This window comes from Mustelus asterias, chromosome 8, assembly GCF_964213995.1.
Source record: "Mustelus asterias chromosome 8, sMusAst1.hap1.1, whole genome shotgun sequence".
In the NCBI taxonomy this organism is placed as follows: Eukaryota; Metazoa; Chordata; class Chondrichthyes; order Carcharhiniformes; family Triakidae; genus Mustelus; species Mustelus asterias.
Window position 1 is genome coordinate 12,643,023 of NC_135808.1, and position 144,179 is coordinate 12,787,201.

The window sequence follows — 144,179 nt, forward strand, 5'->3', positions numbered from 1 at the left end:
CAATTGACAGTCCCTCCACAAAAGTTTTAAGGTTTATTAGTGTCACAAGTAGGCTTACTTTAATACTACAATGAAGTTACTGTGAAAATCCCTTAAAATTTATTTAATAGTATCAACAAGTACGCTTACATTAGCACTGCAATGAAGTTATTGTGAAAATCCCTTAGTTCAAGTTTATTTAATAGTGTCACAAGTAGGCTTACATTAACACTGCAGTGAAGTTACTGTGAAAATTCCCTAGTTGCCACACTCCGGCGCCTGTTCACTGAGGGAGTTTTTTTTAAAGCCTGACAATGCAGGAGGCCATTTGGCCCATCGAGCCTGCACCAACAACAATCCCACCCAGATCCATTCCTCATATCCCTATGTATTTACACTGCTAAACCCCCTGACACTAAGGGTCAATTCAGCATAGCCAATCCACCTAACCAACACATCTTTGGAGCGCAGGAGGAAACCAGAGCACCTGGAGGAAACCCACGCAGATATGGGAGAGAACATACAAATTCCACAGACACACACCCGAGACTGGAATTGAACCCGGGTGCCTGGTGCAGTGAGGCAGCAGTGCTAACCACTGTGACGCCCGCTTTATTTAGCATAGCCAATACACCTAACCTTCCCATCTTTCAGACTGTGGGAGGAAACCCACGCAGACGTGGGGAGGGCATGCAAACTCTGCACAGACAGTGACCCAACCGGGGCTTGAACCCGGATCCCTGGCAGTGTGAGGCAGATCCAAAGATGTGTGGGTTAGGTGGATTGGCCATGGTAAATTGACCTTTAGTGTCAGAGGTAAATACTGGGGGACATGGCCTGGGTAGGATTGTTGTTGGCGCAAGCCCAATGGACCGAATGGCCGCCTCTTGCAGGGATTCTGTGGGCGACACAGTGGTACTGCTGCCTCACAATGCCAGAGACCCAGGTTGGTTCAGTGTGTGTGTGTGGAGTCTGCACGTTCTCCCCCTGTCTGCATGGGTTTCCTTCGGGTGCTGGGGTTTCCTCCCACAGTCTGAAAGATGTGCTGGCCATGCTAAATTCTCCCTCAGTGTGCAAGAACAGACACCGGAGTGTGGCGACTAGGGGATTTTCATGGTAACTTCATTGCAGCGTTAATGTCAGCCTACTTGTGACACTAAGAATCATAGAACAGAATCATTAAGTTTATTTATAAGATCCAAGCTGACAAGGTAAGACATCTGACAAGGTAAGTCCAAAGATGTGCGGGTTAGGTTGATTGGCCATGCTAAAATTGCCCTTAGTGTCCTGGGATGTGTAGATTAGAGGGATTAGCGGGTAAAATATGTAGGAATATGGGGGTAGGGCCTGGGTGGGATTGTGGTCGGTGCAGACTCGATGGGCCGAATGGCCTCTTTCTGTACTGTAGGGTTTCTATGATTTCTATGACATCTGCACCCTGCTCTTGGGCTTGGTCTGATGCTCGATCAATGTTGGAGCTGACAGGTAGAGCTTGTTCCTTTAAGGACAGGGTGACACCACATAAACCATGATGTGACGGGAATGAAATGCTGGTATTCCAGGTAATTTCCGGAGAGAAATAATTATTCCGGTCAAGATGAGTCAGAGTATTTGATAAAGAGAGAAGTGAGAGAGTTTATAACCAGTGAAACTGGGAGAGGGCAGGAAGAACAAAATGTAACATCCACAATGGGATGGGGGAAGGAAAGATTAAATCCAAGAATATTGACAAAAAGAATGGTATGGGTATAGTTAGGAGAAGCAAAACTATTCAGATGTGACATTTGAACGGTCACATAGCAACCACCTGAATGCAAGTGTAAAATGAGACAAAAAGAGAGCAAGATAGAGGTTCTTGAACGAATGTTCTTGAACTCAAATGTTCAATTGAGACGACTCAAGTTGAAAGATGAGAAGCTACTGCCACTTAAAACCATGCTGGAAAATCCCAGAACTTACAAGCAGAAATATAAAATGCAACATAAGATTGCTGCACACAAAACCTTAGTATTGTCTCAAACTGAAGCATGCAGCAGCAGTTTGAAACCCTGCCAAGCTTGGAAACAACTAGTTTTTCTCACAAATAACATTTCATCTTCAATGACTGTGCTAGAATATCTAGTGTTGTGTCCACGCTTAAGTTTCTGGAGAGGCCCACATGACAATGAAGACAACTGAGCAGGCTTACAATGTTCCCCAAAGCAGTTCACCATGAAGTTACAATGATATTCCACCCATGTGTTAAACAAGTAATCCACTGAAAGAAATTTATATTATTTTATTTGAAGTTTATTTTTATTATTGTCACATGTAGGCTTACATGAACACTGCAATGAAATTACTGTGAAAATCCCCCAGTCGCCACACTCCGGGGCCTATTCGGGTAAACAGCGAGAATTCTTTAAAAATCCCTGCAGTGCAGGAGGAGGCCATTCGGCCCATTGATCCTGCACCGACAGCAATCCCACCCAGGGTCAATTACCCTTATTCCCACCTAATACCCCTGACAAAGGTGCAATTTAACACGGCCAATCAACATATCCTGCACATCTTTGGAATGTAGGAGGAAAACGGAGCACCCGGAGGAAACCCACGCAGACGCGGGGAGAACGTGCAAACTCCACACTGACACACACACCCAAGACTGGAGTTGAACTGGGTCCCTGGCGCAGTGATGCAGCAGTGCTAACCACTGTGCCACTGTGCAACCCCCCTTCATTTAGCATAGCCAATGCACCTAACCAGCATGTCGTTCGAACTGTGGGAGGAAACCGGAGCACCCAGAGCATGGGCTTTTGCCTCACATCAATTCTGGATGCTGACTGGCAGCAAGTCCCTGTAAAATAGTATGTTGTAAATAAACAGTAATTGTTCCATACCTAACAGGTGAGCCAAAGTTATTACTTTGGTGACGAGGATAAAAACATAGGGTGTCTGGTCTTCAGACTGTGAGTACTGCACCCATTGAGGTCAAAGTTAGGTTGCAAAATAGAAGTGTGCTGCCGGAAAAAATGCCTCTATTCGGTCAATTAGATCCATTTGATGCCTCCGTTAAGGATTGGATACAGTACATAAAATGTCTAGCTTATTATTTTATGACCAATGGGATAGAGTAGGAGGGAAAGAAGGCAGCAATACTTTGAGCGCATGTGAGACCCAGGTCTAATGAACAGCCTCACATCCCCAAAAGCACCTGATTCAAATTCATTCACGGAAATAGTGGATTTGGTGAAGGCACACTCTCATCCTAAGCTCTGAGTCATCCTGCAGCACTTAGTTTAATTCCATGGGGAGAGCACCAGGAGAGACCATTGCAGCCTACATTATGAAGCTAAGGCAAATTACAGAGCATTGCAACTTCAGGGCCACCCTGAGCAATATGCTGAGGGATCACTTAGTTTGTGGAGTCGATTGTTAGGCCATCCAGAGAAAGCAGAGACAGATGTCAATTTAAAAAGATGCTGGAGATAGCACTAGCGATGGAGATGCTAGGAAGGGCTCACTGGAGCTTCGGAGCATGCACAATAGTATGGTTAGGACAGGAAGCTGCAGTCAGCAGTGGTACCAAAAGTGACGATGCTAGTTTTAAACAGGAAGTAAATGTAGCAGCAAGCAGCGTTAGAAGCTTTAGGAGAGTGAACGCAACACCAAAGATTGAAGCAGAGAGTGTTACCAATGCAAGGGTAATCACTTCCCAGAAACTTGCAGGTTTAAGGAAGCAGAATGCTATTCAGGAAGGGGCACTGAGCCACCAATATAAAAGCAAGCCAAGCGTGCTAAGGGCAATAGAACAACATCACAAGTACATAGTGTAGAAGATTTCCCTCCAAATGATGAGTATTCATTCACTGAACAACATGAAAGTGGGTAAGGTAGTCCCCCCCACCCCCAGTCCCTCATCCTTGTGGTGCTTTTGGTTAATGGTAAACCTATAGAGATGGAAGTAGACACAGAAATGTACGCTACCATATTAGGGAAACACTCTTACAGGTATGTGCGAGAAGGAGTTCAATTTTTGGATTTAAGAAATACATCGGTAAAATTGGCAACCTGTATGGGAGAAGCCATCAAGATCATGGGTAGTACTATTGTAATAGTGAGATATCAGCAGCAATCTGCCCAACTCCCACTAATAGTTGTATCAATTTGAGAACCAAGTCTACTGGGCCTCGACTGGCTCAAAGAAATCAAGTTGGACAGAAATATTTCTGATAAAAGAAGGAGGCCTGCTAGAATTAATAAAGAAGTACAAAGATGTATTTTGTGATGAGCTAGGGAAAGTTAAGGGCCTGCAAGCAAAGATTGACGCAGACCCAGAGGCAGCCCCTTGGTTTTCCAGGGCCAGACCTATGCCTTGTTAGAAAAGGTAGAGACAGAATTGAAAAGATTAGAAGAACTGAGAATCATCTGACCAGTCCACACCTTTGGGGGTTGTAAGTTGATAATGAATCCAGCTGCCAAGCTAGACAAGTATCCCATTCCAAAGATGCAAGACTTGTACTCAAAGCTGGCCAGAGGCCAATCTTATGAAAATGTAGACATGAGCCTTGCTTATTAGCAGCTAGAGCTGGACGATGCTTCCTGAAATTATGTTACAATGATCACACACGTGTTTGTTTCAGTATATCTACCTGCCTTTTGGAGTGTCATCAGCTTGTGCCATATTCCAGAGAATGATGGAAGGTTTGTTAGATAGGTCACATGACAAAATAAAGCAATGCAGAGAGTGACGAGTTAATGCTTTGTTCCAGGATCCCTTAGGTAGAACTCAGGCAGAGTGCTCCATGGTATTAATTTTAGCACCTCTTTAGGGAAGATACACTGTAACTGCTCATACACTGTGCTGTTTCAGCAGATCCCTGAACAATTAATTTGTTCTCAAATTTCTGGAGGAATTGTCCAACAGTAGGTCATCAAAGGCAAGAGCTATCTCTCCAAACACAGCTTTCATAGTCTGGATATATCAAAAGCACAGCACGCATACGGGTGATTGGAAACCAGTTGTATGACCCTTGCGTACCATCCCCTCTCCAACAACCAACATTGAGACAGTGAGGGGAGCACATTAATAGGAAAGTTGTGCAACATAGATCTGTCATTCAGTATTTAAAATCCATGGGCTAAAGAGTGGGAGTTCACAATTCACAGGTATTCAAGGTCACAATTTAAGGTAGCTCCTCGATTGTGGTCATGAATGCCTTCCAGATGAAGGCATTTAAAACAATGCTCCTGGATTTAGTGGATGGTCCTTTCAGCGCCGAAAAAAAAGACAAAGGAAATTAAAATGTGTGCAAACAGCTGAAAAAAAGTTGATTCTTTCCTCTTATACACAAATGTAGAAACACAAATTTGTGATGATTGATGAATATTTGACTTCTCTATCTAAATTAGACTTTCAACTGAAGTTTATTTTCCCCTCGCCTTTTCAGTAATAAAATAGCTTATAACCAAGGTCTTTTAGTGAACCGTGCTATCACCCCCATCTAGTGATTTGTCTTTTTCATAGACTATATGGTAATACATGGTATCTAATACACTTTATCCCTATACATGCAGCATTTTCAGTATCTCTACTATATTATAATGCTAAGAAATTCTTAGAATTGCTTTTCAAGAGATTATTGCATTTTGGTGAAGAAAAATGTAGTTCTAAATTTTCAACTTTCATGTGTTAAACGCTTGAATATTTAATCGAATATAATTTGCTTACAAGGAGGAAGAGTTGGTTTTATCTTATTTCCCTTTTAGATAGAGCTTAGGTGAAATAATCACCTTTTTCTGTCCAACATCAAACTGCTCTCTGTACACACATTGACATGCATGTATTTTTGCTCAGTAGACAGACATAGAACATAGAACATGAGAACATAGAACATTACAGCGCAGTACAGGCCCTTCGACCCTCGATGTTGCACCGACCTGTGAAACCAATCTAAAGCCCATCTAACCTACATAATTCCAATATCATCCATATGTTTATCCAATGACCATTTAAATGCCCTTAATGTTGACGAGTCCACTACTGCTGCAGGCAGGGCATTCCACGCCCTTACTACCGGCAGGGCATTCCACGCCCTTACTACTCTCTGAATAAAGAACCTACCTCTGACATCTGTCCTATATCTATCACCCCTCAATTTAAAGCTATGTCCCCTCGTGCTAGCCATCACCATCCGAGGAAAAAGGCTCTCACTGTCCACCCTATCTAATCCTCTGATCATCTTATATGCCTCTATTAAGTCACCTCTTAACCTTCTTCTCTCTAACGAAAACAGCCTCAAGTCCCTCAGCCTTTCCTCATAAGACCTTCCCACCATACCAGGCAACATCCTGGTAAATCTGCTCTGCACCCTTTCCAATGCTTCCACATCCTTCCTGTAATGCAGCGACCAGAACTGTACGCAATACTCCAATAAAAGCCAACACACTGTACGCCTTCTTAACAACCCTCTCAACCTGGATGCCAACTTTCAGGGATCCATGCACATGGACACCGAGATCTCTCTGCTCATCCACACTACCAAGTATCTTACCATTAGCCCAGTACTCTGTATTCCTGTTACTCCTTCCAAAGTGAATCACCTCACACTTTTCCACATTAAACTCCATTTGCCACCTCTCAGCCCGGCTCTGCAGCTTATCTATGTCCCTCTGTAACCTGCAACATCCTTCCGCACTGCCCACAACTCCACCGACTTTAGTGTCATCAGCAAATTTACTCACCCATCCTTCTACGCCTTCATCCAGGTCATTTATAAAAATGACAAACAGGATTGTTCCACTGGAGCAAGCTGAGAGAGAGTGATTGGAGGCAGCAGTGCTGGTGAGAGATTAATTGAATTGTTTATTTATTTAATTAGTCAGCTAGTGTGTGTTTTGTTTTTGGCCTTTACTTTTGCAGTAGAATTTTAAGTTTAAAGTGAAAACTGGAAGTGGGCTGCTAAGGAGTCTGGGAAGGGTTTTTATTTTAACTTTAAAAGTCAGTTACCTGGGAGGTTCCCCCTCATTGTTCCACTGGAGCAAGCTGAGAGGGAGTGATTGGAGGCAGCAGTGCTGGTGAGAGATTAATTGAATTGTTTATTTATTTAATTAGTCAGCTAGTGTGTGTTTTTCTTTGGCCTTTACTTTTAGTAGAATTTTAAGTTTAAAGTGAAAACTGGAAGTGGGCTGCTAAGGAGTCTGGGAAGGGTTTTTTAAGCGCGTGAAGTATAAAAGGTAGGCTGCAGTATACAGCGGGCAGCGTCGGGAGCAGGCAGTGTAGTGAGTGGGAAGCAGAGTGTGAGCTATAAGGCTTTGGCTCACAGGGCTTAGGCAGAAAGGGCAAGCAGAGGTGAGTTTAAATTCATTTCTGCACTTTCTACCTGGTACTGGCAAGGTATCTAGAGGGGATGGGTGTGCAGGCAGTGCTATGTTCCTCTTGCACTATGTTTGAGGTGAGGGACGACAACAGTGTCCCTGCTGATTACACCTGTGGGAAGTGCACCCATCTGCAGCTCCTCCAAAGCCGTGTTAGGGAACTGGAGCTGGAGTTGGATGAACTTAGGATCATTAGGGACGCAGAGGTGGCCATAGACAGAAGCTTTAGGAATACAGTTACTCCGAGGAATGAAAACAGATGGGTGACGGTGAGAGGGGCTGGGAGGAAGCAGTCCGTGCAGGGATCCCCGGTGGTTGTTCCCCTTAGCAACAAGTATTCCGCTTTGGATACGGTTGAGGGGGATGACATACCAGTGGTGAGCCGCAGTGAGAGGATCTCCAGCACTGTGTCCGTCTCTGTGGCTCGGGAGGGTAAGGGGCAGAGCAGGAGGGCAATAGTTATTGGGGACGCGTTAGTTAGAGGGATAGATAGGAGGTTCTGTGGCAGCAAAAGAGACTTGAGGATGGTATGTTGCCTCCCGGATGCCAAGGTCCGTGACGTCTCAGACCATGTTTTCCGGATTCTGAAGGGGGAGGGGAAACAGTCACAAGTCGTGGTACACATTGGTACCAATGACATAGGTAAGCGAAGGGACGGGGATTTAAAGCAGGAATTTCTGGAGCTGGGCTGGAAGCTGAGAGCCAAGACAAAACATGTGGTCATCTCTGGTACGTTGCCGGTGCCACGTGATAGCGAGTTGAGGAACAGGGAGAGAGTGCAGTTAAACATGTGGTTGCAGGGATGGTGTAGGAGGGAGGGTTTCAGATACGTGGATAATTGGAACACATTCTGGGGAAGGTGGGACCTGTACAAACAGGACGGGGTGCACCTGAACCAGAGGGGCACCAATATCCTGGGAAGGAAATTTGTTACGGCTCTTCAGGGGGGTTTAAACTAATTTGTCAGGGGAGTGGGAAAAGGAGTTGTAGTCCAGAAGTCAGTGAGGGCGGTGAGGTATTGGGGAAGGTATCAAGGTCAAGGGTGGGTACCGGTAGACAGGAAGGTGGGTTGAAGTGTGTCTACTTCAATGCAAGGAGCATCCGGAACAAGGTAAATGAACTTGGGGCATGGATTGGTACTTGGGACTACGATGTTGTGGCCGTTACGGAGACGTGGGTAGAACAAGGACAGGAATGGTTGTTGGACGTTCCGGGGTATAGACGTTTCACTAAGTGTAGGGAAGCTGGTAAAAGAGGTGGAGGAGTGGCATTGTTAATCAAGGATAGTTTAACGGCTGCGACAGGGATCTGCACACTGAGGTAATATGGGCTGAGGTTAGAAATAGGAAAGGAGCGGTCACGTTGTTAGGAGTTTACTATAGGCCCCCAAATAGTCATAGAGATGTGGAGGAAGAAATTGCTAAGCAGATTATGGATATGTGTGGGGGTCACAGGGTAGTTGTCATGGGGGACTTTAACTTTCCAAATATTGATTGGAGCCTTTGTAGGTCAAATAGTTCGGATGGGGCAGTTTTTGTGCAGTGTGTGCAGGAGGGTTTCCTGACACAATATGTGGATAGGCCGACAAGAGGTGAGGCCACATTGGATTTGGTACTGGGAAATGAACCGGGCCAAGTGTTAGATTTGGTTGTGGGAGGGCACTTTGGAGATAGTGACCACAATTCGGTGTCTTTTGTTATTGCAATGGAGAGGGATAGGGCCGTACGGTAGGGCAAGGTTTACAATTGGGGGAGAGGTAATTATGATGCGATTAGGAAAGAATTAGGGGGCATAAGTTGGGAACAGAAACTGTCAGAGAAAGGAACTAATGAAAAGTGGAACTTTTTCAAGGAACAAATACTGGATGTCCTTGATAGGTATGTCCCTGTCAGGCAGGGAGGAAATGGCCGAGTGAGGGAACCATGGTTCACGAAAGAGGTGGAATGTCTTGTGAAAAGGAAGAGGGAAGCTTATGTAGGGATGAGGAAACAAGGTTCAGATGGCTCGATTGAGGGTTCCAAGTTAGCAAGGAATGAGCTGAAAAAGGGGCTTAGGAGAGCTAGGAGGGGACACGAGAAGTCCTTGGCGGGTCGGATCAAGGAAAACCCCAAGGCTTTTTACTCTTATGTGAGGAATAAAAGAATGACCAGGGTGAGGTTAGGGCCGGTCAAGGACAGTAGTGGGAACTTGTGTATGGAGTCAGTAGGGATAGGCGAGGGGATGAATGAATACTTTTCTTCAGTGTTCACCAAGGAGAGGGGCCATGTTTTTGAGGAAGAGAAGGTGTTACAGGCTAATAGGCTGGAGGAAATAGATGTTCGGAGGGAGGATGTCCTGGCAGTTTTGAATAAACTGAAGGTCGATAAGTCCCCTGGGCCTGATGAAATGTATCCTAGGATTCTTTGGGAGGCAAGGGATGAGATTGCAGAGCCTTTGGCTTTGATCTTTGGGTCCTCGCTGTCCACTGGGATGGTGCCAGAAGACTGGAGAATGGCGAATGTTGTTCCTCTGTTTAAGAAAGGGAATAGAAATGACCCTGGTAATTATAGACCGGTTAGTCTTACTTCGGTGGTTGGTAAATTGATGGAAAAGGTCCTTAGAGATGGGATTTACGACCATTTAGAAAGATGCGGATTAATCCGGGATAGTCAGCACGGATTCGTGAAGGGCAAGTCATGCCTCACAAATCTGATTGAATTTTTTGAGGAGGTTACTAAGTGTGTTGATGAAGGTAGGGCAGTTGATGTCATATACATGGATTTTAGTAAGGCATTTGATAAGGTCCCCCATGGTCGGCTTATGATGAAAGTGAGGGGGTGTGGGATAGAGGGAAAGTTGGCCGATTGGATAGGTAACTGGCTGTCTAATCGAAGACAGAGGGTGGTGGTGGATGGAAAATTTTCGGATTGGAGGCTGGTTGCTAGCGGAGTGCCACAGGGATCGGTGCTTGGTCCTCTGCTCTTTGTGATTTTTATTAATGACTTAGAGGAGGGGGCTGAAGGGTGGATCAGTAAATTTGCTGATGACACCAAGATTGGTGGAGTAGTGGATGAGGTGGAGGGCTGTTGTAGGCTGCAAAGAGACATAGATAGGATGCAAAGCTGGGCTGAAAAATGGCAAATGGAGTTTAACCCTGATAAATGTGAGGTGATTCATTTTGGTAGGACTAATTTAAATGTGGATTACAGGATCAAAGGTAGGGTTCTGAAGACTGTGGAGGAACAGAGAGATCTTGGGGTTCATATCCACAGATCTCTAAAGGTTGCCACTCAAGTGGATAGAGCTGTGAAGAAGGCCTATAGTGTGTTAGCTTTTATTAACAGGGGGTTGGAGTTTAAGAGCCGTGGGGTTATGCTGCAACTGTACAGGACCTTGGTGAGACCACATTTGGAATATTGTGTGCAGTTCTGGTCACCTCACTATAAGAAGGATGTGGAAGCGCTGGAAAGAGTGCAGAGGAGATTTACCAGGATGCTGCCTGGTTTGGAGGGTAGGTCTTATGAGGAAAGGTTGAGGGAGCTCGGGCTGTTCTCTCTGGAGCGGAGGAGGCTGAGGGGAGACTTAATAGAGGTTTATAAAATGATGAAGGGGATAGATAGAGTGAACGTTCAAAGACTATTTCCTCGGGTGGATGGAGCTATTACAAGGGGGCATAACTATAGGGTTCGTGGTGGGAGATACAGGAAGGATATCAGAGGTAGGTTCTTTATGCAGAGAGTGGTTGGGATGTGGAATGGACTGCCTGCAGTGATAGTGGAGTCAGACACTTTAGGAACATTTAATCGGTTATTGGATAGGCACATGGAGCACACCAGGATGATAGGGAGTGGGATAGCTTGATCTTGGTTTCAGATAAAGCTCGGCACAACATCGTGGGCCGAAGGGCCTGTTCTGTGCTGTACTGTTCTATGTTCTATGTTCTAGCAGTGGCCCCAAAACAGATCCTTGCGGTCCACCACTAGTAACTGAACTCCAGGATGAACATTTCCCATCAACGAGCACCCTCTGTCTTCTTACAGCTAGCCAATTTCTGATCCAAACCGCTAAATCACCCTCAATCCCATGCCTCCGCATCTTCTGCAATTGCTTACCATGGGGAACCTTATCAAACGCTTTACTGAAATCCATATACACCACATCAACTGCTTTACCCTTATCCACCTCTTTGGTCACCTTCTCAAAGAACTCAATAAGGTTTGTGAGGCACAACCTACCCTTCACAAAACCGTGTTGCCTATCCCTAATCAAATTATTCCTTTTTAGATGATTATAAATCCTATCCCTTATAATCCTTTCCAAAACTTTGCCCACAACAGAAGTAAGGCTCACTGATCTATAATTACCAGGGTTGTCCCTACTCCCCTTCTTGAACAAGGGGACAACATTTGCTATCCTCCAGTCTTCTGACACTATTCCTGTAGACAACGATCACATCAAGATGAAAGCCAAAGACTCTGCAACCTCCTCCCTAGCCTCCCAGAGAATCCTAGGATAAATCCCATCCGGCCCAGGGGATTTATCTATTTTCACACTTTCCAGGATTGCTAACACCTCCTCCTTATGAACCTCAATCCCGTCTAGTCTAATAGCCTGTATCTCAGGATTCTCCTCGACAATATTGTCTTTTTCCTGTGTGAATACTGACTAAAAATATTTCATTTAGCGTCTCTCCTATCTCTTCGGACTCCACGCACAACTTCCCACTACTGTCCTTGACTGGCCCTAATCTTACCCTGGTCATTCTTTTATTCCTGCCATACCTATAGAAAGCTTTAGGGTTTTCCTTGATCCTACCTGCCAAAGACTTCTCATGTCCCCTCCTGGCTCTTCTTAACTCTTTCTTTATGTCCTTCCTGGCTAACTTGTAACTCTCAAGCACCCTAACTGAGCCTTCACGTCTCATCTTTACATAAATCTCCTTCTTCCTCTTCACAAGAGATTCAACTTCTTTAGTAAACCACTTTCTCCCTGCCTGACAGCACTTCCCCCTGCTCACAGTAATTACTTTCAAACTGCAAAATATCTGTCCTGGCTATAACAGAACTTGTCACTTGTATTTGATCACAATACTTACAGTACATTAAAGTTCATCATGCTCGTTTCACACTATGCACAGCTCTAGGTGTCTTTTTTTCCCATTTATCTGTTAATGGGAACATAAAATAAATTACATTGATGAACCAAAATGAACCAAATTAAAGTTTTCATTCAATAGAAAGTTAAAATGTCAGTCTGCAATTAACCCCCGCCCCCGACAACACATTTTCTCCATCAAAATGTTACCATTTTGTGTACCAAAGTTGAACAGCTCACATGCAACTCCTTCATCCATATTATTGACTCATTCTCAAACACTGTATGAGAGTGTGGTGAACCATCGTTGGTTCCCACTGGATAGTGCTGAGCCAGGGGTTGGCCAGTACTACAAGGATGTACATACGTTACTGTTGGGTTGTGCTATTGTTGCTGTTGGGGTTAGGGTGGGGTTGTTACACCTTTGTACTGTAGTGTTGTGGCACATCCCAGTCGGGCTCCGCCTCCTGGGAGAGGTATAAGAGTCCCTGCATTGGCCGGGACCCCTTCAGTCTGGGATAGTGTATATAAGTTCTGGTAGCTTCGTTACAGTAAATAAAAGCCTTTCATTTACTGAGCTTCAAGCCTCGTGTTTGAATAGCGCATCAGAGAGGATGTGAGTTTGAGGGTAATTGAGGACTCCGAGACTGTGAGTGAGCCATAGGTGCATGCACACACGTGCGCAGGCATGGATTGTTAGCTCACCAGTCTCGGGTGAAAGTGCCCACCGAGGTGGGATCTTCTCTGCTGGGGGCCAGAGTTATGAGCTGGAGTCGAGCTGGGATAAGTGTGGAGGCAGCTCCATTGGGAGTGTTTGTCGGGTTCCAAGACAGGCTATTTAAAAGGATGGCCTGATGCCACGGGAACTTTGTCAGAGTGGACATAAAAATAAGAGGTCCTGTAGCCTTCAGCCCTCACACTCTCTCATCCTCCAAGCACTCCCATGCTCCATTAATGCCACCTCATGGTCCACAACATCCCGTCATGCTCCCATGCCCGGTTTTGCCCTTTCATTCATGATCTACCCTCATTCCCACTAGGCCAGGTTCTGCCAACCCATCTAATCTCTTTGTCTCCTCATGCCCCCTATGTCAATATCTAGCACCTCTATGCCCGTTGGTCCTAGGAAGCATACAGTGTGTCAGTGAACATCACAGTGTAAAATGACGTGTAAAAGAAAACTTGGAAAAAAATCAACTCCATTGTTAAATTTCTCCTTTTGAGAACACAAAGGTCCTTATCTATTTGTCTCATGCTGATTGCAAGCTCATCAGAAAACATGTTTTGAGGGATGTGGCCATCATCCAGTTGGCTCACAAGACACAGCTGACGGAAGCACCACTAACTTAGGGCAAACATGCCAGGGATTCCTGCTCCTGATGTCGTTCCATATTCAGCACTTTTGTCCTGTCAGAAAATACGGACATACATAAGATACCTTTGTAGATTAGGTCAAAGACCGGGCATTTTTTAACAAGTGACACTCATCCTGACACCAGAACCCTTGTTACCTATAAGGAAATACTCCCCACTTGGCCAGATGGGTACAGCAATAGTTAAAATAGTGGCAGCTGAAACATTCACTCCCTCCACCATGTCCAACATTCATCTCACGCAGCGGAGGTGGAAGCTGTTCTGTCACTTTCCTTGGCTGGCATAAGTCACTACGGCGAGCACAAGCCTACACATGGAGCTTTGCATTTTCTCAACGTTGACATGGTGCTGATTTTGGCATCAAGAGAAAGGCCATATCTGGACAATTTTCAACATAGCCAGGTAAATGCCACTGGAACAGCTTTACTCAGGGTGCAGCTAATTGTAGAGCACAAATTTTCACTACCACTACTAGAATCTTGTCAGGGCCCTTGCCTTCGACAGTATCCAGTGCTTTCACATGGAAAGAATCAGATAGGCTGCAGATTACCATTTGTGAAGCTGGGCACCTCAGGAGTAGGCCAAGGTAGCTTATCTGCTCAGCACTTTGACTGAAGATGATAACCTCTGTCCATTTTCATTCATCTAGCCAATTCCCTGATGCCCTATGCATGTTAGCCAAGCTGTGTAGTTGTTATCCACCGTTACGTTGAAGTCCCCTAGAAGTCCTTCGGTGCTGGGAATCCTGATAATCACAGTAAGAAGTCTCACAACACCAGGTTAAAGTCCAACAGGTTTAATTGGTAGCAAATACCATAAGCTTTCGGAGCGTGCTGCTCCTTCGTCAGATGGAGTGGTCTCTGTTCTCCAACAGTGCACAGACACAGAAATCAAGTTACAGAATACTAATTAGAATGCAAATCTCTACAGCCAGCCAGGTCTTAAAAGGTACAGATAATGTGGTTGGAGGGAACATTAAACACAGGTTAAAGAGATGTGTATTGTCTCCAGACAGAACAGCTGGTGAGATTATGCAAGACCAGGGGCAAGCTGTGGGGGTTACTGATAATGTGACATAAATCCAACATCCCGGTTTAGGCCGTCCTCATGTGTGCGGAACTTGGCTATCAGTTTCTGCTCAGCGACTCTGCGCTGTCGTGTGTCGTGAAGGCCGCCTTGGAGAACGCTTACCTGAAGATCCAAGGCCGAATGCCCGTGACTGCTGAAGTGCTCCCCCACAGGAAGAGAACAGTCTTGCCTGGTGATTCTGATAATGGCAGCATCAAGTGTCTTACAGAATCGAGCTTTGACTTCTGGGTTGGATGTGAGCGTCAGGGCATCAGTACACATGATTACCATTGTCAAATCCTCCAACATCTTGATCACATTAATCACCATTGATCACAAGTGGGTCAGCCATAAAAATACAGACATTCCTTGGTAGGTTAGGTCAGAGACTGGGCATTCATCAGCAAGTAATACACTCCCTGACTCACCAATACCTCTCTGTCATCTACAAGGTGTGAAAAACTCCCCACTTGCCCAGATAGGTGCAGCGATAGTTCAAACATACAAGACAATCCAAAGCTCTCCACTTGATTGGCAGCTTAAACATCCACTCCCTCCACCAACAGTGTACAGCGACCCCAAAACGTACCATACACAAAATGCAATGCATTAACTCTCCAAATCTTCCAAACCCCCGACCACCGAGAAGAACTAGTGCAGCAGGCACATGGGAACAGTGCCACAATCTAATCCATCTCCAAGTCACAAATCATTTTAACTTGGTCATATTTTTGTGTGGGGACCTGTCAGTCAGAAGACGGCTTTGTCAGTCACTGTTGAAATACAAAGAAAGTTGCCAGGGTAAAATAAAATAGTGCGATTTTCTGACACCTCCCCTCTTCCCCTGGGGCATATTTTCTGGCTCTCCATTGGCCACTCTCAGGATCTTCCGGTCCCGCCGATATCTATTTGTGTGTCTCGCCCAACTCTGCCTCCTAATTCTTAACTTGTCCCTGTAGAATTGCCTGGCTGTCAAAAGGTGTTTTTTCACTCATTTAACACAATTCTCAGGACAGGTTCCAGAATGAAGAATTTTGACCAAAATTTCCCACTTTTGTGCTCCAGAAACAAACTGGGACAACAGCATCACAAGATTCCACACCCAAAACTTGTTATGTTTTTACTCTGGAAAAAAAACATAGTTTTGCCTGGAAGCACAGAATATCCCAATATGCACACCCAATGGTCCCAAATAGTGAACAAAAGGGGAAAAAAATCCCATTGGTGAGAATTTCTTCAAACAGCAGTTTGTATCCATTAAACAAGTGTTGAAACAACCCATAACACCGTGATCAATACTTACACATGATGCAAAGTACAACCAAGAGAACAAGTATCCCCAACATGGTAACAGTTACACTTGTTTGTGCATTGGCTGCAGGCTCTGATGACTCACAATCTTTATCTGCAATCAATATAATCACATAAATTCATAAACTTAAGTTTTAGACAGCGTATTGGTTGAAAGACTCAGTATAGTCTTTCTTTTATTTGTTCATGGGATGTAGGCATTGCTGGCTGAGCCCATCCCATCCCTGAGGGCAGTTAAGAGTGGACCACATCACTGTGGGTCTGGAATCACCTATAGGCCAGATCAGGTAAGGACAACAGATTTCCTTCCGTAAAGAACATTCATGAACCAGATAGGGTTTTAATGACAATCAATACAGGTTTATGGTCATCATGAGACTTTTAATTCCAGATTTTTAAAAGTGAATTCAAATTTCACCATCTGCCGTGGTGGTGTTCGAATCTGGGTCCCCAGAACCTCACCCTAGGTCTCTGGATTACTAGTCCGGTGACAATACCACTACATCACTGCCTCCTCTAAGACAACTACTTAATATTTATTTCTCTTTGGAGAAAATTTTATAGTCCTGTCATGGTGGGAAGGGGCAGTTCAAAGTCCACTGATTTCTGCAGGGACTGGAAAATCCTGCTGCTGGGAGGGGCTGTAAAATTCACCCTTTTGATTCTTACAACACATTATAGATTGGAAAAATAACAAGAACTCTCGTTAAAGGCATCTTGTTTATGTCAGAACCACTAAAGATCCTTAAATTCCCATCTTTTGCTGCTTGTGCCATCTCCAAGAAATTTGAGGCCTAAATCTTCCTGTCCCACCTGCCACAGGAATTGTCACAGGCAGGAAGGATAATTTGACAGACTGGCGAAAGGTCCATTGACCTCAAAATTTCCAGTCCCTGGGCGGGTGGGACCAAAAAAGGCCGCCCAAAGAGTCTGTGGTCTAAAATGAAATCTTAGCAGCAGAATGTATGTAATCCTCATAAAACCATCCCGACTTAAACCTAAACTGTCATTCCTTCATTGTCGATGGGTCAAAATCTTGGAATTACCTTCCTAACAGCACTGTTGATATTCATGCAACATGTGGACTGCAGCAGTTCAAGAAGGCCCCACACCACCACCTTTGTAAGGGATATTAAGGATGGGCCGTAAACGTTGGCCTAGCCAACGACGCCCACATCCCATTAATGGATATTAATTAAAAATGAAGCAACACCATGAGAGATCTATTTTAATGAATACATTTTGACTTTTGGTGACAGCGACGTAAGGCAGAATTTTCCAGGGAGAATTTTCCGGCCATTCACGCTGGCGGCATTTTCTGGTCCCACTGCAGCGAACAGAAATTTGGTCGAGCACTAAATTCTCATCCTCGCTTGCAGCGGCAGTGGGCATGAATGGCTGAAAACCTCTGGCCATAATTTCTGAACTACAGCTGCCAATATAACCAAATTAATAGCTTACAAAGTACAATTGCAGCAAAACACCCCTATCCCTCTACTCAAGTCCTCTCGCTATGAAGAGCAACATACCATTTCCCTTCTTTACTGCCTGCTGTATCTGCATGCTCACTTTCAGCGACTGATGCACGAGGACTCCAAGGTCTCGCTGAGTGTCCGCCTCTCTCAATTTACACCCATTCAAATAATGATCTGCCTTCCTATTATCGCTACCAAAGTGGATACCCTCACACTTATCCACATTATACTGTATCTGCCATGGAGACTTCTGGTAAGTGGCACGCTTTCAAAAGTGTGTTAACCAGGATTCAGGGTAAACACATTCCTCTGAGAGTGAAGGGCAAGGCTGGCAGAAGTCGGGAACCCTGGATGACTCGGGGTATTGAGGCCCTGGTCAAGAAGAAGAAAGAGGCACATGACATGCATTGGCAGCTGGGATCAAGTGAATCCTTTGAAGAGTATAGGGGGTGTAGGAATAGAGTTAAGAGAAAACTCAGGAGGGCAAAAAGGGGACACGAGATTGTTTTGACAGATAAGGTAAAGGAGAATCCAAAGAGCTTCTACAAATACATAAAGGGCAAAAGAGTGACAAGGGAGAGAGTAGGGCCTCTTAAGGATCAACAAGGTCATCTATGTGCGGATCCACAAGATATGGGTGAGATCATAAATGAATATTTCTCATCAGTATTTACTGTTGAGATGTCAGGGAACTTGGAGAAATAAATAGTGATGTCTTGAGGAGTGTACATATTACAGAGGAGATGCTGGAAGTCGTAAAGCGCATCAAGGTAGATAAATCCCCAGGACCTGATGAACTATATCCCAGGATATTGTGGGAGGCGAGGGAGGAAATTACGGGTCCTCTAGCCGAGATATTTGAATCATCGATAGTCACGGGTGAGGTATCTGATGATTGGAGAGTGGCAAATGTTGTGGCTTTGTTTAAAAAGGGCTGCAGGGAAAATCCTGGGAACCACAGGCCAGTGAGCCTCACATCTGTGGTGGGTAAGTTGTTGGAAGGTATTTTGAGAGACAGGATCTACAGGCATTTAGAGACGCAAGGTCTGATTAGGGACAGTCAGCATGGCTTTGTGAGTGGAAAATCATATCTCACAAACTTAATTGAGTTTTTTGAAGCGGAAACCAAGAAGGTAGATGAGGGCAATGCAGTTGATGTTGTCGACATGGACTTTAGCAAGGCCTTTGACAAGGTACCGCATGGTAGGTTGTTGCATAAGGTTAAATCTCACGAGGTCCAGGGTGAGGTATCTAAATGGATCCAAAATTGGCTTCTTGACGGAAGCCAGAGGGTGGTTGTAGAGGGTTGTTTTTCAAACTGAAGGCCTGTGACCAGCGGTGTGCCTCAGGGATCAGTGCTGGGCCCACTGTTATTTGTCATTTATATTAATGATTTGGATGAGAATATAGGGGGCATGGTTAGTAAGTTTGCAGATGACACCAAGATTGGTGGCATAGTGGACAGTGAAGAAGGTTATCTCCGATTGCAACGGGATCTTGATCAGTTGGGCCAGTGGGCTGACGAATGGCAGATGGAGTTTAATTTAGACAAATGCGAGGTGATGCATTTTGGTAGATTGAACCAGGGCAGGACTTACTCAGTTAATGGTAGGGCGTTGGGGAGAGTTACAGAACAAAGAGATCTAGGGGTACGTGTTCATAGCTCCTTGAAAGTGGAGTCACAGATGGACAGAGTGGTGAAGAAGGCATTCGGCATGCTTGGTTTCATCGGTCAGAACATTGAAGACAGGAGTTGGGACGTCTTATTGAAGTTGTACAAGACATTGGTAAGGCCACACTTGGAATACTGTGTACAGTTCTGGTCACCCTATTATAGAAAGGATATTATTAAACTAGACGATCAGAGGCCGATTGCCCGTGACCGCTGAAGTGCTCCCCAACAGGAAGAGAACACACTTGCCTGGTGATTGTCGAGCGGTGTTCATTCATCCGTTGTCGCAGCGTCTGCATGGTTTCCCCAATGTACCATGCCTCGGGACATCCTTTCCTGCAGCATATCAGGTAGACAACGTTGACCGAGTTGCAAGAGTATGTACTGTGTACCTGGTGGATGGTGTTCTCACGTGAGATGATGGCATCCGTGTCGATGATCCGGCATGTCTTGCAGAGGTTGATGTGGCAGGTCCATGCGGCGCCGTGGTCACTGTTCTCCTGAAGGCCAGGGCAGTCCGCCGCAGACAATGGTCTGCCTGAGGTTGTGCGATTGTTTGAAGGCAAGAACTGGGGGTGTGGGGATGGCCTTGGAGAGATGTTCGTCTTCATCGATGAGATGTTGAAGACTCTGGAGAAAATGTCGTAGCTTCTCCGCTCCGGGGAAGTACTGGACGACGAAGGGTACTCTGCCTGCTGTGTCCCGTGTTTGTCTTCTGAGGAGGTCAGTGCTGTTTTTCACTGTGGCGTGTCGGAACTGTTAATCAATGAGTGGAGCGCCACATCCTGTTCTTATGAGAGTGTCTTTCAGCGTCTGTAGGCGTCTGTTGCGATCCTCCTCATCTGAGCAGATCCTGTGTATATGGAGTGCTTGTCCGTGGGGGATGGGTTCTTAAACATGTTTAGGGTGGAAGCTGGAGAAATGGAGCATCGTGAAGTTATCAGTGGGCTTGCGGTACAGTGAAGTGCTGAGATGACCGTCCTTGATCTACAACAACGGATGAATGAATGCCGCTCGGCAATCACCAGGCAGGAGTGCTGTCTTCCCATCGGGGAACACTTCAGCAGTCACGGGCATTCAGCCTCTGATCTTCAGGTAAGCATTCTCCAAGGCGGCCTTCACGACACACGACAATGCAGAATCGCTGAGCAGAGACTGATAGCCAAGTTCCGCACACATGAAGACGGCCTCAACCGGGATCTTGGGTTCATGTCACACGATCTGTAACCTCCACAACTTGCCTGGGCTTGCAAAATCTCACTAACTGTCCTGGCTGGAGACAATACTCATCTCTTTAACCTGTGCTTAACCCTCTCTCCACTCACATTGTCTGTACCTTTGAGACTTGATTACCTGTAAAGACTCGCATTCCAACCATTATCTTGTAAATTGAGTTTGTGTCTGTATATGCCCTGTTTGTGAACACAGCTCCTCACTCTCCTGATGAAGGAGCAGCGCTCCGAAAGCTTGTGTGAGCTGTTTGGGTACACTGAGGGAGAATGTAGCATGGCTAATTCACCCAACCAGCACATCTTTCAGATTGTGGGAGGATGAATACAGAATACATAGTAATAGAGATGTGGAGGAAGAAATTGCTAAGCAGATTATGGATATGTGTGGGGGTCACAGGGTAGTTGTCATGGGGGCTTTAACTTTCCAAATATTGATTGGAATCTTTGTAGGTCAAATAGTTCGGATGGGGCAGTTTTTGTGCAGTGTGTGCAGGAGGGTTTCCTGACACAATATGTGGATAGGCCGACAAGAGGTGAGGCCACATTGGATTTGGTACTGGGAAATGAACCGGGCCAAGTGTTAGATTTGGTTGTGGGAGAGCACTTTGGAGATAGTGACCACAATTCGGTGTCTTTTGTTATTGCAATGGAGAGGGATAGGGCCGTATGGCAGGGCAAGGTTTACAACTGGGGGAGAGGTAATTATGATGCGATTAGGAAAGAATTAGGGGGCATAAGTTGGGAACAGAAACTGTCAGAGAAAGGAACTAATGAAAAGTGGAACTTTTTCAAGGAACAAATACTGGGTGTCCTTCATAGGTATGTCCCTGTCAGGCAGGGAGGAAATGGCCGAGTGAGGGAACCATGGTTCACAAAAGAGGTGGAATGTCTTGTGAAAAGGAAGAGGGAAGCTCTTCGATATGTACATAGAAACATAGAAACATAGAAACCCTACAGTGCAGAAGGAGGCCATTCGGCCCATCGAGTCTGCACCGACCACAATCCCACCCAGGCCCTCCCCCCACATATTTTACCCGCTAATCCCTCTAACCTACGCATCCCAGGACTCTAAGGGACAATTTTTAACCTGGCCAATCAACCTAACCCGCACATCTTTGGACTGTGGGAGGAAACCGGAGCACCCGGAGGAAACCCACGCAGACACGAGGAGAATGTGCAAACTCCACACAGACAGTGACCCGAGCCGGGAATCGAACCCGGGATCCTGGAGCTGTGAAGCAGCAGTGCTAACCACTGTGCTACCGTGCCGCCCCCTACCGTGTAGGGATGAGGAAACAAGGTTCAGGTGGCTCGATTGAGGGTTACAAGTTAGCAAGGAATGAGCTGAAAAAGGGGCTTAGGAGAGCTAGGAGGGGACATGAGAAGTCCTTGGCGGGTCAGATCAAGGAAAACCCCAAGGCTTTTTATTCTTATGTGAGGAATAAAAGAATGACCAGGGTGAGGTTAGGGCCGGTCAAGGACAGTAGTGGGAACTTGTGTATGGAGTCAGTAGAGATAGGCGAGGTGATGAATGAATACTTTTCTTCAGTGTTCACCAAGGAGAGGGGCCATGTTTTTGAGGAAGAGAAGGTGTTACAGGCTAATAGGCTGGAGGAAATAGATGTTCGGAGGGAGGATGTCCTGGCAGTTTTGAATAAACTGAAGGTCGATAAGTCCCCTGGGCCTGATGAAATGTATCCTAGGATTCTTTGGGAGGCAAGGGATGAGATTGCAGAGCCTTTGGCTTTGATCTTTGGGTCCTCGCTGTCCACGGAGATGGTGCCAGAGGACTGGAGAATGGCGAATGTTGTTCCTCTGTTTAAGAAAGGGAATAGAAATGACCCTGGTAATTATAGACCGGTTAGTCTTACTTCGGTGGTTGGTAAATTGATGGAAAAGGTCCTTAGGGATGGGATTTACGACCATTTAGAAAGATGAGGATTAATCCGGGATAGTCAGCACGGATTCGTGAAGGGCAAGTCGTGCCTCACAAATCTGATTGAATTTTTTGAGGAGGTTACTAAGTGTGTTGATGAAGGTAGGGCAGTTGATGTCATATACATGGATTTTAGTAAGGCATTTGATAAGGTCCCCCATGGTCGGCTTATGATGAAAGTGAGGGGGTGTGGGATAGAGGGAAAGTTGGCCGATTGGTTAGGTAACTGGCTGTCTGATCGAAGACAGAGGGTGGTGGTGGATGGAAAATTTTCGGATTGGAGGCAGGTTGCTAGCGGAGTGCCACAGGGATCGGTGCTTGGTCCTCTGCTCTTTGTGATTTTTATTAATGACTTAGAGGAGGGGGCTGAAGGGTGGATCAGTAAATTTGCTGATGACACCAAGATTGGTGGAGTAGTGGATGAGGTGGAGGGTGTTGTAGGCTGCAAAGAGACATAGATAGGATGCAAAGCTGGGCTGAAAAATGGCAAATGGAGTTTAACCCTGATAAATGTGAGGTGATTCATTTTGGTAGGACTAATTTAAATGTGGATTACAGGGTCAAAGGTAGGGTTCTGAAGACTGTGGAGGAACAGAGAGATCTTGGGGTCCATGTCCACAGATCTCTAAAGGTTGCCACTCAAGTGGATAGAGCTGTGAAGAAGGCCTATAGTGTGTTAGTTTTTATTAACAGGGGGTTGGCGTTTAAGAGCCGTGGGGTTATGCTGCAACTGTACAGGACCTTGGTGAGACCACATTTGGAATATTGTGTGCAGTTCTGGTCACCTCACTATAAGAAGGATGTGGAAGTGCTGAAAAGAGTGCAGAGGAGATTTACCAGGATGCTGCCTGGTTTGGAGGGTTGGTCTTATGAGGAAAGGTTGAGGGAGCTAGGGCTGTTCTCTCTGGAGCGGAGGAGGCTGAGGGGAGACTTAATAGAGGTTTATAAAATGATGAAGGGAATAGATAGAGTGAATGTTCAAAGACTATTTCCTCGGGTGGATGGAGCTATTACAAGGGGGCATAACTATAGGGTTCGTGGTGGGAGATATAGGAAGGATATCAGAGGTAGGTTCTTTACGCAGAGAGTGGTTGGGGTGTGGAATGGACTGCCTGCAGTGATAGTGGAGTCAGACACTTTAGGAACATTTAAGTGGTTATTGGATAGGCACATGGAGCACACCAGGATGATAGGGAGTGGGATAGCTTGATCTTGGTTTCAGATAAAGCTCGGCACAACATCGTGGGTCGAAGGGCCTGTTCTGTGCTGTACTGTTCTATGTTCTAAGAACATATGTTTATTTTGTATATTCAGAAACCACAGAAAGGGTGTCTGCAGTGTACCTGAAAACATATTCACACAGTAAAAAGAGCGATAGATGAAAGAGAGCTCTTGCTTGACCCACATATCTACTGAATGTTAATTTCAAATGTGTCGATAACATTCAATCGCGACTGTGCACAGGTCAGAATGTGTAACTTTCAAATAGGGGGTCCATTGTTCTGCACACACTTGGTCTAATTATTCCCCTCTCCCCACTCCCCTCCCCCTTTAAATCTAATCCTCCTCCCTCTTAGCTGAAGAATAAATGGAAAAGGGTGGAGAAAACACTAATATCAATGTTGTTGGTCTGGATTGTTGAGTAAAAATGACAAAACGTATAAATACTGCAGATGCTAGAAAACGGAAAGAAAAATATAATGTTAATGAAAGGTTAACTCTAAAATGTTAACTCTGTCTTCACATAGATGATGTGGAGATGCTGGCGTTGGACTGGGGTGAACACAGTAAGAAGGTACCTTTAAGATCTGGCTGGCTGTAGGGATTCGCATTCTAATCAGTATTCTGTAACTTGATTTTTTGTGTCTCTGTGCACTGTTTGAGGGCACATTTCCACTCCATCTGACGAAGGAGCAGCGCTCCGAAAGCTTATGGTATTTGCTACCAAATAAACCTGTTGGACTTTAACCTGGTGTTGTGAGACTTCTTACTGTGTTCACATAGATGCAGTAAGAAGTTTAACAACACCAGGTTAAAGTCCAACAGGTTTATTTGGTAGCAAAAGCCACACAAGCTTTCGGAGCTCCAAGCCCCTTCTTCAGGTGAGTGGGAATTCTGTTCACAAACAGAGCATATAAAGACACAAACTCAATTTACATGAATAATGGTTGGAATGCGAATACTTACAACTAATCAAGTCTTTAAGAAACAAAACAACGTGAGTGGAGAGAGCATCAAGACAGGCTAAAAAGATTTGTATTGTCTCCAGACAAGACAGCCAGTGAAACTCTGCAGACCCAGGCAACTGTGGGGGTTACAAATAGTGTGACATGAACCCAATATCCCGGTTGAGGCCGTCCTCGTGTGTGAGGAACTTGGCTATCAGTGTCTGCTCAGCGACTCTGCGCCATCGTGTGTCGCGAAGGCCGCCTTGGAGAACGCTTACCCGAATATCAGAGGCCGAATGCCCGTGACCGCTGAAGTGCTCCCCAACAGGAAGAGAACAGTCTTGCCTGGTGATTGTCGAGCGGTGTTCATTCATCCGTTGTCGCAGCGTCTGCATAGTTTCCCCAATGTACCATGCCTCGGGACATCCTTTCTTGCAGCGTATCAGGTAGACAACGTTGGCCGAGTTGCAAGAGCATGTACCGTGTACCTGGTGGATGGTGTTCTCACGTGAGATAATGGCATCTGTGTCGATGATCCGGCACGTCTTGCAGAGGTTGCTGTGGCAGGGTTGTGTGGTGTCATGGTCACTGTTCTCCTGAAGGCTGGGTAGTTTGCTGCGGTCAATGGTCTGTTTGAGGTTGTGCGGTTGTTTGAAGGCAAGAAGTGGGGGTGTGGGGATGGCCTTGGCGAGATGTTCGTCTTCATCAATGACATGTTGAAGGCTCCGGAGGAGATGCCGTAGCTTACAGCGTACATTGGGGAAACTATGCAGACGCTGCGACAACGGATGAATGAACACTGCTCGACAATCACCAGGCAAGACTGTTCTCTTCCTGTTGGGGAGCACTTCAGCGGTCACGGGCATTCGGCCTCCGATATTCGGGTAAGCGTTCTCCAAGGCGGCCTTCGCGACACACGACGGCGCAGAGTCGCTGAGCAGAAACTGATAGCCAAGTTCCGCACACACGAGGACGGCCTCAGCCGGGATATTGGGTTCATGTCACACTATTTGCAACCCCCACAGTTGCCTGGGCCTGCAGAGTTTCACTGGCTGTCTTGTCTGGAGACAATACACATCTTTTTAGCCTGTCTTGATGCTCTCTCCACTCACGTTGTTTTGTTTCTTAAAGACTTGATTAGTTGTAAGTATTCGCATTCCAACCATTATTCATGTAAATTGAGTTTGTGTCTTTATATGCTCTGTTTGTGAACAGAATTCCCACTCACCTGAAGAAGGGGCTTGCAGCTCCGAAAGCTTGTGTAGCTTTTGCTACCAAATAAACCTGTTGGACTTTAACCTGGTGTTGTTAAACTTCTTACTGTGTTTACCCCAGTCCAACGCCGGCATCTCCACATCATGATTCACATAGATGGCCAGACCTGCTGAGTATTTCCAACATCTTCTGTTTTTTGTTATTGCTGCACGGCGGCGCTGCTGTCTCACAGCGCTAGGGACCCGGGTTCAATTCCAGCCTCGGGTCACTGTCTGTGGGAAGTCTGCACATTCTCCCCGTGTCTGCTTGGGCTTCCTCCAGGTGCACCGATTTCCTGCCACACTCCAAAGATGGATTGGCATGTCAAATTGCCCCTTAGTGTCAGGGGGATTAGCAGGGTAAATACATGGGGTTACAGGGATAGGGCCTCAGTAGGATTGTCGTCAGTACAGGCTTGATGGGGTGAATGGTCTCCTCTGCACTGTGGGGATTCTATGAATCTGCTCTGAGCTCTGTTTGAAGGAAATCTGTATGCATGTCCATTTTGTATCTGTTTACTTGCAATTCAATGTAGCTGTGTTCCCTTCAGACACGGAAAGGAGCAAATGCAAGAAACAGCGTATGCTGCAATTCTAACAAAGATTCACCATGTCTATGGAAACATAGGAATTAGAAGCAGAAGTCGGCAATTCAGCCCTTCAAGCCTCCTCCGCCATTCAATCAGATCATGGCTGATCTCTCCCTGGTCTCAAATTCACCTCCCCATCTGTTCCCCATATCCCTTTAGCCCTTTTTAAAAAAATCAGAAATATATCGCTTTCTTGAAAATCATTGAATGATTCAGACTCCACCGTGCTGTGGGGCAGCGAGTTCCACAAATTCACCACCCTCTGTAAGAAGTCGTTCCTCCTCATCTCAGTGTTAAATCTACCGTCTCTCAACCTATACCTGTGACTTCATGTTCTAGATGGCCCCACACGGGGAAACATTTGGTCTACATTTATTCTATCAATCCCTTCTAAAATTTTATATACCTCGATCAGATCCCCTCTCATCCTTCTAATAGAGGTCTCATCTCTCGTGAGGAAGTGACGAAGATGATTGATTAGGGTAGGGCAGTGGATGTTGTCTACATGGACTTCAGTAAGGTCTTTGACAAGGTCCCTCATGGCAGACTGGTGCAGAAGGTGAAGTCGCATGGGATCAGAGGTGAGCTGGCAAGGTGGATACAAAACTGGCTCGGTCAAAGAAGACAGAGGGTAGCACTGGAAGGGTGTGTTTCTGAATGGGGGGCTGTGACAAGTGGTGTTTCTCAGGGATCAGTGCTGGGACCTTTGCTGTTTGTAATATATATATAAATGATTTGGAGAAAAATGTAACTGGATTGATAAGTTTGCGGACGACACAAAGGTTGGTGGATTTGCAGATAGCAATGAGGACCATCAGAGGATACAGCAGGATATAGATCAGTTGGAGACTTGGGCGGAGAGATGGCAGATGGAGTTTAATCCGGACAAATGTGAGGTAGTGCATTTTGGAAGGTCAAATACAGATAGGAAATATACATTAAATGGCAGAACCCTTGAGAGTATTGATAGGCAAAGGGATCTGGGTGTACAGGTACACAGGTCACTGAAAGTGGTAATGCAGGTGGAGAAGGTAGTCAAGAAGGCATGCGGTATGCTTGCCTTCATCGGCCGGGGTATTGAGTTTAAAAATTGGCAAGTCATGTTGCAGCTTTATAGAACCTTAGTTAGGCCGCACTTGGAATATAGTGTTCAATTCTGGTCGCCACACTACCAGAAGGATGTGGAGGCTTTGGAGAGGGTACAGAAAAGATTTACCAGGATGTTGCCTGGTATGGAGGGCATTAGCTATGAGAGGTTAGAGAAACTTGGGTTTGTTCTCACTGGAGCGACGGGGGTTGAGGGGAGACCTGATAGAAGTCTACAAGATTATGAGAGGCATGGACAGAATGGATAGTCAGAAGCTTTTTCCCAGGGTGGAAGGGTCAATTACTAGGGGACATAGGCTGAAGGTGTGAGGGGCAAGGTTTAAAGGAGATGTACGAGCCAGATTTTTTACAGAAAGTAGTGGGTGCCTGGAACTCATTGCCGGGGGAGGGAGTGGAAGCGGATACGGTAGTGACTTTTAAGGGGCATCTTGACAAGTACATGAATAGGATGGGAATAGAGGGATATGGTCCCCGGAAGGGGAGGGGATTTTAGTTAAGCCAGGCAGCATGGTCGGTGCTGGCTTGAAGGGCCGAAGGGCCTGTTCCTGTGCTGTAATTTTCATTGTTCTTTGTTCTCTCCTCATACATCAACCCTTTCATCCATCTTGTTGACCCAAATTTCTGTGGAGTCAGGCCAACTGTGGAGGCCTTGGAAAATGGTGGGTGGATCGGATTCCTACCTCCATTCCTGGCACCGGCCTTTTCCACGGACATTGGATAAAAGTTTCGGTCGCCAGCCCAGGCCTTGCAGTCCCAACTTGGCAAGCTCCATTTTGGACAGTAAAGCATCTCATTATCCCTCCTTCTGATTTTCATGGAATCTTCCATGACCCAGAGTTCATGACTCCTCGAAGGAGCCGGGAACCACAGTCTGTATTCAGGAATCTTTTGAAATGCAACTTTAAAAGCTCTTTGCCATTCCCCCTTCATATCTCCCAGAGCCCCTCTGTGTCCTCCCAGTGAGTGCAATCAGTTTTACCTGATGTTCTCCCATGTCACCCCTAACTCTGTAGTCAACGTGACAGGTTTAGTGTGTGGTGCAGGGGGGAGCATGTGATGCTGTGTCATACCAACACCAGGAAAGCTCAGCAGGTCAAATTGAAGCAGTCTCTTCCAAAACTACTCTCAGCTCAAGCATGTCGCAGTCATATTTGCTGCTCTACCCTTCTTTACGACTTCACGACCTCTCGCCTGGGTCCAATGCCACTGATTTCCAACATTGAAACTGTAATCAACTTCAGGTTATTTGGTGGCAGTGATTAGCACTGTTGCCTCACAGCGCCAGGGACCCGAGTTTGATTCCTGGCTTGGGTCACAGTCTGTGCGGAGTCTGCACGTTCTCCCCGTGCATGCATGGGTTTCCTCCAGGTGCTCCAGTTTTGTCCAAAAGACGTGCTGGTTAGGTGCATTGGCTATGCTAAATTCTCCCTCAGTGTACCCGAACAGGCACTAGAGTGTGGTGACTCAGGGATTTTCACGGTAGATTGGAGGGTGGCAAATGTTGTGTCTTTGTTTAAAAAGGGCTGCAGGGAAAAGCCTGGGAACTACAGGGCGGTGAGCCTCACATATGTAGTGGGCAAGTTGTTGGAAGGTCATAGTCATAGAGTTTTACAGCATGGAAACAGGCCCTTCGGCCCAACCTGCCTCTGCCGCCCTTTTTAAAAAAATCTCAGCTAATCCCAATTGCCTGCATTTGGCCCATATCCCTCTATACCCATCTTACCCATGTAATTGTCTAAATGCTTTTTAAAAGACAAAATTATACCCACCTCTACGACCACCTCTGGCAGCTTGTTCCAGACACCATCCTGTGTGTGAAGAAATTGCCCCCTGGACACTTTTGCATCTCTCTCCTCTCACCTTAAACCTATGCCCTCTCGTTTTAGACTCCCCTACCTTTGGGAAAAGATATTGACTATCTCGCTGATTTATGCCCCTCATTATTTTATAGACTTCTATAAGATCACCCCTCAGCCTTCTACGCTCCAGAAGAAAAAGGTCCCAAACTATCCAACCTCTCCTTATAACTCAAACCATCAAGTCCCGATAACATCCTCGTAAATCTTTTCTGCACCTTTTCTAGTTGAATATCATCCTTTCTATATTAGGGTGACCAGAACTATACACAGTATTCCAAGTGTGCCCTTACCAATGCCTTGTACAACTTCAACAAGACGTCCCAACTCCTGTATTCAATGTTCTGACCAATGAAACCAAGCATGCTGAATGCCTTCTTCACCACTCTGTCCACCTGTGACTCCACTTTCAAGGAGCTATGAACATGTACCCCGAGATCTCTTTGTTCTGTAACTCTCCCCAACGCCGACATTAACTGAGTAAGTCCTGCCCTAGTTCTATCTACCAAAATACATCTAAATTAAACTCCATCTGCCATTCGTCAGCCCAACGACCCAATTGATCAAGATCCCGTTGCAATCCGAGATAACTTTCTTCACATCCATGGAACCACATCCAACTCCCCCTTTCACACACACTGAACCCCACCCAACTCCCCCTTTCTCACACACTGAACCCCATCCAACTCCCCCTTTCTCACACACTGAACCCCACCCAACTCCCCCTTTCTCACAGACTGAACCCCATCCAACTTCCCCTTTCACACAGACTGAACCCCATCCAACTTCCCCTTTCACACAGACTGAACCCCATCCAACTCCCCTTTTCACACACACTGAACCCCATCCAACTCCCCTTTTCACACACACTGAACCCCATCCAACTCCCCCTTTCTCACACACTGAACCCCATCCAACTCCCCCTTTCACACACACTGAACCCCATCCAATTCCCTCTTTCACACACACTAAATCCACAAGTCCCCACAAGAGACAAACAAGCTCCAAGTTGATAAATAAGACATTGCACCCCATCTTGGGCTCGATCTTAGCCAAAAAGCCGAGAGGCTGGGTTTTTTCTCCAAAAATATATTTTATGAATGAAGTATCTGCAAGAACATTACATTCAAAACTGGTCACGCAAAGTGCAATAGCATTTAGTTCTTTACATTCAGTAACAGTCTGAGAAGGTTCGGTATAATCAAGGAAATGTTAGACTTTACTAATGGTCGTCCAAATGTTGCGATGGTTATTAAAGGTTGTATACATAGAACGAGTTGCACTCCAAGGTGCTTCAGTACAAACTGAGATACATGTAATATTCACTGCATTTAGTGAGTCATTCAGCCCAAGGGAGTTCTGCATCGTTCAATTCACTGTGGCTTAGATAGTGACCTTCCCCATTGCACCTCTGCAGCAGCTGCCCCAAGCTTTAGTGTGTCCCTCAGTACATAGTCCTGGGTTCTGGAAAAGTGCCAGTTTGAAACACGCACTCGGGACAACTTCTTATACTCCAAGGCCAACAGGTTTTGGGCAGACCAAAGAGTGTCTTTCACCGAGTTGATGATCCTTCAGCAACATCAGATGTTTGTCTCTGCCAGGGAACAGTCCCGAGAGCACAGAGTTGCTCGGGACAAACCTCGACAAAAACCACTTCATCTCTCTCCAGACCTTCTTTGCAAAGGCACATTGCACAAAGAGGTGGACAAAGGCCTCTTTCCCACCAGTCACGTGCAGATGGGGTGGGATTGTGGATGTGTAGAAAGGATCTCACCACCAGCCCAGCTAGTCTTGGCGCTTGTTTGAAAGTTCTGATGAGGCATTCTGTCAGATGACTTTGACAGTCTAGTCAGGGAACCATCCGATAAAATCCACCATCTCCTTTTCCTGTAGGGCCTCTTGGATGTTACATGCAGACACTGTGATCAAGTGTTTTTCCGCATAAGCCTTCCCATGAGGGACAAGTGGTATGGCATGGTCCAGCAATTTGGAGCGATCTGCAGGAGCATGGCTAAACCCATTCTTCACAACACCAGGGACAGGTAGAGCACCAGTACATAATGACGGTGTTTGCGTACCGTGGATCTATACACAGCTTGATACAGCCACACACAAAAGGTGGCCACCAGGGACATCCCCCCACCCCATATCTAAAGGCTTTTGCATCACATCCCTACGAACACGCTCCATTGGTAACCCCCCCCCCCCCCAAGTTGAAGCAGAAAATTGCTCGGGTGATTTTCACAGCTCAGGAGCAAGGAATGGGCCAGACCTGCACCACATACAGCAACACCAAGAGTGCCTCACACCTAATGACCAGATTCTTACCTGCAATGGAGAGTGATCATTGCTCCCACAGACCCAGTTTTCATTATAGCTACTCCCTCCCTCCAATTTTTAATGCATGCCCCTGGTTCCCCCCAAACCACTTCCCCAGCATTCTCAGGCGACAGTGAAGGGGACTCAGGATTGGTCTACCCACTTCTCAAAGAACATGGACTTGCTCTTGTCACGATTTACCTTGGCAACCGAGGCCAGTTTGAACCAGTCACAGATGTTGATTTTCATTTCACAAAAAGAATTTTATTGTGTACAACAAGTACCACGAGGAGAGGATCTACCTCTCAAATATTAAATTTTCAAAACTTCTTTCCAAAGTAACAGGAAGACAGTTGACAACAAGTGAAAATGGAATGTCAGTCACTTGGTTAAGCTTATATTTGCATGGACTGGGACAAATTTCTTACCCATATAGTACCTTTGATTTGAACAGAAATTCAAGTGTAGGAATCAAATCATCTGATCGGTCAGGCTATAAATATAGCGAACAGCCAGCATACCCCGGCTCAACATTTATATAGATTTGCAATGTGTTTGCAAAAGAAAAGCATGGCATTGCACACCACAATTCGTGAATCAAACATCTGAATAAAGTGGCATGTGTCTTTAATTTAACTGGGGTGTTTCTGTTACAAGGGCTTCCAAACTCTCATTAAACCACAGATAAAACATAAAAGAAGCTCGCTTAAGAGAGAAAGTGAAGCACATGTAAAATAAACAGGTCACTAGCTTGCTGCTACAGAATTAATGCGTTGTTCTTTCTACAGTGTTGGAATTTGGAAGATAGTCTCCTAGCTTGTCAGCACTCACTTTAAACTGGAGTGTTGAGAAAATTGAAATTAGCAGAAAACTAAAGAAAGCTGGAGAACATTAAACGTTTGCAAGTAAGTGTTTAAAGTGGCTGCAGATTGGAGACATTTCCAGTGAGATACCAGTTTCCAAAAAGCTAGAATATTCAAGTTGGAAATGGAGTATGGGAGATTTAGTTAGAATCTATGAATAAGCTGTATTGCTTAATTTATTATAAGTTAAAGCATGTATAAATGTACAAAACGGCCAATAAAAATGTACAAAATGGCCAATAAAAATGTACAAAACGGCCAATAAAAATGTACAAAACGGCCAATAAAAATGTACAAAGGCACAGCCAGCATACCTCTGTCTGTTTCAACTTTTGACTTGCAACTTAAAATGTACAAAGATGGAAAGAGGGGCATCAAAAACCATAGCCTTCCCCCAAAATCAAAAAGCAGTTCAAAAAATTTGGCCCATGTTCTGCTCACATTGAAAGCACACAAAGGGAAACTGCATTGGCTGTGCCATGCTCACAGGTAGTCAAAATCACAATCACAGTTTTTCATGTAAGTCATACTTCCAGGTCAGCACTCCTGGATTTTGGCTCCTACAGAAAAAAAGAGAGAAAGGGGATTAAAATGTCTGCAAATGGCAGAAAAGCCTGATTTTTTTGATACAAAAATGAAGAAAAGCACAGTTCTAACAGTTGGTGACTTGTAAACCATGTCATCATCACCCCATCTAACAATATGCCTTTTTTATGGACTCCACAATAATTCATGTATTTATTGCATTTTATCTCTATACATGCAGCACTTTCAGAATTGCCCCATTTGCTAAAGCTTAGGCTCATAAAAGATCATTTACTGCAATATGATAAAGACAAATTGGTTATAAGTTTACAGCTTTCTAGTGTTGAATATTTAATCCTCTTGTCTGCCTACATGGAGGGAATTGGTTTTATTTCATTTCACTTTTAGATATTGAACGGGGCTTAACAATAAAATATTCCCCATTTAGCTATCGGTCTCTGGTAACAAACCATGACATGGATGCATTCTGACAGTACAGTAGCTAGTGGAGCAGTTCCAGTCTTACAATCTTGAAGAGCAATTTCAATTTGTTGCACACTTACAAGAACATTCATTTATAGGAAGTTTCGGAGCAACACATGTATATCTAACTTGTCACTTGCATTTGATCAGAATACTTACAGAAATTTCATGTTGCCTTGACACCGAATAGGAGTATGGCTGACGTCCAGTTTTCCATTTTTTAATTTTGCATATCAAACCTGTTGATGGCAATATATAATGAATCATATTGAATTGATTAAGTTTATTAGTCACAACTAGGCTTACATTAACTCTGCAATGAAGTTACTGTGAAAATTCCTTAGTCGCGACTCTGTCGCCTGTTCGGGTACACTGAGGGAGATATAGCATGGCTCATGCATCTCACCTGCACATCTTTCAGACGGTGGAAGGAAACCGGAGCAACTCTACGCAGACACAGGGAGAATGTGCAGACTCCACACAGACAGTGACCCAAGCCGGGATCGAATCCAGGTCCCCGGCGCTGTGAGGCAGCAGTGCTAACCACTGTGCTGCCCACTAGATTATCAGTCTGCAATTTCCTTCCCCCATTAAAACATTTTTCTTCCAAATTTTACCATAGTGTACCAAAGTTGAACAACTTGCATGAACACCCATTTCCATATTACTGATCTGCTTATTTTGCTGCCCCTGCTGGAGAGAGGAATGTCCCAGGAACGTTAAGCCCCTTCAAAATGTTATGGCATGGGTCCTGCAGCCACAGGAATAAGACAGCCAAAAGGAGGAAACGCAGTAAGGAAGATGCAAGGTGAACAACTGGTCACATATTAAACAAAATGTCTTCGACCTAGCAAACAAATGGATTCGTTTGGGCCAGGCTGGGCTACAAGAGGAACTTCCATATCGTCTTCACTGCATACGTAAAATCTTGCTTCAGAAATACTAGTTATTTGTACCTGGTTAAGTCAACCACAACTGAGGACTCCAGTGTTCAGAAATTCTGAGCTTATGAGTTTGTAATTTAAAAACTTACAACTTGGAAACCCGAAAAACTTACAACCACCACTTAAAAAAGGTGCAAGAAAACCAAAACCCCTTTCTGTTGAAGACAGGTAGTGAGAGGATACATTGGTGTTGCTTAAATTAACCCCCACTCCTGTTTTTAACAATCAGTAAAACCTAGTGGATAGTCAAGGGCTAACTGCTAAAGGTACAAAACTCTCAATATGTGCTCATGGAGTGAGTGAAGTCAAAAGTTTCAGGCAGTCACAATTTATTCCCACTTTGTAGCCATTACAACAGTTTTAAAATGAAACTCACTGCATCGTCAATACTTACACATGATTACAAGTGCAGCGATGAATACCACCACAGTAGAAATTACAATTATTTGTACATTGTTTGCTGGTTCTGATGGCTCACATTCTTTACCTGAAATAGATTTTACATAAACACAGTTTTAATTAGCACATTAACTGAAAGACTCACTACAACACACAACCACGTTATGGAAAGTAACTAGACATTCAGCCGTGGCATCTTGATTACATCACAACTACAAGAAATCTTTGGTTCCCAACTTGCACTGCCTGCACCATCTCCGGTACATTTGGCATCAAGACTTTGCTGTCTGAAAACAAATCTCAGCAGCAGATCTGTCTTCGTAAGACAGCAGGTTACATCAGACAATGCCATGAGAGAACTGCTTTAATCAATACACATGGACGCCTGGAGACCAGTGATCTAATTTCTGAAACTATGGCTGCTGCTATAAACCAGAATTGGCACACCAAAGTTGCATTCGTTGGAAGCATCTGTTTACACATCTGGACATATATGCACTGTAAGTACAGTAGCACAGTGATTCGCACTGCTACCTCAGCTCCAGGGACATGGAATCAATTCCAGCCTTGGGTGACTGCCTGTGTGGAGTGTGTACATTCTCCGTGTGTCTGCGTGTGTTTCCTCCGAGTGCTCTGGTTCCTCCCACAGTCCAAAAATGGGTAGGTTATGTGGATTAGCGGGGTAAGTGCATGGTGTAACTGGGATAGGATGAGGGTTGGGCTCGAGTCGGAGTCAGACTCAAAAGTCCAAATGGCCTCCTTCTGCACTGTCGGAATTCAAATGCTGTTAGCATTCTCTGTCCATTAATTTGAAGAGCATTAATGAGCAATAGTCATTTGTATGTGTCACTTTGTGAACCAAGCTCTGATGATCTGATGCTGAAAGAATCGGTGTCGTAGTTTCAGGGCATTCCATTGTCTGCTCAATGGAACAAAGGACAAAGAAAATTACAGCACAGGAACAAGCCCTTCAGCCCTCCAAGCCTGTACCGACCATGCTGCCTGAATGAACTAAAACCCTATACCCTTCCGGGGACCATATCCCTCTATTCCCATCCTATTCATGTATTTGTCAAGACGCCCCTTAAAAGTCACTACCGTATCTGCTTCCACTGCCTCTCCCAGCAACGAGTTTCAGGCACCCAGCACCCTCTGTAAAAAATCTGCCTCGTACATCTCCTTTAAACCTTACTCCTCGCACCTTAAACCTGTGCCCCCTAATAATTGACTCTTCCACCCTGGGAAAAAGCTTCTGACTATCGATTCTGTCCATACCTCTCAATCTTGTAGACTTCTATCAGGTCACCCCTCAACCTCCGTCGTTCCAGTGAGAACAAACCAAGTTTCTCCAACCTCTCCTCATTGCTAATGCCGTCCATATCAGGCAACATCCTGGTAAATCTTTTCTGTACCCTCTCCAAAGCCTCCTCATCCTTCTGGTAGTGTGGCGACCAGAATTGAACACTATATTCCAAGTGCAGCCTAACTAAGGTTCTATCAAGCTGCAACATGACTTGCCTATTTTTAAACTCAATGCCCCGGCTGATGAAGGCAAGCATGCCGTATGCCTTCTTGACTACCATTGCCACTTTCAGTGACCTGTGTACCTGTACACCCAGATCCCTTTGCCTATCAATACTCTCAAGGGTTCTGCCATTTACTGGTCCTCATTGCTATCCGCAAATCCACCAACTTTTGTGTCGTCCGCAAACTTACTAACCAAACCAGTTACATTTTCCTCCAAATCATTGATACGTATTACAAGCAGCAAAGGTCCCAGCACTGATCCCTGAGGAATGCCACTTGTCACAGCCCTCCATTCAGAAACGCACCCTTCCACCGCTACCCTCTGTCTTCTTTGACCGAGCCAGTTTTGTATCCACCTTGCCAGCTCACCTCTGATCCCATGCGACTTCACCTTCTGCACCAGTCTGCCATGAGGGACCTTGTCAAAGGCCTTACTGAAGTCCATGTAGACAACATCCACTGCCCTATCCTCATCAATCATCTTCGTCACTTCCTCAAAAAACTTGATCAAGTTCATGAGACACGACCTCCCCTTCACAAAATCATAGAATCATAGAAACCCTACAGTGCAGAAGGAGGCCATTCGGCCCATCGAGTCTGCACCGACCACAATCCCACCCAGGCCCTACCCCCACATATATATCCGCTAATCCCTCCAACCTACACATCCCAGGACTCCAAGGGGCAATCTTTAACCTGGCCAATCAACCTAACCAGCACATCTTTGGACTGTGGGAGGAAACCGGAGCACCCGAAGGAAACCCACGCAGACACGAGGAGAATGTGCAAACTCCACACAGACAGTGACCCAAGCCGGGAATCGAACCCGGGACCCTGGAGCTGTGAAGCAGCAGTGCTAACCACTGTGCTACCGTGCCGCCCTATCATGGCGCTTCTCACTAATACGCTCATTTATTTCCAAGTGAGAATAAATCCTGTCTGTCTCGAAGAATCCTCTCCAATAATTTCCCTACCACTGATGGAAGGGGCGGGAAAGATTGGAAAGAAGCACTGCTTTTTCACAGGAGATCGTGAAGTAAATAATGCAATAAGCACCACACAACTGATCCTGGATCACTTACAATACAAACAGTATTGCTTTAAGTGCGCAACTTACATTATAAGTACAGATATTATCTGTACTTAATTAATTGAACTAGAATACAAAGGTTGATAATTGTCATTCTTCAAATGAACAGAAATTATCCAAAGCTCTGAGCACCAAAATATGCACTTTAATCTGGTGCTAAAAAGGTTAATACTGATGGGACTTGTGACCAAAGAGGCCACCTAAAATGGTGATTTACAGAGTATGCTGGGATAATTGGACAAGCACCGAAACAGCAGGCTGCAGCTTAACAGACAGAGATAAACAGGCTACAGCTCAGACGACTGAATACACAGGAAATAGGCCATCCCAAAGACAACGGACACTTTCTGGTCAAACATACTTGTTTACCAGACAAAGTGGAGCCTTAACCCCTTATTTCGGATGATGTGGAGATGCCGGCATTGGACTGGGTTAGGCACAGTAAGTAGTCTCACAACACCAGGTTAAAGTCCAACAGGTTTATTTGGTAGCACGAGCTTTCAGAGCACTGCCCCTTCATCAGTTGAGTGAAGAGTTCAGTTCACAAACACAGCATATATAGACACAAACTCAATTACAAGATAATGGTTGGAATGCGAGTCTTTACAGGTACAGACAATGTGAGTGGAGAGAGGGTTAAGCACAGGTTAAAGAGATGTGAATTGTCTCCAACCAGGACAGTTAGTGAGATTTTGCAAACCCAGGCAAGTCGTGGGGGTTACAGATAGTGTGACATGAACCCAAGATCCTGGTTGAGGCTTGCAAAATCTCACGAACTGTCCTGGTTGGAGACAACTCACATCTCTTTAACTGGTGCTTAACCCTCTCTCCACTCACATGGTCAGCATCTGTAAAGATTTGATTACCTGTAAAGACTCGCATTCCAACCATTATCTTGTAATTGAGTCTGTGTCTATATATGCCCTGTTTGTGAACTGAACTCTTCACTCACTTGGCAACGCCCTGAAAGTTTGTGCTACCAAATAAACCTGTTGGACTTTAACCAGGTATTGAGAGACTTCTTACTGTCCTTATTTGCGAGGGAGGTGTATGACCTACGTGCCTCCGGCACCTACAGGCATGACCGTTGGGTACACACCCAGAGATCGGTGTGGCAGCACCTAATTGGATTCTTATCGATCAGGGTGATCAAGCCCTGATCGATTGATTGACAAGAATCAGGAGACCGCCCAAAAGGACACAAAACCAAGGAGGGATTAAAGGTGCTGCACAACAGAAGAAGCTCTCTCTCTGACCCCATGAATGAGCAACAACAACAGTGACCATCACCAGCAACGACCAGCACGAGGAGAGCCACCACACCCAAGGAGGAAGAAAGACCAGAGCCAGAGTGTCACACCAGACCAAAGGACCAGACTACGCAGAGCACGACAGAGACCAACACGTGGATGAAGGCCAATATCTGCCTAGGTACTTGTCAGTCACACAAAAGTTAAGTCAAGGTCTCGTACTGGACTTGAACTTTAGTATTTCTGGGTGACTATTAATTGTGTTTAAATAAATATTGTTGTACGAACAAGAAGTCTACTTGCAATTTTGTGTCCACCGTATAAGGGTTAAAACAGACTGTGCGGAAGGCACAACAGGCTGACTGCATCCTAGCCTTTCAGAACTTTGCTGTGGTGCCCATATGAGGGGGCAGGATTCTGTACCATACAAAAGGGTGGTGAGGATTATGACCCAGTAGACTTTTGATTTTGGCCTTCAGTTTAAGGCCGTTCTGCTTGCAAACATGACTGTGGAACCAGCCATAGGGAGAATTTTATTTCTGGATACATACACTGGTATTTTCAAGAGACACATCCCTCAAGAAGCTCACTAAGGTATGAGAATTATTGCAAAATTTTAAGACTGGTGTCATCAATGGTTATGCCTGTTGTTTTATCAAATGTGCTTGGGGCTTCCACCAAACATACACAATTTAACAGCAAAAAGTCCTTCATTATGCTGATCTCAACAGCATGCAGACCACCCTGTCGAAAATTTAGCTGTTGGATTACTTTCAATTAGTTAGGTCGACTGTGCTTCCCACATGGATGGCTATAGGATCCCCAAGCTATTCAAGAGCACTAGAATACTGACAGCTTTTGTGGACTTAACCTCTCACCCCTGAACCCTTTCTTTCTGTCCTTAGAAATAAACTAATCTCCATTCTCCCAAATAATCCATCAGGATTCCCACAAGCAGAGGGTTGGATGACTCCTCATCAATATTCCATTGCCCACATTGGGAAGCTTTCCACACTCTGAAGTAAACAGACAGATTTTTATTTGGGTGCTGCAAGTGTGCATCACCAACCTGTGATTTTCCATCCTGCTCTTCTCTTGTCAGGCAAAGATATTCTTACATTAACACACTATGAGGGGCGTGCGCAGAGTGGATAACGAGCAGCTGTTCCCCTTAGTTGAAGGGTCAGTCACGGGGGGGGGGGGGGTTTGGAGAGAAAGAGATATGAGGAAAAATTTTACTCAGAGGGTGATGACAATCTGGAATGCGCTACCTGGGAGGGTGATAAGAGACGGGTTGCCTCATATCCTTTAAAAAGTACCTGGATAAGCACTTGGCATGTCATAACATTCAAAGCGCTGGTAGATGGGAATAGGTGGGACGTCAGGTGTTTCTCGCGTGTCGGTACAGACTCAATGGACCGTATGATTCTATGATTTTATACCTTTAGCAAGAATGATTTTAATGCACAAGAATACAATATTGAACTTAACTACGAAATGGAATGGGCTTGACTCACCGTAAACAGAAAGAGTGTTCCAATAAACAGAGGGAGAGAAAGAACAGTTCTTCCTACTAACAGGGTTCTCCATGGTGCAAGTGTAGATCACAAAGTCTAATTTGTCGGCTTTAAAAATAATCAACGTGCTGTTACTTCGCATCAAGTGATGGCGTTGACTGTTTGTTATCATTCTGCTATCCTTCCACCACAGAATGGAACTTGCTTTCCCCGCTGGCACTTGACAGGTCAGTTCAATGGTGCCATTCACACAGGTGCCATTGATTGAAAGTTCAGAAAGTGGATCTGCAAGAGAGAATAAGAAAAAGATAAAACTGGACTGACCATGAGGACTTCACTCCTTCACCTTAGGTTTGTGTAGTCCATAGAACTCTGTCCTTCACAGGTACCTCACTACATCAGTTCTGAACTGAACTTCTCGTGCCATAATTCTCCAACATAAAGGCAGTCAGCAGATTAGTTGACCAAGGGCACTATGGTGGCATGGCAGTTAGCACTGCTGCCTCACAGTGCCAGAGACCTGGGTTCGACTCCTGGCTTGGGTCACTGGCTGTGTGGAATCTACACGTTCACCTTGTGTCTGCGTGGGTTTCCTCCCACAGTCCGAAAGATGTGCTGGTTAGATGCATTGGCCATACGAAATTAACATAAGAACTAGGAGCAGGAGTAGGCCATTTGGCCCCTCAAGCCTGCTCTGCCATTCAACAAGATCATGGCTGGTCTTTTTGTTGACTCAGCTCCATTTACCCACCCGCTCACCATAACCCTTAATTCCTTCACTGTTCAAAAATCTCTCTTTGCCTTAAAAACATTCAATGAGGTAGCCTCAACTGCTTCACTGGGCAGGGAATTCCACAGATTCACCACCCTGTGTGTGAAGAAATTCCTCCTCATCTCAGTCCTAAATCTATTCCCCCTTGTTTTGAGGCCATGCACCCCAGTTCTGGTTTCACCTGCCAGTGGAAACAAGCTCCCTGCTTCTATCTTATCTATTCTCTTCATAATTTTATATGTTTCTATCAGATTTCCCCCCCTCAGTCTTCTAAATTTCATTGAGTTTAGTCCCAGCTACTCAGTCTCTCTTCGTAAGCCAACCTCAACTCCAGGATCAACCTAGTGAATCTCCTCCGCACCCCCTCCAGTGCCAGTATATCCTTTCTCAAGTAAGGAGACCAAAATTGTACACAGTACTCCAGGTGTGGCCTCACCAGCACCTTATACAGCTGCAACGTAACCTCGCTGTTTTTATACTCCATCTCTCTTGCAATGAAGGACAAAATTCCATTTGTCTTCTTAATTACTTACTGCACCTGCAAACCAACTTTTTGCGGTTCATGCACAAGGACACCCAGGTCCCTCTGCACAGCAGCATGCTGCAATTTTTTTACCACTTAAATAAGAGTCCATTTTACTGTTATTCCTACCAAAATGGATGACCTCACATTTACCAACATTGTACTCCATCTGCCAGACCCTTGCCCACTCAAACTATCTATATCCCTTTACAAACATTCAATCCCTCTGCACACTTTGCTCTACTACTCATCTTAGTGTTATCTGTGAACTTTGACACACTACAGTTGATCCCCAACTCCAAATCATCTATGTAAATTGTAAACAATTGCAGTCCCAACACTGATCCCTGAGGCACACCACTAGTCAGATCGCCAACCAGAAAAACACCCATTTACCCCAACTCTTTGCTTTCTGTTGGTCAATTAATCCTCTATCCATGCTAATATATCACCCATAACACCATGCACCGTTATCTTATGCAGCAGCCTTTTGCGTGGCACCTTGTCAAATGCCTTCTGGAAATCCAGATACACCACATCCACTGGTTCCTGTTGCCCACCGCGCTCATAATGTCCCCAAAGAATTCCACTAAATTAAACATGACCTGCCTTTCATGAACCCATACTGCGTCTTCCCAATGGGACAATTCATATCCACAGATATCTCACTATTTCTTCCTTGATAGACTCAAGCATTTTCCCCACCACAGAAGTTAAGCTAACCAGCCTATAGTTACCTGTCTTTTGTCTACCTCCTTTTTTAAACAGTGGCGTCACATTTGCTGTGTTCCAATCTGCCACCCAGATTCCAGCGAAATTTGGAAAATTACCACTAGTGCACTTGCTATTTCCCCCGCCATCTCTTTTAGTACCCTGGGATGCATTCCATCAGGGCCAGGAGACTTGTCTACCTTTAGCCCCATTAGCTTGCCCAACACTGCTTCTTTAGTGATAATGATAGTTTCTAGGTCCTCATCTGCCATCGCCTTCTTGTCACCAATTTCTGTCGTGTTATTTGTGTCTTCCACTGTGAAGACCAACACAAAATACCTGCTCAATACCTCTGCCATTTTCTCATTTCCCATTATTAATTCCCCCTTCTCATCCTCTGAAGGACCAATGTTTCGCTTAGCCACTCTTTTTTCTCATATATTTGTCAAAACCTTTTCTACCTGTTTTAATATTCTGACTGAGTTTACTCTCATAATCTATCTTACTTTTCTTTATAGCTTTTTTCATAGCTGTCTGTTGACCTTTAAAGATTTCCCAATCCTCTAGTTTCCCACTATTCTTTGCCACTTTCTTTCAAATTGACACCCTCCTTTATTTCCTTAGATATCCATGGCTGATTATCTCTTTTTCTACTGTCCTTCCTTATCACTGCTGAGCACTGTGAAAAATTGCTTTGAAAGTCCTCCACTGTTCCTCAATTGTCCCACCATAAAGTTTTGCTCCCAGTCTACGTGAGCCAACATCCCCCCTCATCCAATTGTAGTCTCCTTTGTTTAAGTACAAGAGATTGGTTTGGATTTTACCTTTTCACGCTCCGTTTGTATTTTAAATTCAACCATACTGTGATCGCTCCTTCCGAGAGGATCCCCAACTGTGAGATTGTTAATTATTCCTGTCTCATTACACAGGATCAGATCTAGGATAGCTTGCTCCCTCATTAGGTTCTATTACATATTGTTTGAGGAAACAATCATGGATGCATTCTATGAACTCCTCCTCAAGACTGCCTTGGCCAATCGACTAAAGTCCCCCATGATAATTGCCGCACCATTTTTACATGCGTCAATTATTTCCTTGTTTATTGTTTGCCCCACCGTGATATTATTTGACAGCCTATAGACTACACTGATCAGTGACTTTTTTTCCTTACTATTTCTAATTTCCACCCAAATGGATACAACGCTTTTCTCCATAGAACCTACATCATCTCTCACTACCAGCCTGATGTCATCCTTAAACATCAGAGCTACACCACCTCCCATACCTTCTTGTGTGTCCTTCCGAATAGTCTGATACCCCTGGATTCTCCCTCAGTGTACCTGAACAGGCGTCGGAGTGTGGCAACTAGGGATTTTCACAGTGACTTCATTGTAGTGTTAGTGTAAGCCTACTTGTGATACTAATAAATGAACTCAAAACTTGATTCCCACTGTCAATCTACTAAACGAAATCCTGTAGTTGCTGGACATCGGATACAAAATGCTCAAAACTTAGTAAATCAGGCAGTACTTACATAAACTGAAATAGTGAACATTTTACATCCAAAAGGTCACTGGCCTGAAATATATTCTCCGCTTCTTTCTACACAATTGCTCAATTTGTCCAGCATTTATGCTCAACTGACGACTGAGTGACGTTAATCTATATATAGACTGTGCAAACTACATTAGCAATAATAGTGACAAATTAATTTCCGAGTATGACTACAGTTTTGTTTTGGACCAGCATGTTTGGATAATTTCTCGTGAAAGTGGTGAATTCCTATAAGAGGTTATTTCGGCGTGCTGTGACTAATTATCTTTTTGGAACAATTCTGCAATTTTAACCAAGGAAAAATCTGGGTGGAAACGAGTGGCGAGAAGGAAATAAAGAGGCTGAATGGGCTGTACAGACTGGATACAGGGATAGCGTAACCTCTGGCTTGGGGAAGACTTGAGTCTAGAAAAAGGGCTCACAATGTCAGGACACGGAGTAGGCCATTTAGCACTGAATTTTCTTCACAGAGGCTGTGGAGGCCACGACACTGAATGTAACTTAAAAATAGATCTCTAGACAGTAAAGGAATTAAGGAGTATGGGGAGTGAGTAAGAGGTAGAGGAACAAACATGATCACACTGAATGGTGGAGCAGGCTAAAATGGCCTACTCCTTTGAGAGGAGGTCACCAGCACAGGCTGGATGATGCCACATTAGAATTATCTTCCTTTTCCATATTAAAGTTTATTTATTTATGAGTCAAGTAGGTTTACATTAACACTGCAATGGAGTTACTGTGAAAATCCCCTAGATGCCACACTCCGGCACCTGTTCGGGTACAGAGGGAGAATTTAGCAGGGCCAATTCACCTAACTTGCACATCTTTGGACTGTGGGAGGAAACCCACGCTGACACGGGGAGAACATGCAAACTCCACATAGACAGTGGCACAAGCCGGGAATGCTGTGAGGCAGCAGTGCGAACCACTGTGCCGCCCCTCATCACTACACTGATGTAGTTTGGCTCAGGGAGCGACAAGCTTCAAGTGGGTCTTTTGCACCTCCTCTGGGATATTTGCAGTGTCTGGTATACGCAGCTTGCATTTCAATTCTTTTGCCTTAGGGATAAGGGGTTTATAGTTTTGTCTTCAGCAAAAACAACAACCACAAATTCTGTGTCACCTTTCTTAAGTTTGGTACTGAATAATTCATGAGCGGCAACACTTCCAAGTGACAAAGCAATTAAGCTACTTACCAATGAGTTTCAAAATTCTCCTTCCTCTCAGTTCTCCTCCTGTTGTGATTTTATAAATTCCTTCGTCTCTAGATGTTACATTCATTACCGTCAGAGCGCCAGTGGAAACATTATAATATAAACGAAACTCAAACTGTTCATTTGGCTCCTGTTTGGGCAAATTTGGTGCGTAATCGAAAATAGTAAAAAGGTTTCCACCACTGTCTGTGAACTCCCATATTACATCAATGCTCCTCAGATCTTCATCAATTTTAAGGTCCAGTGAAGGTGATGAACCAACAGCAGCAAGTACTTCTTCCTGCCCAACTGATTGACAAAACAAAGTAAGTTAAATACTGGCAGTGAAACGTCAAGAAAAACAACAATAAATAACTGACTTATTGGGAGCTCAGAACCTGGATTTCTGAGGGCAGAGATTCCATGATGTGGAGATGCCGGCGTTGGACTGGGGTAAACACAGTAAGAAGTTTAACAACACCAGGTTAAAGTCCAACAGGTTTATTTGGTAGCAAAAGCCACACAAGCTTTCGGAGCTGCAAGCCCCTTCTTCAGGTGAGTGGGAATTCTGTTCACAAACAGAGCATATAAAGACACAAACTCAATTTACATGAATAATGGTTGGAATGCGAAAACTTACAACTAATCAAGTCTTTAAGAAACAAAATTATCCAAACATGCTGGTCCATTGTAGTTGTTTTGTTTCTTAAAGACTTGATTAGATCTAAGTATTCGCATTCCAACCATTATTCATGTAAATTGAGTTTGTGTCTTTATATGCTCTGTTTGTGAACAGAATTCCCACTCACCTGAAGAAGGGGCTTGGAGCTCCGAAAGCTTGTGTGACTTTTGCTACCAAATAAACCTGTTGGACTTTAACCTGGTGTTGTTAAACTTCTTACGGCAGAGATTCCACACAGGTTCAGCAATCTGCAACTCTGAAAATAAAGCCTCGTGCTTGGTTTGCTCTGTTTCAAGCTTCACTAATGCGTGGCAGAAATCTTAATGAATGCTATATTTGTACTGCAAGATGTCAGTGTTCCTCTACTCTACCTAAATTGACACCTTCCAGGTAATAAGTGACTTTTTTCCCCCAACCTGAACTACTTCACATTTATCCACATTGAACTTTAGTAATTTACCATTCTGTTAGTTTATTAATTTAGAAACATAGAAAAACTACAGCACAAAACAGGCCCTTCGGCCCCACAAGTTGTGCCGAACATATCCCTACCTTTTAGGCCTACCTATAACCCGCCATCCTATTAAGTCCCATGTACTCATCCAGGAGTCTCTTAAAAGACCCTATTGAGTTTGCCTCCACCACCACTGACGGCAGCCGATTCCACTTGCCCACCACCCTGTGTGAAAAACTTCCCCCTAACATTTCCCTGTACCTACCCCCCCAACACCTTAAACCTGTGTCCTCTCGTAGCAGCCATTTCCACCCTGGGAAAAAGCCTCTGAGACTCCACCCGATCTATGCCTCTCAACATCTTATATACCTCTATTAGGTCTCCTCTCATCCTACGTCTCTCCAAGGAGAAAAGACCGAGCTCCCTAAGCCTATCCTCATAAGGCATGCCACTCAATCCAGGCAACATCCTTGTAAATCTCCTCTGCACCCTTTCAATCTTTTCCACATCCTTCCTGTAATGAGGCGACCAGAACTGAGCACAGTACTCCAAGTGGGGTCCGACGAGGGTCTTATATAGCTGCATCATTGTCCCCGGACTCAACTCAATCCCTCGATTGATAAAGGCCAGCACACCATACGCCTTCTTAACCACCTCCTCCACCTGCGGGGCCGATTTAAGAGTCCTATGGACCCGGACCCCAAGGTCCTTCTGATCCTCGACAGTACTAAGAGTCTTTCCCTTTGTATTGTACTCCTTCATCCCATTTGACCTTCCAAAATGGACCACTACGCATTTATCTGGGTTGAAGTCCATCTGCCACTTCTCTGCCCAGTCTTGCATCCTATCTATGTCCCTCTGTAACTTCTGACATCCCTCCAGACTATCCACAACCTCACCAACCTTCGTGTCGTCAGCAAACTTACCAACCCATCCCTCCACTTCCTCATCCAGGTCATTTATGAAAATGACAAACAGCAAGGGTCCCAGAACAGATCCCTGGGGACACACCACTGGTGACCGACCTCCATTTAGAAAAAGACCCATCTATACCCACTCTCTGCCTCCTTTGGGCAAGCCAGTTCTGGATCCACAGGGCAGCAGCCCCTTGGATCCCATGCCCTCTCACTTTTTCTAGAAGCGTTGCATGGGGGACCTTACCGAACGCCTTGCTAAAATCCATATAAACCACATCTACCGCTTTCCCTTCGTCAATGTGTTTAGTCACATTTTCGAAGAACTCCACCAGGCTCGTAAGGCACGATCTGCCTTTGACAAAGCCATGCTGAGTATTCTTGAGCATACTAAACCTCTCTAAATGCTCATAAATCTTGTCCCTCAGGATCTTCTCCATCAGCTTACCAACCACTGAGGTTAGACTCACCGGTCAGTAATTTCCTGGGCTATCCCTATTCCCTTTCTTGAAAATAGGAACCACATCCGCAATCCTCCAGCACGTCCCCCGTCTCATCGACGACGCAAAGATCATTGCCAGAGGCTCGGCAATCTCTTCCCTTGTCTCCCACAGTAACCTGGGGTACATCCCATCCGGACCCGGCGACTTATCTATCTTGATGCCATTCAAAGATTCCAGCACAACCTCTTTGTTAAAGTCCACATACTCAATCTTTTCAGTCCACCGCAAGCCCACAGTACATCCACCCAGGTCCTTCTCCTCTCTGAAAACCGAGACAAAATACTCATTAAGCACCTCTGCCATTTCTACTGGTTCCGTACAGACTTTCCCGCCTTCACCTTTTATAGGCCCTATTCCTTCACGTCTCATCCTTTTACTCTTCACGTATTTATAGAACGCCTAAGGGTTTTCCTTAATCCTACCTGCCAAGGCCTTCTTGTGACCCCTTCTGGCTCTCCTAATTTCCTTCTTTAGTCCCTTCCTACAAGCCATATACTCATCTAGATCCCTATCTTCGCCAAGCTCTCTGAACCTTTTGTACGCTTTCCTTTTCTTCTCGACTAGGTCCCGCACAGCTTTCGTGCACCACGGTTCCTTTAACCTACCAACTCCTCCCTGTCTGCTCGGAACGTTGTCCTGTCGAACTCTAGACAAACATTCCTTGAAAAACTGCCACGTCTCTTCAGTACATTTCCACGAGAATACCTCCTTCCAATTTACTCCTCTAATTTGCTGCCTTATGTCTTCATATTTCCCCTTACTCCATATAAACGCTTTCCTAGCTTGCCTGATCCTCTCTTTTTCCAATGTAAGCAGAAAGGAATAGAGTTATGATCGCTATCCCCAAGATGCTCTCCCACAGAGATCTGACACCTGACCAGGTTCATTGGTCAGTATCAGATCAAGTACAGCCTCTCCTCTTGTAGGCTTGTCCACATGCTGCGTCAGGAAACCCTCCTGAGCACACCTAACCAACTCCTCCCATCCAATCCCCTTACCCTAGGGATATTCCAATCTATGTTTGGGAAATTAAAGATTCCCATCACAACAACTCTGCTATTATTGCAACTCTCCAGGATCTGTTTCCCTATCTGCTCCTCCACCTCCCTGTTACTATTGGGCGGCCTATAGAAAACTCCCAGCAAAGTGATCGACCCCTCCCCACTCTGAACTTCCACCCACAGAGACTCTGTAGACAATCCCTCCACAGCATACACCTTCTCTACAGCTGTGGCACTATCCCTGATCAGCAGTGCCACTCCACCCCCTCTCTTGCCTCCCTCCCTGTCCTTCCTGAAACATCTGAATCCCAGCACCTGGAGTATCCAGTCCCGTCCCCGAGACATCCAAGTCTCCGTAATGGCCACCACATCACACTTCCAGGCATCGATCCACGCTCTGAGCTCATCCCCTGCATTTCCTGCACTTACTTGCAGTTCTTCTCAGTATTAACTATTGTGCTTCTTTCAAATTTACCAATTGTGCTTTTGGTTCCAAAATGCCAGTTATCAATATAAATTGTGAGCAGCAATGGCTCCAGCAATGATCCGTGTGGAACAATAGCTCCCACTTCTGCCACTCTTAACTACCTTTGCACTGAAGTTATCTGGCAATCCACTCTCTCACTTGGGTCCAGTGGCTTCATATGCACTAATTATATTCATTGGTCTCTGATGGACACCTTACTTAATGTCTCTTGAAAATGCAGATAAATATCTACTAGTTTACTACTACTTACAGGTTACTATTAGTTATAGGTTGGATACAAGAGCATTGAACTTAATATTGACATGTATGTAACTGATGGTATTAAGTTATTCCCAGCATTTGCCTTTGGAGAGATGTGTCAGCGTTACTATCCATTATCAGCACCATTTCAATTAATTACCATTGATTATTGGGTGGCACTGTGCCGCAGTGGTTAGCACTGCTGCCTCACACTGCCAGGGACCCGGTTTCAATTCCAGCCTCGGGTCACTGTCCGTGTGGAGTTTGCACGTTCTCACCATGTCTGTGTGGGTTTTCTCCGGGTGCTCCGGTTCCCTCCCACAGTCCAAAGATGTGAGAGTTAGATGGATTGGCCTTGCTAAATTGACCGTAGTGTCAGGAGGATTAGTAGGGTAGATGTGTGGGGTTGTGGGAATAGGCCCTGGATGGGACTGTGGTTGGTGCAGACTCGATGGGCCGAATGGCCTCCTTCTGTACTGTAGGGATTCTATAATTCTATTATTGGTGAAACTGAAGTTCTCCAAACTACAGTTGCTCTTCACCACCCCCTACAAGTCAACACCTGTCTTTGATTTATTCTCTTCAACAAGTCCAGGACGGCTTTGTCTTCCCTTCTTTCTTGAACATTTGTTCATAACAGATGCTGGCAGTAAACCCAGGAACAAAGTTGTAATTGCAGAATAATCTAATTCAAGGCAAGGATATTCCATATTATTTACAAATGGCATCTAAATCAAACAGGAAAGCTGCAAAAATTTGTCCACCCCGATTTCCAAAACCGCATTCCTTTGGGACTTGAACACTTGAAAAGTAACATGATTCCAGACAGCAACAGAAACAAAAGTAGAATCGCAATTATTTAACTTCAGTACATCCGCAGCATAATTTTTAAACTTCAGTACAACATCGTCAGCATAATTAAACTTCACGTTTTGTAAATATGAAAATCTGTGTTCTGAAGTAATTGAGGAAAAACAGTTACACAGTTTACAGCTAAATCCTCCACATCAGACGAAGACACAAATCTCAGTGAAATCCCCTCTCCGCAGCCCATGACATTTTACATTTTTCTGCAGAAAGGTGGCTGCTGCGCCGGCCCTGACAAAGATGGCGATGTTAGAATCATAGAATCCTCCAGTGCAGGAAGAGGCCATTCGGCCCATCGAGTCTACACCGACCACAATCCCACCCAGGTCCTATCCACATATCTACCCACTAACCACTCTAACCTATGCATCCCGAGACACTAAGGGGCAATGTAGAATGGCCAATCAACCTAACCCGCACATCTTTGGACTGTGGGATGAAACTGGAGCACCCGGAGGAAACCCACGCAGACACGAGGAGAATGTGCAAACTCCACACAGACAGCGACCCGAGCCGGGATTCAAACCCAGGCCCCTGGAGCTGTGAAGCAGCAGTGCTAACCACTGTGCTACCGCACGCCCACCCCGACAGGAGCAGACAGCCCCTCTCTCGGTGCAAACGCAGGACCTGTAGGTTCTTATTCGTGGTTTTTGGGCTACACAAGATGTTCACAAAACCTCCTAGCTCGACCGCCATGTTTGTTGCTGGCTCCCCTCCAGAAGGGCTGGGCCCCGGCCCCGGTCTGTCTCTGAAGAGGCGGCGGCGGAGGGCGGGGAGAGGGGCTCACAACCCCATCCCCTGTTTGTGTGACCCACAGTTTGGGAAAACACTGGAATGTGATTTACTGTGAAAGGAAACCCGGGAGCGGGGCCAACTCCGCTGCGACAACACACTCACTCACTCAAAACAAACTCAGTTCCAGCCACATTTAAACATTTCCAACTCCCGTTTCCCGAGAAATTTTTTTTAAAATAATTTCTCCAATTAACATCCTTACCTCCCACACCGATCAGCGGGAAGGAGGCCGAGGGAAAAGCAGCCGAGAAACATAATGATGAATCCCACTGGGTCCATAAATATGGAGCCCTGATACAGACCCAGCTCCGATCGCACTCACCCTCAGACTCCAGGTTTGCACGAGAGCGCGCACGCGCCGTCACCTCATTCCTCCACTAAGCGCACATGCGCGGTCACCACTTTCCCTCAGCGCGGTCACGTCATTCCCAAAGCACGCATGCGCGGTTACCAAGTTCATCCATTGACTACACAAGTCCCTCCCCCACCACGCAACTCACCCAAATCACTCTTGCTTCACTCGACCGGCACCGAGAAAAGGCGGATGGGCGCGCGCTGGAGTGCGGCTGCGGCTTCGGATCCGTTTGACAACCGGACCCGGCACTTAGTCCCGATTTGGTAAAATCGGCCCCGATGTTTACAAAACCTCCCGATTGAGCGTCCTGTCTGCTCCGGCAGGGAAAGGGCTGGGCCCCGGCCCGCCTCGGAGGAGGCGGAGGGCGGGGAGAGGGGGCTGGGCCCGGCCCGTCTCTGAGGAGGCGGAGGGCGGGGAGAGGGGGCTGGGCCCGGCCCGTCTCTGAGGAGGCGGAGGGCGGGGAGAGGGGCTCACAACCCCATCCCCTGTTTGTGTGACCCACAGTTTGGGAAAACACTGGAATGTGATTTACTGTAAAAGGAAACCCGGGAGCGGGGCCAACTCCGCTGCGACAACACACTCACTCACTCAAAACAAACTCAATGAGTTGCAGCCACATTTAAACATTTCCTACGACGGTTTCCCAGGAATTAAAAAATAATAATTTCTCCAATTGACATCCTTACCTCCCACAGCGATCAGTTCAAAGGTGAGACTGAAGGAAAAGCAGCTGAGGAACAACATGACGGTGAATAGCGGTGTATCCATAAATCTGCAGCCCTGATACAGACACTACACCCCACTCCCGATTCGATCACAGCAACCCTCAGACTCGCTGCAACAGACCGCAGGCAGATTGACAAGAGCCGGGCTCCGAGCTGGATATTTATCAATGAGGAACTGAACAGCCGTTTTTATATGCAATCAAACTCTCAGCAAGTGAGTCATTCCAGGTCCAAAACAAGGCAGGCTCATCACCTCCTGTCTTGGGCTGATCCAAGCTGATTGGAGCAGGCATTGCACTTCGTCCAAGGCTTGATCTCATTTGCATCTCAGCCAAAAGGCCGAGATGCCGCTTTTAAAAATTGCTTCAAATGAAGCCTCAGCGTAACCTCATGACTTCAACCAATTGCCCTCTTTTTAGGCACAGCAAAACCACACTTGATCTTAGCCAAAAGGCCAAGAAGCAATGAGGGAACTAAATAGCCACTGCACTGAAAAGCAGAGCCACAAAGCCGGCAGAATGAGCCTTCATCAAGGAGGTGGAGTCAACAGGGAGCAAGCATTGCCAACCCATGAGTGACAGATTTGGCTCAGCACCTGTCCTTAGTGGAGAAATTCTTCCAGAAACACAACTTTGACCACATGGCTATCAAGTAGAAATCATAGAAACCCTACAGTGCAGAAAGAGGCCATTCGGCCCATCGAGTCTGCACCGACCACAATCCCACCCAGGCCCTATCCCCACATATTTACCCGCTAATCCCTCTAACCTACGCATCTCAGGACACTAAGGGGCAATTTAAGCATGGCCAATCAACCTAACCCGCACATCTTTGGAATGTGGGAGGAAACCGGAGCACCCGGAGGAAACCCACGCAGACACGAGGAGAATGTGCAAACTCCACACAGACAGTGACCTAAGCCGGGAATCGAACCCAAGTCCCTGGAGCCGTGAAGCAGCAGTGCTAACCACTGTGCTAACCACTGTGCTACCGTGCCGCCCGTATATCTATCGTTTGCAACGTGTTATTTGAGTTTTTTTTATGAATAAAGTATATTTTTGAAATAAAAAACAGATTTGGCTCAGATCAAGTGAGTAACAGATTACAGGCCTAGACCTCACCAACGGAAGTAATTTGTCCAAAAATCCGCAAAGTGACAAAGCACAAAAAAAAATGCTGAGAAAAATCTTAGCAGGTCTGACAGCATCTGTGGAGAGAGAATAGAGCCAACGTTTCGAGTCAGGGTCTTTCCATCCGCCTGCAGTAGTGGAGGTAATTATTTGAAAATTTGGACTGACATTCAATGCAAATTCCTTGGTTGTTGAGGGAATGAGGAGGAGCAGTTGGTGGGTGACAGACGGCTGGGATTGTAGCAAACGCTTCTCACCATGCACCTGCCACTGTCCTTTTCAGCATTAGGTGGAATTTTACCAAAGTTTGCCAAGAGTGTCAGACTGAAAACCAGCATGTCTCTTTGCAGACCCACAGCTGAGTTTTCAGACCAGATTTTCTGGCCCTGTGGACAAACAATCTGGGGGTGGGGCCTAATGGGGTCAGCAAGGCCGCCAGCCTGGTGATACCATTCCACCCACTCTGCTTTGTACCCTGACTACGCAGAGTGCTGTAAGAAGTGTAAACCGAACATGTGCTACTACTGATCACCTCTTTAATGCTTTAATACTAAAATTCCGAAAGGTGTGCAGAAGCAAAACTTCACTGTGTGTCTATGTGCGTATGTGCTGATACTGTGGTTGAGACTATTATCATTCCCAGTAACCCTGCTGTGTGGCAAGTGAACATTGAATGCAATTAGTAATTCCCGTTACTGCACCATCAAAAGTTCAAATAGACCTGCTACTCGATGAAGGCCGAGTTGGAAGAGGAGTCAGATGTGAATGGGACTGATTTTCCTACAAAAGTAGAAACTCGCAGCTTTAGGATTTATAATGGCTGCTGCTAACATAGGGACGATTTGCCTGAGGCATTGAAAAGAAAGTTAATGGTGTGTCCTGCCTGATGATCACCATTTTAAACTTTACAGAATGAAGCTCTTGAGGGATAGTGATGCCACGGAGCACTTTATTGAAAAATAGCAAATTAGGTAGCCACTGGTGACAAATGGAAACTTTTAATTTGCTGCCAATAGCAAAATTTCACGATTTTGAACTGCTATGATATGCTCAGCCTTACATGCATTCATTCCTTTGAAGCTACTTAATTTGCACCTGCCAAGCTCGAGGGAACTGGAGTAAATTAAAGTCAGTATAAATAAGACTCTAGTCTGGCAAAGGCCTGTGCCACTGAAAGAAAATTGTGTGGCCACAAGTAATAGTAACTGTCAAAAGTTTCCCAAAGCAGCTCACGGTGAAGTCGGGAATGGGTTAATGAACTTTGTCACACTTAAGCATTAAGACCCGAACTCTGTGATTTTGTTGAGAACACTGCAGAGTTCATGTTTTTGTCAGAGTTCGGTGTTTTTCATGTCTGTGCCAGATAAGAGGAACAGCTTTTCTTGTTATTAAGAAATGCGATTAACCCAGCTCGAAATAAGCTAAACAGTCTCCATTTTTATGTACCTTTGTTTAACACGATGGAGTTGACATGTATGCCTTCTGTCTTTGTATAACCATAGATTTATATATATATATTCATCATACGTTATTCATCTTATCCTGATATAAAGTATTATACAAATTTGTATGTATATTAGTTAACTTGTTTGTGCAAAACCTGTGATGTTGTTGCAAGGATATAAATGACGAACAATCGTGGCCTTGGAGATCAAACAAACTACGCAGAGAGAGGAAGATACTGCTAAAACAACAAGAATCTCACCATGAACAATGACAGACATCTTAGAGAATTGCAATGTAATGAGGGCGGGGCCCGGGACATATATAAACTCTTTTCTTACTTGTGTTCGATGAGAAGGTTGGGGGTCCACTGTTAGGAACCTCACCTCTCCCACAATTGTGAAAATAAACACTGCATTTTGAACCACTAATAGTGTCAGAGGTTTTTTTACCTACAACAACGGGAATAGGATGCTCTCCCATTCCTGCAACTGTGTTCTGGAATTTTTCAGAAAGCTTCCAGTGAGTTTGTATGTCCTTTGTTGGTGCATGCTGTCTAACGATTAGCTAACTGTAACAAATGAGATAAATGCCCTTTCTGAAAAGTATTAGTTACACTCCAGCAAGGTTCGTTTTTAACTTCGACTCATCCGAATGAGCAACATGTTTTCTGAGTGTTTTTAATCCTCCCTGTACCAGTCAAACCTCACTTGTTCCAGATTCTTTGAGCTGTTTACAGTCCAAGTTTGGAACAATCATTTTGTCTCTCTCCTCTGATGGAAATCATAGAGTTATAACTTTTATTCCAGATAGCAGAGGAATTTACAGCAGTGCCATTTCATGACCTGGCACTAAATAGTAATAATAATCAGGCTTTAAAACATTAAATCGTAATTGTTATGATGGGATACAGAATCCAGATTAAAGCCTTTCTGGTGTAAAGGGAGGCAAGATTTAAAACAATTGGATCTGTACCTCTCCTTGGAAAGACGGAGAATGAGGGGAGATCTAATAGAGGTGTACAAGATTATGAAGGGTATAGATAGGGTGAACAGTGGGAAGCTTTTTCCCAGGTCGGAGGTGACGATCACGAGGGGTCACGGGCTCAAGCTGAGAGGGGCGAAGTATAACTCGGACATCAGAGGGACGTTTTTTACACAGAGGGCGGTGGGGGCCTGGAATGCGCTGCCAAGTAGGGTGGTGGAGGCAGGCACGCTGACATCGTTTAAGACTTACCTGGATAGTCACATGAGCAGCCTGGGAATGGAGGGATACAAACGATTGGTCTAGTTGGACCAAGGAGCGGCACAGGCTTGGAGGGCCGAAGGGCCTGTTTCCTGTGCTGTACTGTTCTTTGTTCTCAGGGCTTCCTTCTGTTTCAGGCCTATTGAGTTAATTCAGCTGAATATTATGTGTTTTGTAACGACTTTATGAGATGGAGAAAGAAGGATTTTGCAGCCAGTGGAGTCACTGTGGCAGGCAATTTGCATACAGTCAACTCCACAAACCGTAATGTGATCATGACCCGCTAATGTGTTATTTTAGTGCTGTTGATGGAGGATAAACATTGGTCAGGACATCGGGGAGCATCCTTCTGTTCTTTGAAAAGTGCTAGTGACCCTTTTCCTGCCTGTGAGAGGAGTAAACAGCACCCAGTTTAACATCATGGGTGGAATTTTCCCAGAAAAATGTGAAGTGTCAAACGGGTGAGAGAGCCTCCTGTTTTCTCACCCATTTTTCCAGTGAGACAAGTAACAATAATTTTACGGCACTGAGGGGTTGTAATGTGATTCCTGCCAGTAGCCGGAATGGGTGAAGCCTATTCACTCCAGGAAACCAACTGCAGACTGCTTGGGCACCATTGTACAGGCGCGTTGATCTCCCAGTATACTGTGTCCACAGTGTACATGGTATACTGGGAGATCTGTCAAATGCCTCCAACCCCCATCGCTGACCTCCTGCCCCCAACAACCAGCCCCAACCCCTCCCCCTCCCCCGATGCAGATTTCTCCCCTCCCCCATCTTTTTTTTAAAAAGCTACAGCACAAACGCAGATTTCTCCCCTCCCCCATCTTTTTTTTAAAAAGCTACAGCACAAACAGGCCCTTCGGCCCACAAGTTGCACCGAACAATTTCCTTACCTTCTAGGCTCATCTATAACCCTCTATCTTACTAACCTCCATGAACCTATCCAAAAGTCTGTTAAAAGACTCAATCGAATCCACTTCTACCACCACTACCGACAGCCGATTCCACGCACCCACTGAGTGAAAAACTTACCCCTAACATCTCCTCTATACCTACTCCCCATCACCCTAAACCTGTGGCCTCTCGTGACAACCATTTCAGCCCTGGGTAAAAGCCTCTGAGAATCCACTCTATCAATACCTCTCAACATCTTATACACCTCTATCAGGTCACCTCTCATCCTTCACCTCTCCAAGGAGAATAGACCTAGCTCTCTCAACCTATCCTCATAAGGCATACCACTTAATCCAGGCAACATCCTCGTAATTCTCCTCTACACCCGTTCTATGGCTTCCACATCCTTTCTGTAATGAGGCGACCAGAACTGGGCACAGTACTCCAGGTGGGGTCTGACCAGCGTCCTATACAGCTGCAGCATTATCTCCCGATTTCTAAACTCAATTCCTCTATTGATGAAGGCCAGTATTCCATACGCCTTCTTAACCACAGCCTCTACCTGCGACGCTGCTTTGAGCGTCCTATGAACCCAGACCCCAAGATCCCTCTGTTCTTCCACACTGCAATCGGAGGTGCCATCTGTTAGGTGGCACCTCCGACTGCAGCACGCCAACGTTGCTGGTGTGTCAGTTGAGATTGTTATTTTAATTTATCATTTCTGATGCATGATTTGGTTGTTAACCTTGCAATTTTATTTGGTTTCGCAGTGAAGAGCTAATTTGGGCTTCCTTCTGACTTAGTTTCAGCTACCCTACTTTGAATTGCTTTCCTCCTTCTGCCCCATCAAGTGACTTCTCATCCTCAGTGATTTTAACCTCCATTTCAGTTCATCACATTCTGTCCTCTGAATTCAGTGCCCTCCTGTCCTCCCTTAATATCGTCCTCCATATAAATTGCCACATGGCTTTGCTACTATTTACCAATTACAGATGAGGAAGGCTATTTCAGATCATTCGTATTATCTTCTATGTACATCCCTCTTCCTCATCCCATCGCTTAACATTCTTCCTTCCACGTCCATCCTGAGGGAGAAAACTTTAGTTTTCAATGTCTTTTAAATGGGCTGTGTTTGCTGCTGGTGCGTCCAGTGAATGAGGTGATTGGTTTTTGCACATGCGCAGACAAGTACGCCTGCAGATTGACATCAGCAATCTTGTGTTGCTAATGGATGCTGTGTTCTCAGTAGGTTTTATTTTACAAGCGCCAGTAACTTGATGCTGCAGGTACCGTGTCATTTCCAATTCAAGAACCAGTGACGACCGCACATGCACCTTGCTGCACAAACAGCCATACATATAACCTTGCATGTGCTGCACTGGCTGCAAACACAGCCATGTGTATAATAGAACTGAAAACGTGTCACAGGAAGAGATAAAACTAAAAGGAAATCACCTGGGTGAAGATTACTATTGCATTTTATTCTGAACAAAATCATCCTTCCTGGTTCCAAAGTCCACTCCCTAGGATGGTTAATTTAATTTTGAGGTAATGTTTCAAGTCTGGATGTCCAGAGCTGAGAACTGGAGCTCGGATGAGATTTATATTGTTGTGGGGGGTGGGGTTGAGCTGTAAAGGCTGGATAGAGGGACAGCAATAGATGGAGGCTATGAAGAGAATGACAAAGATGTTGTGCATAAAAAGACAAAGGAAATGGAAATGGTGGTGATCATGGTGAAGAAGGGTGCTTGCTGATAGTGGCACATTAAGAGAACAGAATGTGTTAGTGGCAGAACAAAGGTGAGCAGTGTATCGAAAGACAACCTGGAACAAGGATCAAATGATCCTGGTGGGGTGGGGAGACGATGGTGAGAGAAAAATAGATGGAAGGTGGGATGAAAAGGGGAAGGAAAATTAAACAATGGACAAAATAAAAATAAATAGATAGAAATAAAAATGGGGTGAAGGTGGAGGAGAGAGCTTCCAGTCTGAAGTTGTTGAACTCAATGTTAAGTGAGGCTAAGCAGAAGAGGAGCTGCTGTTCCTCCAATTGACGTTGGGTTTCACTGGAACATTGCAGCAGGCCAAGGATGGACCTGTGGACGTGAGAGCAGGATGGTCTGTTCAAATGGCAAGTGACAGAAGGACCAAGATGGTGTGTTGACGATGGCATTGCTGCAACTGCCTCAGTACTCAGACAACTGCCAATCTACAGATGCAATTCTACAACTCATCTGCTTCATCCTGGACCACAATATCTTCACCTTCAACAACCAGTTCATCATCCAGACACACGGAACAGCCATGGGGACCAAATTCGCACCTCAAAAGATGCTTGAAATGAGAAATGAACTCTAACAAATATTATTCATTGGATACAAACTGGAAATTGTTTGACAATGCACAGAATGTTTCACCTTCAATGACTGTGCTAGGACATCCAGTTGTCAATGCCCAACTCTCTGGTTTGGCTTATGTGACGACGAAGATAACTGAGTCGGCTTACAATGTTCCACAAAGTAGTTCATGGTTAAGTTACGATTGATATCCCACATTTCAAATAAGTAACCCATTGCAAATAAGAAAACACCAACACCAGCCTCTGCAGTGCCATACACAATCATCTGTACAACTTCATACCAAATATCAGAAGAGACTACAAAAAATTTCACCTCCCCTCCAGGAAAAACTAACCAAGCACTTTACAGGCACAGACATGGAAAGGGGGAAACAAGCTAAGATGCAGCATGGATATCATACCATTTCACGGAAATTATGTAGCATAGCGACGTATAGATATTATTCTGAGATTGAGAACCCATTGTGAACAGATTGGGGAAAGAGGTAGATTTAGCAAAATGAGCAATGAGAAAAATTAATTCAGATAGAGAGATGCAAATGTAACCACCAGAAACATTTCCCCTCTCACTTTTTTTATGCACAAACCTTTATTTGCTACACGATATCTTTGCAATGTTGAATAGTGATTTAGATGGAGAGTAGAACACTTCCTTACGTGGTTTTAAAGTTTTTATTTATTAGTCACAAGTAAGGCTTACATTAACACTGCAATGGAAATACTGTGATATTCCCCTAGTCGCCACAGTCCGGCACCAATACACCTGACCAGCATATCTTTCGAACTGTGGGAGGAAATCGGAGCACCCGGAGGAAACCCACACAGACACGGGGAGAACGTGCAAACTCCACACAGACAGTGACCCAAGGCAGGAATCGAACCCGGGTCCCTGGCGCTGCGAGGCAGCAGTGCTAACCACCGTGCCATAAATGGTCTAGCCAAGGATGGATTGTTAAACCAGCCAGTTGTTCTGGGAAAAAGTCACTGCAGTTTAACATTAGGGACAATGACTAAGCACTTGGACAAATATGGTTTCAGACTTAAGAATAGCCAGGAATAGGATGGACAGTAGAGTAACAGGTCATTCTGCCCATCCAGTCCAAGTGAGTTTTTATGTTCCACGTGAGCCTCCTCCCACTATTCCTCATCTAAATCTACCATCGTAATCCTCAAATCCTTTCTCTCTCACGTGCTTACTTAGCATCACTTTAAATGAATCCTTACCACTTTTCAACTCTGCCCTATGGTATCGAGTTCCTGATTCTCAACAGTTTCTACTGAACTTCCTGTTAAATTTCTTGGTGACTATCTTGTATTGATGGCCTCTAGTTATGCCCTTCCTAACAAAAGAAAATGTTCACTATCCATTCAAATTGAACTTTTCATCAACCTCAATTAGATCACTCTCACTTGCTAAACAGCATAAGTAGCAAGTAATAGAGCTCAGCAATTCCACAAGCAATGGATCAGATCCAAGCTCCCCAGTCCTGTCACATCCAACCATGAATAGTGATGGAAAAGCAAATAACTTACTGAAAAGAAGCAGCTCCACAAATATGCCCAATGATAAGGGAACCCAGCACATTAGTGAGCAAAACCAAGGCTGAAGCATTTGCAACCACCTTCAGCCAGAAGTGCCAAGTGGATAATCATCCTTGGCTCCTTCCCGAGATCTCCAGAGTCACAGATGCCAATCAGCCAATTTGATTCCACAATATTCCCATCCTCAATGATGGAGGAGCCCATCAGTTCAAAAGATCAGACTGAAGCTTCACTAAACTCTTCAGCCTAATGTAACAAGTAGAAGATCCATCTCGGCCTCCTCTGGAGGTCCCCAGCACGACAGACATCAGTCTTCAGCTAACTTGATTCACTCCAAATGATATCAAGAAATGGCTCAAGGCACCAGATACTATAAATGACGATACTCTGGCAAAACTATTGAAGACTTGTGCTCCAGGACTTGCTGCAAACCCCGCCAAGCTGTTCGAGTGGATTTTCCTCCGGGTGCTCGGTTTCTGAAAGACGTGCTGGTTAGGGTGCATTGGCCGTGTTCAATTCTCCCTCAGTGAACCTGAACAGGCACCGGAGTGTGGCGACTGGGGCATTTTCACAGTAACTCCACTGCAATGTTAATGTGAGCATACTTGTGACACTAATAAATAAACTTTAGACAACGTTCAGACAGTTGGGACATTTCATTTGACTGGAGAGCAAGGTACCAGAACAGGGCTTTATTTACCACGCGCGTGCGCATGTCTCACGCTTCCAAACGGTCAGCGCACGAGCGCAGCCTCCACGCAGTCCCTGATTGGACAATCGAATCCGGAGGCCAACATGACGTTGCACGTTGAACCAATCAGCGCAGCCCACGGCCGGCCCATTCATCAAAAGGAATCCCCACCGAGGGCGCGCGGCCGGGGTTACCTCCGGTCACGGTATTTGAGTTTTCAAACGACCAGTCCGACCGCCGAGCTGCAGCACTGCCGACAGAGAAGCCTCCTCCCCAGCCGGGCTCTGCAGATTGAGTGAGTGGCACCCACAGGGCGGCCCTTACTCTGACTGAACATTAGAAATTTCCTCCACAATTAGAAAAAACAGAAGTGGCTGGTTCCAACAGGTTCGTATTGGGAAAGAACAAACCCAGAGCAAATGCGGGGGTCACGACAGAAATTGTTGGAGAAACCCAGTCGGTTTGTCAGACCTGCTGAATTTCTCCAGCATTTCCTCCTCTTGTTTAAAGTTAAAGCTTATTTATTCGTCACAAGTAAGGCTTACATTAACACTGCAATGAGGTTACTGTGAAATTCCCCTAATCGCCACTGTCCAGCGCCTGTTCAGGTCAATGTACCTAACCAACACGTCTTTCAGAATGTGGGAGAAAAGCGGAGCACCCAGAGGAAACCCACGCCGTCACGGGGAGAACGTGCAGACAGTGACCCAAGCTGGGAATCGTGAGGCAGCAGCACTGTGCCACCCCAGATTCCAGCATCTGCAGGATTATGCCCTTAGAAGGCAGCACAGTGGTGATCACAGCGCCGAGGACCCGGGTTCAATTCCTGGTTTGGGTCACTGTCTGTAAAACGTGCTGAGTTGCATACATTGGGCATGCTAAATTCTCCCTCAGTGTACCCAGAGTGTGGCAACTATGGGATTTTCACAGTAACTTCATTGCCGTTAGTGTAAGCCCACTTGTGACACTAATAAATAAACTTTTAAAAAAAACTTTCACAAATGGGGGTATCTCACCATGGGTATATATGTGTAAATCATTGAAGATGGCAGGAAGGTGCAGACGGTTTTACAACTTGATCTGTCCACTCCTCCTCCAAATCAGCTCCAACACAAGCCAAAGCAAAAGCTCTAAAGCCTTCGCGTGTACACATCACTGCAATCCCCAATTGGACGATCAAAGCCTGATGACAAAATGACACTGAAAGATGAACCAATCAAGGCAGTCCCATTCATCAAAAAAAACAAGGATGCATGGCTGCTGCAGGTTAGTCGACAAGGTTGAACTCTGGTCACAGTACTTTAAAATCATATTTAAATATTTCCAATTTTGCATTTATCAGCCCGCCCCTCCTCCCACTGAGATCATCCACCTACCATTTTAAAATTGGTTCCCCATTTTATACCCTCATCTCCTATGTGATCAGCCTAGTCGACATGCTGAGTAAATACATGACAGTAAATCCAGGAGAAAAAAAAAAATCAATCTAATCTGCTAAACATGAAAGTCAAGGCAAACAGGTTATCAGGAGTTGTCCCTGACCAAGTGTTGCAGACTGGCACATTCCAAAGGGCAGGTCTATGCTGAGGGACACACTAAAGTTTGGGGCAGCTGCTGCAGAGGTGCAATAGAGGCAGCCAGGAATGGCCGAGGAGTGGAATTGTATACAACCTGCTCAGGCTGTATGACTCACATTGAATGTATGCGGTGAATATTACACATGTCACAATTATCTGTGAGTAACACGAGTGCAACATGATTTACACAGAAAACTGAAAAAACACCACCATTTGCAATATCCATTTTGAAATATCTAATGTTTCTTTAACTGTATTGAAGAGTAATTGGAGGAGTGATACCACAGGAGGGATTCAAACACAAGTATGGAGGTCGCAAAATTCCCCAATCAGAACGGTGACACCAAAAGAGGGATTCAAACACAACAAACTGTAAAATTAATTTATTGCATTGAAGCACCTCAAGATGAAACCGAATGAACATAGCCCAGTCCATCACATAAATCAGCCGCCTGTCCACTGACTCCATCTGCACTTCCCGCTGCCTCAGAAAAGCAGCCAGCATAATCAAGGACCCCACACACCCCAGACATACTCTCTTCCATCCAGAAAAAGATACAAAAGTCTGAAGTCACACACCAACTGACTCAAGAACAGCTTCTTCCCTGCTGCCATCAGACTTTTAAATGGACCCCTGTTGTGGGAAAAATCCACTAGTCAGACTTCGAGATTCAGAAAATACGATTTATTAAACGGATCCGTGGAGACAAGGCACATGGTCTGTAGCAAACCTTCTCTCAATAGTATGTCGGGAGCGGTTCATTTTTATACTCTTTACACAATGGGCATACCGGTGATTCGAACATTATCACATTGTTTGAGTACAAGTATTTAACATTTTATGAATGGGTACATTTCCCCATGTTTACAAGAGTACAGTAAGAAGTTTAACAACACCAGGTTAAAGTCCAACAGGTTTATTTGGTAGCAAAAGTGTGGCTTTTGCTCCCAAATAAACCTGTTGGACTTTAACCTGGTGTTGTTAAACTTCTTACTGTGTTTACCCCAGTCCAACGCCGGCATCTCCACTACAAGAGTACAAACAGGTATAGACATTTAGCATTTTATGAATGGGTACATTTCCTTGTGTCTGTCTATCAATGGCTAGTTTCGTCTTGTTCAGGTGCTAATCGGTTCCCTCGCATTCATATTTCCCGCCTTCCTTTAACATTAATCTAAGCTCTTTGTTTTGGGGTTTCTTTATCTTAAAAGATGTTTTGACCCTTGGCGTTGGCTTCCTGAGGTGTTTGTTTGCTATGAGTCACTGTGATTTGGAAATGGCTTGTCTGTTAGGTTTTTCTGAACAGCAGGAGCCCGTGTCTGCTCTTTTGGCTTTCCCAGTTAACCCTTTATGTGCCAGGCAGCCATTTTAGAGTGTGCTTTCTTGTATTGCCATTTTAGAGTGTGCACCCCTTGTATTTTCCCCTTTACAATCCCCATATTTTATCTTAGTTTATCTAATATGGTTTATCTTTCTCTACCCGCTAGCTATGACTAATGCTACATTCTGCACCTTCTCCTTTCCTTCTCTATGTGCGGTATGCTTTGTCTGTATGGCACGCAAGAAACAATACTTTTCACTGTATACTAATACATGTGACAATAATAAAATCAAATCAAATGATGTGTGTGAAACTGAGTTCCAGATCATGGCTCGCCCCTTCTGTTGCATCTGAATAAATAGAAGGCCGAGACCCTCATTCGTGCTTATGTTACATCTAAACTCGACAATTCCAATGCATTCCAGGCTGGTGTCACACACCCCCATATCTGTCTCTCGCCAGCATTTCTCGCTCTCTTGCTTTCTCCCCATATCTGTCTATCTCACTGTGGATTAACCATATCCATGTTTCAAGCACCAGAGCGTGACAACTCTTTGCAAGCTATGTATCGTATGATTTGCATAGCTAGCATGCAAAACAATACTTTTCCCTGTATTTTGGTACATGTGACAATCATAAATTGAATCAAAAATGTTATTTGACCACAATCAAAGTCCATATCAGATACTATTCATATTCAAGAAATCTCATTTTAAAAATCAGAAGTGACTGATTAGCTTTAGTCCAATGATTTGACTTGCAATTTTGGTCTCCACATAGAGTCATAGAGGTTTATAGCATGGAAAAAGGCCCTTCGGCCCAACTTATCCATGCCGCCCTTTTTTGAAACCACTAGGCTAGTCCCAATTGCCTGCATTTGGCACATATCCTTCTATACCTATCTTACTGTCTAAATGCTTTTCAAAAGACCAAATTGTACCCGCCTCTGGCAGCCTGTTCCAGACACTCACCACCCTCTGTGAAAGCATTCCTTTTGTATCTATCCCCTCTCACCTTAAATCTATGCCTTCCAGTTTTGGACTCCGCTACCTTTGGAAAAGGATGTTGACTATCGAGCTGATCTATGCTCCTCATTATTTTATAGACCTCTATAAGATCACCCTGCAGCCTCCTACGCACCAGGGAAAAAAGTCCCAGTCTATCCAGCCTCTCCATATCATTCAAACCATCAAGTCCCAGTAGCATCCTAGTAAATCTATTCTGCACTCTCCCCTAGTTTAATAATATCCTTTCTCTAATAGGGTGACCAAAACTGTACATAGTATTCCAAGTGTGGCCGTACCAATATCTTGTACAGCTTCAACAAAACATCCCAACACCTGTATTCAATGTTCTGACCAATGAAACCAAGCAGGCAAACTGCATCGAAGAGAGGACAGCAAGGACTCACTAAATTAATGGGATGAGCAGGGATCTGAAGATTTCACCCATCATTCTTAACTTCCTACAATCCATAGGATTTGACAACGAGATCAGTCTACTCATCCAAATTAACCTCAACAAAAGCCAAAAGGATAAGCCCCAAGCTCCAAAAGAATTACCACCGGGAGTATTATTGTTTTGCAAGACAGTTTGCCCTCAATGTTGCTTCAGAGCGATTCTCCCCCCCCCAATTCATACAAGTTCATTGATTTCCCCACTGATACTGAGAGCAATGGCACAGTGATGAACACGACTGCCTCAGAGCATCAGGAGCCCGGGCTTCCCAGCTTGGGTCACTGCCTAAGGAGTTTGCACATTCTCCCTGTGTGAGCCTGCGTGAGTTTCTTCCGGGTGCTCCAGTTTCATCCCACAGTCCAAAAGGCGTGTTGGTTTGATGCTAATTTCTCCCTCAGTGTACCCGAACAGACGCCGGAGTGTGGCGACTAGAGGATTTTCACAGTAACTCCATTGCAGTGTTAATTTGAGCCGACGTTGGGACATATCTTTTAGAAAGCGAGAGGCGGGGGCTGCTGGCTGCCAAGGAGAGAGAGCGACGGGGCCACCGAGAGAGAGAGTGAGCGAGCAACGGGGCCTGCTGACTCGCAGCAGGGCTGCTAAGAGAGAGAGGCGGGGCCGCCGAGAGAGCGCGAGGGGGGGCGGGGCCGCCGAGAGAGCGCAAGGGGGGGCGGGGCCGCCGAGAGAGAGAGCGAGCGCGAGGGGGGGCGGGGCCGCCGAGAGAGAGAGCGCGCGCGAGGGGGGGCGGGGCCGCCGAGAGAGAGCGCGCGAGGGGGGGCGGGGCCGCCGAGAGAGAGCGCGCGAGGGGGGGGCGGGGCCGCCGAGAGAGAACGCGCGAGGGGGGGCGGGGCCGCCGAGAGAGCGCGCGGAGGGGCCGCCGAGAGAGAGCGCGCGAGGGGGGGCGGGGCCGCCGAGAGAGAGAGAAAGAGGGGGGGCGGGGCCGCCGAGAGAGAGAGAGAAAGAGGGGGGGCGGGGCCGCCGAGAGAGAGAGAGAAAGAGGGGGGCGGGGCCGCCGAGAGAGAGAGAGAGAAAGAGGGGGGCGGGGCCGCCGAGAGAGAGAGAGAAAGAGGGGGGCGGGGCCGCCGAGAGAGAGAGAGAAAGAGGGGGGGCGGGGCCGCCGAGAGAGAGAGAGAAAGAGGAGGGGCGGGGCCGCCGAGAGAGAGAGAAAGAGGGGGGGCGGGGCCGCCGAGAGAGAGAGAGAAAGAGGGGGGGCGGGGCCGCCGAGAGAGAGAGAGAGAGAGAAGGGGGCGGGGCCGCCGAGAGAGAGAGAGAAAGAGGGGGGCGGGCCGCCGAGAGAGAGAGAGAAAGAGGGGGGCGGGGCCGCCGAGAGAGAGAGAAAGAGGGGGGCGGGGCCGCCGAGAGAGAGAGAAAGAGGGGGGCGGGGCCGCCGAGAGAGAGAGAAAGAGGGGGGCGGGCCGCCGAGAGAGAGAAAGAGGGGGCGGGGCGAGGGGGGCGGAGGGGGCGGGGCGAGGGGGCGGGGGGGGCGGGGCGGGGCGAGGGGGGGGGGCGGGGCGAGGGGGGGGAGCGAGGGGGGGAGCGAGGGGGGGAGGGGGGAGCGAGGGGGGGCGAGGGGGGAGGGGGGGCGAGGGGGGGAGGGGGGGGAGGGGGGGGAGAGGGGGGGGAGGGGGGGGGCGAGGGGGGGAGGGGGGGCGAGGGGGGGAGGGGGGGGCGGGGGGGGGAGGGGGGGGCGGGGGGGGGGGGAGGGGGGGCGGGGGGGGCGGGGGGCGAGGGGGGGAGGGGGGGGCGAGGGGGGGGAGGGGGGCGAGGGGGGGGAGGGGGGGGGCGAGGGGGGGGCGAGGGGGGGCGAGGGGGGAGGGGGGGGCGAGGGGGGGAGGGGGGGCGAGGGGGGAGGGGGGGCGAGGGGGGGAGGGGGGCGAGGGGGGGGCGAGGGGGGAGGGGGGCGAGGGGGGGGCGGGGGGGGGAGGGGGGGGGCGGGGGGGGGAGGGGGGGGCGGGGGGGGAGGGGGGGGGCGGGGGGGAGGGGGGGCGGGGGGAGGGGGGGCGGGGGGGAGGGGGGCGGGGGGGGAGGGGGGGAGGGGGGGCGGGGGCGGGGGGGGGCGGGCGGGGGGCGGAGGGGGGCGGAGGGGGGGGCGGAGGGGGGGGCGGAGGGGAGGGGGCGGGAGGGGGGGGGGCGGAGGGCGGAGGGGGCGGAGGGGGGGGCGGAGGGGGCGGAGGGGGGGCGGAGGGGGCGGAGGGGGGGGGCGGAGGGGGCGGGCGGAGGGGCGGGCGGAGGGGGCGGAGGGGAGGGGGCGGAGGGAGGGGCGGAGGGAGGGGGCGGAGGGAGGGGGCGGAGGGAGGGGGCGGAGGGGGGGGGGCGGAGGGGGGGGGCGAGGGGGGGGGGGCGAGGGGGGGGCGAGGGGGGAGGGGGGGGGGCGGAGGGGGCGGAGGGGGGGGCGGAGGGGCGGGGGGGCGGGCGAGGGGGGGGGGGGGCGAGGGGGGGGGGCGAGGGGGGGGGGGGGGGCGAGGGGGGGGGGCGAGGGGGGGGGGGCGAGGGGGGGGGGGCGAGGGGGGGGGGGGCGAGGGGGCGAGCGAGGGGGGGGCGAGGGGGGGGGGGGGGCGAGCGAGGGGGGGGCGAGGGGGGGGGGGCCGGGGGGGGCGAGCCGGGGGGGGGGGCGAGGGGGGGGGGGGCGAGGGGCCGGGGGGGCGAGGGGCCGGGGGGGGCGAGGGGCCGGGGGGGGCGAGGGGCGAGGCGAGGGGGGGGGGGGGCGAAGGGCGAGGCGAGGGGGGGGGGGGGGGGGCGAGGGGCGAGGGGGGGGGGGGCGAGGGGCGAGGGGGGGGGGGCGAGGGGCGAGGGGGGGGGGGGCGAGGGGGGGGGGGCGAGGGGGGGGGGGCGAGGGCGAGGGGGGGGGGGGGCGAGGGGGGGGGGGGCGAGGGGGGGGGGGCGAGGGGGGGGGGGCGAGGGGGGGGGGCGAGGGGGGGGGGGGGCGAGCGGAGCGGGGCCGCCGAGCAGATGCAGCGGAAGACAGGCGGGACGGCAGGTCTCGCGCACCCGCGTTGTGTCCAAAAAGGTTAATTTCCCAGCTGTGAATCTGGGGACCTTACCTCCTCCTCCGATGATGATGAACCGAACACAGAGGCTGAGGAACAACATGACAGTAAACCCATCTCAGCCTTCTCCCGGTGCCAATCCGACCGCCGAGCTGCAGCACTGCCGACAGAGAAGCCTCCCCTCCGGCCGGGCTCTGCACACAGTCAGTGAGTCAATCGAGGGCAGCCCTGAGTCTGAATGACAAGACTGCAAATCCTCTCCTTATATATCCAGGCTGTGCCCGGCGGCCGAGCACCCCGGCGGCCGAGCACCCCGGCGGCCGAGCACCCCGGCGGCCGAGCACCCCGGCGGCCGAGCACCCCGGCGGCCGAGCACCCCGGCGGCCGAGCACCCCGGCGGCCGAGCACCCCGGCGGCCGAGCACCCCGGCGGCCGAGCACCCCGGCGGCCGAGCACCCCGGCGGCCGAGCACCCCGGCGGCCGAGCACCCCGGCGGCCGAGCACCCCGGCGGCCGAGCACCCCGGCGGCCGAGCACCCCGGCGGCCGAGCACCCCGGCGGCCGAGCACCCCGGCGGCCGAGCACCTCGGCGGCCGAGCACCTCGGCGGCCGAGCACCTCGGCGGCCGAGCACCTCGGCGGCCTCAAACTTTACCGTTCAGCAGGCGCTCCCTGCCGATCCTTAAAAACAAAACCGCCCCTCCTCCGACGATCGGCCGAAAAGATGCTGAGGTAAAGGAGGCCGAGGAACAACATGACAGCAAAACCCCGGGCAGGAATGAGTGGGGGTAAGGCCTTGGTGGGATTGTGGTCGGTGCAGACGCGATGGGCCGAATGGCCTCCTTCTGCACTGGAGGGTTTCTATGATTCTATGAGAGTCTCAGCCGCTCAACACGAAGGCGAGCGGGTTATCAGCTCCTTCTCAGCCGACTCCCGGTGCCACTCCGACTGCCGACAGAGAAGCCTCCTCCCCAGCCGGGCTCTGCAGATTGGGTGCGCTCACAATCACTGACACCGAGGACAAAGTCGGAGAAGCAAGATGATTTGCGAGTTCACGACTCTGCCGAGCCGGGTGCCCCCTGCAGGAGGAGCACACGCGGTACCAACTTCACGCTCCTTTTATTCCCGAAATTCCACGCATTCCTCCTCCCCTCGTATCCTGATTGGTCCAGGATATTCCAGGTTCACATTCTTCCCGTTCCGCCTCCCTGACGTCCTGTTACATACATTGTGCATCCTCAGTTTACCCAAGCCCTTTCACCCTGCTCAGTTAATTTAATCAAACCGTGTTCCTCACGAGTGGCACCCACAGGGCGGCCCTTACTCTGACTGAACATTAGAAATTTCCTCCACGATTAGAAAAAACAGAAGTGGTTGCTTGATGAATATAAAGGACCCGAATATCATTGCAAAAGGGCCATCACACAAAAAATGTTTGTAATGATTTCGCAGATGTATGAATAAAGTACATTTTGAAATAAAACAAAAAAAGGCACTTTGCCCAGGAGAGCGCCAGTATTTGGAGGTGACGCTGCAAACAGCGCGCGGGGCGGACAGGAAGCTCGAGCTCCACGGCCAACCGCCATTTTGTTCACATTTTCAAACCCTTTTTTTAAATAAACAACAACAACGGCCACCGCCCGGAATTCTCCGCTCTCCATCACTAAAAATAACACACTTTCTCCAAATTCAGCTCCTTACCTTCAGTGCAGATTAAACCGATTCCCAGGAGGAGGCTGAGGTAAGACATCTCGGCAGGATCGCCCTTCCCGGCGGTTGCTCGGCCGCGGAGGTGAAAGCGGAGAGAGGGTTTGAACTTGTTCCAATATGACGGTTGCTGCCGTCTCCGAGTCTCCCCCTCTCCTCTCCCGGTTCATTCAGGGATGTGGAGCAGTGACCGAGAGCTCTCCTCCAACTCCCCCTACCCTCTCCCACCCTGAGTTTGATTGCGACAGACATTGCCATACAGAGCTCGGCGGCTACAATACAGCAAAGGCAAGAGGCGGGACTCTGCTCGGCACGAACTTGTCCTCCTTCCTTAAAAGGTACAAACAATGTGCTGAGCAGACAGGGGGCACTCAAATCCACCCTCTTGCTTGCTCGCTTCAAAAATCAAATTGAATCCAATTGACAGTCCCTCCACAAAAGTTTTAAGGTTTGTTAGTGTCACAAGTAGGCTTACTTTAATACTACAATGAAGTTACTGTGAAAATCCCTTAAAGTTTATTTAATAGAATCAACAAGTACGCTTACATTAGCACTGCAATGAAGTTATTGTGAAAATCCCTTAGTTAAAGTTTATTTAATAGTGTCACAAGTAGGCTTACATTAACACTGCAGTGAAGTTACTGTGAAAATTCCCTAGTTGTCACACTCCGGCGCCTGTTCACTGAGGGAGTTTTTTTTAAAGCCTGACAATGCAGGAGGCCATTTGGCCCATCGAGCCTGCACCAACAACAATCCCACCCAGATCCATTCCTCATATCCCTATGTATTTACACTGCTAAACCCCCTGACACTAAGGGTCAATTCAGCATAGCCAATCCACCTAACCAACACATCTTTGGAGCGTAGGAGGAAACCAGAGCACCTGGAGGAAACCCACGCAGATGTGGGAGAGAACATACAAATTCCACAGACACACACCCGAGACTGGAATTGAACCCGGGTGCCTGGTGCAGTGAGGCAGCAGTGCTAACCACTGTGACGCCTGCTTTATTTAGCATAGCCAATACACCTAACCTTCCCATCTTTCAGACTGTGGGAGGAAACCCACGCAGACGTGGGGAGGGCATGCAAACTCTGCACAGACAGTGACCCAACCGGGGCTTGAACCCGGATTCCTGGCAGTGTGAGGCAGATCCAAAGATGTGTGGGTTAGGTGGATTGGCCATGGTAAATTGACCTTTAGTGTCAGAGGTAAATACTGGGGGATATGGCCTGGGTAGGATTGTTGTTGGCGCAAGCCCAATGGACCGAATGGTCGCCTCTTGCAGGGATTCTGTGGGCGGCACAGTGGTACTGCTGCCTCACAATGCCAGAGACCCAGGTTGGTTCAGTGTGTGTGTGGAGTCTGCACGTTCTCCCCCTGTCTGCATGGGTTTCCTTCGGGTGCTGGGGTTTCCTCCCACAGTCTGAAAGATGTGCTGGCCATGCTAAATTCTCCCTCATGTGCAAGAACAGACACCGGAGTGTGGCGACTAGGGGATTTTCATGGTAACTTCATTGCAGCGTTAATGTCAGCCTACTTGTGACACTAAGAATCATAGAATAGAATCATTAAGTTTATTTATAAGATCCAAGCTGACAAGGTAAGACATCTGCACCCTGATCTTGGGCTTGGTCTGATGCTCGATCAATGTTGGCGAAAAGATGTTGCAGCAGACAGGTAGACCTTGTTCCTTTAAGGACAGGGCGACACCACATAAACCATGATGTGACGGAAATGAAATGCTGGTATTCCAGGCTATTTCCGGAGAGAAAGAATTATTCCGGTCGAGATGAGTCAGAGTTTTTGATGAAGAGAGAAGTGTGAGAGTTTATAAACCAGTGAAACTGGGAGAGGGCAGGAAGAACAAAATGTAACATCCACAATGGGATGGGGGAAGGAAAGATTAAATCCAAGAATATTGACAAAAAGAATGGTATGGGTATAGTTAGGAGAAGCAAAACTATTCAGATGTGACATTTGAACGGTCACATAGCAACCATCTGAATGCAAGTGTAAAATGAGACAAAAAGAGAGCAAGATAGAGGTTCTTGAACGAATGTTCTTGAACTCAAATGTTCAATTGAGACGACTCAAGTTGAAAGATGAGAAGCTACTGCCACTTAAAACCATGCTGGAAAATCCCAGAACTTACAAGCAGAAATACAAAATGCAACATAAGATTGCTGCACACAAAACCTTGATATGGTCTCAAACTGAAGCATGCAGCAGCAGTTTGAAACCCTGCCAAGCTTGGAAACAACTAGTTTTTCTCACAAATAACATTTCATCTCCAATGACTGTGCTAGAACAACCAGTGTTGTGTCCACGCTTAAGTTTCTGGAGAGGCCCACATGACAATGAAGACAACTGAGCAGGCTTACAATGTTCCCCAAAGCAGTTCACCATGAAGTTACAATGATATTCCACCCATGTGTTAAACAAGTAATCCACTGAAAGAAATTTATATTATTTTATTTGAAGTTTATTTTTATTATTGTCACATGTAGGCTTACATGAACACTGCAATGAAATTACTGTGAAAATCCCCCAGTCGCCACACTCCGGGGCCTATTCGGGTAAACAGCGAGAATTCTTTTAAAATCCCTGCAGTGCAGGAGGAGGCCATTCGGCCCATTGATCCTGCACCGACAGCAATCCCACCCAGGGTCAATTACCCTTATTCCCACCTAATAACCCTGACAAAGGTGCAATTTAACACGGCCAATCAACATATCCTGCACATCTTTGGAATGTAGGGGGAAAACGGAGCACCCGGAGGAAACCCACGCAGACACGGGGAGAACGTGCAAACTCCACACAGACACTACCAAGACTGGAGTTGAACTGGGTCCCTGACGCAGTAAGACAGCAGTGCGAACCACTGTGCCACCTACAGTGTATTTAAGACAGAGGGTTCTTGATTGGTAATGGGATAAAAGGTTACGGGGAGAATGGGGGTTGAGGAACTTATCAGCTATGATCGAACGGCAGAGCAGACTCCTATATCTTATGGTTGCTTGATGAATATAAAGGACCCGAATATCATTGCAAAAGGGCCATCACACAAAAAAATGTTTGTAATGATTTCGCAGATGCATGAATAAAGTACATTTTGAAATAAAACAAAAAAGGCACTCTGCCCAGGAGAGCGCCAGTATTTGGAGGTGACGCTGCAAACAGCGCGCGGGGCGGACAGGAAGCTCGAGCTCCACGGCCAACCGCCATTTTGTTCACATTTTCAAACCCTTTTTTTAAAATAAACAACAACAACGGCCACCGCCCGGAATTCTCCGCTCTCCATCACTAAAAATAACACACTTTCTCCAAATTCAGCTCCTTACCTTCAGTGCAGATTAAACCGATTCCCAGGAGGAGGCTGAGGTAAGACATCTCGGCAGGATCGCCCTTCCCGGCGGTTGCTCGGCCGCGGAGGTGAAAGCGGAGAGAGGGTTTGAACTTGTTCCAATATGACGGTTGCTGCCGTCTCCGAGTCTCCCCCTCTCCTCTCCCGGTTCATTCAGGGATGTGGAGCAGTGACCGAGAGCTCTCCTCCAACTCCCCCTACCCTCTCCCACCCTGAGTTTGATTGCGACAGACATTGCCATACAGAGCTCGGCGGCTACAATACAGCAAAGGCAAGAGGCGGGACTCTGCTCGGCACGAACTTGTCCTCCTTCCTTAAAAGGTACAAACAATGTGCTGAGCAGACAGGGGGCACTCAAATCCACCCTCTTGCTTGCTCGCTTCAAAAATCAAATTGAATCCAATTGACAGTCCCTCCACAAAAGTTTTAAGGTTTATTAGTGTCACAAGTAGGCTTACTTTAATACTACAATGAAGTTACTGTGAAAATCCCTTAAAGTTTATTTAATAGTATCAACAAGTACGCTTACATTAGCACTGCAATGAAGTTATTGTGAAAATCCCTTAGTTAAAGTTTATTTAATAGTGTCACAAGTCGGCTTACATTAACACTACAGTGAAGTTACTGTGAAAATTCCCTAGTTGCCACACTCCGGCGCCTGTTCACTGAGGGAGTTTTTTTAAAAGCCTGACAATGCAGGAGGCCATTTGGCCCATCGAGCCTGCACCAACAACAATCCCACCCAGATCCATTCCTCATATCCCTATGTATTTACACTGCTAAACCCCCTGACACTAAGGGTCAATTCAGCATAGCCAATCCACCTAACCAACACATCTTTGGAGCGCAGGAGGAAACCAGAGCACCTGGAGGAAACCCACGCAGATATGGGAGAGAACATACAAATTCCACAGACACACACCCGAGACTGGAATTGAACCCGGGTGCCTGGTGCAGTGAGGCAGCAGTGCTAACCACTGTGACGCCCGCTTTATTTAGCATAGCCAATACACCTAACCTTCCCATCTTTCAGACTGTGGGAGGAAACCCACGCAGACGTGGGGAGGGCATGCAAACTCTGCACAGACAGTGACCCAACCGGGGCTTGAACCCGGATCCCTGGCAGTGTGAGGCAGATCCAAAGATGTGTGGGTTAGGTGGATTGGCCATGGTAAATTGACCTTTAGTGTCAGAGGTAAATACTGGGGGACATGGCCTGGGTAGGATTGTTGTTGGCGCAAGCCCAATGGACCGAATGGCCGCCTCTTGCAGGGATTCTGTGGGCGGCACAGTGGTACTGCTGCCTCACAATGCCAGAGACCCAGGTTGGTTCAGTGTGTGTGTGTGGAGTCTGCACGTTCTCCCCCTGTCTGCATGGGTTTCCTTCGGGTGCTGGGGTTTCCTCCCACAGTCTGAAAGATGTGCTGGTCATGCTAAATTCTCCCTCAGTCTGCAAGAACAGACACCGGAGTGTGGCGACTAGGGGATTTTCATAGTAACTTCATTGCAGTGTTAATGTCAGCCTACTTGTGACACTAAGAATCATAGAATAGAATCATTAAGTTTATTTATAAGATCCAAGCTGACAAGGTAAGACATCTGACAAGGTAAGTCCAAAGATGTGCGGGTTAGGTTGATTGGCCATGCTAAAATTGCCCTTAGTGTCCTGGGATGTGTAGATTAGAGGGATTAGCGGGTAAAATATGTAGGAATATGGGGGTAGGGCCTGGGTGGGATTGTGGTCGGTGCAGACTCGATGGGCCGAATGGCCTCTTTCTGTACTGTAGGGTTTCTATGATTTCTATGATTTCTATGACATCTGCACCCTGCTCTTGGGCTTGGTCTGATGCTCGATCAATGTTGGAGCTGACAGGTAGAGCTTGTTCCTTTAAGGACAGGGTGACACCACATAAACCATGATGTGACGGGAATGAAATGCTGGTATTCCAGGTAATTTCCGGAGAGAAATAATTATTCTGGTCAAGATGAGTCAGAGTATTTGATAAAGAGAGAAGTGAGAGAGTTTATAAACCAGTGAAACTGGGAGAGGGCAGGAAGAACAAAATGTAACATCCACAATGGGATGGGGGAAGGAAAGATTAAATCCAAGAATATTGACAAAAAGAATGGTATGGGTATAGTTAGGAGAAGCAAAACTATTCAGATGTGACATTTGAACGGTCACATAGCAACCACCTGAATGCAAGTGTAAAATGAGACAAAAAGAGAGCAAGATAGAGGTTCTTGAACGAATGTTCTTGAACTCAAATGTTCAATTGAGACGACTCAAGTTGAAAGATGAGAAGCTACTGCCACTTAAAACCATGCTGGAAAATCCCAGAACTTACAAGCAGAAATATAAAATGCAACATAAGATTGCTGCACACAAAACCTTAGTATTGTCTCAAACTGAAGCATGCAGCAGCAGTTTGAAACCCTGCCAAGCTTGGAAACAACTAGTTTTTCTCACAAATAACATTTCATCTTCAATGACTGTGCTAGAATATCTAGTGTTGTGTCCACACTTAAGTTTCTGGAGAGGCCCACATGACAATGAAGACAACTGAGCAGGCTTACAATGTTCCCCAAAGCAGTTCACCATGAAGTTACAATGATATTCCACCCATGTGTTAAACAAGTAATCCACTGAAAGAAATTTATATTATTTTATTTGAAGTTTATTTTTATTATTGTCACATGTAGGCTTACATGAACACTGCAATGAAATTACTGTGAAAATCCCCCAGTCGCCACACTCCGGGGCCTATTCGGGTAAACAGCGAGAATTCTTTTAAAATCCCTGCAGTGCAGGAGGAGGCCATTCGGCCCATTGATCCTGCACCGACAGCAATCCCACCCAGGGTCAATTACCCTTATTCCCACCTAATACCCCTGACAAAGGTGCAATTTAACGCGGCCAATCAACATATCCTGCACATCTTTGGAATGTAGGGGGAAAACGGAGCACCCGGAGGAAACCCACGCAGACACGGGGAGAACGTGCAAACTCCACACAGACACACACACACCCAAGACTGGAGTTGAACTGGGTCCCTGGCGCAGTGATGCATCAGTGCTAACCACTGTGCCACTGTGCAACCCCCCTTCATTTAGCATAGCCAATGCACCTAACCAGCATGTCGTTCGAACTGTGGGAGGAACCCGGAGCACCCAGAGCATGGGCTTTTGCCTCACATCAATTCTGGATGCTGACTGGCAGCAAGTCCCTGTAAAATAGTATGTTGTAAATAAACAGTAATTGTTCCATACCTAACAGGTGAGCCAAAGTTATTACTTTGGTGACGAGGATTAAAAACATAGGGTGTCTGGTCTTCAGACTGTGAGTACAGCACCCATCGAGGTCAAAGCTAGGTTGCAAAATAGAAGTGTGCTGCCGGAAAAAATGCCTCTATTCGGTCAATTAGATCCATTTGATGCCTCCGTTAAGGATTGAATACAGTACATAAAATGTCTAGCTTATTATTTTATGACCAATGGGATAGAGTAGGAGGGAAAGAAGGCAGCAATACTTTGAGCGCATGTGAGACCCAGGTCTAATGAACAGCCTCACATCCCCAAAAGCACCTGATTCAAATTCATTCACGGAAATAGTGGATTTGGTGAAGGCACACTCTCATCCTAAGCTCTGAGTCATCCTGCAGCACTTAGTTTAATTCCATGGGGAGAGCACCAGGAGAGACCATTGCAGCCTACATTATGAAGCTAAGGCAAATTACAGAGCATTGCAACTTCAGGGCCACCCTGAGCAATATGCTGAGGGATCACTTAGTTTGTGGAGTCGATTGTTAGGCCATCCAGAGAAAGCAGAGACAGATGTCAATTTAAAAAGATGCTGGAGATAGCACTAGCGATGGAGATGCTAGGAAGGGCTCACTGGAGCTTCGGAGCATGCACAATAGTATGGTTAGGACAGGAAGCTGCAGTCAGCAGTGGTACCAAAAGTGACGATGCTAGTTTTAAACAGGAAGTAAATGTAGCAGCAAGCAGCGTTAGAAGCTTTAGGAGAGTGAACGCAACACCAAAGATTGAAGCAGAGAGTGTTACCAATGCAAGGGTAATCACTTCCCAGAAACTTGCAGGTTTAAGGAAGCAGAATGCTATTCAGGAAGGGGCACTGAGCCACCAATATAAAAGCAAGCCAAGCGTGCTAAGGGCAATAGAACAACATCACAAGTACATAGTGTAGAAGATTTCCCTCCAAATGATGAGTATTCATTCACTGAACAACATGAAAGTGGGTAAGGTAGTCCCCCCCACCCCCAGTCCCTCATCCTTGTGGTGCTTTTGGTTAATGGTAAACCTATAGAGATGGAAGTAGACACAGAAATGTACGCTACCATATTAGGGAAACACTCTTACAGGTATGTGCGAGAAGGAGTTCAATTTTTGGATTTAAGAAATACATCGGTAAAATTGGCAACCTGTATGGGAGAAGCCATCAAGATCATGGGTAGTACTATTGTAATAGTGAGATATCAGCAGCAATCTGCCCAACTCCCACTAATAGTTGTATCAATTTGAGAACCAAGTCTACTGGGCCTCGACTGGCTCAAAGAAATCAAGTTGGACAGAAATATTTCTGATAAAAGAAGGAGGCCTGCTAGAATTAATAAAGAAGTACAAAGATGTATTTTGTGATGAGCTAGGGAAAGTTAAGGGCCTGCAAGCAAAGATTGACGCAGACCCAGAGGCAGCCCCTTGGTTTTCCAGGGCCAGACCTATGCCTTGTTAGAAAAGGTAGAGACAGAATTGAAAAGATTAGAAGAACTGAGAATCATCTGACCAGTCCACACCTTTGGGGGTTGTAAGTTGATAATGAATCCAGCTGCCAAGCTAGACAAGTATCCCATTCCAAAGATGCAAGACTTGTACTCAAAGCTGGCCAGAGGCCAATCTTATGAAAATGTAGACATGAGCCTTGCTTATTAGCAGCTAGAGCTGGACGATGCTTCCTGAAATTATGTTACAATGATCTCACACGTGTTTGTTTCAGTATATCTACCTGCCTTTTGGAGTGTCATCAGCTTGTGCCATATTCCAGAGAATGATGGAAGGTTTGTTAGATAGGTCACATGACAAAATAAAGCAATGCAGAGAGTGACGAGTTAATGCTTTGTTCCAGGATCCCTGAGGTAGAACTCGGGCAGAGTGCTCCGTGGTATTAATTTTAGCACCTCTTTAGGGAAGATACACTGTAACTGCTCATACACTGTGCTGTTTCAGCAGATCCCTGAACAATTAATTTGTTCTCAAATTTCTGGAGGAATTGTCCAACAGTAGGTCATCAAAGGCAAGAGCTATCTCTCCAAACACAGCTTTCATAGTCTGGATATATCAAAAGCACAGCACGCATACGGGTGATTGGAAACCAGTTGTATGACCCTTGCGTACCATCCCCTCTCCAACAACCAACATTGAGACAGTGAGGGGAGCACATTAATAGGAAAGTTGTGCAACATAGATCTGTCATTCAGTATTTAAAATCCATGGGCTAAAGAGTGGGAGTTCACAATTCACAGGTATTCAAGGTCACAATTTAAGGTAGCTCCTCGATTGTGGTCATGAATGCCTTCCAGATGAAGGCATTTAAAACAATGCTCCTGGATTTAGTGGATGGTCCTTTCAGCGCCGAAAAAAAAGACAAAGGAAATTAAAATGTGTGCAAACAGCTGAAAAAAAGTTGATTCTTTCCTCTTATACACAAATGTAGAAACACAAATTTGTGATGATTGATGAATATTTGACTTCTCTATCGAAATTAGACTTTCAAATGAAGTTTATTTTCCCCTCGCCTTTTCAGTAATAAAATAGCTTATAACCAAGGTCTTTTAGTGAACCGTGCTATCACCCCCATCTAGTGATTTGTCTTTTTCATAGACTATATGGTAATACATGGTATCTAATACACTTTATCCCTATACATGCAGCATTTTCAGTATCTCTACTATATTATAATGCTAAGAAATTCTTAGAATTGCTTTTCAAGAGATTATTGCAATTTGGTGAAGAAAAATGTAGTTCTAAATTTTCAACTTTCATGTGTTAAACGCTTGAATATTTAATCGAATATAATTTGCTTACAAGGAGGAAGAGTTGGTTTTATCTTATTTCCCTTTTAGATAGAGCTTAGGTGAAATAATCACCTTTTTCTGTCTAACATCAAACTGCTCTCTGTACACACATTGACATGCATGTATTTTTGCTCAGTAGACAGACATAGAACATAGAACATGAGAACATAGAACATTACAGCGCAGTACAGGCCCTTCGACCCTCGATGTTGCACCGACCTGTGAAACCAATCTAAAGCCCATCTAACCTACATAATTCCAATATCATCCATATGTTTATCCAATGACCATTTAAATGCCCTTAATGTTGACGAGTCCACTACTGCTGCAGGCAGGGCATTCCACGCCCTTACTACCGGCAGGGTATTCCACGCCCTTACTACTCTCTGAATAAAGAACCTACCTCTGACATCTGTCCTATATCTATCACCCCTCAATTTAAAGCTATGTCCCCTCGTGCTAGCCATCACCATCCGAGGAAAAAGGCTCTCACTGTCCACCCTATCTAATCCTCTGATCATCTTATATGCCTCTATTAAGTCACCTCTTAACCTTCTTCTCTCTAACGAAAACAGCCTCAAGTCCCTCAGCCTTTCCTCATATGACCTTCCCACCATACCAGGCAACATCCTGGTAAATCTGCTCTGCACCCTTTCCAATGCTTCCACATCCTTCCTGTAATGCAGCGACCAGAACTGTACGCAATACTCCAAGTGCGGCCGCACCAGAGTTTTGTACAGCTGCAACATGACCTCATGGCTCCGAAACTCAATCCCCTTACCAATAAAAGCCAACACACTGTACGCCTTCTTAACAACTCTCTCAACCTGGATGCCAACTTTCAGGGATCCATGCACATGGACACCGAGATCTCTCTGCTCATCCACACTACCAAGTATCTTACCATTAGCCCAGTACTCTGTATTCCTGTTACTCCTTCCAAAGTGAATCACCTCACACTTTTCCACATTAAACTCCATTTGCCACCTCTCAGCCCGGCTCTGCAGCTTATCTATGTCCCTCTGTAACCTGCAACATCCTTCCGCACTGCTCACAACTCCACCGACTTTAGTGTCATCAGCAAATTTACTCACCCATCCTTCTACGCCTTCATCCAGGTCATTTATAAAAATGACAAACAGGATTGTTCCACTGGAGCAAGCTGAGAGAGAGTGATTGGAGGCAGCAGTGCTGGTGAGAGATTAATTGAATTGTTTATTTATTTAATTAGTCAGCTAGTGTGTGTTTTGTTTTTGGCCTTTACTTTTGCAGTAGAATTTTAAGTTTAAAGTGAAAACTGGAAGTGGGCTGCTAAGGAGTCTGGGAAGGGTTTTTATTTTAACTTTAAAAGTCAGTTACCTGGGAGGTTCCCCCTCATTGTTCCACTGGAGCAAGCTGAGAGGGAGTGATTGGAGGCAGCAGTGCTGGTGAGAGATTAATTGAATTGTTTATTTATTTAATTAGTCAGCTAGTGTGTGTTTTTCTTTGGCCTTTACTTTTGCAGTAGAATTTTAAGTTTAAAGTGAAAACTGGAAGTGGGCTGCTAAGGAGTCTGGGAAGGGTTTTTTAAGCGCGTGAAGTATAAAAGGTAGGCTGCAGTATACAGCGGGCAGCGTCGGGAGCGGGCAGTGTAGTGAGTGGGAAGCAGAGTGTGAGCTATAAGGCTTTGGCTCACAGGGCTTAGGCAGAAAGGGCAAGCAGAGGTGAGTTTAAATTCATTTCTGCACTTTCTACCTGGTACTGGCAAGGTATCTAGAGGGGATGGGTGTGCAGGCAGTGCTATGTTCCTCTTGCACTATGTTTGAGGTGAGGGACGACGACAGTGTCCCTGCTGATTACTCCTGTGGGAAGTGCACCCATCTGCAGCTCCTCCAAAGCCGTGTTAGGGAACTGGAGCTGGAGTTGGATGAACTTAGGATCATTAGGGACGCAGAGGTGGCCATAGACAGAAGCTTTAGGAATACAGTTACTCCGAGGAATGAAAACAGATGGGTGACGGTGAGAGGGGCTGGGAGGAAGCAGTCCGTGCAGGGATCCCCGGTGGTTGTTCCCCTTAGCAACAAGTATTCCGCTTTGGATACTGTTGAGGGGGATGACATACCAGTGGTGAGCCGCAGTGAGAGGATCTCCAGCACTGTGTCCGTCTCTGTGGCTCGGGAGGGTAAGGGGCAGAGCAGGAGGGCAATAGTTATTGGGGACGCGTTAGTTAGAGGGATAGATAGGAGGTTCTGTGGCAGCAAAAGAGACTTGAGGATGGTATGTTGCCTCCCGGATGCCAAGGTCCGTGACGTCTCAGACCATGTTTTCCGGATTCTGAAGGGGGAGGGGAAACAGTCACAAGTCGTGGTACACATTGGTACCAATGACATAGGTAAGCGAAGGGACGGGGATTTAAAGCAGGAATTTCTGGAGCTGGGCTGGAAGCTGAGAGCCAAGACAAAACATGTGGTCATCTCTGGTACGTTGCCGGTGCCACGTGATAGCGAGTTGAGGAACAGGGAGAGAGTGCAGTTAAACATGTGGTTGCAGGGATGGTGTAGGAGGGAGGGTTTCAGATACGTGGATAATTGGAACACATTCTGGGGAAGGTGGGACCTGTACAAACAGGACGGGGTGCACCTGAACCAGAGGGGCACCAATATCCTGGGAGGGAAATTTGTTACGGCTCTTCAGGGGGGTTTAAACTAATTTGTCAGGGGAGTGGGAAAAGGAGTTGTAGTCCAGAAGTCAGTGAGGGCGGTGAGGTATTGGGGAAGGTATCAAGGTCAAGGGTGGGTACCGGTAGACAGGAAGGTGGGTTGAAGTGTGTCTACTTCAATGCAAGGAGCATCCGGAACAAGGTAAATGAACTTGGGGCATGGATTGGTACTTGGGACTACGATGTTGTGGCCGTTACGGAGACGTGGGTAGAACAAGGACAGGAATGGTTGTTGGACGTTCCGGGGTATAGACGTTTCACTAAGTGTAGGGAAGCTGGTAAAAGAGGTGGGAGTGGCATTGTTAATCAAGGATAGTTTAACGGCTGCGACAGGGATCTGCACACTGAGGTAATATGGGCTGAGGTTAGAAATAGGAAAAGGGCGGTCACGTTGTTAGGAGTTTACTATAGGCCCCCAAATAGTCATAGAGATGTGGAGGAAGAAATTGCTAAGCAGATTATGGATATGTGTGGGGGTCACAGGGTAGTTGTCATGGGGGACTTTAACTTTCCAAATATTGATTGGAATCTTTGTAGGTCAAATAGTTCGGATGGGGCAGTTTTTGTGCAGTGTGTGCAGGAGGGTTTCCTGACACAATATGTGGATAGGCCGACAAGAGGTGAGGCCACATTGGATTTGGTACTGGGAAATGAACCGGGCCAAGTGTTAGATTTGGTTGTGGGAGGGCACTTTGGAGATAGTGACCACAATTCGGTGTCTTTTGTTATTGCAATGGAGAGGGATAGGGCCGTACGGTAGGGCAAGGTTTACAATTGGGGGAGAGGTAATTATGATGCGATTAGGAAAGAATTAGGGGGCATAAGTTGGGAACAGAAACTGTCAGAGAAAGGAACTAATGAAAAGTGGAACTTTTTCAAGGAACAAATACTGGATGTCCTTGATAGGTATGTCCCTGTCAGGCAGGGAGGAAATGGCCGAGTGAGGGAACCATGGTTCACGAAAGAGGTGGAATGTCTTGTGAAAAGGAAGAGGGAAGCTTATGTAGGGATGAGGAAACAAGGTTCAGATGGCTCGATTGAGGGTTACAAGTTAGCAAGGAATGAGCTGAAAAAGGGGCTTAGGAGAGCTAGGAGGGGACACGAGAAGTCCTTGGCGGGTCGGATCAAGGAAAACCCCAAGGCTTTTTACTCTTATGTGAGGAATAAAAGAATGACCAGGGTGAGGTTAGGGCCGGTCAAGGACAGTAGTGGGAACTTGTGTATGGAGTCAGTAGGGATAGGCGAGGGGATGAATGAATACTTTTCTTCAGTGTTCACCAAGGAGAGGGGCCATGTTTTTGAGGAAGAGAAGGTGTTACAGGCTAATAGGTTAGAGGAAATAGATGTTCGGAGGGAGGATGTCCTGGCAGTTTTGAATAAACTGAAGGTCAATAAGTCCCCTGGGCCTGATGAAATGTATCCTAGGATTCTTTGGGAGGCAAGGGATGAGATTGCAGAGCCTTTGGCTTTGATCTTTGGGTCCTCGCTGTCCACTGGGATGGTGCCAGAAGACTGGAGAATGGCGAATGTTGTTCCTCTGTTTAAGAAAGGGAATAGAAATGACCCTGGTAATTATAGACCGGTTAGTCTTACTTCGGTGGTTGGTAAATTGATGGAAAAGGTCCTTAGAGATGGGATTTACGACCATTTAGAAAGATGCGGATTAATCCGGGATAGTCAGCACGGATTCGTGAAGGGCAAGTCGTGCCTCACAAATCTGATTGAATTTTTTGAGGAGGTTACTAAGTGTGTTGATGAAGGTAGGGCAGTTGATGTCATATACATGGATTTTAGTAAGGCATTTGATAAGGTCCCCCATGGTCAGCTTATGATGAAAGTGAGGGGGTGTGGGATAGAGGGAAAGTTGGCCGATTGGATAGGTAACTGGCTGTCTAATCGAAGATAGAGGGTGGTGGTGGATGGAAAATTTTCGGATTGGAGGCTGGTTGCTAGCGGAGTGCCACAGGGATCGGTGCTTGGTCCTCTGCTCTTTGTGATTTTTATTAATGACTTAGAGGAGGGGGCTGAAGGGTGGATCAGTAAATTTGCTGATGACACCAAGATTGGTGGAGTAGTGGATGAGGTGGAGGGCTGTTGTAGGCTGCAAAGAGACATAGATAGGATGCAAAGCTGGGCTGAAAAATGGCAAATGGAGTTTAACCCTGATAAATGTGAGGTGATTCATTTTGGTAGGACTAATTTAAATGTGGATTACAAGATCAAAGGAGGGGTTCTGAAGACTGTGGAGGAACAGAGAGATCTTGGGGTTCATATCCACAGATCTCTAAAGGTTGCCACTCAAGTGGATAGAGCTGTGAAGAAGGCCCATAGTGTGTTAGCTTTTATTAACAGGGGGTTGGAGTTTAAGAGCCGTGGGGTTATGCTGCAACTGTACAGGACCTTGGTGAGACCACATTTGGAATATTGTGTGCAGTTCTGGTCACCTCACTATAAGAAGGATGTGGAAGCGCTGGAAAGAGTGCAGAGGAGATTTACCAGGATGCTGCCTAGTTTGGAGGGTAGGTCTTATGAGGAAAGGTTGAGGGAGCTCGGGCTGTTCTCTCTGGAGCGGAGGAGGCTGAGGGGAGACTTAATAGAGGTTTATAAAATGATGAAGGGGATAGATAGAGTGAACGTTCAAAGACTATTTCATCGGGTGGATGGAGCTATTACAAGGGGGCATAACTATAGGGTTCGTGGTGGGAGATACAGGAAGGATATCAGAGGTAGGTTCTTTATGCAGAGAGTGGTTGGGATGTGGAATGGACTGCCTGCAGTGATAGTGGAGTCAGACACTTTAGGAACATTTAATCGGTTATTGGATAGGCACATGGAGCACACCAGGATGATAGGGAGTGGGATAGCTTGATCTTGGTTTCAGATAAAGCTCGGCACAACATCGTGGGCCGAAGGGCCTGTTCTGTGCTGTACTGTTCTATGTTCTATGTTCTAGCAGTGGCCCCAAAACAGATCCTTGCGGTACACCACTAGTAACTGAACTCCAGGATGAACATTTCCCATCAACGAGCACCCTCTGTCTTCTTACAGCTAGCCAATTTCTGATCCAAACCGCTAAATCACCCTCAATCCCATGCCTCCACATCTTCTGCAATTGCTTACCATGGGGAACCTTATCAAACGCTTTACTGAAATCCATATACACCACATCAACTGCTTTACCCTTATCCACCTCTTTGGTCACCTTCTCAAAGAACTCAATAAGGTTTGTGAGGCACAACCTACCCTTCACAAAACCGTGTTGACTATCCCTAATCAAATTATTCCTTTTTAGATGATTATAAATCCTATCCCTTATAATCCTTTCCAAAACTTTGCCCACAACAGAAGTAAGGCTCACTGATCTATAATTACCAGGGTTGTCCCTACTCCCCTTCTTGAACAAGGGGACAACATTTGCTATCCTCCAGTCTTCTGACACTATTCCTGTAGACAACGATCACATCAAGATGAAAGCCAAAGACTCTGCAACCTCCTCCCGAGCCTCCCAGAGAATCCTAGGATAAATCCCATCCGGCCCAGGGGATTTATCTATTTTCACACTTTCCAGGATTGCTAACACCTCCTCCTTATGAACCTCAATCCCGTCCAGTCTAATAGCCTGTATCTCAGGATTCTCCTCGACAATATTGTCTTTTTCCTGTGTGAATACTGACTAAAAATATTTCATTTAGCGTCTCTCCTATCTCTTCGGAATCCACGCACAACTTCCCACTACTGTCCTTGACTGGCCCTAATCTTACCCTGGTCATTCTTTTATTCCTGCCATACCTATAGAAAGCTTTAGGGTTTTCCTTGATCCTACCTGCCAAAGACTTCTCATGTCCCCTCCTGGCTCTTCTTAACTCTTTCTTTATGTCCTTCCTGGCTAACTTGTAACTCTCAAGCACCCTAACTGAGCCTTCACGTCTCATCTTTACATAAATCTCCTTCTTCCTCTTCACAAGAGATTCAACTTCTTTAGTAAACCACTTTCTCCCTGCCTGACAGCACTTCCCCATGCTCACAGTAATTACTTTCAAACTGCAAAATATCTGTCCTGGCTATAACAGAACTTGTCACTTGTATTTGATCACAATACTTACAGTACATTAAAGTTCATCATGCTCGTTTCACACTATGCACAGCTCTAGGTGTCTTTTTTTCCCATTTATCTGTTAATGGGAACATAAAATAAATTACATTGATGAACCAAAATGAACCAAATTAAAGTTTTCATTCAATAGAGAGTTAAAATGTCAGTCTGCAATTAACCGCCGCCCCCGACAACACATTTTCTCCATCAAAATGTTACCATTTTGTGTACCAAAGTTGAACAGCTCACATGCAACTCCTTCATCCATATTATTGACTCATTCTCAAACACTGTATGAGAGTGTGGTGAACCATCGTTGGTTCCCACTGGATAGTGCTGAGCCAGGGGTTGGCCAGTACTACAAGGATGTACATATGTTACTGTTGGGTTGTGCTATTGTTGCTGTTGGGGTTAGGGTGGGGTTGTTACACCTTTGTACTGTAGTGTTGTGGCACATCCCAGTCGGGCTCCGCCTCCTGGGAGAGGTATAAGAGTCCCTGCTCTGGCCGGGACCCCTTCAGTCTGGGATAGTGTATATAAGTTCTGGTAGCTTCGTTACAGTAAATAAAAGCCTTTCATTTACTGAGCTTCAAGCCTCGTGTTTGAATAGCGCATCAGAGAGGATGTGAGTTTGAGGGTAATTGAGGACTCCGAGACTGTGAGTGAGCCATAGGTGCATGCACACACGTGCGCAGGCTTGGATTGTTAGCTCACCAGTCTCGGGTGAAAGTGCCCACCGAGGTGGGATCTTCTCTGCTGGGGGCCAGAGTTATGAGCTGGAGTCGAGCTGGGATAAGTGTGGAGGCAGCTCCATTGGGAGTGTTTGTCGGGTTCCAAGACAGGCTATTTAAAAGGATGGCCTGGTGCCAGGGGAACTTTGTCAGAGTGGACATAAAAATAAGAGGTCCTGTAGCCTTCAGCCCTCACACTCTCTCATCCTCCAAGCACTCCCATGCTCCATTAATGCCACCTCATGGTCCACAACATCCCGTCATGCTCCCATGCCCGGTTTTGCCCTTTCACTCATGATCTACCCTCATTCCCACTAGGCCAGGTTCTGCCAACCCATCTAATCCCTTTGTCTCCTCATGCCCCCTATGTCAATATCTAGCACCTCTATGCCCGTTGGTCCCAGGAAGCATACAGTGTGTCAGTGAACATCACAGTGTAAAATGACGTGTAAAAGAAAACTTGGAAAAAAATCAACTCCATTGTTAAATTTCTCCTTTTGAGAACACAAAGGTCCTTATCTATTTGTCTCATGCTGATTGCAAGCTCATCAGAAAACATGTTTTGAGGGATGTGGCCATCATCCAGTTGGCTCACAAGACACAGCTGATGGAAGCACCACTAACTTAGGGCAAACATGCCAGGGATTCCTGCTCCTGATGTCGTTCCATATTCAGCACTTTTGTCCTGTCAGAAAATACGGACATACCTAAGATACCTTGGTAGATTAGGTCAAAGACTGGGCATTTTTTAACAAGTGACACTCATCCTGACACCAGAACCCTTGTTACCTATAAGGAAATACTCCCCACTTGGCCAGATGGGTACAGCAATAGTTAAAATAGTGGCAGCTGAAACATTCACTCCCTCCACCATGTCCAACATTCATCTCACGCAGCGGAGGTGGAAGCTGTTCTGTCACTTTCCTTGGCTGGCATAAGTCACTACGGCGAGCTCAAGCCTACACATGGAGCTTTGCATTTTCTCAACGTTGACATGGTGCTGATTTTGGCATCAAGAGAAAGGCCATATCTGGACAATTTTCAACATAGCCAGGTAAATGCCACTGGAACAGCTTTACTCAGGGTGCAGCTAATTGTAGAGCACAAATTTTCACTACCACTACTAGAATCTTGTCAGGGCCCTTGCCTTCGACAGTATCCAGTGCTTTCACATGGAAAGAATCAGATAGGCTGCAGATTACCATTTGTGAAGCTGGGCACCTCAGGAGTAGGCCAAGGTAGCTTATCTGCTCAGCACTCTGACTGAAGATGATAACCTCTGTCCATTTTCATTCATCTAGCCAATTCCCTGATGCCCCATGCATGTTAGCCAAGCTGTGTAGTTGTTATCCACCGTTACGTTGAAGTCCCCTAGAAGTCCTTCGGTGCTGGGAATCCTGATAATCACAGTAAGAAGTCTCACAACACCAGGTTAAAGTCCAACAGGTTTATTTGGTAGCAAATACCATAAGCTTTCGGAGCGTGCTGCTCCTTCGTCAGATGGAGTGGTCTCTGTTCTCCAACAGTGCACAGACACAGAAATCAAGTTACAGAATACTAGTTAGAATGCAAATCTCTACAACCAGCCAGGTCTTAAAAGGTACAGATAATGTGGTTGGAGGGAACATTAAACACAGGTTAAAGAGATGTGTATTGTCTCCAGACAGAACAGCTGGTGAGATTATGCAAGACCAGGGGCAAGCTGTGGGGGTTACTGATAATGTGACATAAATCCAACATCCCGGTTTAGGCCGTCCTCATGTGTGCGGAACTTGGCTATCAGTTTCTGCTCAGCGACTCTGCGCTGTCGTGTGTCGTGAAGGCCGCCTTGGAGAACGCTTACCTGAAGATCCAAGGCTGAATGCCCGTGACTGCTGAAGTGCTCCCCCACAGGAAGAGAACAGTCTTGCCTGGTGATTCTGATAATGGCAGCATCAAGTGTCTTACAGAATCGAGCTTTGACTTCTGGGTTGGATGTGGGCGTCAGGGCATCAGTACACATGATTACCATTGTCAAATCCTCCAACATCTTGATCACATTAATCACCATTGATCACAAGTGGGTCAGCCATAAAAATATAGACATTCCTTGGTAGGTTAGGTCAGAGACTGGGCATTCATCAGCAAGTAATACACTTCCTGACTCACCAATACCTCTCTGTCATCTACAAGGTGTGAAAAACCCCCCACTTGCCCAGATAGGTGCAGCGATAGTTCAAACATACAAGACAATCCAAAGCTCTCCACTTGATTGGCAGCTTAAACATCCACTCCCTCCACCAACAGTGTACAGCGACCCCAAAACGTACCATACACAAAATGCAATGCATTAACTCTCCAAATCTTCCAAACCCCCGACCACCGAGAAGAACTAGTGCAGCAGGCACATGGGAACAGTGCCACAATCTAATCCATCTCCAAGTCACAAATCATTTTAACTTGGTCATATTTTTGTGTGGGGACCTGTCAGTCAGAAGACGGCTTTGTCAGTCACTGTTGAAATACAAAGAAAGTTGCCAGGGTAAAATAAAATAGTGCGATTTTCTGACACCTCCCCTCTTCCCCTGGGGCATATTTTCTGGCTCTCCATTGGCCACTCTCAGGATCTTCCGGTCCCGCCGATATCTATTTGTGTGTCTCACCCAACTCTGCCTCCTAATTCTTAACTTGTCCCTGTAGAATTGCCTGGCTGTCAAAAGGTGTTTTTTCACTCATTTAACACAATTCTCAGGACAGGTTCCAGAATGAAGAATTTTGACCAAAATTTCCCACTTTTGTGCTCCAGAAACAAACCGGGACAACAGCATCACAAGATTCCACACCCAAAACTTGTTATGTTTTTACTCTGGAAAAAAAACATAGTTTTGCCTGGAAGCACAGAATATCCCAATATGCACACCCAATGGTCCCAAATAGTGAACAAAAGGGGAAAAAAATCCCATTAGTGAGAATTTCTTCAAACAGCAGTTTGTATCCATTAAACAAGTGTTGAAACAACCCATAACACCGTGATCAATACTTACACATGATGCAAAGTACAACCAAGAGAACAAGTATCCCCAACATGGTAACAGTTACACTTGTTTGTGCATTGGCTGCAGGCTCTGATGACTCACAATCTTTATCTGCAATCAATATAATCACATAAATTCATAAACTTAAGTTTTAGACAGCGTATTGGTTGAAAGACTCAGTATAGTCTTTCTTTTATTTGTTCATGGGATGTAGGCATTGCTGGCTGAGCCCATCCCATCCCTGAGGGCAGTTAAGAGTGGACCACATCACTGTGGGTCTGGAATCACCTATAGGCCAGATCAGGTAAGGACAACAGATTTCCTTCCCTAAAGAACATTCATGAACCAGATAGGGTTTTAATGACAATCAATACAGGTTTATGGTCATCATGAGACTTTTAATTCCAGATTTTTAAAAGTGAATTCAAATTTCACCATCTGCCGTGGTGGTGTTCGAATCTGGGTCCCCAGAACCTCACCCTAGGTCTCTGGATTACTAGTCCAGTGACAATACCACTACATCACTGCCTCCTCTAAGACAACTACTTAATATTTATTTCTCTTTGGAGAAAATTTTATAGTCCTGTCATGGTGGGAAGGGGCAGTTCAAAGTCCACTGATTTTTGCAGGGACTGGAAAATCCTGCTGCTGGGAGGGGCTGTAAAATTCACCCTTTTGATTCTTACAACACATTATAGATTGGAAAAATAACAAGAACTCTCGTTAAAGGCATCTTGTTTATGTCAGAACCACTAAAGATCCTTAAATTCCCATCTTTTGCTGCTTGTGCCATCTCCAAGAAATTTGAGGCCTAAATCTTCCTGTCCCACCTGCCACAGGAATTGTCACAGGCAGGAAGGATAATTTGACAGACTGGCGAAAGGTCCATTGACCTCAAAATTTCCAGTCCCTGGGCGGGTGGGACCAAAAAAGGCCGCCCAAAGAGTCTGTGGTCTAAAATGAAATCTTAGCAGCAGAATGTATGTAATCCTCATAAAACCATCCCGACTTAAACCTAAACTGCCATTCCTTCATTGTCGATGGGTCAAAATCTTGGAATTACCTTCCTAACAGCACTGTTGATATTCATGCAACATGTGGACTGCAGCAGTTCAAGAAGGCCCCACACCACCACCTTTGTAAGGGATATTAAGGATGGGCCGTAAACGTTGGCCTAGCCAACGACGCCCACATCCCATTAATGGATATTAATTAAAAATGAAGCAACACCATGAGAGATCTATTTTAATGAATACATTTTGACTTTTGGTGACAGCGACGTAAGGCAGAATTTTCCAGGGAGAATTTTCCGGCCATTCACGCTGGCGGCATTTTCTGGTCCCACTGCAGCGAACAGAAATTTGGTCGAGCACTAAATTCTCATCCTCGCTTGCAGCGGCAGTGGGCATGAATGGCTGAAAACCTCTGGCCATAATTTCTGAACTACAGCTGCCAATATAACCAAATTAATAGCTTACAAAGTACAATTGCAGCAAAACACCCCTATCCCTCTACTCAAGTCCTCTCGCTATGAAGAGCAACATACCATTTCCCTTCTTTACTGCCTGCTGTACCTGCACGCTTACTTTCAGCGACTGATGCACGAGGACTCCAAGGTCTCGCTGAGTGTCCGCCTCTCTCAATTTACACCCATTCAAATAATGATCTGCCTTCCTATTATCGCTACCAAAGTGGATACCCTCACACTTATCCACATTATACTGTATCTGCCATGGAGACTTCTGGTAAGTGGCACGCTTTCAAAAGTGTGTTAACCAGGATTCAGGGTAAACACATTCCTCTGAGAGTGAAGGGCAAGGCTGGCAGAAGTCGGGAACCCTGGATGACTCGGGGTATTGAGGCCCTGGTCAAGAAGAAGAAAGAGGCACATGACATGCATTGGCAGCTGGGATCAAGTGAATCCCTTGAAGAGTATAGGGGGTGTAGGAATAGAGTTAAGAGAAAAATCAGGAGGGCAAAAAGGGGACACGAGATTGTTTTGACAGATAAGGTAAAGGAGAATCCAAAGAGCTTCTACAAATACATAAAGGGCAAAAGAGTGACAAGGGAGAGAGTAGGGCCTCTTAAGGATCAACAAGGTCATCTATGTGCGGATCCACAAGATATGGGTGAGATCATAAATGAATATTTCTCATCAGTATTTACTGCATTGCCCTCATCTACCTTCTTGGTTTCCCCTTCAAAAAACTCAATTAAGTTTGTGAGATATGATTTTCCACTCACAAAGCCATGCTGACTGTCCCTAATCAGACCTTGCGTCTCTAAATGCCTGTAGATCCTGTCTCTCAAAATACCTTCCAACAACTTACCCACCACAGATGTGAGGCTCACTGGCCTGTGGTTCCCAGGATTTTCCCTGCAGCCCTTTTTAAACAAAGCCACAACATTTGCCACTCTCCAATCATCAGATACCTCACCCGTGACTATCGATGATTCAAATATCTCGGCTAGGGGACCCGTAATTTCCTCCCTCGCCTCCCACAATATCCTGGGATATAGTTCATCAGGTCCTGGGGATTTATCTACCTTGAGAGAACTTGGAGAAATAAATAGTGATGTCTTGAGGAGTGTACATATTACAGAGGAGATGCTGGAAGTCGTAAAGCGCATCAAGGTAGATAAATCCCCAGGACCTGATGAACTATATCCCAGGATATTGTGGGAGGCGAGGGAGGAAATTACGGGTCCCCTAGCCGAGATATTTGAATCATCGATAGTCACGGGTGAGGTATCTGATGATTGGAGAGTGGCAAATGTTGTGGCTTTGTTTAAAAAGGGCTGCAGGGAAAATCCTGGGAACCACAGGCCAGTGAGCCTCACATCTGTGGTGGGTAAGTTGTTGGAAGGTATTTTGAGAGACAGGATCTACAGGCATTTAGAGACGCAAGGTCTGATTAGGGACAGTCAGCATGGCTTTGTGAGTGGAAAATCATATCTCACAAACTTAATTGAGTTTTTTGAAGGGGAAACCAAGAAGGTAGATGAGGGCAATGCAGTTGATGTTGTCTACATGGACTTTAGCAAGGCCTTTGACAAGGTACCGCATGGTAGGTTGTTGCATAAGGTTAAATCTCACGAGGTCCAGGGTGAGGTATCTAAATGGATACAAAATTGGCTTCTTGACGGAAGCCAGAGGGTGGTTGTAGAGGGTTGTTTTTCAAACTGGAGGCCTGTGACCAGCGGTGTGCCTCAGGGATCAGTGCTGGGCCCACTGTTATTTGTCATTTATATTAATGATTTGGATGAGAATATAGGGGGCATGGTTAGTAAGTTTGCAGATGACACCAAGATTGGTGGCATAGTGGACAGTGAAGAAGGTTATCTCCGATTGCAACGGGATCTTGATCAGTTGGGCCAGTGGGCTGACGAATGGCAGATGGAGTTTAATTTAGACAAATGCGAGGTGATGCATTTTGGTAGATTGAACCAGGGCAGGACTTACTCTGTTAATGGTAGGGCGTTGGGGAGAGTTACAGAACAAAGAGATCTAGGGGTACGTGTTCATAGCTCCTTGAAAGTGGAGTCACAGATGGACAGAGTGGTGAAGAAGGCATTCGGCATGCTTGGTTTCATCGGTCAGAACATTGAAGACAGGAGTTGGGACGTCTTATTGAAGTTGTACAAGACATTGGTAAGGCCACACTTGGAATACTGTGTACAGTTCTGGTCACCCTATTATAGAAAGGATATTATTAAACTAGACGATCAGAGGCCGATTGCCCGTGACCGCTGAAGTGCTCCCCAACAGGAAGAGAACACACTTGCCTGGTGATTGTCGAGCGGTGTTCATTCATCCGTTGTCGCAGCGTCTGCATGGTTTCCCCAATGTACCATGCCTCGGGACATCCTTTCCTGCAGCGTATCAGGTAGACAACGTTGACCGAGTTGCAAGAGTATGTACTGTGTACCTGGTGGATGGTGTTCTCACGTGAGATGATGGCATCCGTGTCGATGATCCGGCATGTCTTGCAGAGGTTGATGTGGCAGGTCCATGCGGCGCCGTGGTCACTGTTCTCCTGAAGGCCAGGGCAGTCCGCCGCAGACAATGGTCTGCCTGAGGTTGTGCGATTGTTTGAAGGCAAGAACTGGGGGTGTGGGGATGGCCTTGGCGAGATGTTCGTCTTCATCGATGAGATGTTGAAGACTCTGGAGAAAATGTCGTAGCTTCTCCGCTCCGGGGAAGTACTGGACGACGAAGGGTACTCTGCCTGCTGTGTCCCGTGTTTGTCTTCTGAGGAGGTCAGTGCTGTTTTTCACTGTGGCGTGTCGGAACTGTCAATCAATGAGTGGAGCGCCACATCCTGTTCTTATGAGAGTGTCTTTCAGCGTCTGTAGGCGTCTGTTGCGATCCTCCTCATCTGAGCAGATCCTGTGTATATGGAGTGCTTGTCCGTGGGGGATGGGTTCTTTAACATGTTTAGGGTGGAAGCTGGAGAAATGGAGCATCGTGAAGTTATCAGTGGGCTTGCGGTACAGTGAAGTGCTGAGATGACCGTCCTTGATCTACAACAACGGATGAATGAATGCCGCTCGGCAATCACCAGGCAGGAGTGCTGTCTTCCCATCGGGGAACACTTCAGCAGTCACGGGCATTCAGCCTCTGATCTTCAGGTAAGCATTCTCCAAGGCGGCCTTCACGACACACGACAACGCAGAATCGCTGAGCAGAGACTGATAGCCAAGTTCCGCACACATGAAGACGGCCTCAACCGGGATCTTGGGTTCATGTCACACGATCTGTAACCTCCACAACTTGCCTGGGCTTGCAAAATCTCACTAACTGTCCTGGCTGGAGACAATACTCATCTCTTTAACCTGTGCGTAACCCTCTCTCCACTCACATTGTCTGTACCTTTAAGACTTGATTACCTGTAAAGACTCGCATTCCAACCATTATCTTGTAAATTGAGTTTGTGTCTGTATATGCCCTGTTTGTGAACACAGCTCCTCACTCTCCTGATGAAGGAGCAGCGCTCCGAAAGCTTGTGTGAGCTGATTGGGTACACTGAGGGAGAATGTAGCATGGCTAATTCACTCAACCAGCACATCATTCAGATTGTGGGAGGATGAATACAGAATACATAGTAATAGAGATGTGGAGGAAGAAATTGCTAAGCAGATTATGGATATGTGTGGGGGTCACAGGGTAGTTGTCATGGGGGACTTTAACTTTCCAAATATTGATTGGAATCTTTGTAGGTCAAATAGTTCGGATGGGGCAGTTTTTGTGCAGTGTGTGCAGGAGGGTTTCCTGACACAATATGTGGATAGGCCGACAAGAGGTGAGGCCACATTGGATTTGGTACTGGGAAATGAACCGGGCCAAGTGTTAGATTTGGTTGTGGGAGAGCACTTTGGAGATAGTGACCACAATTCGGTGTCTTTTGTTATTGCAATGGAGAGGGATAGGGCCGTACGGCAGGGCAAGGTTTACAATTGGGGGAGAGGTAATTATGATGCGATTAGGAAAGAATTAGGGGGCATAAGTTGGGAACAGAAACTGTCAGGGAAAGGAACTGATGAAAAGTGGAACTTTTTCAAGGAACAAATACTGGGTGTCCTTGATAGGTATGTCCCTGTCAGGCAGGGAGGAAATGGCCGAGTGAGGGAACCATGGTTCACGAAAGAGGTGGAATGTCTTGTGAAAAGGAAGAGGGAAGCTCTTCGATATGTAGGGATGAGGAAACAAGGTTCAGATGGCTCGATTGAGGGTTACACGTTAGCAAGGAATGAGCTGAAAAAGGGGCTTAGGAGAGCTAGGAGGGGACATGAGAAGTCCTTGGCGGGTCAGATCAAGGAAAACCCCAAGGCTTTTTATTCTTATGTGAGGAATAAAAGAATGACCAGGGTGAGGTTAGGGCCGGTCAAGGACAGTAGTGGGAACTTGTGTATGGAGTCAGTAGGGATAGGCGAGGGGATGAATGAATACTTTTCTTCAGTGTTCACCAAGGAGAGGGGCCATGTTTTTGAGGAAGAGAAGGTGTTACAGGCTAATAGGCTGGAGGAAATAGATGTTCGGAGGGAGGATGTCCTGGCAGTTTTGAATAAACTGAAGGTCGATAAGTGCCCTGGGCCTGATGAAATGTATCATAGGATTCTTTGGGAGGCAAGGGATGAGATTGCAGAGCCTTTGGCTTTGATCTTTGGGTCCTCGCTGTCCACGGGGATGGTGCCAGAGGACTGGAGAATGGCGAATGTTGTTCCTCTGTTTAAGAAAGGGAATAGAAATGACCCTGGTAATTATAGACCGGTTAGTCTTACTTCGGTGGTTGGTAAATTGATGGAAAAGGTCCTTAGAGATGGGATTTACGACCATTTAGAAAGATGAGGATTAATCCGGGATAGTCAGCACGGATTCGTGAAGGGCAAGTCGTGCCTCACAAATCTGATTGAATCTTTTGAGGAGGTTACTAAGTGTGTTGATGAAGGTAGGGCAGTTGATGTCATATACATGGATTTTAGTAAGGCATTTGATAAGGTCCCCCATGGTCGGCTTATGATGAAAGTGAGGGGTGTGGGATAGAGGGAAAGTTGGCCGATTGGTTAGGTAACTGGCTGTCTGATCGAAGACAGAGGGTGGTGGGGGATGGAAAATTTTCGGATTGGAGGCAGGTTGCTAGCGGAGTGCCACAGGGATCGGTGCTTGGTCCTCTGCTCTTTGTGATTTTTATTAATGACTTATAGGAGGGGGTTGAAGGGTGGATCAGTAAATTTGCTGATGACACCAAGATTGGTGGAGTAGTGGATGAGGTGGAGGGCTGTTGTAGGCTGCAAAGAGACATAGATAGGATGCAAAGCTGGGCTGAAAAATGGCAAATGGAGTTTAACCCTGATAAATGTGAGGTGATTCATTTTGGTAGGACTAATTTAAATGTGGATTACAGGGTCAAAGGTAGGGTTCTGAAGACTGTGGAGGAACAGAGAGATCTTGGGGTCCATGTCCACAGATCTCTAAAGGTTGCCACTCAAGTGGATAGAGCTGTGAAGAAGGCCTATAGTGTGTTAGTTTTTATTAACAGGGGGTTGGAGTTTAAGAGCCGTGGGGTTATGCTGCAACTGTACAGGACCTTGGTGAGACCACATTTGGAATATTGTGTGCAGTTCTGGTCACCTCACTATAAGAAGGATGTGGAAGTGCTGGAAAGAGTGCAGAGGAGATTTACCAGGATGCTGCCTGGTTTGGAGGGTTGGTCTTATGAGGAAAGGTTGAGGGAGCTCGGGCTGTTCTCTCTGGAGCGGAGGAGGCTGAGGGGAGACTTAATAGAGGTTTATAAAATGATGAAGGGAATAGATAGAGTGAATGTTCAAAGACTATTTCCTCGGGTGGATGGAGCTATTACAAGGGGGCATAACTATAGGGTTCGTGGTGGGAGATATAGGAAGGATATCAGAGGTAGGTTCTTTACGCAGAGAGTGGTTGGGGTGTGGAATGGACTGCCTGCAGTGATAGTGGAGTCAGACACTTTAGGAACATTTAAGTGGTTATTGGATAGGCACATGGAGCACACCAGGATGATAGGGAGTGGGATAGCTTGATCTTGGTTTCAGATAAAGCTCGGCACAACATCGTGGGTCGAAGGGCCTGTTCTGTGCTGTACTGTTCTATGTTCTAAGAACATATGTTTATTTTGTATATGCAGAAACCACAGAAAGGGTGTCTGCAGTGTACCTGAAAACATATTCACACAGTAAAAAGAGCGATAGATGAAAGAGAGCTCTTGCTTGACCCACATATCTACTGAATGTTAATTTCAAATGTGTCGATAACATTCAATCGCGACTGTGCACAGGTCAGAATGTGTAACTTTCAAATAGGGGGTCCATTGTTCTGCACACACTTGGTCTAATTATTCCCCTCTCCCCTCCCCCTTTAAATCTAACCCTCCTCCCTCTTAGCTGAAGAATAAATGGAAAAGGGTGGAGAAAATACTAATATCAATGTTGTTGGTCTGGATTGTTGAGTAAAAATGACAAAACGTATAAATACTGCAGATGCTAGAAAACGGAAAGAAAAATATAATCTTAATGAAAGGTTAACTCTAAAATGTTAACTCTGTCTTCACATAGATGATGTGGAGATGCTGGCGTTGGACTGGGGTGAACACAGTAAGAAGGTACCTTTAAGATCTGGCTGGCTGTAGGGATTCGCATTCTAATCAGTATTCTGTAACTTGATTTTTTGTGTCTCTGTGCACTGTTTGAGGGCACATTTCCACTCCATCTGACGAAGGAGCAGCGCTCCGAAAGCTTATGGTATTTGCTACCAAATAAACCTGTTGGACTTTAACCTGGTGTTGTGAGACTTCTTACTGTGTTCACATAGATGCAGTAAGAAGTTTAACAACACCAGGTTAAAGTCCAACAGGTTTATTTGGTAGCAAAAGCCACACAAGCTTTCGGAGCTCCAAGCCCCTTCTTCAGGTGAGTGGGAATTCTGTTCACAAACAGAGCATATAAAGACACAAACTCAATTTACATGAATAATGGTTGGAATGCGAATGCTTACAACTAATCAAGTCTTTAAGAAACAAAACAACGTGAGTGGAGAGAGCATCAAGACAGGCTAAAAAGATTTGTATTGTCTCCAGACAAGACAGCCAGTGAAACTCTGCAGACCCAGACAACTGTGGGGGTTACAAATAGTGTGACATGAACCCAATATCCCGGTTGAGGCCGTCCTCGTGCGTGCGGAACTTGGCTATCAGTTTCTGCTCAGCGACTCTGCGCCGTCGTGTGTCGCGAAGGCCGCCTTGGAGAACGCTTACCCGAATATCAGAGGCCGAATGCCCGTGACCGCTGAAGTGCTCCCCAACAGGAAGAGAACAGTCTTGCCTGGTGATTGTCGAGCGGTGTTCATTCATCCGTTGTCGCAGCGTCTGCATAGTTTCCCCAATGTACCATGCCTCGGGACATCCTTTCTTGCAGCGTATCAGGTAGACAACGTTGGCCGAGTTGCAAGAGCATGTACCGTGTACCTGGTGGATGGTGTTCTCACGTGAGATAATGGCATCTGTGTCGATGATCCGGCACGTCTTGCAGAGGTTGCTGTGGCAGGGTTGTGTGGTGTCATGGTCACTGTTCTCCTGAAGGCTGGGTAGTTTGCTGCAGTCAATGGTCTGTTTGAGGTTGTGCGGTTGTTTGAAGGCAAGAAATGGGGGTGTGGTGATGGCCTTGGCGAGATGTTCGTCTTCATCAATGACATGTTGAAGGCTCCGGAGGAGATGCCGTAGCTTACAGCGTACATTGGGGAAACTATGCAGACGCTGCGACAACGGATGAATGAACACTGCTCGACAATCACCAGGCAAGACTGTTCTCTTCCTGTTGGGGAGCACTTCAGCGGTCACGGGCATTCGGCCTCCGATATTCGGGTAAGCGTTCTCCAAGGCGGCCTTCGCGACACACGACGGCGCAGAGTCGCTGAGCAGAAACTGATAGCCAAGTTCCGCACACACGAGGACGGCCTCAGCCGGGATATTGGGTTCATGTCACACTATTTGCAACCCCCACAGTTGCCTGGGCCTGCAGAGTTTCACTGGCTGTCTTGTCTGGAGACAATACACATCTTTTTAGCCTGTCTTGATGCTCTCTCCACTCACGTTGTTTTGTTTCTTAAAGACTTGATTAGTTGTAAGTATTCGCATTCCAACCATTATTCATGTAAATTGAGTTTGTGTCTTTATATGCTCTGTTTGTGAACAGAATTCCCACTCACCTGAAGAAGGGGCTTGCAGCTCCGAAAGCTTGTGTAGCTTTTGCTACCAAATAAACCTGTTGGACTTTAACCTGGTGTTGTTAAACTTCTTACTGTGTTTACCCCAGTCCAACGCCGGCATCTCCACATCATGATTCACATAGATGGCCAGACCTGCTGAGTATTTCCAACATCTTCTGTTTTTTGTTATTGCTGCACGGCACGGTGGCGCTGCTGTCTCACAGCGCTAGGGACCCGGGTTCAATTCCAGCCTCGGGTCACTGTCTGTGGGAAGTCTGCACATTCTCCCCGTGTCTGCTTGGGCTTCCTCCAGGTGCACCGATTTCCTGCCACACTCCAAAGATGGATTGGCATGTCAAATTGCCCCTTAGTGTCAGGGGGATTAGCAGGGTAAATACATGGGGTTACAGGGATAGGGTCTCAGTAGGATTGTCGTCAGTACAGGCTTGATGGGATGAATGGTCTCCTCTGCACTGTGGGGATTCTATGAATCTGCTCTGAGCTCTGTTTGAAGGAAATCTGTATGCATGTCCATTTTGTATCTGTTTACTTGCAATTCAATGTAGCTGTGTTCCCTTCAGACACGGAAAGGAGCAAATGCAAGAAACAGCGTATGCTGCAATTCTAACAAAGATTCACCATGTCTATGGAAACATAGGAATTAGAAGCAGAAGTCGGCAATTCAGCCCTTCAAGCCTCCTCCGCCATTCAATCAGATCATGGCTGATCTCTCCCTGGTCTCAAATTCACCTCCCCATCTGTTCCCCATATCCCTTTAGCCCTTTTTTAAAAAATCAGAAATATATCGCTTTCTTGAAAATCATTGAATGATTCAGACTCCACCGTGCTGTGGGGCAGCGAGTTCCACAAATTCACCCCCCTCTGTGAGAAGTCGTTCCTCCTCATCTCAGTGTTAAATCTACCGTCTCTCAACCTATACCTGTGACTTCATGTTCTAGATGGCCCCACACGGGGAAACATTTGGTCTACATTTATTCTATCAATCCCTTCTAAAATTTTATATACCTCGATCAGATCCCCTCTCATCCTTCTAATAGAGGTCTCATCTCTCGTGAGGAAGTGACGAAGATGATTGATTAGGGTAGGGCAGTGGATGTTGTCTACATGGACTTCAGTAAGGTCTTTGACAAGGTCCCTCATGGCAGACTGGTGCAGAAGGTGAAGTCGCATGGGATCAGAGGTGAGCTGGCAAGGTGGATACAAAACTGGCTCGGTCAAAGAAGACAGAGGGTAGCACTGGAAGGGTGTGTTTCTGAATGGGGGGCTGTGACAAGTGGTGTTTCTCAGGGATCAGTGCTGGGACCTTTGCTGTTTGTAATATATATATAAATGATTTGGAGAAAAATGTAACTGGATTGATAAGTTTGCGGACGACACAAAGGTTGGTGGATTTGCAGATAGCAATGAGGACCATCAGAGGATACAGCAGGATATAGATCAGTTGGAGACTTGGGCGGAGAGATGGCAGATGGAGTTTAATCCGGACAAATGTGAGGTAGTGCATTTTGGAAGGTCAAATACAGATAGGAAATATACATTAAATGGCAGAACCCTTGAGAGTATTGATAGGCAAAGGGATCTGGGTGTACAGGTACACAGGTCACTGAAAGTGGTAATGCAGGTGGAGAAGGTAGTCAAGAAGGCATACGGCATGCTTGCCTTCATCGGCCGGGGTATTGAGTTTAAAAATTGGCAAGTCATGTTGCAGCTTTATAGAACCTTAGTTAGGCCGCACTTGGAATATAGTGTTCAATTCTGGTCGCCACACTACCAGAAGGATGTGGAGGCTTTGGAGAGGGTACAGAAAAGATTTACCAGGATGTTGCCTGGTATGGAGGGCATTAGCTATGAGGAGAGGTTAGAGAAACTTGGGTTTGTTCTCACTGGAGCGACGGAGGTTGAGGGGAGACCTGATAGAAGTCTACAAGATTATGAGAGGCATGGACAGAATGGATAGTCAGAAGCTTTTTCCCAGGGTGGAAGGGTCAATTACTAGGGGACATAGGCTTAAGGTGTGAGGGGCAACGTTTAAAGGAGATGTACGAGGCAGATGTTTTACAGAAAGTAGTGGGTGCCTGGAACTCATTGCCGGGGGAAGGAGTGGAAGCGGATACGGTAGTGACTTTTAAGGGGCATCTTGACAAGTACATGAATAGGATGGTAATAGAGGGATATGGTCCCCGGAAGGGGAGGGGATTTTAGTTAAGCCAGGCAGCATGGTCGGTGCAGGCTTGAAGGGCCTGTTCCTGTGCTGTAATTTTCATTGTTCTTTGTTCTCTCCTCATACATCAACCCTTTCATCCATCTTGTTGACCCAAATTTCTGTGGAGTCAGGCCAACTGTGGAGGCCTTGGAAAATGGTGGGTGGATCGGATTCCTACCTCCATTCCTGGCACCGGCCTTTTCCACGGACATTGGATAAAAGTTTCGGTTGCCAGCCCAGGCCTTGCAGTCCCAACTTGGCAAGCTCCATTTTGGACAGTAAAGCATCTCATTATCCCTCCTTGTGATTTTCATGGAATCTTCCATGACCCAGAGTTCATGACTCCTCGAAGGAGCCAGGAACCACAGTCTGTATTCAGGAATCTTTTGAAATGCAACTTTAAAAGCTCTTTGCCATTCCCCCTTCATATCTCCCAGAGCCCCTCTGTGTCCTCCCAGTGAGTGCAATCAGTTTTACCTGATGTTCTCCCATGTCACCCCTAACTCTGTAGTCAACGTGACAGGTTTAGTGTGTGGTGCAGGGGGGAGCATGTGATGCTGTGTCATACCAACACCAGGAAAGCTCAGCAGGTCAAATTGAAGCAGTCTCTTCCAAAACTACTCTCAGCTCAAGCATGTCGCAGTCATATTTGCTGCTCTACCCTTCTTTACGACTTCACGACCTCTCGCCTGGGTCCAATGCCACTGATTTCCAACATTGAAACTGTAATCAACTTCAGGTTATTTGGTGGCAGTGATTAGCACTGTTGCCTCACAGCGCCAGGGACCCGAGTTTGATTCCTGGCTTGGGTCACAGTCTGTGCGGAGTCTGCACGTTCTCCCCGTGCATGCATGGGTTTCCTCCAGGTGCTCCAGTTTTGTCCGAAAGACGTGCTGGTTAGGTGCATTGGCTATGCTAAATTCTCCCTCAGTGTACCCGAACAGGCACTAGAGTGTGGTGACTCAGGGATTTTCACGGTAGATTGGAGGGTGGCAAATGTTGTGTCTTTGTTTAAAAAGGGCTGCAGTGAAAAGCCTGGGAACTACAGGACGGTGAGCCTCACATATGTAGTGGGCAAGTTGTTGGAAGGTCATAGTCATAGAGTTTTACAGCATGGAAACAGGCCCTTCGGCCCAACCTGCCTCTGCCGCCCTTTTTAAAAAAATCTCAGCTAATCCCAATTGCCTGCATTTGGCCCATATCCCTCTTACCCATGTAATTGTCTAAATGCTTTTTAAAAGACAAAATTATACCCACCTCTACGACCACCTCTGGCAGCTTGTTCCAGACACCATCCTGTGTGTGAAGAAATTGCCCCCTGGACACTTTTGCATCTCTCTCCTCTCACCTTAAACCTATGCCCTCTCGTTTTAGACTCCCCTACCTTTGGGAAAAGATATTGACTATCTCGCTGATTTATGCCCCTCATTATTTTATAGACTTCTATAAGATCACCCCTCAGCCTTCTACGCTCCAGAAGAAAAAGGTCCCAAACTATCCAACCTCTCCTTATAACTCAAACCATCAAGTCCCGATAACATCCTAGTAAATCTTTTCTGCACCTTTTCTAGTTGAATATCATCCTTTCTATATTAGGGTGACCAGAACTATACACAGTATTCCAAGTGTGCCCTTACCAATGCCTTGTACAACTTCAACAAGACGTCCCAACTCCTGTATTCAATGTTCTGACCAATGAAACCAAGCATGCTGAATGCCTTCTTCACCACTCTGTCCACCTGTGACTCCACTTTCAAGGAGCTATGAACATGTACCCCGAGATCTCTTTGTTCTGTAACTCTCCCCAACGCCGACATTAACTGAGTAAGTCCTGCCCTAGTTCTATCTACCAAAATACATCTAAATTAAACTCCATCTGCCATTCGTCAGCCCACCGACCCAATTGATCAAGATCCCGTTGCAATCCGGGATAACTTTCTTCACATCCATGGAACCACATCCAACTCCCCCTTTCACACACACTGAACCCCACCCAACTCCCCCTTTCTCACACACTGAACCCCATCCAACTCCCCCTTTCACACACACTGAACCCCACCCAACTCCCCCTTTCTCACACACTGAACCCCATCCAACTCCCCCTTTCACACACACTGAACCCCACCCAACTCCCCCTTTCTCACAGACTGAACCCCATCCAACTTCCCCTTTCACACAGACTGAACCCCATCCAACTCCCTTTCACACACACTGAACCCCATCCAACTCCCCCTTTCACTCACACTGAACCCCATCCAACTCCCCCTTTCACACACACTGAATCCACAAGTCCCCACAAGAGACAAACAAGCTCCAAGTTGATAAATAAGACATTGCACCCCATCTTGGGCTCGATCTTAGCCAAAAAGCCGAGAGGCTGGGTTTTTTCTCCAAAAATATATTTTATGAATGAAGTATCAGCAAGAACATTACATTCAAAACTGGTCACGCAAAGTGCAATAGCATTTAGTTCTTTACATTCAGTAACAGTCTAAGAAGGTTCGGTATAATCAAGACTTTACTAATGGTCGTCCAAATGTTGCGATGGTTATTAAAGGTTGTATACATAGAACGAGTTGCACTCCAAGGTGCTTCAGTACAAACTGAGATACATGTAATATTCACTGCATTTAGTGAGTCATTCAGCCCAAGGGGGTTCTGCATCGTTCAATTCACTGTGGCTTAGATAGTGACCTTCCCCATTGCACCTCTGCAGCAGCTGCCCCAAGCTTTAGTGTGTCCCTCAGTACATAGTCCTGGGTTCTGGAAAAGTGCCAGTTTGAAACACGCACTCGGGACAACTTCTTATACTCCAAGGCCAACAGGTTTTGGGCAGACCAAAGAGTGTCTTTCACCGAGTTGATGATCCTTCAGCAACATCAGATGTTTGTCTCTGCCAGGGAACAGTCCCGAGAGCACAGAGTCCTGTGTCACGGAGTTGCTCGGGACAAACCTCGACAAAAACCACTTCATCTCTCTCCAGACCTTCTTTGCAAAGGCACATTGCACAAAGAGGTGGACAAAGGCCTCTTTCCCACCAGTCACGTGCAGATGGGGTGGGATTGTGGATGTGTAGAAAGGATCTCACCACCAGCCTAGCTAGTCTTGGCGCTTGTTTGAAAGTTCTGATGAGGCATTCTGTCAGATGACTTTGACAGTCTAGTCAGGGAACCATCCGATAAAATCCACCATCTCCTTTTCCTGTAGGGCCTCTTGGATGTTACATGCAGACACTGTGATCAAGTGTTTTTCCGCATAAGCCTTCCCATGAGGGACAAGTGGTATGGCATGGTCCAGCTATTTGGAGCGATCTGCAGGAGCATGGCTAAACCCATTCTTCACAACACCAGGGACAGGTAGAGCACCAGTACATAATGACGGTGTTTGCGTACCGTGGATCTATACACAGCTTGATACAGCCACACACAAAAAGGTGGCCACCAGGGACATCCCCCCACCCCATATCTAAAGGCTTTTGCATCACGTCCCTACGAACACGCTCCATTGGTAACCCCCCCCCCCCCAAGTTGAAGCAGAAAATTGCTCGGGTGATTTTCACAGCTCAGGAGCAAGGAATGGGCCAGACCTGCACCACATACAGCAACACCAAGAGTGCCTCACACCTAATGACCAGATTCTTACCTGCAATGGAGAGTGATCATTGCTCCCACAGACCCAGTTTTCATTATAGCTACTCCCTCCCTCCAATTTTTAATGCATGCCCCTGGTTCCCCCCAAACCACTTCCCCAGCATTCTCAGGCGACAGTGAAGGGGACTCAGGATTGGTCTACCCACTTCTCAAAGAACATGGACTTGCTCTTGTCACGATTTACCTTGGCAACCGAGGCCAGTTTGAACCAGTCACAGATGTTGATTTTCATTTCACAAAAAGAATTTTATTGTGTACAACAAGTACCACGAGGAGAGGATCTACCTCTCAAATATTAAATTTTCAAAACTTCTTTCCAAAGTAACAGGAAGACAGTTGACAACAAGTGAAAATGGAATGTCAGTCACTTGGTTAAGCTTATATTTGCATGGACTGGGACAAATTTCTTACCCATATAGTACCTTTGATTTGAACAGAAATTCAAGTGTAGGAATCAAATCATCTGATCGGTCAGGCTATAAATATAGCGAACAGCCAGCATACCCCGGCTCAACATTTATATAGATTTGCAATGTCTATTGCAAAAGAAAAGCATGGCATTGCACACCACAATTCGTGAATCAAACATCTGAATAAAGTGACATGTGTCTTTAATTTAACTGGGGTGTTTCTGTTACAAGGGGTTCCAAACTCTCATTAAACCACAGATAAAACATAAAAGAAGCTCGCTTAAGAGAGAAAGTGAAGCACATGTAAAATAAACAGGTCACTAGCTTGCTGCTACAGAATTAATGCGTTGTTCTTTCTACAGTGTTGGAATTTGGAAGATAGTCTCCTAGCTTGTCAGCACTCACTTTAAACTGGAGTGTTGAGAAAATTGAAATTAGCAGAAAACTAAAGAAAGCTGGAGAACATTAAACGTTTGCAAGTAAGTGTTTAAAGTGGCTGCAGATTGGAGACATTTCCAGTGAGATACCAGTTTCCAAAAAGCTAGAATATTCAAGTTGGAAATGGAGTATGGGAGATTTAGTTAGAATCTATGAATAAGCTGTATTGCTTAATTTATTATAAGTTAAAGCATGTATAAATGTACAAAACGGCCAATAAAAATGTACAAAATGGCCAATAAAAATGTACAAAACGGCCAGTAAAAATGTACAAAATGGCCAATAAAAATGTACAAAACGGCCAGTAAAAATGTACAAGGCACAGCCAGCATACCTCTGTCTGTTTCAACTTTTGACTTGCAACTTAAAATGTACAAAGATGGAAAGAGGGGCATCAAAAACCATAGCCTTCCCCCAAAATCAAAAAGCAGTTCAAAAAATTTGACCCGTGTTCTGCTCACATTGAAAGCACACAAAGGGAAACTGCATTGGCTGTGCCATGCTCACAGGTAGTCAAAATCACAATCACAGTTTTTCATGCAAGTCATACTTCCAGGTCAGCACTCCTGGATTTTGGCTCCTACAGAAAAAAAGAGAGAAAGGGGATTAAAATGTCTGCAAATGGCAGAAAAGCCTGATTTTTTTGATACAAAAATGAAGAAAAGCACAGTTCTAACAGTTGGTGACTTGCATTTGATTGTTCTTTGTACATTAGGTTTAAGGCTCCCCTCCCCCTTCAGAAAAAGCTAATGGCCAAGATATTCTTGTAAACCATGTCATCATCACCCCATCTAACAATATGCCTTTTTTATGGACTCCACAATAATTCATGTATTTATTGCATTTTATCTCTATACATGCAGCACTTTCAGAATTGCCCCATTTGCTAAAGCTTAGGCTCATAAAAGATCATTTACTGCAATATGATAAAGACAAATTGGTTATAAGTTTACAGCTTTCTAGTGTTGAATATTTAATCCTCTTGTCTGCCTACATGGAGGGAATTGGTTTTATTTCATTTCACTTTTAGATATTGAACGGGGCTTAACAATAAAATATTCCCCATTTAGCTATCGGTCTCTGGTAACAAACCATGACATGGATGCATTCTGACAGTACAGTAGCTAGTGGAGCAGTTCCAGTCTTACAATCTTGAAGAGCAATTTCAATTTGTTGCACACTTACAAGAACATTCATTTATAGGAAGTTTCGGAGCAACACATGTATATCTAACTTGTCACTTGCATTTGATCAGAATACTTACAGAAATTTCATGTTGCCTTGACACCGGATAGGAGTATGGCTGACGTCCAGTTTTCCATTTTTTAATTTTGCATATCAAACCTGTTGATGGCAATATATAATGAATCATATTGAATTGATTAAGTTTATTAGTCACAACTAGGCTTACATTAACTCTGCAATGAAGTTACTGTGAAAATTCCTTAGTCGCGACTCTGTCGCCTGTTCGGGTACACTGAGGGAGATATAGCATGGCTCATGCATCTCACCTGCACATCTTTCAGACGGTGGAAGGAAACCGGAGCAACTCTACGCAGACACAGGGAGAATGTGCAGACTCCACACAGACAGTGACCCAAGCCGGGATCGAATCCAGGTCCCCGGCGCTGTGAGGCAGCAGTGCTAACCACTGTGCTGCCCACTAGATTATCAGTCTGCAATTTCCTTCCCCCATTAAAACATTTTTCTTCCAAATTTTACCATACAGTGTACCAAAGTTGAACAACTTGCATGAACACCCATTTCCATATTACTGATCTGCTTATTTTGCTGCCCCTGCTGGAGAGAGGAATGTCCCAGGAACGTTAAGCCCCTTCAAAACGTTATGGCATGGGTCCTGCAGCCACAGGAATAAGACAGCCAAAAGGAGGAAACGCAGTAAGGAAGATGCAAGGTGAACAACTGGTCACATATTAAACAAAATGTCTTCGACCTAGCAAACAAATGGATTCATTTGGGCCAGGCTGGGCTACAAGAGGAACTTCCATATCGTCTTCACTGCATACGTAAAATCTTGCTTCAGAAATACTAGTTATTTGTACCTGGTTAAGTCAACCACAACTGAGGACTCCAGTGTTCAGAAATTCTGAGCTTATGAGTTTGTAATTTAAAAACTTACAACTTGGAAACCCGAAAAACTTACAACCACCACTTAAAAAAGGTGCAAGAAAACCAAAACCCCTTTCTGTTGAAGACAGGTAGTGAGAGGATACATTAGTGTTGCTTAAACTAACCCCCACTCCTGTTTTTAACAATCAGTAAAACCTAGTGGATAGTCAAGGGCTAACTGCTAAAGGTACAAAACTCTCAATATGTGCTCATGGAGTGAGTGAAGTCAAAAGTTTCAGGCAGTCACAATTTATTCCCACTTTGTAGCCATTACAACAGTTTTAAAATGAAATTCACTGCATCGTCAATACTTACACATGATTACAAGTGCAGCGATGAATACCACCACAGTAGAAATTACAATTATTTGTACATTGTTTGCTGGTTCTGATGGCTCACATTCTTTACCTGAAATAGATTTTACATAAACACAGTTTTAATTAGCACATTAACTGAAAGACTCACTACAACACACAACCACGTTATGGAAAGTAACTAGACATTCAGCCGTGGCATCTTGATTACATCACAACTACAAGAAATCTTTGGTTCCCAACTTGCACTGCCTGCACCATCTCCGGTACATTTGGCATCAAGACTTTGCTGTCTGAAAACAAATCTCAGCAGCAGATCTGTCTTCGTAAGACAGCAGGTTACATCAGACAATGCCATGAGAGAACTGCTTTAATCAATACACATGGACGCCTGGAGACCAGTGATCTAATTTCTGAAACTATGGCTGCTGCTATAAACCAGAATTGGCACACCAAAGTTGCATTCGTTGGAAACATCTGTTTACACATCTGGACATATATGCACTGTAAGTACAGTAGCACAGTGATTCGCACTGCTACGTCAGCTCCAGGGACATGGAATCAATTCCAGCCTTGGGTGACTGCCTGTGTGGAGTGTGTACATTCTCCGTGTGTCTGCGTGTGTTTCCTCCAAGTGCTCTGGTTCCTCCCACAGTCCAAAAATGGGTAGGTTATGTGGATTAGCGGGGTAAGTGCATGGTGTAACTGGGATAGGATGAGGGTTGGGCTCGAGTCGGAGTCAGACTCAAAAGTCCAAATGGCCTCCTTCTGCACTGTAGGGATTCAAATGCTGTTAGCATTCTCTGTCCATTAATTTGAAGAGCATTAATGAGCAAGTCATTTGTATGTGTCACTTTGTGAACCAAGCTCTGATGATCTGATGCTGAAAGAATCGGTGTCGTAGTTTCATTGTCTGCTCAATGGAACAAAGGACAAAGAAAATTACAGCACAGGAACAAGCCCTTCAGCCCTCCAAGCCTGTACCGACCATGCTGCCTGAATGAACTAAAACCCTATACCCATATCCCTCTATTCCCATCCTATTCATGTATTTGTCAAGACGCCCCTTAAAAGTCACTACCGTATCTGCTTCCACTGCCTCTCCCAGCAACGAGTTTCAGGCACCCAGCACCCTCTGTAAAAAATCTGCCTCGTACATCTCCTTTAAACCTTACTCCTCGCACCTTAAAACTGTGCCACCTAATAATTGACTCTTCCACCCTGGGAAAAAGCTTCTGACTATCGATTCTGTCCATACCTCTCAATCTTGTATGCTTCTATCAGGTCACCCCTCAACCTCCGTCGTTCCAGTGAGAACAAACCAAGTTTCTCCAACCTCTCCTCATAGCTAATGCCGTCCATATCAGGCAACATCCTGGTAAATCTTTTCTGTACCCTCTCCAAAGCCTCCTCATCCTTCTGGTAGTGTGGCGACCAGAATTGAACACTATATTCCAAGTGCAGCCTAACTAAGGTTCTATCAAGCTGCAACATGACTTGCCTATTTTTAAACTCAATGCCCCGGCTGATGAAGGCAAGCATGCCGTATGCCTTCTTGACTACCATTGCCACTTTCAGTGACCTGTGTACCTGTACACCCAGATCCCTTTGCCTATCAATACTCTCAAGGGTTCTGCCATTTACTGGTCCTCATTGCTTTCCGCAAATCCACCAACTTTTGTGTCGTCCGCAAACTTACTAACCAAACCAGTTACATTTTCCTCCAAATCATTGATACGTATTACAAGCAGCAAAGGTCCCAGCACTGATCCCTGAGGAATGCCACTTGTCACAGCCCTCCATTCAGAAACGCACCCTTCCACTGCTACCCTCTGTCTTCTTTGACCGAGCCAGTTTTGTATCCACCTTGCCAGCTCACCTCTGATCCCATGCGACTTCACCTTCTGCACCAGTCTGCCATGAGGGACCTTGTCAAAGGCCTTACTGAAGTCCATGTAGACAACATCCACTGCCCTATCCTCATCAATCATCTTCGTCACTTCCTCAAAAAACTTGATCAAGTTCATGAGACACGACCTCCCCTTCACAAAATCATAGAATCATAGAAACCCTACAGTGCAGAAGGAGGCCATTCGGCCCATCGAGTCTGCACCGACCACAATCCCACCCAGGCCCTACCCCCACATATATATCCGCTAATCCCTCTGTTAGGAGAATAAAGAGTTAATGTCCCGATTTCAACCCTGTCAGCAAAATCTTGTATGCTGACAACTGCTACGGACAATGGAGACAGCCTGTCCACATGAAAGGATAAACATGTCAAAACATAATTAAATTAGATCCGTGCCCAAGACATAGCGTGAATGATTAACCATTAAACTTGTTTTCTTGAGCTGCGAACAATAGAACTTGTATTGCACAAGACTGCTCTAAACATCACGTACTTGGCCGGATACCAAGAGTGACTCCTATCCAGATGTCCAGAACAAAGAGAGGCTTTTCTCTATAAATATGCGGGAAAGTCCCTATTACAGTAGAGTCTGCCGTGGGTTACGTACGGACGCCCGGCGGGAGGTAAGCCACTCTACCTGGACTGACGGCTCTCCAGTCCACGTGTCAGGGTAGTTAAACTATATAAGGCTTAGCCCATTGAATGATACTTGTAGAACTTGTCCATGTATTGTGGGGAATAAAGAGACACATTTTATTCTAGCAATACTGGTGTAGTGTGAATTCTTTCTCTCAGACCACCTCCACGAACCTGTTACCGGTCCGGCAGAACACCCTCCAACCTACACATCCCAGGACTCCAAGGGGCAATCTTTAACCTGGCCAATCAACCTAACCAGCACATCTTTGGACCGTGGGAGGAAACCGGAGCACCCGGAGGAAACCCACGCAGACACGAGGAGAATGTGCAAACTCCACACAGACAGTGACCCGAGCCGGAAATCGAACCCGGGACCCTGGAGCTGTGAAGCAGCAGTGCTAACCACTGTGCTACCGTGCCGCCCTACTGTGCTACCGTGCCGCCCTATCATGGCGCTTCTCACTAATACGCTCATTTATTTCCAAGTGAGAATAAATCCTGTCTGTCTCGAAGAATCCTCTCCAATAATTTCCCTACCACTGATGGAAGGGGCGGGAAAGATTGGAAAGAAGCACTGCTTTTTCACAGGAGATCGTGAAGTAAATAATGCAATAAGCACCACACAACTGATCCTGGATCACTTACAATACAAACAGTATTGCTTTAAGTGCGCAACTTACATTATAAGTACAGATATTATCTGTACTTAATTAATTGAACTATAATACAAAGGTTGATAATTGTCATTCTTCAAATGAACAGAAATTATCCAAAGCTCTGAGCACCAAAATATGCACTTTAATCTGGTGCTAAAAGGTTAATACTGATGGGACTTGTGACCAAAGAGGCCACCTAAAATGGTGATTTACAGAGTATGCTGGGATAATTGGACAAGCACCAAAACAGCAGGCTGCAGCTTAACAGACAGAGATAAACAGGCTACAGCTCAGACGACTGAATACACAGGAAATAGGCCATCCCAAAGACAACGGACACTTTCTGGTCAAACATACTTGTTTACCAGACAAAGTGGAGCCTTAACCCCCTTATTTCGGATGATGTGGAGATGCCGGCATTGGAATGGGTTAGGCACAGTAAGAAGTCTCACAACACCAGGTTAAAGTCCAACAGGTTTATTTGGTAGCACGAGCTTTCAGAGCACTGCCCCTTCATCAGTTGAGTGAAGAGTTCAGTTCACAAACACAGCATATATAGACACAAACTCAATTACAAGATAATGGTTGGAATGCGAGTCTTTACAGGTACAGACAATGTGAGTGGAGAGAGGGTTAAGCACAGGTTAAAGAGATGTGAATTGTCTCCAACCAGGACAGTTAGTGAGATTTTGCAAACCCAGGCAAGTCGTGGGGGTTACAGATAGTGTGACATGAACCCAAGATCCTGGTTGAGGCTTGCAAAATCTCACGAACTGTCCTGGTTGGAGACAACTCACATCTCTTTAACTGGTGCTTAACCCTCTCTCCACTCACATGGTCAGCATCTGTAAAGATTTGATTACCTGTAAAGACTCGCATTCCAACCATTATCTTGTAATTGAGTCTGTGTCTATATATGCCCTGTTTGTGAACTGAACTCTTCACTCACTTGGCAACGCCCTGAAAGTTTGTGCTACCAAATAAACCTGTTGGACTTTAACCAGGTATTGAGAGACTTCTTACTGTCCTTATTTGCGAGGGAGGTGTATGACCTACGTGCCTCCGGCACCTACAGGCATGACCGTTGGGTACACACCCAGAGATCGGTGTGGCAGCACCTAATTGGATTCTTATCGATCAGGGTGATCAAGCCCTGATCGATTGATTGACAAGAATCAGGAGACCGCCCAAAAGGACACAAAACCAAGGAGGGATTAAAGGTGCTGCACAACAGAAGAAGCTCTCTCTCTGACCCCATGAATGAGCAACAACAACGGTGACCATCACCAGCACGAGGAGAGCCACCACACCCAAGGAGGAAGAAAGACCAGAGCCAGAGTGTCACACCAGACCAAAGGACCAGACTACGCAGAGCACGACAGAGACCAACACGTGGATGAAGGCCAATGTCTGCCTAGGTACTTGTCAGTCACACAAAAGTTAAGTCAAGGTCTAGTACTGGACTTGAACTTTAGTATTTCTGGGTGACTATTAATTGTGTTTAAATAAATATTGTTGTACGAACAAGAAGTCTACTTGCAATTTTGTGTCCACCGTATAAGGGTTAAAACAGACTGTGCGGAAGGCACAACAGACTGACTGCATCCTAGCCTTTCAGAACTTTGCTGTGGTGCCCATATGAGGGGGCAGGATTCTGTACCATACAAAAGGGTGGTGAGGATTATGACCCAGTAGACTTTTGATTTTGGCCTTCAGTTTAAGGCCGTTCTGCTTGCAAACATGACTGTGGAACCAGCCATAGGGAGAATTTTATTTCTGGATACATACACTGGTATTTTCAAGAGACACATCCCTCAAGAAGCTCACTAAGGTATGAGAATTATTGCAAAATTTTAAGACTGGTGTCATCAATGGTTATGCCTGTTGTTTTATCAAATGTGCTTGGGGCTTCCACCAAACATACACAATTTAACAGCAAAAAGTCCTTCATTATGCTGATCTCAACAGCATGCAGACCACCCTGTCGAAAATTTAGCTGTTGGATTACTTTCAATTAGTTAGGTCGACTGTGCTTCCCCACATGGATGGCTATAGGATCCCCAAGCAATTCAAGAGCACTAGAATACTGACAGCTTTTGTGGACTTAACCTCTCACCCCTGAACCCTTTCTTTCTGTCCTTAGAAATAAACTAATCTCCATTCTCCCAAATAATCCATCAGGATTCCCACAAGCAGAGGGTTGGATGACTCCTCATCAATATTCCATTGCCCACATTGGGAAGCTTTCCACACTCTGAAGTAAACAGACAGATTTTTATTTGGGTGCTGCAAGTGTGCATCACCAACCTGTGATTTTCCATCCTGCTCTTCTCTTGTCAGGCAAAGATATTCTTACATTAACACACTATGAGGGGCGTGCGCAGAGTGGATAACGAGCAGCTGTTCCCCTTAGTTGAAGGGTCAGTCACGGGGGGGGGGGGGGGGGGGGGGGTGGAGAGAAAGAGATATGAGGAAAAATTTTACTCAGAGGGTGATGACAATCTGGAATGCGCTACCTGGGAGGGTGATAAGAGACGGGTTGCCTCATATCCTTTAAAAAGTACCTGGATAAGCACTTGGCATGTCATAACATTCAAAGCGCTGGTAGATGGGAATAGGTGGGACGTCAGGTGTTTCTCACGTGTCCGTACAGACTCAATGGACCGTATGATTCTATGATTTTAATGCACAAGAATACAATATTGAACTTAACTACGAAATGGAATGGGCTTGACTCACCGTAAACAGAAAGAGTGTTCCAATAAACAGAGGGAGAGAAAGAACAGTTCTTCCTACTAACAGGGTTCTCCATGGTGCAAGTGTAGATCACAAAGTCTAATTTGTCGGCTTTAAAAATAATCAACGTGCTGTTACTTCGCATCAACTGATGGCGTTGACTGTTTGTTATCATTCTGCTATCCTTCCACCACAGAATGGAACTTGCTTTCCCCGCTGGCACTTGACAGGTCAGTTCAATGGTGCCATTCACACAGGTGCCATTGATTGAAGGTTCAGAAAGTGGATCTGCAAGAGAGAATAAGAAAAAGATAAAACTGGACTGACCATGAGGACTTCACTCCTTCACCTTAAGTTTGTGTAGTCCATAGAACTCTGTCCTTCACAGGTACCTCACTACATCAGTTCTGAACTGAACTTCTCATGCCATAATTCTCCAACATAAAGGCAGTCAGCAGATTAGTTGACCAAGGGCACTATGGTGGCATGGCAGTTAGCACTGCTGCCTCACAGTGCCAGAGACCTGGGTTCGACTCCTGGCTTGGGTCACTGGCTGTGTGGAATCTACACGTTCACCTTGTGTCTGCGTGGGTTTCCTCCCACAGTCCGAAAGATGTGCTGGTTAGATGCATTGGCCATACGAAATTAACATAAGAACTAGGAGCAGGAGTAGGCCATTTGGCCCCTCAAGCCTGCTCTGCCATTCAACAAGATCATGGCTGGTCTTTTTGTTGACTCAGCTCCATTTACCCACCCGCTAACCATAACCCTTAATTCCTTCACTGTTCAAAAATCTCTCTTTGCCTTAAAAACATTCAATGAGGTAGCCTCAACTGCTTCACTGGGCAGGGAATTCCACAGATTCACCACCGTGTGTGTGAAGGAATTCCTCCTCATCTCAGTCCTAAATCTATTCCCCCTTGTTTTGAGGCCATGCACCCCAGTTCTGGTTTCACCTGCCAGTGGAAACAAGCTCCCTGCTTCTATCTTATCTATTCTCTTCATAATTTTATATGTTTCTATCAGATTTCCCCCCCTCAGTCTTCTAAATTTCAATGAGTATAGTCCCAGCTACTCAGTCTCTCTTCGTAAGCCAACCTCAACTCCAGGATCAACCTAGTGAATCTCCTCCGCACCCCCTCCAGTGCCAGTATATCCTTTCTCAAGTAAGGAGACCAAAACTGTACACAGTACTCCAGGTGTGGCCTCACCAGCACCTTATACAGCTGCAACGTAACCTCGCTGTTTTTATACTCCATCTCTCTTGCAATGAAGGACAAAATTCCATTTGTCTTCTTAATTACTTACTGCACCTGCAAACCAACTTTTTGCGGTTCATGCACAAGGACACCCAGGTCCCTCTGCACAGCCGCATGCTGCAATTTTTTTACCACTTAAATAAGAGTCCATTTTGCTGTTATTCCTACCAAAATGGATGACCTCACATTTACCAACATTGTACTCCATCTACCAGACCCTTGCCCACTCAAACTATCTATATCCCTTTACAAACATTCAATGCCCTCTGCACACTTTGCTCTACTACTCATCTTAGTGCTTTTTGTGAACTTTGACACACTACAGTTGATCCCCAACTCCAAATCATCTAGGTAAATTGTAAACAATTGCAGTCCCAACACTGATCCCTGAGGCACACCACTAGTCAGATTGCCAACCAGAAAAACACCCATTTACCCCAACTCTTTGCTTTCTGTTGGTCAACTAATCCTCTATCCATGCTAATATATCACCCATAAGACCATGCAGCAGCCTTTTGCGTGGCACCTTGTCAAATGCCTTCTGGAAATCCAGATACACCACATCCACTGGTTCCTGTTGCCCACCGCGCTCATAATGTCCTCAAAGAATTCCACTAAATTAAACATGACCTGCCTTTCATGAACCCATACTGCGTCTTCCCAATGGGACAATTCATATCCACAGATATCTCACTATTTCTTCCTTGATAGACTCAAGCATTTTCCCCACCACAGAAGTTAAGCTAACCAGCCTATAGTTACCTGTCTTTTGTCTACCTCCTTTTTTAAACAGTGGCGTCACATTTGCTGTGTTCCAATCTGCCACCCAGATTCCAGCGAAATTTGGAAAATTACCACTAGTGCACTTGCTATTTCCCCCGCCATCTCTTTTAGTACCCTGGGATGCATTCCATCAGGGCCAGGAGACTTGTCTACCTTTAGCCCCATTAGCTTGCCCAACACTGCTTCTTTAGTGATAATGATAGTTTCTAGGTCCTCATCTGCCATCGCCTTCTTGTCACCAATTTCTGTCGTGTTATTTGTGTCTTCCACTGTGAAGACCAACACAAAATACCTGCTCAATACCTCTGCCATTTTCTCATTTCCCATTATTAATTCCCCCTTCTCATCCTCTGAAGGACCAATGTTTCGCTTAGCCACTCTTTTTTCTCATATATTTGTCAAAACCTTTTCTACCTGTTTTAATATTCTGACTGAGTTTACTCTCATAATCTATCTTACTTTTCTTTATAGCTTTTTTCATAGCTGTCTGTTGACCTTTAAAGATTTCCCAATCCTCTAGTTTCCCACTATTCTTTGCCACTTTCTTTCAAATTGACACCCTCCTTTATTTCCTTAGATATCCATGGCTGATTATCTCTTTTTCTACTGTCCTTCCTTATCACTGCTGAGCACTGTGAAAAATTGCTTTGAAAGTCCTCCACTGTTCCTCAATTGTCCCACCATAAAGTTTTGCTCCCAGTCTACGTGGGCCAACATCCCCCCTCATCCAATTGTAGTCTCCTTTGTTTAAGTACAAGAGATTGGTTTTGATTTTACCTTTTCACGCTCCGTTTGTATTTTAAATTCAACCATACTGTGATCGCTCCTTCCGAGAGGATCCCCAACTGTGAGATTGTTAATTATTCCTGTCTCATTACACAGGATCAGATCTAGGATAGCTTGCTCCCTCATTAGGTTCTATTACAAATTGTTTGAGGAAACAATCATGGATGCATTCTATGAACTCCTCCTCAAAACTGCCTTGGCCAATCGACTAAAGTCCCCCATGATAATTGCCGCACCATTTTTACATGCGTCAATTATTTCCTTGTTTATTGTTTGCCCCACCGTGATATTATTTGACAGCCTATAGACTACACTGATCAGTTACTTTTTTTCCTTACTATTTCTAATTTCCACCCAAATGGACACAACGCTTTTCTCCATAGAACCTACATCATCTCTCACTACCAGCCTGATGTCATCCTTAAACATCAGAGCTACACCACCTCCCATACCTTCTTGTGTGTCCTTCCGAATAGTCTGATACCCCTGGATTCTCCCTCAGTGTACCTGAACAGGCGTCGGAGTGTGGCGACTAGGGATTTTCACAGTGACTTCATTGTAGTGTTAGTGTAAGCCTACTGTGATACTAATAAATGAACTCAAAACTTGATTCCCACTGTCAATCTACTAAACGAAATCCTGTAGTTGCTGGACATCGGATACAAAATGCTCAAAACTTAGTAAATCAGGCAGTACTTACATAAACTGAAATAGTGAACATTTTACATCCAAAAGGTCACTGGCCTGAAATATATTCTCCGCTTCTTTCTACACAATTGCTCAATTTGTCCAGCATTTATGCTCAACTGACGACTGAGTGACGTTAATCTATATATAGACTGTGCAAACTACATTAGCAATAATAGTGACAAATTAATTTCCGAGTATGACTACAGTTTTGTTTTGGACCAGCATGTTTGGATAATTTCTCGTGAAAGTGGTGAATTCCTATAAGAGGTTATTTTGGCGTGCTGTGACTAATTAACTTTTTGGAACAATTCTGCAATTTTAACCAAGGAAAAATCTGGGTGGAAACGAGTGGCGAGAAGGAAATAAAGAGGCTGAATGGGCTGTACAGACTGGATACAGGGATAGCGTAACCTCTGGCTTGGGGAAGACTGAGTCTAGAAAAAGGGCTCACAATGTCAGGACACAGAGTAGGCCATTTAGCACTGAATTTTCTTCACAGAGGCTGTGGAGGCCACGACACTGAATGTAACTTAAAAATAGATCTCTAGACAGTAAAGGAATTAAGGAGTATGGGGAGAGAGTAAGAGGTAGAGGAACAACCATGATCACACTGAATGGTGGAGCAGGCTAAAATGGCCTACTCCTATGAGAGGAGGTCACCAGCACAGGCTGGATGATGCCACATTAGAATTATCTTCCTTTTCCATATTAAAGTTAATTTATTTATGAGTCAAGTAGGTTTACATTAACACTGCAATGGAGTTACTGTGAAAATCCCCTAGCCGCCACACTCCGGCACCTGTTCGGGTACAGAGGGAGAATTTAGCAGGGCCAATTCACCTAACCTGCACATCTTTGGACTGTGGGAGGAAACCCACGCTGACACGGGGAGAACATGCAAACTCCACATAGACAGTGGCACAAGCCGGGAATGCTGTGAGGCAGCAGTGCGAACCACTGTGCCGCCCCTCATCACTACACTGATGTAGTTTGGCTCAGGGAGCGACAAGCTTCAAGTGGGTCTTTTGCACCTCCTCTGGGATATTTGCAGTGTCTGGTATACGCAGCTTGCATTTCAATTCTTTTGCCTTAGGGATAAGGGGTTTATAGTTTTGTCTTCAGCAAAAACAACAACCACAAATTCTGTGTCACCTTTCTTAAGTTTGGTACTGAATAATTCATGAGCGGCAACACTTCCAAGTGACAAAGCAATTAAGCTACTTACCAATGAGTTTCAAAATTCTCCTTCCTCTCAGTTCTCCTCCTGTTGTGATTTTATAAATTCCTTCGTCTCTAGATGTTACATTCATTACCGTCAGAGCGCCAGTGGAAACATTATAATATAAACGAAACTCAAACTGTTCATTTGGCTCCTGTTTGGGCAAATTTGGTGCGTAATCGAAAATAGTAAAAAGGTTTCCACCATTGTCTGTGAACTCCCATATTACATCAATGCTCCTCAGATCTTCATCAATTTTAAGGTCCAGTGAAGGTGATGAACCAACAGCAGCAAGTACTTCTTCCTGCCCAACTGATTGACAAAACAAAGTAAGTTAAATACTGGCAGTGAAACGTCAAGAAAAACAACAATAAATAACTGACTTATTGGGAGCTCAGAACCTGGATTTCTGAGGGCAGAGATTCCATGATGTGGAGATGCCGGCGTTGGACTGGGGTAAACACAGTAAGAAGTTTAACAACACCAGGTTAAAGTCCAACAGGTTTATTTGGTAGCAAAAGCCACACAAGCTTTCGGAGCTGCAAGCCCCTTCTTCAGGTGAGTGGGAATTCTGTTCACAAACAGAGCATATAAAGACACAAACTCAATTTACATGAATAATGGTTGGAATGCGAATACTTACAACTAATCAAGTCTTTAAGAAACAAAATTATCCAAACATGCTGGTCCATTGCAGTTGTTTTGTTTCTTAAAGACTTGATTAGTTGTAAGTATTCGCATTCCAACCATTATTCATGTAAATTGAGTTTGTGTCTTTATATGCTCTGTTTGTGAACAGAATTCCCACTCACCTGAAGAAGGGGCTTGCAGCTCCGAAAGCTTGTGTGGCTTTTGCTACCAAATAAACCTGTTGGACTTTAACCTGGTGTTGTTAAACTTCTTACGGCAGAGATTCCACACAGGTTCAGCAATCTGCAACTCTGAAAATAAAGCCTAGTGCTTGGTTTGCTCTGTTTCAAGCTTCACTAATGCGTGGCAGAAATCTTAATGAATGCTATATTTGTACTGCAAGATGTCAGTGTTCCTCTACTCTACCTAAATTGACACCTTCCAGGTAATAAGTGACTTTTTTCCCCCAACTTGAACTACTTCACATTTATCCACATTGAACTTTAGTAATTTACCATTCTGTTAGTTTATTAATTTAGAAACATAGAAAAACTACAGCACAAAACAGGCCCTTCGGCCCCACAAGTTGTGCCGAACATATCCCTACCTTTTAGGCCTACCTATAACCCGCCATCCTATTAAGTCCCATGTACTCATCCAGGAGTCTCTTAAAAGACCCTATTGAGTTTGCCTCCACCACCACTGACGGCAGCCGATTCCGCTTGCCCACCACCCTGTGTGAAAAACTTCCCCCTAACATTTCCCTGTACCTACCCCCCCAACACCTTAAACCTGTGTCCTCTCGTAGCAGCCATTTCCACCCTGGGAAAAAGCCTCTGAGACTCCACCCGATCTATGCCTCTCAAAATCTTATATACCTCTATTAGGTCTCCTCTCATCCTACGTCTCTCCAAGGAGAAAAGACCGAGCTCCCTAAGCCTATCCTCATAAGGCATGCCACTCAATCCAGGCAACATCCTTGTAATTCTCCTCTGCACCCTTTCAATCTTTTCCACATCCTTCCTGTAATGAGGCGACCAGAACTGAGCACAGTACTCCAAGTGGGGTCTGACGAGGGTCTTACATAGCTGCATCATTATCCCCGGACTCAACTCAATCCCTCGATTGATAAAGGCCAGCACACCATACGCCTTCTTAACCACCTCCTCCACCTGCAGGGCCGATTTAAGAGTCCTATGGACCCGGACCCCAAGGTCCTTCTGATCCTAGACAGTACTAAGAGTCTTTCCCTTTGTATTGTACTCCTTCATCCCATTTGACCTTCCAAAATGGACCACTATGCATTTATCTGGGTTGAAGTCCATCTGCCACTTCTCCGCCCAGTCTTGCATCCTATCTATGTCCCTCTGTAACTTCTGACATCCCTCCAGACTATCCACAACCTCACCAACCTTCGTGTCGTCAGCAAACTTACCAACCCATCCCTCCACTTCCTCATCCAGGTCATTTATGAAAATGACAAACAGCAAGGGTCCCAGAACAGATCCCTGGGGACACACCACTGGTGACCGACCTCCATTTAGAAAAAGACCCATCTATACCCACTCTCTGCCTCCTTTGGGCAAGCCAGTTCTGGATCCACAGGGCAGCAGCCCCTTGGATCCCATGCCCTCTCACTTTTTCTAGAAGCGTTGCATGGGGGACCTTATCGAACGCCTTGCTAAAATCCATATAAACCACATCTACCACTTTCCCTTCGTCAATGTGTTTAGTCACATTTTCGAAGAACTCCACCAGGCTCGTAAGGCACGATCTGCCTTTGACAAAGCCATGCTGAGTATTCTTGAGCATACTAAACCTCTCTAAATGCTCATAAATCTTGTCCCTCAGGATCTTCTCCATCAGCTTACCAACCACTGAGGTTAGACTCACCGGTCAGTAATTTCCTGGGCTATCCCTATTCCCTTTCTTGAAAATAGGAACCACATCCGCAATCCTCCAGAACGTCCCCCGTCTCATCGACGACGCAAAGATCATTGCCAGAGGCTCGGCAATCTCTTCCCTTGTCTCCCACAGTAACCTGGGGTACATCCCATCCGGACCCGGCGACTTATCTATCTTGATGCCATTCAAAGATTCCAGCACAACCTCTTTGTTAAAGTCCACATACTCAATCTTTTCAGTCCACCGCAAGCCCACAGTACATCCACCCAGGTCCTTCTCCTCTCTGAAAACCGAGACAAAATACTCATTAAGCACCTCTGCCATTTCTACTGGTTCCGTACTGATTTTCCCACCTTCACCTTTTATTGGCCCTATTCCTTCACGTCTCATCCTTTTACTCTTCACGTATTTATAGAACGCCTAAGGGTTTTCCTTAATCCTACCTGCCAAGGCCTTTTTGTGACCCCTTCTGGCTCTCCTAATTTCCTTCTTTAGTCCCTTCCTACAAGCCATATACTCATCTAGATCCCTATCTTCGCCAAGCTCTCTGAACCTTTTGTACGCTTTCCTTTTCTTCTCGACTAGGTCCCGCACAGCTTTCGTGCACCACGGTTCCTTTAACCTACCAACTCCTCCCTGTCTGCTCGGAACGTTGTCCTGTCGAACTCTAGACAAACATTCCTTGAAAAACTGCCACGTCTCTTCAGTACATTTCCGCGAGAATACCTCCTTCCAATTTACTCCTCTAATTTGCTGCCTTATGTCTTCATATTTCCCCTTACTCCATATAAACGCTTTCCTAGCTTGCCTGATCCTCTCTTTTTCCAATGTAAGCAGAAAGGAATACAGTTATGATCGCTATCCCCAAGATGCTCTCCCACTGAGAGATCTGACACCTGTCCAGGTTCATTGGTCAGTATCAGATCAAGTACAGCCTCTCCTCTTGTAGGCTTGTCCACATGCTGTGTCAGGAAACCCTCCTGAGCACACCTAACCAACTCCTCCCATCCAATCCCCTTACCCTAGGGATATTCCAATCTATGTTTGGGAAATTAAAGTCTCCCATCACAACAACTCTGCTATTATTGCAACTCTCCAGGATCGGTTTCCCTATCTGCTCCTCCACCTCCCTGTTACTATTGGGCGGCCTATAGAAAACTCCCAGCAAAGTGATCGACCCCTTCCCACTCCGAACTTCCACCCAGAGACTCTGTAGACAATCCCTCCACAGCATACACCTTCTCTACAGCTGTGGCACTATCCCTGATCAGCAGTGCCACTCCACCCCCTCTCTTGCCTCCCTCCCTGTCCTTCCTGAAACATCTGAATCCCGGCACCTGGAGTATCCAGTCCCGTCCCCGAGACATCCAAGTCTCCGTAATGGCCACCACATCACACTTCCAGGCATCGATCCACGCTCTGAGCTCATCCCCTGCATTTCCTTGCAGTTCTTCTCAGTATTAACTATTGTGCTTCTTTCAAATTTACCAATTGTGCTTTTGGTTCCAAAATGCCAATTATCAATATAAATTGTGAGCAGCAATGGCTCCAGCAATGATCCGTGTGGAACAATAGCTCCCACTTCTGCCACTCTTAACTACCTTTGCACTGAAGTTATCTGGCAATCCACTCTCTCACTTGGGTCCAGTGGCTTCATATGCACTAATTATATTCATTGGTCTCTGATGGACACCTTACTTAATGTCTCTTGAAAATGCAGATAAATATCTACTAGCTTACTACTACTTACAGGTTACTATTAGTTATAGGTTGGATACAAGAGCATTGAACTTAATATTGACATGTATGTAACTGATGGTATTAAGTTAGTCCCAGCATTTGCCTTTGGAGAGATGTGTCAGCGTTACGATCCATTATCAGCACCATTTCAATTAATTACCATTGATTATTGGGTGGCACTGTGCCTCAGTGGTTAGCACTGCTGCCTCACACTGCCAGGGACCCGGTTTCAATTCCAGCCTCGGGTCACTGTCCGTGTGGAGTTTGCACGTTCTCACCATGTCTGTGTGGGTTTTCTCCGTGTGCTCCGGTTCCCTCCCACAGTCCAAAGATGTGTGAGTTAGATGGATTGGCCATGCTAAATTGACCGTAGTGTCAGGAGGATTAGTAGGGTAGATGTGTGGGGTTGCGGGAATTGGCCCTGGATGGGACTGTGGTTGGTGCAGACTCGATGGGTCGAATGGCCTCCTTCTGTACTGTAGGGATTCTATAATTCTATTATTGGTGAAACTGAAGTTCTCCAAACTACAGTTGCTCTTCACCACCCCCTACAAGTCAACACCTGTCTTTGATTTATTCTCTTCAACAAGTCCAGGACGGCTTTGTCTTCCCTTCTTTCTTGAACATTTGTTCATAACAGATGCTGGCAGTAAACCCAGGAACAAAGTTGTAATTGCAGAATAATCTAATTCAAGGCAAGGATATTCCATATTATTTACAAATGGCATCGAAATCAAACAGGAAAGCTGCAAAACTTTGTCCACCCCGATTTCCAAAACCGCATTCCTTTGGGACTTGAACACTTGAAAAGTAACATGATTCCAGACAGCAACAGAAACAAAAGTAGAATCGCAATTATTTAACTTCAGTACATCCGCAGCATAATTTTTAAACTTCAGTACAACATCGTCAGCATAATTAAACTTCACGTTTTGTAAATATGAAAATCTGTGTTCTGAAGTAATTGAGGAAAAACAGTTACACAGTTTACAGCTAAATCCTCCACATCAGACGAAGACACAAATCTCAGTGAAATCCCCTCTCCGCAGCCCATGACATTTTACATTTTTCTGCAGAAAGGTGGCTGCTGCGCCGGTCCTGACAAAGATGGCGATGTTAGAATCATTGAATCCTCCAGTGCAGGAAGAGGCCATTCGGCCCATCAAGTCTGCACCAACCACAATCCCACCCAGGTCCTATCCACATATCTACCCACTAACCACTCTAACCTATGCATCCCGAGACACTAAGGGGCAATGTAGCATGGCCAATCAACCTAACCCGCACATCTTTGGACTGTGGGATGAAACTGGAGCACCCGGAGGAAACCCACGCAGACACGAGGAGAATGTGCAAACTCCACACAGGCAGCGACCCGAGCCGGGATTCAAACCCAGGCCCCTGGAGCTGTGAAGCAGCAGTGCTAACCACTGTGCTACCGCACGCCCACCCCGACAGGAGCAGACAGCCCCTCTCTCGGTGCAAACGCAGGACCTGTAGGTTCTTATTCGTGGTTTTTGGGCTACACAAGATGTTCACAAAACCTCCTAGCTCGACCGCCATGTTTGTTGCTGGCTCCCCTCCAGAAGGGCTGGGCCCCGGTCTGTCTCTGAAGAGGAGGCGGCGGAGGGCGGGGAGAGGGGCTCACAACCCCATCCCCTGTTTGTGTGACCCACAGTTTGGGAAACACTGGAATGTGATTTACTGTGAAAGGAAACCCGGGAGCGGGGCCAACTCCGCTGCGACAACACACTCACTCACTCAAAACAAACTCAGTTCCAGCCACATTTAAACATTTCCAACTCCCGTTTCCCGAGAAATTTTTTTAAAAATAATTTCTCCAATTAACATCCTTGCCTCCCACACCGATCAGCGGGAAGGAGGCCGAGGGATAAGCAGCCGAGAAACATAACGATGAATCCCACTGGGTCCATAAATATGGAGCCCTGATACAGACCCAGCTCCGATCGCACTCACCCTCAGACTCCAGGTTTGCACGAGAGCGCGCACGCGCCGTCACCTCATTCCTCCACTAAGCGCACATGCGCGGTCACCACTTTCCCTCAGCGCGGTCACGTCATTCCCAAAGCACGCATGCGCGGTTACCAAGTTCATCCATTGACTACACAAGTCCCTCCCCCACCACGCAACTCACCCAAATCACTCTTGCTTCACTCGACCGGCACCGAGAAAAGGCGGATGGGCGCGCGCTGGAGTGCGGCTGCGGCTTCGGATCCGTTTGACAACCGGACCCGGCACTTAGTCCCGATTTGGTAAAATCGGCCCCGATGTTTACAAAACCTCCCGATTGAGCGTCCTGTCTGCTCCGGCAGGGAAAGGGCTGGGCCCCGGCCCGCCTCGGAGGAGGGCGGGGAGAGGGGGCTGGGCCCGGCCCGCCTCTGAGGAGGCGGAGGGCGGGGAGAGGGGGCTGGGCCCGGCCCGTCTCTGAGGAGGCGGAGGGCGGGGAGAGGGGGCTGGGCCCGGCCCGTCTCTGAGGAGGCGGAGGGCGGGGAGAGGGGGCTGGGCCCGGCCCGTCTCTGAGGAGGCGGAGGGCGGGGAGAAGGGCTCACACCCGTTTGTGTGACCCACAGTTTGGGAAAACACTGGAATGTGATTTACTGTAAAAGGAAACCCGGGAGCGGGGCCAACTCCGCTGCGACAACACACTCACTCACTCAAAACAAACTCAATGAGTTGCAGCCACATTTAAACATTTCCTACGACGGTTTCCCAGGAATTAAAAAATAATAATTTCTCCAATTGACATCCTTACCTCCCACAGCGATCAGTTCAAAGGTGAGACTGAAGGAAAAGCAGCTGAGGAACAACATGACGGTGAATAGCGGTGTATCCATAAATCTGCAGCCCTGATACAGACACTACACCCCACTCCCGATTCGATCACAGCAACCCTCAGACTCGCTGCAACAGACCGCAGGCAGATTGACAAGAGCCGGGCTCCGAGCTGGATATTTATCAATGAGGAACTGAACAGCCGTTTTTATATGCAATCAAACTCTCAGCAAGTGAGTCATTCCAGGTCCAAAACAAGGCAGGCTCATCACCTCCTGTCTTGGGCTGATCCAAGCTGATTGGAGCAGGCATTGCACTTCGTCCAAGGCTTGATCTCATAAAGGCCGAGATGCCGCTTTTAAAAATTGCTTCAAATGAAGCCTCAGCGTAACCTCATGACTTCAACCAATTGCCCTCTTTTTAGGCACAGCAAAACCACACTTGATCTGAGCCAAAAGGCCAAGAAGCAATGAGGGAACTAAATAGCCACTGCACAGAAAAGCAGAGCCACAAAGCCGGCAGAATGAGCCTTCATCAAGGAGGTGGAGTCAACAGGGAGCAAGCATTGCCAAACCCATGAGTGACAGATTTGGCTCAGCACCTGTCCTTAGTGGAGAAATTCTTCCGGTAACAACTTTGACCACATGGCTATCAAGTAGAAATCATAGAAACCCTACAGTGCAGAAAGAGGCCATTCGGCCCATCGAGTCTGCCCTATCCCCACATATTTACCCGTTAATCCCTCTAACCTACGCATCTCAGGACACTAAGGGGCAATTTAAGCATGGCCAATCAACCTAACCCGCACATCTTTGGAATGTGGGAGGAAACCGGAGCACCCGGAGGAAACCCACGCAGACACGAGGAGAATGTGCAAACTCCACACGGACAGTGACCTAAGCCGGGAATCGAACCCAGGTCCCTGGAGCCGTGAAGCAGCAGTGCTAACCACTGTGCTACCGTGCCGCCCGTATATCTGTCGTTTGCAACGTGTTATTTGAGAGTTTTTTTTATGAATAAAGTATATTTTTGAAATAAAAAACAGATTTGGCTCAGATCAAGTGAGTAACAGATTACAGGCCTCGACCTCACCAACGGAAGTAATTTGTCCAAAAATCCGCAAAGTGACAAAGCACAAAAAAAAATGCTGAGAAAAATCTTAGCAGGTCTGACAGCATCTGTGGAGAGAGAATAGAGCCAACGTTTCGAGTCAGGGTCTTTCCATCCGCCTGCAGTAGTGGAGGTAATTATTTGAAAATTTGGACTGACATTCAATGCAAATTCCTTGGTTGTTGAGGGAATGAGGAGCAGTCGGTGGGTGACAGACGGCTGGGATTGTAGCAAACGCTTCTCACCATGCACCTGCCACTGTCCTTTTCAGCATTAGGTGGAATTTTACCAAAGTTTGCCAAGAATGTCAGACTGAAAATCAGCATGTTTCTTTGCAGACCCACAGCTGAGTTTTCAGACCAGATTTTCTGGCCCTGTGGACAAACAATCTGGGGGTGGGACCTAATGGGGTCAGCAAGGCCGCCAGCCTGGTGATACCATTCCACCCACTCTGCTTTGTACCCTGACTACACAGAGTGCTGTAAGAAGTGTAAACCGAACATGCGCTACTACTGATCATCTCTTTAATCCTTTAATACTAAAATTCCGAAAGGTGTGCAGCAGAAGCAAAACTTCACTGTGTGTCTATGTGCGTATGTGCTGATACTGTGGTTGAGACTATTATCATTCCCAGTAACCCTGCTGTGTGGCAAGTGAACATTGAATGCAATTAGTAATTCCCGTTACTGCACCATCAAAAGTTCAAATAGACCTGCTACTCGATGAAGGCGGAGTTGGAAGAGGAGTCAGATGTGAATGGGACTGATTTTCCTACAAAAGTAGAAACTCGCAGCTTTAGGATTTATAATGGCTGCTGCTAACATAGGGACGATTTGCCTGAGGCATTGAAAAGAAAGTTAATGGTGTGTCCTGCCTGATGATCACCATTTTAAACTTTACAGAATGAAGCTCTTGAGGGATAGTGATGCCACGGAGCACTTTATTGAAAAATAGCAAATTAGGTAGCCACTGGTGACAAATGGAAACTTTTAATTTGCTGCCAATAGCAAAATTTCACGATTTTGAACTGCGATGATATGCTCAGCCTTACATGCATTCATTCCTTTGAAGCTACTTAATTTGCACCTGCCAAGCTCGAGGGAACTGGAGTAAATTAAAGTCAGTATAAATAAGACTCTAGTCTGGCAAAGGTCTGTGCCACTGAAAGAAAATTGTGTGGCCACAAGTAATAGTAACTGTCAAAAGTTTCCCAAAGCAGCTCACGGTGAAGTCGGGAATGGGTTAATGAACTTTGTCACACTTAAGCATTAAGACCCGAACTCTGTGATTTTGTTGAGAACACTGCAGAGTTCATGTTTTTGTCAGAGTTCGGTGTTTTTCATGTCTGTGCCAGATAAGAGGAACAGCTTTTCTTGTTATTAAGAAATGCGATTAACCCAGCTCGAAATAAGCTAAACAGTCTCCATTTTTATGTACCTTTGTTTAACACGATGGAGTTGACATGTATGCCTTCTGTCTTTGTATAACCATAGATTTATATATATATATTCATCATACGTTATTCATCTTATCCTGATATAAAGTATTATACAAATTTGTATGTATATTAGTTAACTTGTTTGTGCAAAACCTGTGATGTTGTTGCAAGGATATAAATGCAAGAACAATCGTGGCCTTGGAGGTCAAACAAACTACGCAGAGGAAGATACTGCTAAAACAACAAGAATCTCACCATGAACAGTGACAGACATCTTAGAGAATTGCAATGTAATGAGGGCGGGGCCCGGGACATATATAAACTCTTTTCTTACTTGTGTTCGATGAGAAGGTTGGGGGTCCACTGTTAGGAACCTCACCTCTCCCACAATTGTGAAAATAAACACTGCATTTTGAACCACTAATAGTGTCAGAGGTTTTTTTACCTACAACAACGGGAATAGGATGCTCTCCCATTCCTGCAACTGTGTTCTGGAATTTTTCAGAAAGCTTCCAGTGAGTTTGTATGTCCTTTGTTGGTGCATGCTGTGTAACGATTAGCTAACTGTAACAAATGAGATAAATGCCCTTTCTGAAAAGTATTAGTTACACTCCAGCAAGGTTAGTTACACTCCAGCAAGGTTCGTTTTTAACTTCGACTCATCCGAATGAGCAACATGTTTTCTGAGTGTTTTTAATCCTCCCTGTACCAGTCAAACCTCACTTGTTCCAGATTCTTTGAGCTGTTTACAGTCCAAGTTTGGAACAATCATTTTGTCTCTCTCCTCTGATGGGAATCATAGAGTTATAACCTTTATTCCAGATAGCAGAGGAATTTACAGCAGTGCTATTTCATGACCTGGCACTAAATAGTAATAATAATCAGGCTTTAAAACATTAAATCGTAATTGTTATGATGGGATACAGAATCCAGATTAAAGCCTTTCTGGTGTAAAGGGAGGCAAGATTTAAAACAATTGGATCTGTACCTCAGGGCTTCCTTCTGTTTCAGGCCTATTGAGTTTATTCAGCTGAATATTATGTGTTTTGTAACGACTTTATGAGATGGAGAAAGGATTTTGCAGCCAGTGGAGTCACTGTGGCAGGCAATTTGCATACAGTCAACTCCACAAACCGTAATGTGATCATGACCCGCTAATGTGTTATTTTAGTGCTGTTGATGGAGGATAAACATTGGTCAGGACATCGGGGAGCATCCTTCTGTTCTTTGAAAAGTGCTAGTGACCCTTTTCCTGTCTGTGAGAGGAGTAAACAGCACCCAGTTTAACATCATGGGTGGAATTTTCCCAGAAAAATGTGAAGTGTCAAACGGGTGAGAGAACCTCCTGTTTTCTCACCCATTTTTCCAGTGAGACAAGTAACAATAATTTTACGGCACTGAGGGGTTGTAATGTGATCCCTGCCAGTAGCCGGAATGGGTGAAGCCTATTCACTCCAGGAAACCAACTGCAGACTGCTTGGGCACCATTGTACAGGCGCGTTGATCTCCCAGTATACTGTGTCCACAGTGTACATGGTATACTGGGAGATCTGTCAAATGCCTCCAACCCCCATCGCTGACCTCCTGCCCCCAACAACCAGCCCCAACCCCTCCCCCTCCCCTCCCCCTCCCCTCCCCCTCCCCTCCCCCTCCCCCCTCCCCCTCCCCCCTCCCCCCTCTCCCCTCCCCCCTCTCCCCTCCCCCCTCCCCCTCCCCCTCCCCCCTCCCCCTCCCCCTCCCCCCTCCCCCTCCCCTCCCCCTCCCCCCTCCCCCTCCCCCTCCCCCCTCCCCCTCCCCCCTCCCCCTCCCCCCTCCCCCATCTTTTTTTTAAAAAGCTACAGCACAAACAGGCCCTTCGGCCCACAAGTTGCACCAAACAATTTCCTTACCTTCTAGGCTCATCTATAACCCTCTATCTTACTAACCCCCATGAACCTATCCAAAAGTCTGTTAAAAGACTCAATCGAATCCACTTCCACCACCACTACCGACAGCCGATTCCACGCACCCACTGAGTGAAAAACTTACCCCTAACATCTCCTCTATACCTACTCCCCATCACCCTAAACCTGTGGCCTCTCGTGACAACCATTTCAGCCCTGGGTAAAAGCCTCTGAGAATCCACTCTATCAATACCTCTCAACATCTTATACACCTCTATCAGGTCACCTCTCATCCTTCACCTCTCCAAGGAGAATAGACCTAGCTCTCTCAACCTATCCTCATAAGGCATACCACTTAATCCAGGCAACATCCTCGTAATTCTCCTCTACACCCGTTCTATGGCTTCCACATCCTTTCTGTAATGAGGCGACCAGAACTGGGCACAGTACTCCAGGTGGGGTCTGACCAGCGTCCTATACAGCTGCAGCATTATCTCCCGATTTCTAAACTCAATTCCTCTATTGATGAAGGCCAGTATTCCATACGCCTTCTTAACCACAGCCTCTACCTGCGACGCTGCTTTGAGCGTCCTATGAACCCGGACCCCAAGATCCCTCTGTTCTTCCACACTGCAATCGGAGGTGCCATCTGTTAGGTGGCACCTCCGACTGCAGCACGCCAATGTTGCTGGTGTGTCAGTTGAGATTGTTATTTTAATTTATCATTTCTGATGCATGATTTGGTTGTTAACCTTGCAATTTTATTTGGTTTCGCAGTGAAGAGCTAATTTGGGCTTCCTTCTGACTTAGTTTCAGCTACCCTACTTTGAATTGCTTTCCTCCTTCTGCCCCATCAAGTGACTTCTCATCCTCAGTGATTTTAACCTCCATTTCAGTTCATCACATTCTCTGTCCTCTGAATTCAGTGCCCTCCTGTCCTCCCTTAATATCGTCCTCCATATAAATTGCCACATGGCTTTGCTACTATTTACCAATTACAGATGAGGAAGGCTATTTCAGATCATTAGTATTATCTTCTATGTACATCCCTCTTCCTCATCCCATCGCTTAACATTCTTCCTTCCACGTCCATCCTGAGGGAGAAAACTTTAGTTTTCAATGTCTTTTAAATGGGCTGTGTTTGCTGCTGGTGCGTCCAGTGAATGAGGTGATTGGCTTTTGCGCATGCGCAGACAAGTACGCCTGCAGATTGACATCAGCAATCTTGTGTTGCTAATGGATGCTGTGTTCTCAGTAGGTTTTATTTTACAAGCGCCAGTAACTTGATGCTGCAGGTACCGTGTCATTTCCAATTCAAGAACCAGTGACGACCGCACATGCACCTTGCTGCACAAACAGCCATACATATAACCTTGCATGTGCTGCACTGGCTGCAAACACAGCCATGTGTATAATAGAACTGAAAACGTGTCACAGGAAGAGATAAAACTAAAAGGAAATCACCTGGGTGAAGATTACTATTGCATTTTATTCTGAACAAAATAATCCTTCCTGGTTCCAAAGTCCACTCCCTAGGATGGTTAATTTAATTTTGAGGTAATGTTTCAAGTCTGGATGTCCAGAGCTGAGAACTGGAGCTCGGATGAGATTTATATTGTTGTGGGGGGTGGGGTTGAGCTGTAAAGGCTGGATAGAGGGACAGCAATAGATGGAGGCTATGAAGAGAATGACAAAGATGTTGTGCATAAAAAGACAAAGGAAATGGAAATGGTGGTGATCATGGTGAAGAAGGGTGCTTGCTGATAGTGGCACATTAAGAGAACAGAATGTGTTAGTGGCAGAACAAAGGTGAGCAGTGTCGAAAGACAACCTGAAACAAGGATCAAATGATCCTGGTGGGGTGGGGAGACGATGGTGAGAGAAAAATAGATGGAAGGTGGGATGAAAAGGGGAAGGAAAATTAAACAAATGGACAAAATAAAAATAAATAGATAGAAATAAAAATGGGGTGAAGGTGGAGGAGAGAGCTTCCAGTCTGAAGTTGTTGAACTCAATGTTAAGTGAGGCTAAGCAGAAGAGGAGCTGCTGTTCCTCCAATTGACGTTGGGTTTCACTGGAACATTGCAGCAGGCCAAGGATGGACCTGTGGACGTGAGAGCAGGATGGTCTGTTCAAATGGCAAGCCTGAAGAAGGGGCTCAGAGCCTCGAAAGCTTGTGTGGCTTTTGCTACCAAATAAACCTGTTGGACTTTAACCTGGTGTTGTTAAACTTCTTACAAATGGCAAGTGACAGAAGGACCAGGATGGTGTGTTGACGATGGCATTGCTGCAACTGCCTCAGTACTCAGACAACTGCCAATCTACAGATGCAATTCTACAACTCATCTGCTTCATCCTGGACCACAATATCTTCACCTTCAACAACCAGTTCATCATCCAGACACACGGAACAGCCATGGGGACCAAATTCGCACCTCAAAAGATGCTTGAAATGAGAAATGAACTCTAACAAATATTATTCATTGGATACAAACTGGAAATTGTTTGACAATGCACAGAATGTTTCACCTTCAATGACTGTGCTAGGACATCCAGTTGTCAATGCCCAACTCTCTGGTTTGGCTTATGTGACGAAGATAACTGAGTCGGCTTACAATGTTCCACAAAGTAGTTCATGGTTAAGTTACGATTGATATCCCACATTTCAAATAAGTAACCCATTGCAAATAAGAAAACACCAACACCAGCCTCTGCAGTGCCATACACAATCATCTGTACAACTTCATACCAAATATCAGAAGAGACTACAAAAAATTTCACCTCCCCTCCAGGAAAAACTAACCAAGCACTTTACAGGCACAGACATGGAAAGGGGGAAACAAGCTAAGATGCAGCATGGATATCATACCATTTCACGGAAATTATGTAGCATAGCGACGTATAGATATTATTCTGAGATTGAGAACCCATTGTGAACAGATTGCGGAAAGAGGTAGATTTAGCAAAATGAGCAATGAGAAAAATTAATTCAGATAGAGAGATGCAAATGTAACCACCAGAAACATTTCCCCTCTCACTTTTTTTATGCACAAACCTTTATTTGCTACACGATATCTTGGCAATGTTGAATAGTCTTTGAATAGTGATTTAGATGGAGAGTAGAACACTTCCTTACGTGGTTTTAAAGTTTTTATTTATTAGTCACAAGTAAGGCTTACATTAACACTGCAATGGAAATACTGTGATATTCCCCTAGTCGCCACAGTCCGGCACCAATACACCTGACCAGCATAACTTTCGAACTGTGGGAGGAAATCGGAGCACCCGGAGGAAACCCACACAGACACGGGGAGAACATGCAAACTCCACACAGACAGTGACCCAAGGCAGGAATCGAACCCGGGTCCCTGGCGCTGCGAGGCAGCAGTGCTAACCACCGTGCCATAAATGGTCTAGCCAAGGATGGATTGTTAAACCAGCCAGTTGTTCTGGGAAAAAGTCACTGCAGTTTAACATTAGGGACAATGACTAAGCACTTGGACAAATATGGTTTCAGACTTAAGAATAGCCAGGAATAGGATGGACAGTAGAGTAACAGGTCATTCTGCCCATCCAGTCCAAGTGAGTTATGTTCCACGAGAGCCTCCTCCCACTATTCCTCATCTAAATCTACCATCGTAATCCTCAATTCCTTTCTCTCTCACGTGCTTACTTAGCATCACTTTAAATGAATCCTTACCACTTTTCAACTCTGCCCTATGGTATCGAGTTCCTGATTCTCAACAGTTTCTACTGAACTTCCTGTTAAATTTCTTGGTGACTATCTTGTATTGATGGCCTCTAGTTATGCCCTTCCTAACAAAAGAAAATGTTCATTATCCATTCAAATTGAACTTTTCATCAACCTCAATTAGATCACTCTCACTTGCTAAACAGCATAAGTAGCAAGTAATAGAGCTCAGCAATTCCACAAGCAATGGATCAGATCCAAGCTCCCCAGTCCTGTCACATCCAACCATGAATAGTGATGGAAAAGCAAATAACTCACTGAAAAGAAGCAGCTCCACAAATATGCCCAATGATAAGGGAACCCAGCACATTAGTGAGCAAAACCAAGGCTGAAGCATTTGCAACCACCTTCAGCCAGAAGTGCCAAGTGGATAATCATCCTTGGCTCCTTCCCGAGATCTCCAGAGTCACAGATGCCAATCAGCCAATTTGATTCCACAATATTCCCATCCTCAATGATGGAGGAGCCCATCAGTTCAAAAGATCAGACTGAAGCTTCACTAAACTCTTCAGCCTAATGTAACAAGTAGAAGATCCATCTCGGCCTCCTCTGGAGGTCCCCAGCACGACAGACATCAGTCTTCAGCTAACTGGATTCACTCCAAATGATATCAAGAAATGGCTCAAGGCACCAGATACTATAAATGACGATACTCTGGCAAAACTATTGAAGACTTGTGCTCCAGGACTTGCTGCAAACCCCGCCAAGCTGTTCGAGTGGATTTTCCTCCGGGTGCTCGGTTTCTGAAAGACGTGCTGGTTAGGGTGCATTGGCCGTGCTCAATTCTCCCTCAGTGAACCTGAACAGGCACCGGAGTGTGGCGACTGGGGCATTTTCACAGTAACTCCACTGCAATGTCAATGTGAGCATACTTGTGACACTAATAAATAAACTTTAGACAACGTTCAGACAGTTGGGACATTTCATTTGACTGGAGAGCAAGGTACCAGAACAGGGCTTTATTTACCACGCGCGTGCGCATGTCTCACGCTTCCAAACGGTCAGCGCATGAGCGCAGCCTCCACGCAGTCCCTGATTGGACAATCGAATCCGGAGGCCAACATGACGTTGCACATTGAACCAATCAGCGCAGCCCACGGCCGGCCCATTCATCAAAAGGAATCCCCACCGAGGGCGCGCGGCCGGGGTTACCTCCGGTCACGGTATTTGAGTTTTCAAACGACCAGTCCGACCGCCGAGCTGCAGCACTGCCGACAGAGAAGCCTCCTCCCCAGCCGGGCTCTGCAGATTGAGTGAGTGGCACCCACAGGGCGGCCCTTACTCTGACTGAACATTAGAAATTTCCTCCACAATTAGAAAAAACAGAAGTGGCTGGTTCCAACAGGTTCGTATTGGGAAAGAACAAACCCAGAGCAAATGAGGGGGTCACGACAGAAATTGTTGAAGAAACCCAGTCGGTTTGTCAGACCTGCTGAATTTCTCCAGCATTTCCTCCTCTTGTTTAAAGTTAAAGCTTATTTATTCGTCACAAGTAAGGCTTACATTAACACTGCAATGAGGTTACTGTGAAATTCCCCTAATCGCCACTGTCCAGCGCCTGTTCAGGTCAATGTACCTAACCAACACGTCTTTCAGAATGTGGGAGAAAAGCGGAGCACCCAGAGGAAACCCACGCCATCACGGGGAGAACGTGCAGACAGTGACCCAAGCTGGGAATCGTGAGGCAGCAGCACTGTGCCACCCCAGATTCCGCATCTGCAGGATTATGCCCTTAGAAGGCAGCACAGTGGTGATCACAGCGCCGAGGACCCGGGTTCAATTCCTGGTTTGGGTCACTGTCTGTAAAACGTGCTGAGTTGCATACATTGGGCATGCTAAATTCTCCCTCAGTGTACCCAGAGTGTGGCGACTATGGGATTTTCACAGTAACTTCATTGCCGTTAGTGTAAGCCCACTTGTGACACTAATAAATAAACTTTTTAAAAAAACTTTCACAAATGGGGGTATCTCACCATGGGTATATATGTGTAAATCATTGAAGATGGCAGGAAGGTGCAGACGGTTTTACAACTTGATCTGTCCACTCCTCCTCCAAATCAGCTCCAACACAAGCCAAAGCAAAAGCTCTAAAGCCTTCGCGTGTACACATCACTGCAATCCCCAATTGGACGATCAAAGCCTGATGACAAAATGACACTGAAAGATGAACCAATCAAGGCAGTCCCATTCATCAAAAAAAACAAGGATGCATGGCTGCTGCAGGTTAGTCGACAAGGTTGAACTCTGGTCACAGTACTTTAAAATCATATTTAAATATTTCCAATTTTGCATTTATCAGCCCGCCCCTCCTCCCACTGAGATCATCCACCTACCATTTTAAAATTGGTTCCCCATTTTATACCCTCATCTCCTATGTGATCAGCCTAGTCGACATGCTGAGTAAATACATGACAGTAAATCCAGGAGAAAAAAAAAAATCAATCTAATCTGCTAAACATGAAAGTCAAGGCAAACAGGTTATCAGGAGTTGTCCCTGACCAAGTGTTGCAGACTGGCACATTCCAAAGGGCAGGTCTATGCTGAGGGACACACTAAAGTTTGGGGCAGCTGCTGCAGAGGTGCAATAGAGGCAGCCAGGAATGGCCGAGGAGTGGAATTGTATACAACCTGCTCAGACTGTATGACTCACATTGAATGTATGCGGTGAATATTACACATGTCACAATTATCTGTGAGTAACACGAGTGCAACATGATTTACACAGAAAACTGAAAAAACACCACCATTTGCAATATCCATTTTGAAATATCTAATGTTTCTTTAACTGTATTGAAGAGTAATTGGAGGAGTGATACCACAGGAGGGATTCAAACACAAGTATGGAGGTCGCAAAATTCCCCAATCAGAACGGTGACACCAAAAGAGGGATTCAAACACAACAAACTGTAAAATTAATTTATTGCATTGAAGCACCTCAAGATGAAACCGAATGAACATAGCCCAGTCCATCACATAAATCAGCCGCCTGTCCACTGACTCCATCTGCACTTCCCGCTGCCTCAGAAAAGCAGCCAGCATAATCAAGGACCCCACACACCCCAGACATACTCTCTTCCATCCAGAAAAAGATACAAAAGTCTGAAGTCACACACCAACTGACTCAAGAACAGCTTCTTCCCTGCTGCCATCAGACTTTTAAATGGACCCCTGTTGTGGGAAAAATCCACTAGTCAGACTTCGAGATTCAGAAAATACGATTTATTAAATGGATCCGTGGAGACAAGGCACATGGTCTGTAGCAAACCTTCTCTCAATAGTATGTCGGGAGTGGTTCATTTTTATACTCTTTACACAATGGGCATACCGGTGATTCGAACATTATCACATTGTTTAAGTGAGTACAAGTATTTAACATTTTATGAATGGGTACATTTCCCCATGTTTACAAGAGTACAAACAGGTATAGACATTTAGCATTTTATGAATGGGTACATTTCCTTGTGTCTGTGTCTATCAATGGCTAGTTTCGTCTTGTTCAGGTGCTAATCGGTTCCCTCGCATTCATATTTCCCACCTTCCTTTAACATTAATCTAAGCTCTTTGTTTTGGGGTTTCCTTATCTTAAAAGATGTCTTGACCCTTGGCTTCCTGAGGTGTTTGTTTGCTATGAGTCACTGTGATTTGGAAATGGCTTGTCTGTTAGGTTTTTCTGAACAGCAGGAGCCCGTGTCTGCTCTTTTGGCTTTCCCAGTTAACCCTTTATGTGCCAGGCAGCCATTTTAGAGTGTGCTTTCTTGTATTGCCATTTTAGAGTGTGCCCCCCTTGTATTTTCCCCTTTACAACCCCCATATTTTATCTTATAGTTTATCTAATATGGTTTATCTTTCTCTACCCGCTAGCTATGACTAATGCTACATTCTGCACCTTCTCCTTTCCTTCTCTATGTGCGGTATGCTTTGTCTGTATGGCACGCAAGAAACAATACTTTTCACTGTATATTAATACATGTGACAATAATAAAATCAAATCAAATGATGTGTGTGAAACTGAGTTCCAGATCATGGCTCGCCCCTTCTGTTGCATCTGAATAAATAGAAGGCCGAGACCCTCATTCGTGCTTATGTTACATCTAAACTCGACAATTCCAATGCATTCCAGGCTGGTGTCACACACCCCCATATCTGTCTCTCGCCAGCATTTCTCGCTCTCTTGCTTTCTCCCCATATCTGTCTATCTCACTGTGGATTAACCATATCCATGTTTCAAGCACCAGAGCGTGACAACTCTTTGCAAGCTATGTATCGTATGATTTGCATGGCTAGCATGCAAAACAATACTTTTCCCTGTATTTTGGTACATGTGACAATCATAAATTGAATCAAAAATGTTATTTGACCACAATCAAAGTCCATATCAGATACTATTCATATTCAAGAAATCTCATTTTAAAAATCAGAAGTGACTGATTAGCTTTAGTCCAATGATTTGACTTGCAATTTTGGTCTCCACATAGAGTCATAGAGGTTTATAGCATGGAAAAAGGCCCTTCGGCCCAACTTATCCATGCCGCCCTTTTTTGAAACCACTAGGCTAGTCCCAATTGCCTGCATTTGGCACATATCCTTCTATACCTATCTTACTGTCTAAATGCTTTTCAAAAGACCAAATGGTACCCGCCTCTGGCAGCCTGTTCCAGACACTCACCACCCTCTGTGAAAGCATTCCTTTTGTATCTATCCCCTCTCACCTTAAATCTATGCCTTCCAGTTTTGGACTCCGCTACCTTTGGAAAAGGATGTTGACTATCGAGCTGATCTATGCTCCTCATTATTTTATAGACCTCTATAAGATCACCCTTCAGCCTCCTACGCACCAGGGAAAAAAGTCCCAGTCTATCCAGCCTCTCCTTATCATTCAAACCATCAAGTCCCAGTAGCATCCTAGTAAATCTATTCTGCACTCTCCCCTAGTTTAATAATATCCTTTCTCTAATAGGATGACCAAAACTGTACATAGTATTCCAAGTGTGGCCGTACCAATATCTTGTACAGCTTCAACAAAACATCCCAACACCTGTATTCAATGTTCTGACCAATGAAACCAAGCAGGCAAACTGCATCGAAGAGAGGACAGCAAGGACTCACTAAATTAATGGGATGAGCAGGGATCTGAAGATTTCGCCCATCATTCTGCACGGTAGCACAGTGGTTAGCACTGCTGCTTCACAGCTCCAGGGTCCCGGGTTCGATTCCCGGCTCGGGTCACTGTCTGTGTGGAGTTTGCACATTCTCCTCGTGTCTGCGTGGGTTTCCTCCGGGTGCTCCGGTTTCCTCCCACAGTCCAAAGATGTGCGGGTTAGGTTGATTGGTCAGGTTAAAAATTGCCCCTTAGAGTCCTGAGATGCGTAGATTAGCGGGTAAAATATGTGGGGGTAGGGCCTGGGTGGGATTGTGGTCGGTGTAGACTCGATGGGCCGAATGGCCTCCTTCTGCACTGTAGGGTTTCTATGATTCTATGATTCTTAACTTCCTACAATCCATAGGATTTGACAACGAGATCAGTCTACTCGTCCAAATTAACCTCAACAAAAGCCAAAAGGATAAGCCCCAAGCTCCAAAAGAATTACCACCGGGAGTATTATTGTTTTGCAAGACAGTTTGCCCTCAATGTTGCTTCAGAGCGATTCTCCCCCCCCCAATTCATACAAGTTCATTGATTTCCCCACTGATACTGAGAGCAATGGCACAGTGATGAGCACGACTGCCTCAGAGCATCAGGAGCCCGGGCTTCCCAGCTTGGGTCACTGCCTAAGGAGTTTGCACATTCTCCCTGTGTGAGCCTGCGTGAGTTTCTTCCGGGTGCTCCAGTTTCATCCCACAGTCCAAAAGGCGTGTTGGTTTGATGCTAATTTCTCCCTCAGTGTACCCGAACAGACGCCGGAGTGTGACATCAAGAGGATTTTCACAGTAACTCCATTGCAGTGTTAATTTGAGCCGACGTTGGGACATATCTTTTAGAAAGCGAGAGGCGGGGGCTGCTGGCTGCCAAGGAGAGAGAGCGACGGGGCCACCGAGAGAGAGAGTGAGCGAGCAACGGGGCCTGCTGACTCGCAGCAGGGCTGCTAAGAGAGGGCGGGGCCGCCGAGAGCGCAAGGGGGGGCGGGGCCGCCGAGAGAGAGCGCAAGGGGGAGGCGGGGCCGCCGAGAGAGAGCGAGCACGAGGGGGGGCGGGGCCGCCGAGAGAGCGCGCGCGAGCAACGGGGCCTGCTGACTCGCAGCAGGGCTGCGAAGAGAGAGAGGGCGGGGCCGCCGAGAGAGCGCAAGGGGGGGCGGGGCCGCCGAGAGAGAGCGCGCGCGCGCGAGGGGGGGCGGGGCCGCCGAGAGAGAGAGCGCGCGCGAGGGGGGGCGGGGCCGCCGAGAGAGAGAGCGCGCGCGAGGGGGGGCGGGGCCGCCGAGAGAGAGCGCGCGCGCGAGGGGGGGCGGGGCCGCCGAGAGAGAGCGCGCGCGCGAGGGGGGGCGGGGCCGCCGAGAAAGAGGGGGGGCGGGGCCGCCGAGAGAGAGAAAGAGGGGGGCGGGGCCGCCGAGAGAGAGAAAGAGGGGGGCGGGGCCGCCGAGAGAGAGAAAGAGGGGGGCGGGGCCGCCGAGAGAGAGAAAGAGGGGGGCGGGGCCGCCGAGAGAGAGACAGAAGGGGGCGGGGCCGCCGAGAGAGAGACAGAAGGGGGCGGGGCCGCCAAGAGAGAGAAAGAGGGGGGCGGGGCCGCCGAGAGAGATAAAGAGGGGGGCGGGGCCGCCGAGAGAGAGACAGAAGGGGGCGGGGCCGCCGAGAGAGAGAAAGAGGGGGGCGGGGCCGCCGAGAGAGAGAAAGAGGGGGGCGGGGCCGCCGAGAGAGAGACAGAAGGGGGCGGGGCCGCCGAGAGAGAGAAAGAGGGGGGCGGGGCCGCCGAGAGAGAGAAAGAGGGGGGCGGGGCCGCCGAGAGAGAGACAGAAGGGGGCGGGGCCGCCGAGAGAGAGAAAGAGGGGGGCGGGGCCGCCGAGAGAGAGAAAGGGGGGGCGGGGCCGCCGAGAGAGAGCGCGCGCGCGAGGGGGGGCGGGGCCGCCGAGAAAGAGGGGGGGCGGGGCCGCCGAGAGAGAGAAAGAGGGGGGCGGGGCCGCCGAGAGAGAGAAAGAGGGGGGCGGGGCCGCCGAGAGAGAGAAAGAGGGGGGCGGGGCCGCCGAGAGAGAGACAGAAGGGGGCGGGGCCGCCGAGAGAGAGACAGAAGGGGGCGGGGCCGCCGAGAGAGAGAAAGAGGGGGGCGGGGCCGCCGAGAGAGAAAGAGGGGGGCGGGGCCGCCGAGAGAGAGACAGAAGGGGGCGGGGCCGCCGAGAGAGAGAAAGAGGGGGGCGGGGCCGCCGAGAGAGAGAAAGGGGGGGCGGGGCCGCCGAGAGAGAGAAAGAGGGGGGCGGGGCCGCCGAGAGAGAGACAGAAGGGGGCGGGGCCGCCGAGAGAGAGAAAGAGGGGGGCGGGGCCGCCGAGAGAGAGAAAGAGGGGGGCGGGGCCGCCGAGAGAGAGAAAGAGGGGGGCGGGGCCGCCGAGAGAGAGAAAGAGCCGGGCCGGGCCGCCGAGAGAGAGAGAAAGAGCCGGGCCGGGCCGCCGAGAGAGAGAAAGAGCCGGGCCGGGCCGCCGAGAGAGAGAAAGAGCCGGGCCGCCGAGAGAGAGAAAGAGCCGGGCCGGGCCGCCGAGAGAGAGCAGGGCCGGGCCGCCGAGAGAGAGAGAGAGAGAGCGCGGGGCCGGGCCGCCGAGAAAGAGAGGCCGGGGGCGGGGGGCGAGCGGAGCGGGGCCGCCGAGCAGATGCAGCGGAAGACAGGCGGGACGGCAGGTCTCGCGCACCCGCGTTGTGTCCAAAAAGGTTAATTTTCCAGCTGTGAATCTGGGGACCTTACCTCCTCCGATGATGATGAACCGAACACAGAGGCTGAGGAACAACATGACAGTAAAACCCATCTCAGCCTTCTCCCGGTGCCAATCCGACCGCCGAGCTGCAGCACTGCCGACAGAGAAGCCTCCCCTCCGGCCGGGCTCTGCACACAGTCAGTGAGTCAATCGAGGGCAGCCCTGAGTCTGAATGACAAGACTGCAAATCCCCTCCTTATATATCCAGGCTGCACCTCGGCGGCCGAGCACCCCTCGGCGGCCGAGCACCCCTCGGCGGCCGAGCACCCCTCGGCGGCCGAGCACCCCTCGGCGGCCGAGCACCCCTCGGCGGCCCGCCGGTTTCAAACTTTACCGTTCAGCAGGCGCTCCCTGCCGATCCTTAAAAACAAAACCGCCCCTCCTCCGACGATCGGCCGAAAAGATGCTGAGGTAAAGGAGGCCGAGGAACAACATGACAGCAAAACCCCGGGCAGGAATGAGTGGGGGTAAGGCCTTGGTGGGATTGTGGTCGGTGCAGACGCGATGGGCCGAATGGCCTCCTTCTGCACTGGAGGGTTTCTATGATTCTATGAGAGTCTCAGCCGCTCAACACGAAGGCGAGCGGGTTATCAGCTCCTTCTCAGCCGACTCCCGGTGCCACTCCGACTGCCGACAGAGAAGCCTCCTCCCCAGCCGGGCTCTGCAGATTGGGTGCGCTCACAATCACTGACACCGAGGACAAAGTCGGAGAAGCAAGATGTTGATTTGCGAGTTCACGACTCTGCCGAGCCGGGTGCCCCCTGCAGGAGGAGCACACGCGGTACCAACTTCACGCTCCTTTTATTCCCGAAATTCCACGCATTCCTCCTCCCCTCGTATCCTGATTGGTCCAGGATATTCCAGGTTCACATTCTTCCCGTTCCGCCTCCCTGACGTCCTGTTACATACATTGTGCATCCTCAGTTTACCCAAGCCCTTTCACCCTGCTCAGTTAATTTAAT

General features: G+C 46.5%; 2 protein-coding genes across 3 annotated transcripts in view; both read right to left on the minus strand.

Annotated features, from left to right (window-relative positions):
- Positions 1-30,529: 30,529 nt before the first annotated feature.
- LOC144496858 (cell adhesion molecule CEACAM5-like) lies at positions 30,530-74,134 on the minus strand. Of its 2 annotated transcripts, none has more exons than XM_078217428.1 (6): positions 73,845-74,134; positions 45,124-45,429; positions 40,368-40,652; positions 34,979-35,071; positions 33,800-33,879; positions 30,530-33,192 (listed from the first exon to the last, which is right to left on the minus strand). In XM_078217428.1, the coding sequence occupies exons 1-6, from the start codon at positions 73,891-73,893 to the stop codon at positions 33,157-33,159; spliced, it is 849 nt and encodes a 282-aa protein (XP_078073554.1). In that variant the 5' UTR covers positions 73,894-74,134; the 3' UTR covers positions 30,530-33,156. The 2 variants fall into 2 exon arrangements, with proteins under 2 accessions (XP_078073554.1, XP_078073552.1); XM_078217426.1 differs by lacking the exon at positions 73,845-74,134 and adding an exon at positions 70,494-70,789.
- Positions 74,135-104,843: 30,709 nt separating this feature from the next.
- LOC144496864 (CD48 antigen-like) overlaps positions 104,844-144,179 on the minus strand; it is a 40,073-nt gene continuing 737 nt past the window's right edge. Inside the window, exons 2-6 of the mRNA XM_078217433.1 lie at positions 120,084-120,389; positions 115,344-115,628; positions 109,399-109,491; positions 108,218-108,297; positions 104,844-107,533 (exon numbers count right to left, since the gene is read on the minus strand). Of these exons, the coding sequence (XP_078073559.1) occupies positions 107,498-107,533; positions 108,218-108,297; positions 109,399-109,491; positions 115,344-115,628; positions 120,084-120,389 (800 nt within the window). The 3' untranslated portion in view covers positions 104,844-107,497. The remainder of the gene's footprint in view (positions 107,534-108,217; positions 108,298-109,398; positions 109,492-115,343; positions 115,629-120,083; positions 120,390-144,179) is intronic.

What these genes read in the sequence shown, in the direction of transcription:
- LOC144496858 (XM_078217428.1), bottom strand. Translation starts at nt 73,893, where the DNA reads ATGTCTTACCTCAGCCTCCTCCTGGGAATCGGTTTAATCTGCACTGAA. An exon ending in CGGTTTAATCTGCACTGAAG is followed by an intron (nt 45,430 to 73,844) that starts GTAAGGAGCTGA and finishes TTTGTCAATCAG; the next exon opens with TTGGGCAGGAAGAAGTACTT. An exon ending in GAACACTCTTTCTGTTTACG is followed by an intron (nt 35,072 to 40,367) that starts GTGAGTCAAGCC and finishes AATCTATTTCAG; the next exon opens with GTAAAGAATGTGAGCCATCA.